General features: G+C 38.8%; 5 protein-coding genes across 6 annotated transcripts in view; 3 read left to right on the top strand and 2 right to left on the bottom strand.

Moving 5' to 3' along the window:
* The window catches only part of LOC120717426 (transmembrane protein FAM155A), a 98,866-nt gene extending 57,810 nt beyond the window's left edge, over positions 1-41,056 (top strand). Inside the window, exons 2-3 of the mRNA XM_040005410.1 lie at positions 32,674-32,845; positions 35,112-41,056. Coding sequence (XP_039861344.1) covers positions 32,674-32,845; positions 35,112-35,413 — 474 coding nt within the window. The 3' untranslated portion in view covers positions 35,414-41,056. The remainder of the gene's footprint in view (positions 1-32,673; positions 32,846-35,111) is intronic.
* A 21,507-nt stretch (positions 41,057-62,563) lies between these two features.
* Positions 62,564-94,889, bottom strand: LOC120717610 (cholecystokinin receptor). The gene is made up of 5 exons (XM_040005750.1): positions 93,690-94,889; positions 82,032-82,283; positions 78,585-78,846; positions 73,795-73,922; positions 62,564-71,478 (listed from the first exon to the last, which is right to left on the bottom strand). Exons 1-5 carry the CDS (start codon positions 93,850-93,852, stop codon positions 70,940-70,942), a joined length of 1,344 nt encoding a protein of 447 aa, XP_039861684.1. The 5' UTR covers positions 93,853-94,889; the 3' UTR covers positions 62,564-70,939.
* An 8,234-nt stretch (positions 94,890-103,123) lies between these two features.
* On the top strand, positions 103,124-107,416 carry pdzk1 (PDZ domain containing 1). Its single transcript, XM_040005695.1, has 7 exons — positions 103,124-103,336; positions 103,433-103,649; positions 104,770-105,102; positions 105,187-105,383; positions 105,464-105,688; positions 105,771-106,097; positions 106,807-107,416. Exons 1-7 carry the CDS (start codon positions 103,130-103,132, stop codon positions 106,858-106,860), a joined length of 1,560 nt encoding a protein of 519 aa, XP_039861629.1. The 5' UTR covers positions 103,124-103,129; the 3' UTR covers positions 106,861-107,416.
* Positions 107,417-108,240: 824 nt separating this feature from the next.
* On the bottom strand, positions 108,241-115,887 carry si:ch73-390b10.2 (Golgi pH regulator). Of its 2 annotated transcripts, none has more exons than XM_040005696.1 (14): positions 115,633-115,887; positions 114,294-114,353; positions 114,073-114,176; positions 113,883-113,989; positions 113,698-113,799; positions 113,379-113,499; positions 112,114-112,194; positions 111,912-112,021; positions 111,636-111,724; positions 110,508-110,600; positions 110,259-110,354; positions 109,980-110,069; positions 109,823-109,888; positions 108,241-109,429 (listed from the first exon to the last, which is right to left on the bottom strand). In XM_040005696.1, the coding sequence occupies exons 1-14, from the start codon at positions 115,672-115,674 to the stop codon at positions 109,223-109,225; spliced, it is 1,368 nt and encodes a 455-aa protein (XP_039861630.1). In that variant the 5' UTR covers positions 115,675-115,887; the 3' UTR covers positions 108,241-109,222. The 2 variants fall into 2 exon arrangements, with proteins under 2 accessions (XP_039861630.1, XP_039861631.1); XM_040005697.1 differs by lacking the exon at positions 115,633-115,887 and adding an exon at positions 114,463-114,481.
* A 904-nt stretch (positions 115,888-116,791) lies between these two features.
* zgc:113337 (uncharacterized protein LOC503741 homolog) lies at positions 116,792-129,806 on the top strand. The gene is made up of 7 exons (XM_040005705.1): positions 116,792-116,993; positions 117,564-117,635; positions 117,733-118,056; positions 119,250-119,579; positions 123,463-123,747; positions 125,587-125,688; positions 128,198-129,806. The coding sequence occupies exons 2-7, from the start codon at positions 117,572-117,574 to the stop codon at positions 128,203-128,205; spliced, it is 1,113 nt and encodes a 370-aa protein (XP_039861639.1). The 5' UTR covers positions 116,792-116,993; positions 117,564-117,571; the 3' UTR covers positions 128,206-129,806.
* The last annotated feature ends 1,635 nt before the right edge of the window (positions 129,807-131,441 follow it).

The raw sequence follows: 131,441 nt of genomic DNA, 5'->3' as shown, positions 1-131,441 counted from the left end.
GCAGACCTCGCTGCATGTCTTTAACTGTCAATGTGACAGGAAGTACAGAACGAAATATACCCAGCAGTTCATTTTGCAGTGGTAAACATCATTATCTGGTGACCAACATTAAAATATTGTTACGATTTCAGTTCACAAGTAGATCCAAATTAAGGCAAGCTTTATTACAAAAGCAACAACATAACAATAATCCACAACTGCCAAAACTAACAAAAGATGGGAACCAGGGCTGCGAGGGAAACCAGAGGCAGAAGAGCAGACAGTCTGACAAAGTCACAAAGGGAGGCAGGACTATAAATATACTGAGAACTTATTGGGGAAGATAAACAGATGAGGAACAAGATGCAGGTGAAAGCAATTTACAGGTGAAAAAAAATCAGGGAATCAAGGGAGAACAGACAGGAAGCTAAACTGACACAGGAGACAGCAGAAAATTAACCTTCAAAGTAAAATGGGAAAAACCAGCAAGAAGTCAGGGACAGGGGAACACAGAGAGGAACAGTGGGGAAAGTAATAATAATATGGATGAAAAAAACAAACAAAAAGGTCATTGCTAAAATACAGAAAACATAGGAAACAAAGACTTTGGTAATAATGCAAAGGATCAAACTCAAAACAGATAACTAAGATTTCAAGAACTCAACAGGGACAAATTCATCACGAATAAGGACGTGATCCTGAGCTATCCTTTGACAGCTTTGTTGAAGGGCATCTTAAAATGATTTACCCATGACCCATGACCTTTGCTTTTCTGGACAAATATTCTAATTAAGATCTAAGGCTTATCCTATTTATGTATGTATTTATGAAAAGAATACAATTGCTAAGTAGTTATAAATGTCTGATTTCTTAACAAAAAGTGTATCTAAAGCAGATCAAATTCACAGTTAAACACATCAAGTGCAGCAATTTTTCTTTAGAAGTTAATGAAAATCATTCTTAGAAATGCCGACAGTAAAAATACAGCAGATTATTAAGTCTGAAACATCATCTGGACCCCAGAGAACACAGGAAGCTGATGCTATTTGTAATCTTCTTCTGTGACGTATTGCTTCTGGTCACCCTCTTTAGCTCTGACATCTGACCTTTCCCCATGAGGCTGCACTCCAATCACAGAAAAACAGGAAGAACATTGCCTCTGACAGCAGGCGTTACGAGTGGCCTCATGGGAAATGTAGTGCTGGCAATCTAAAGTGGGGTATGAGTCACCATCTGTCTCCCTCACTCAGTTATTACACAAGCGCTGCACATGCGTGTTTCGATTTGAGTGTGTGTGTGTGTGTTTATCAGCATAAACTCTTTTTGTTCAGCACTTCTTTAATACAGTTTGTCCTGCAGTTTGAATCTGTTACAACTTGATGACGACAAAATTGATAGTTGACCTTGCGAGCTTCTCTGAGAGTCCTGGATGTTCCTCCATCTTTGTGCATGTACAGGTGACTTCTGAGAGTCCAGGAATTGCTTCTAGTAGCTCTTGACATATACAGAGAGAAAACACACTACTGCAACACACCCTCCAACACAAACACACTACCTCAAGGCAGAGACTGTCCTACTGCGTCTCTACAGTGGCAGCACGTTTAGGTATTCCAGGCAGTGCTTACAGGGTATATTGACATTCCTGTCTCATTGCTTGCTCCATTGTGCATTCTGTGAGAGCTAACCCTCAATCCCTCTCTCTCTTCGTCTCTCTCAGCCTCTGTATGTCTCTCTGTCTCTCTCTCACTCTTCAGGGCATCAGACTTATTATCCCCACTCATACTCCGCTTTGGTACACAGCAAGGCAATGCATAAAACAAGCCCAAGCACACAGGGAAGCACACAAAGTGATTACTGAGCAGAGACAATATTTGAAAGATTCATTGTTTCAATACCCTTATTTTTGTGAATATTATTATAACTGATTTGTCAGTATGTCAGCTGATCATGATGCCAATCTCTCTTTCGACAACAGTAGTGCCAATGTTTGGTATCACTTTTTAAACTAAGTATACAGCAGGGATGTGAAACTCATTTTACACTTTGGGCCACATGTAGCTCGCTGTGATCTTAAGGGGGTCGGACCAGTGAAGCGCCTTTTTTTTTTGGTGGTGTAAAGAAGTTCAACTATACATGTACTACCTGAGATATTTAGTATAAGGAAAATACATGCAATTTCAATGATGCATCTTAGTTTTTCTATATGATGGTAAATGGTCTGTATTTGTATAGCGCTTTACTTGGTCCTAAGGACCCCAAAGCGCTTTACACTATACACAATCATCCACCCATTCACACACACATTCACACACTGGCGATGGCAAGCTACATTGTAGCCACAGCCACCCTGGGGCGCACTGACAGAGGCGAGGCTGCCGGACACTGGCGCCACCGGGCCCTCTGACCACCACCAGTAGGCAACGGGTGAAGTGTCTTGCCCAACGACACAACGACCGAGACTGTCGGAGCCGGGGCTCGAACCGGCAACCTTCCGATTACAAGACGAACGCCCAACTCTTGAGCCACGATCGCCGATAAAGAAATGCTCCTTTGGGTTTTTTTTATTTTTACTATTTTTCCATTATAGGTAATTTAATTGTTTATTTACTTTTTAATTACTTTGGTCAGTATGAATGGCCATGGAGGAAATCTTTAACATTAGGAAAAGGAATTGTGAAAATACAGTTAAAAGTCTAAAATTTGTGTCCTCCACAGACTTATCAAAACTGTCTAATAAGCCTTGGACCCCAATTTTTGACACCCCTGGTTTACATCCTTATTACCTCCCCAGCTGGGTTCTGTGTGCATCATGCTAATTTGCCCATGACGCAGTACTTTTAAGTTGGTTAAGAGCAGGTATATTAATTTACAAGTGTCACTGTCTTAGCATGTGGCAGGGTAATAACTAGTCGTTAACCCCAAAATTTGCCGGCACTGTTGCAAATGTCATGTGTAGTCATGTGAAAAAAGAAAGTTTGACAAGACAAGAAATATGTGTGAAAAACTGAGTGCACCCTTACTGTTTCCACAGGAATTGAGAGAACAAGAAGCATTCAGGTGCAACAATTCACCCCAAGGTCAAACTGTGCAATGCTCAAAAAAATAAAAAATCTCAAGGCCTAGCATGTTAGAAAGATAAATGTTAAAAGTTCATGACAGTAAAATTAGAAAAATACTGAAAAAGTATGGCTTGTTTGTTAGGGGTGCAAAGAGAAAGCCTTTTATTCTCCAAAAAATATGGCAGGATGGATTAGGTTTGCTTCATCAGAGCAAACCACAAGACGTCTGGAACGACATCCTTAGGACAGATGAGACGAAAGTAGATATATTTGACCATAATACACAGTACCATGTGTGGAGAAAACCAAACACAGCATATCAGCACACACACCTCATACCAGCTGTCAGGCACAGTAGTGGAAGGGTGATGATTTGGGCTTGTTTTATAGCCACAGGACCTCGTTTGTATACCAAAGTATTCTCGCGTCAGTGCGAGGCCATCTGTCTGACAGCTAAAGTTTTGCCAAAATTGGGCCATGTAACAGGGTAATGATCCCAAACACAGCAGCAAATATACAATGGAGAGGAAAATAATCAAGGTGTTGCAAAGATTCAGTCAAAGTCCAGCACTCAATCAAAAATGGCATGCTTAACAGAGCTGTGCATGAATGAATGCCTGCAAAACTCAAAGTTGTAAAGAAAAGTGGGCCAGAATTCCTCCAACAATGTTATATAGAAAATTATCACTCAAGTTAGTGCCACTAAAGTTGGTTCTACCAGATATTCAATTATGGGTTGTACCTAGTTTTTCACATGACCAAACAGTCTTGTGAAAACTTTCTTTTTTCAATTGATTATATGCATTAGAACTGGAACTTTGATCTGATGATTGTGCTAGTGCAAGGACAACTTTTAAGTTTTAAGTGACTTTTATGGAAACGTGTCAAATTAGATATTTTAGTCACCATTCCTAGAGCCACATTGTTAGCTTGGGTAAACCTGCCAAATACCAAACGTTTCTCTTTTTCTTGCATATCAATTTTTAGGATAGCTAAGCAAAATGTGGCTTAGACACAACCTGCCATAGTGTGGCTGTCATAAACGCTGTTCTGTGTAAGTAATTTTGTTAAGCAGGAAAAAACAAACAAACACCTTCTTTGTGTCTTCACGGTTGTCAGTAATGTTCTGGAAAAAAGGAAAAACCTCTTACTCTTGAGATACATGTCTACAAAGACAATCTGTCCCGGGATTTTGTTTCTTTATTTTTTCACCTTATGAAAATGCCATAAAACAACAAACATCTTACAGTCATGAAGAATCTTTTTATTTAGAGGAATCTGATGCTTTACATGACCAACATACGCAGGATTACTGTGCTACAAAGTGTGGCAATGCAGTCTTCCATTAAGCACAAATGAAGAGAAACACCTTTTTGTATTATTTTGAGAAGAAGAAGCAGGTATTTGAAGAAACTTTACCAGGTTCAAGCTAAATTTGACCTTTTATTTGAGATATTGAGATATCAGCTGAGGAGCTGCTGTGGTAAGCAAATGTTTTACCAACCAAGGTAAACCCAAAGTGAGACTGTAGTGTAGTCATAGTAGCTTTGACCAACAATGACACGAGAGAACTGGGACACAGAAAGTCACAAAATAACAGAAAAAAACACACTTGTACAAATATTGTTCCAGGAACCATGATCTGTATTTGTTTGCTTGTTTTCATCTCAGCTCCGAGACAAACAGCACAGCAGATGAGCAACTGCTGTGCTGTTTGAAAATTCACACAAGTAAACATAAAAAATTAATATTCTTTCATAACACAGTGATAATTTCAAACTGTTTTTTAACTATTTTTTTCCTAGAAGTGAACTCGTAAATATATAAAATAAATATCACACTAAATTGGCGAAGAATTTTATAAGATGGATCAAGAAACTGGGATTCAAAGCATCCAAACAGACCTAGTTTGCTAATACACAAACACACATTTGCACACCTTCAGGAGCTGGAAGCAATGTAGCTTACTCGTATCATGCTGGCCTGTGATGTTGGTTTGTTTATTTGTGCCAAGGGAGCGATAACCTGCTGGCAACATTTCTAAAACAGCTCCAGCTGCAGCTTACACTGAGAAAATGACTGGTCAAATTTCACCTGAGGTGGGTTTTTTTGGCGAAAAGACGTCTTCGCAGCAGCTGGTCTCTTTGTCAGCTAAACACACCCGTGGGTTTATTTACCTCCACCGTGCTGGTTCTTTAGTCTCTTCTCATCCACATCACACCGCTCTCTACTTCTCAAAAGTTGTTATCTTTAGTGTAGTAGTGGTTAAGAGACATATAGCCTTTTCTTTTGAATAGGTGTAACTTAACCTTAAAAATTCTTTTTTGTTTTTGTCTTTGCTAAATTAAAAATCTGGAAGTATAAAAAATCAGCTTCAGTTAACATCCTTTATGAAAACATTGTTGCCTTGTTGTTTATGATCACGCTATTTTCCTTCCCAGCGTGAATGAAGCGAAACAAGCCAAAAATAACAGCCATGAGTTAAAAAAACAGAACCTTCGGATGGTTGTTAGAAGAAATTGGAAAATAAATGATAAAGCACTTTATTAAGAAACACAAAGGAGTAGACTGCTCCAAAGCAAACTGTGTAATCTGTTTTACAAAGAGGTTAACAAAATCCGATCCATGTCTAAAAAAAATTCTAAAACACACAATACACATATTTTTACTGAGAAGAAAGAATAAAAACAACTTTATTGTTTACAGTGTATTTGTGGAAGCACAACCAGTATTTATGCGCCATAATAACTAGGGATGGGTATTGAAAACCGGTTCTTGTTGAGAACCGGTTCCCACTGTTTCAATTCCTTGGAATTGTTTGCCATTTTTGCAAACGATTCCCTTATCGATTCCAGTCGTCCCGAATGACGTCACCGCGTTGCGGAGCGTCATTTACCTGGCAGGAAACACGGCGGCTCAAACGCTAAAAAGTTTGGTTATACTTTACGAGAACGGAAGACAACAGGGCAACTTGCAATACTTGAAAAGTAGATATTTCATTTAAGGGAGGAAACACTACGAATATGCAAAAGCATTTGCTCACAAAACACACGATGACCTTAAATGAATGTCGTGTTTTTAATTCCGCTCCGAACTCGTGAATCTCAACCCAGCAGCAGCGGTAACGTTTGCACGTCCTCTCCCGTTAATGCGGCAGGTAAATAATCAACTAACAGTGCATATTATGTTAGCGCGATCTGCCTTATTACAAAACCTGCCATTACTGTGTGTTTTATTTAGGTGACCATGATGAGAGAGACAGAGTCTGGCTGGCTCAGATGCTGGCAGTTGTCACTGCAGTCTACCGGTAGCATCTCTTTTCAGGCCAGGATAGACGAATGTCACCGAGCAGTGACTAAGTTTATGGTAAAAGGCTTGCACCCATTTGCCACAGCAGATGCCCCCGATTTTCAGGGCAGGGACATTACTGGATATTCTTGTGTAATTGCTACAGAATAATTTATGTTATACTTTGTTATTGCTACAGAAGAATATTTATTTTATTTTGTTATTTTACATTTACAATTTTTTTCCCCGGGGACCCTGTGACACCCCATTGAAGAGCCATAGGCTGTGGATCTCTTAAGATCTCACTGCTGGGTTTGTAAGGCCATGTTACTCCTAAATTTCTATCTTGTTCAAAGAGAAGATATAAAACAAAGTTCTAAGCTAATCGACCTTAGTGTTCTCCTTTTTTAAAAAGAGTCGATAAGAGAATTGATAAAGAATCGAATCGTTAAACAGAATCGAAAATGGAATCAGAATCGTGAAAATCTTATCAATACCCATCCCTAATAATAACTGACAGCACCAAAGAGAAAGTTAGGACATGCTATCAGTGATGTGTGATGGGGTTAAGGAAGTAACAGACTTCCTATAACAACCCTCATTATTGCAGTGCTTTAAACAAGATTTAAGTGTGGAGATTAAACCCGAAATAACCTTTTTGGTAGCAAATTAATGCAGCTTGACTGACACAGGATACCGACATTCTGTGATTTTAATTGTGCCTCCAAAGGTGTAGTAGTTAACTTGGCAAATGACTGCTGTGGCAGTGAGGAAGCAGCCAAAAATAGCTTCAACCACATTTGCTGATTTAGATTAGATATCCCTTTATGTACATTTATGGTGTTGTATATACATGAGTTTTGTCAACAGGGAATTTGCAAAGTGCCCTTTTGTGTACACACTCTACAAAATCAATACAAAATCAATGCTCATAACAGGGCTGAAGGTTGTCTCATCTTTACTTTCTAAATGTTCACTGGTACTGATGAATCAGTATCGGCCCTGTATGTGTGTGTCTGCGTGCGCATACATATAGACAGTGGTTTAAGTGGTTTAACAATCACGAACAGAGTTCCAGCACCTTTAATAAATGAGTAATTAAATCTGACAGAGAGATTAGAGTGTTGAGTGAAATATTTTTTCATGTACGCAGCCTGGTATTACTTCCAGCATATATGCACGCTTGACAGCATGGGTATAGTTGGTCCGTAATGAGAAAATGACATCCCACGGTCTTGCTTACACCTTCAGTGTACATCATTTCTTTGATGCATTTCCCCCCCTTTGAATCCATATTGCAAAACAAAGTCAGGTATAATAATTTTGTTCTTTTTAAATGTGGCATGAAAATACTGTACTAGACAGTTCAGTGCACGGAAAACTTGTTTGTTTGAAGTTACACTATGGCATTGTATTAGACTGGTCATTGTTTGTATCAGACATCAACTTAAATCTTTCTATTTCTGTAACATATTTCTATTTTATATATATTTATATTTGAACCAGTAAGCATAAACATACAGCCCACAGATATTCATATACAGACATGAACATCTACAGGCTAAGGACATGAACAACCACAGGCATACTAAAGCACATTAAGCGATTCAGCATTGACCAATACCTCAGAGACTTGACCTCTTAGCTGCTATATTAATAAGTGATACAGGCTGGGGCGCTCATTTTTACTAAGAATATTAAGGCTGGAAACCTTTTCCTTCAAAGTTTAGAGGCAGAAGCCACTTATGGGCGGTTTGCGGTTACTTGAAATCGCATGCTGATGACATTTAGCTGAGGAGGGAGTCAGGGGACCTTATTTAGATGATGGAGACATTAAGACATGTTTGTAAGCTGGCAGAAAAAAAATGTCATAATATCCACCTGACTAATGTAGTGAAGTAGAGGGGATCCTCAAGAGACATGTTTGTTTTCTCTATTATTATACAGTCAAAACTGGGTGCTGTAAAAAAAGAAGCTCAATTATGGATAAAAAAACAATTCAGTGTTGTTGTTTTTTTGTTTTGTTTTAAGTTACTGTCGGCTTTCGCATCCTACTTAAATCATATACATCTGTTCAGTATGTGTTTTGTCAGACTGGTGGAAATACATTGAGTCTGAAGGGATCTCAGATATCTCAGGCATCTCTCGCACATATGCTGTATAATATGATGGTAAGTCAGAGGATAAGATGCAGCGTGGTTGTGCCATTAAACAAAAGGGGAGCACAGCCTGTTGGTGTTTATTCTCCAGTATGCTGATCAGTAGGCCTGCAGGTCGGACAGTGATAGTGAATCACATACAGATGACACAACCTGCCATACCACTAAGCTAGCACTGGTAAAGACCAGCAGGCATGGAGATGGTTTATTTATATGTTATGTAACTCCCTGTAAACTGTGGAAGATTTAAGGCCATGCGACACCTGAGGCAGCCAATATGCATGCTTTCAAACATGTTCTTCATATTTTTGGTGTCCCAGTGAGCATTAAAAGAATCATGTCACAAGCCCACTCCACTCAAAACTGACCCTTCAGTCACAGATCCATATAATAATGTGTGTTTTATCCATGTGAGAGCTTCGAGCTCAGCGTTCAGTACAAATCCATGAAACTTGATGGTGAACTTTGGATGGGAGTACAACACTCTGCAGCTTCATATTAGACTATCAACCAAGCAAAGCTCAGACAGTTCAGGTTGGCAGTCACACCTCCTCCTCTCCACTGCTCCTGTGTGCTAATCCCCCCCCCGTTGCACGTGGTACACCCATGATTCTGTTCCCAGACATGGTTAGACCTCTGTTGTGAACTTTGTGACTACATCACCATTATCTGCAGGATTACAAATAACGGTGAGTGTTAATGTCAGGAGGAAATCACCGGTGTGGTGCTCAGGGAACGGTCCAGCATAAACAAATGAGGAGCTGATTTTAGAGTTTAGAAGGTAAACAAGATTAGGGTGTCGGGAATAAATATCACAGAAAACCTTTGTGGCAAGCGCACATTTCAACTTAGCTCAAGGCAACTCAGAAATTATTGTACTTTTTAAGGAAACTCAAGATAATTTTATAGAATCTGAATACTTTATCATTACCAGAGGAGATTATGGTGGTGACAGTTGCTCCAAGACACTAAGAACAAAAAGGACTAAAGAAAACATCCTGGGTATCGTATGTGCCTCATATAAACTCAAAAGCTATGCAGTTGGTGACTGAAATTGACGTCAACATCACCACCACCCATTTATACCCAGCATCAGGGATATTGGTCTTTCCAAAGGATACTAAAGAAAAATACTCCACCACAGCCACAGCATGTTCACCCTGCTGCCATCTGGCATGTGATACAGAAGTATCTGCTGCTGCACCACCAGACTTCAGAGCAGTTTATTTCCTCAGGCTGTGAGACTGCTGAACTCATCCTTCACACTTCACCACAAATAATAGCTTTACTTCTCTTTAATGACTAAGTTATTTGTCCATTCATTTGTATTTTCTCCTTCTCCTTTCCTTAAAGTGACTACATGTGAAATATATCGTTACAAGTTCTCAGGTGACAGGTGACCTCCTATCTAAAGTGCACCATATTTAATGCTTTTTTGCCTTTTTGAACCAGTGTGTCCAGTCTGTTTGTGTTCTTGCATGTGCACACGTATGTGCACCCTTTTGTGAATTGCATGTGGGGGAGGAAGAGGAGGTGTCAAGTGAACAGTGGTATTCAGGAAAAGATTGTTCTGTTCTTGTAGATGTGTGTGTGGGAGGACACTGTGGAGTGGGCGGGTCACTGGGACTGTGATTACTCAGGGAAATAAGGAATTACTTAGTCTGTTTTCAATTTAAATGCAAATTTTGGAAACGTGAGCATCTAAACATGTGCAGAGATACTAAGAACAGAGGGAAGTGGATTGTGCGCACAGCAACATTAAGAGCCCCAGTGTATTACCTATTATTGGCTATCGCTAGTAATATCTTAAGGGCAAGATGTGGTGGGATCATTACATCTGCAAGAGAATGACCTCAATAAGGTCAGCATTGTTTTAGTGGTAATAGCAATATGTGCCGCATTTTTAAACACTGCTGGCTATTGTTCATTCATAATGTCATGGCAACTCTATCATTGCGTACAACTTCTAAACCCAGTGTGGGGCACAGAATAGGTGTATGTATGGTATTTATAAACATATCTCACTCTTTCATAAACTCCCAGTGGTAACTCTCACAGACTCATTTACATGATGAAATAAAATAGCACTGGGGATTGTGACAATGAAGAACCTTCCCCCATATTTTGAGTTTCATAAAACACGTCGTGACTAAGCAATCCATATCTCTATACTCAAATGCTCCTCAGCCCCACAGAATTTGTCATACTTATGCCTACTTTTGTTTGTAGAACTGAATGAAGTTGCAGCTTATGGGAGTGAGCGAGAAAAGGAAACACAGGGAAACAAGAAGGAGATGACACACGGTCAGAGTAACAAACCCAGAAAAGTCATCAGTGCACACACACTCCGACATCTAATTGCAATTTGCTGAATGTACATTACAGCGTATTTGGCTTGCTTCTGCGCCATTCGGCCCAGCATTGTGAGTTTGTGAGGTTTTCCTGATTTCTTTGAAAAATGTCATTTAGTTTAGTCCTTGGCTTTCATGTTTAGTTAATATTACTCTTAGCCTTTGTTTACTTATCTCTGTGTCATTTTCTGAGTCTGTCTTCCGTGTTCATGCATGCTCTCTCATGTCTGCCTTTCCTCCTGTGTCAAGTTCATGTACCAGTCCACGTCTCACAGTGTTTCCTGTTTTATTTTGATAGTCTCGTGTCCATGTTCTGTGCGTTAAGTTTTGCTTCCCCTGTGCCGTTGCGTTCATTTCCTCCCCGGGTGTTGCCACTCCCCTCGTCTCCTCTCTGTGTATTTAGTGTGTGAGTTTTCTATCATTCGTTGTCGAGTCGTCTGTTGTATTCATGTCAAGTTCCCTAGCTCCCATGTTTCCTGGTCTCAACGTTCTGAAAATCTTTCGATGTTCTATGTTCCTTGAGTTCAGCATTTAGTTTTTCCCAGTGTATCTCTAGTTATGTTTTGCCTTGGCGTTTTCCTACTTGTCTTAGTTATTTTCTCCAGCCATTTGTTTAAACCCTGTCCCTGACTTGCGTGTCTGCATTTGGGTCTGTTAAAAAATAAGGTCTGCCGCCACAGCACCTTTGACAGTATCAGGCCCAGCTAATTTTTAATCGATTGCCTGGAGTCAGAACATTAGCCTTACAGGTAGCATAGCATCGTGCCTACCACAGTTCCTACAAGGATTATTAAAGGTCTTAATAACTAATCAAACCCTTACAGTCTAAGTAACTGATCAGATTTCATGTAATTCTTAAAGGCAGCAACTGTGGCAGAGGATGTTAACTTGTTTGCCTCAAACCCACAACTCAAAATTGTGACAAACTATAAGCTATTTACTATTTATTAACACATCCTCACTTCCAGAATGACTTTTTAGATTTTTGTCATTACCACAAAATATAGCCGTTTTTTAAAGCTTCTCTGTGCAGTGTGTTGCACGAATATGGGTATGCATTATTTCTCACCTCTTCATGTGCAGGGTCAGTGTTGTGAACCAAAGGTCAGTATTTACCTAAACTCTGCCTGCCACTTTTTGGTGTCTAAATGTAACCAGTGAGTTCAAGCCAAAAGTAAAAACGCAGTCAATGAAAACAAAGTGCTAAATACAAAGTTGCCCATTGAGACAGTCGCTATAGTGACAAACTCAGTCCGAACTAACAATGTGGACTTTTAGCTCTCTAAAAGAGACTCATTAATTCCTGGTGGCCAATATATCTGTGGCCATTGCTTCCTGTCGCAGATGCCATGTGACACCTTGTGCATAATTTTGAGCAGTGGTATTTGTCAGAAACACAGTTTTTGACACCCTGTGATGAAAATTGGTGACATTGTCCTTTCATACTGCTCCCAGATATCATTTAGGAGAAGAAGAAAAAGGGTGTTAGGAGACAGGTGGGATGGCAGACATTCACTTTTACTTTACTTTTTGACATTTTCTTTTTTTGAGGTACTCCTATGACTCTATTGGATTACCCTACTTAAAAATGAAACAAAAAAGGAGTATCCCTTTAATTACCATGTTCCTCCTGTTTTACAACTTGGGAGTGAGGACACCCGTGGTCATCTCCAGAAGAGATAAATGCCACAGAAAAGTAAGGAAAGATTTTGGTCTTTTCACCATATTTCAGGAACTATAATAGAATATCACAAGACTCATCCTCCAAGGCAAAGTGAAGTCTGAACTGAGTTTGGTCAAATGACTGGAACTATAATCCTACTACAGCCTGGCACTAACCCATTTTCGTAGAAGATTTATGTGAGAGGGCCCTGAGCGCTGAGCGGGCCCTGAACTGCAATGAGATATAGTCTATCAATTATTGAAGTGTGATATGGGTTATCTATTATTGCTGTGTTGTACTTTCGTCATAACAGACAGTTGGTGAAAATGTTCTTCATTAAGCAGGACCACTATGAGTGGGTGACAGTGATTAGCACTGAAGAGAGGACACATATACTTGATGAGGCTGAAGTGTAGTATTAGCATTTGTTAGATGGATAATATGTTTGGGAGTGGAGCCGAGTTCACGAGAAGTTCCTGTGTTCACTCTTTCTCACAATGGACTCAACGGAGAGGAAAATCTCTGGATTACAAAGAGCCTGTGCAGGTGCACATAAGCATACAGCACTACAAACATGCTCCACCCAACCTATTGATGGACAATCTGTTATTCTTATGCACCTGCGTTGCACACTCTAGGTAGTGTTCGTGGGTATTGCAGGTACTGCAGTGTTGCCATAATAGGAAACTGCTGCTGCCCCTGAGGTGATCTCCTCCCTTCTGCTCTCCTCTCATCCTCTCATATATCAACTTTCGTAAGCAGTGGTGAACTGGGCCCCGAGGCGAGCTCTCGTCTAGCCAATGAAGCTATTAGATGGTCCATTTTGTCATCACAGCCCAATGGAATTAGAGCCATGTTCAAATTCAGACAGATATTGGTTGTGAATAAGGATGGCTCGAAAAGAAAACAGCTTAGTATGTCTTCTTCTGCCACTCGATTGTCTCTGTTTTGCTCCCGTAAGCACCAAATGTAAGTGTGAGATACATGTTTGGTTTAGTAGATGCAATACCAAAGAAGAGGCCGCTATACGATGACTGGCAAGATATTTGAGTGGGCCCTTGAGTTGTAATAAGCCAGAAGAGAACGGGACCCGACTATGTTCACAGACAGCCTGTTGTTATGGGATATATAGTATAGATTAATGGACCTGTCACTGAGCATATGTTCCACATTTACAACTGCCTTGAGCCACCAGAACATATTCAGTGTGCTTTGGCAGTGATCCTACAAGTCTGGTAGCTCTGCTGGAGGATTCAAACTCCATTGTTTGAAAGATGTTCTCTCATTTGGGTTTTTAATGCAGTAGTGAGCATCCGTATCAAATCAGGATAAAAACAGCATAAAACCGATCTTTAAAAAAAGGAAAAGTTATACTGATGAAAAAAAAAATCCACACTCACCTCTCTGACATAGTTGGAGCTCAAAAAAGCTGCTAAACAGTTTATGAAGATTAAACTACAACTGGACAATCAACATTCGTGGGTTTAAGCAAAAATATCTGTTTAATTTTTTGTAATTTTGTGGAATAAATAAAGTGTGTTTTATCTTATTTCAGCTGCTCACAGAAATACGCATTTGGGCGCTTCCAGGACCTTGAATGCTTAACTCTTTCATGATGATATTCTCTAAGCTATCATTAGAATTCAGTGTAAACTCAGTGCTTTCCCCTGCAGTAGACCTAAAAGCAATGTGGGGGCTGCTCTGTTCTGCTCTCCTCTGCTTTGCACAAACTCTCATTCTCTCCTTGATACAGGGCTGGAGCTCATTCTGGCAGCAGCAATCAGATTAATAAGTAAACAAGCTAGTAATTGGCCTCAATGAAATATTCAAATGATACGGCTGTTTGCTAAAAGGATACTCATTTTGGAATTTCAAGCATTAACCACCCTTGATGATATGACATGTCATTACAAGAATACAGTCTCTGTCTGTTTTTAATTCATGCCCTGAATCCCTGCTACACACGGTGTAACACCCCTCTACATTCCCTCAGTTATGCTACAGTTTAGAATCATCTTGGGAGATTTTAACTGATGCATCGCTTAAAATTTATTATGATAATGTATGCTGAGGTGTTCTGAGGTATGCACCGTCATCGCCGCTCTTTCACCGAAACATACATGTGCACATTTGCCAATGCATGCATTAAATTTCAGCGTTAATCCTATCATCTGGCGTGTATGTGTGCATGAGTACCCATGTATGCTTGTGTGCCTCTGTGATCCTGCTTTCTGTCTAAGCACAGCATTGCAGAGCACAAGCTGCATACTAACCCAATCATTAAGACATAAATGAGAACATCAGAATCTATCTGCAGTCTCGCACACAGTAGTCCTGAGAGAGAGGCAGAGAGAAGGAGGGAGGTGGGGGGAGGGCTGACCAATTTATCTTCACTCTCTCCTTCCTCCTCTTCTAATGTTTGCATCTCCCCATTTCTCTCTTGCTCTCCCACTTCCTTTCTTTCGCTGACAGATAGAAGCACAGGGGTGGAATGTGGCCTGGTTGAATATATCAGACTGACTTTCTCCCCGTACTTTTTAGTCTAATTGGGAGAAGCAAAGCAGCTACGTCTAAGGCTTGGCCCAGACGATGCGACCCCATCGGATTCTGCCTTTCCTTTTCTAATTTTGGCCTGCTTTTCAAATGCTGTCCAAATCCTGGCCCAATTTCCTGTCCATATGTGTGATAAAACAATGCCATCTGAAAGAACATAAAACGATGGAGAGCAGTGATGGAGAGGAAGATGGGTACGAATGTTATAGACAGAGAGCTGCCTACTGTATGTGCGAGCCAATACATGTGTGGAGGCTGCGGATGAGGATAATGTGTGAAAGAGAATAAAAAGTCAGTGATGTTTTAGCAGATGGCACACTACAGATGAGAATGGTTTGCAAAAGGAATAAGGGTGTTGCAGATCAAGTTCATGAATAACTAAAGTACAAACAGCCACTGTTGAACCTTTGCTCCGTTAAGACCCTCCACCACTAGACGCAAATCCCAAGACGGCAAAAAAAGGTGCAAAACTCTGCTCCACACATGTATGCTTGTGTAACTGTGTGTTCATTCATAAACCTGCACAAATACAGTAGGGTTTGTTAACAGGGGATTAGTTGTGCACATGTATGTTACTCTGAAACTACAAGCCAACAGAGTCGGGTATGCACTGTATTAAAAACACAAGTACACACAGTGACCCACTTTCCCTGCCTCCACTTTGTTTAGGTTTCATTTTATGAATTACAGTTGGCTGTTTCAATACTGTGTTCATGCATGTAACTATCAATGAATGTGGATACACAAGTAATTAACTTTGTTAGTGTCCAGAGGTTGAGTATCAGGGTTTTGCCTAGATTTTGAAATGGCGGTATAAAAAAAACAAACAAAAAAGGCCTCTTGTTACAAGGACATGGGCTTCATATGCTAATTACCATATGCAGTTAGATCCATAACTATTTGGAGAGTGACAAATCCATGTATTGATATGTCACTGCTAATTCATTGTGGTTTGCAAGAGCATGCTGTTTTGCACTGAGAATAAAATATCCAGTTGAATGACGATTGACACTGAAAGGCATTTTGGTGTTGCTGAGTTGGCCAGGGCATTCCAGACTGTTGATTTGGTCAACCCTAAAGTTTTTGATATCTCTTTGGTAGGTTTGTTTGAGTTGCCTCTTGTATCTTTCATTTGCATCAACATCTCTGCAACTCATATTGAGAGTAGGGGAAAAAAACAAAATGACAAGCAAACTCATGGAATCAACTCCAGATTTTATATCTGTTTGATTTTCATGAAATAATGAGACAACAGGTCTCACTTCACCTGCGATCTCACCAAGGAACTACTTGTCAGCCTATTGTCCAATTACTTTTGTCCCACTGAAAATGGGGTGCTATGTATAAATGGCTGTAACTTCTTAAAGGTTGATGCAATAATTTTTGTTAAATCCCTTGAATTAAAGATGGAAGTAAGTCTTCACCCCAACCACATCTGGAGTGTTTAATAAAAATGGGTCCATTTTTAAACCTATGGGCCTAACTCCTGTAATGTTTTGCCTACATTTACATTTGCCATAACTCATCCACCCACGTGTCCTTTTTATATGAAGCAGATGCAGATGCATAGTTACAATCAGGCCACATGTATCTGAGCTATAAGAGGTCAACGTAGCCAAGGTTTGGTCCGAATGTGTTTGTACTATCAAGTATATAATCAGATATTTGGATCAGTATCAGATGTTATGATTAAATTAATCCTGCGAGGCTAGTGAAAGTCACCAGCACTTACATCATATTTCACTTTAGCTTTGAGCCCTGCCAAAAGCACAAAAGTTTAAAGAATTAGTCCGCCTCACTGGTTTGTCCATACGGTTTGTCATGCTGCTAAAGATGCTAGTTTTCCTTGGACTTTCCATCACTGCCATATTTTAGATGTGAACCTGTGTGTGCATGATAACACTTACATCACATTTTCCATTGCCTGATTTTGTTCTCACTGCATGTGAACAGTGAAAAGCGGTAAGATGCCCACAGAACTGAGCTGATATTTAAATAAGATGTATAAAATGAAATGCAGCAGTGAGTTTTAAAAATCAGTAAAATTTCACTAAATCAACTTTTTTTTTTGTCTTTTTAGACTTTTTGTAAATAAATAAATGTCAGGCTTATCAAATCTAATCATGCAATGATTTGCTAATGAGTTCATTTTAACACTGTGAAATTACATAATTTGGATAAGTGGTTCTATCAAATCAGTATTTAGTTTAATTGCATTTTAATTTCATTCAACGTTCAATATGATAGCATTTTATTTAATTCACCCTTTAATTTGCTGGCTTTTTTAATAAAAACCTTGTTTAATCTATCATTCTTTTCACCTCTGAGTGTAAAAAGATGTACCTGAATTTGTAAATGTTTACTTCCTCTACTCTGTGTTTGCATGTAAATATTCAAGTACATCTTAAAATTATGTAACAAATCAACAAGAAACATATATATATATATATATCGTTTTTATCTTATAGTGGGGGTGTAAGATTGTTTTTTTTTTATTTTTGCTTGATTAAAGCTTGATCATATCTAATGCCAAAAGTGGCATTTGCAGACTGAGGTCCTATACAAAGCTGCAAAGCTTTATACTAACAGAACTGAAAAGATGCTAAAAGGGTTGGATTTTATCCTGGACAATTACCTAAACTCTTTGTTTTGTGTCAGCAGCCTTGAATTTGTGTTGTCCTCGGGTCAAAAATGACCCCTAGGTGTATGGCAAACAAGTGTATGGGAATCCCGAGGACAACACAAGGATTAGCAAACTTAAGGGGCAAACCTGCTGTCAGTGTGGCTGGCCTCAGCACATGGTGTGTTTATGTCTGTGTGATGTACTTTAACAGCAAGTCTTGGTTTCACAGCAGGTTATGACTGGACCAGCCCAGACAAGACGTCCAATAATAACAGCTTCTCGAGTGTGTTAGCTGGTCAGCTGCTAATTAAACAGTGAATGGTTCTGATTATCTGCTGTGTACCAAGAGACGCTGTACATGTGTGTGCTTGTGTATGTGTCTGTGTATGCATATAAGCCCTTCACTTCAAAATTGTCTTCATCAATCTAATCATTCTGACTAATTAAAGATGTTTGCACTATGAACTGCTTTCACCTACTCATGTATATTTATACTTAAGCACCTTATCTGCCTTAATTCCAGAACTATTGCCAATTCAGGGTAAACCAGTTAACATAGCATGGATGTCTCTGGACAGAACCCGGACGACCCACAGAAAACCCACAGTGGCACATGGAGTTGCGGTGAAGACAGTTTATTTACAGTGAGGGGGAGGTATTTACAAGGACAAAATATATACAGTGTATGAATGGGGACGCGGAGCCAGGACGTGCAGGTGACGAAAACACACACAGGTAGTGCACTCGATTTGGTACTGTTGAATGCCAAAACCTCCAGACGGAAAACAAACCAGTCGAGGCAAAATCCTAAGGAGGAAACAAAACTCCTTACAGTCACCAAAATAATCCAAGGGCTCCAGCAGGCAGGGGCAGAATTTCAGACGCTCCAAAAAAACGCCAATACTCCGACACTAGTCTTCTGTCAGGTAGCTCCTAAAGAACGCTTCTGAGGAAAACATCTGATGAGTAACAGGTGTGCCAGGTTCAGTGACTCACTGCCCCGCCTACCTATACAAAAGGGGAGGCACCAAAAAACACATACAGACAAAAACACCACATAACCAGAATCCAACTCCTAACATGGAGAACCTGCAAACCCCATATAAAAAAGGTTGCAGCTGACCTGGAGATCCAAGCTGAGGTCCCAGTGCTAACTACTCCCTATCTGTGCCACTTTTCACTTAGTACCTCCTTATGAGAATGTGAACAAACTACATTACACAAGTGCTTTGCTGTGCAAATAACTATAAAATGTCATTGCTGATTATTGAGTTTGCAAAGTAAAAAGCAAACCTGTCAAGCCTTTATCTGTATAACTTCATTTTTTATGTTGCTTTACACATCTCAAGCTTGTGCAGTGGCCAAAAGTCAACTTGTTTTTCAAACTGACTGTGATAAGAGTTGGGTCTGCCTCTATGACTGAGCAGATCTCAGCTGTTTTCAGTTAAAGACACCACAGTTTCCATGCCTGAAGGCGGCAGTCTTAACTTCCATGAATACTGCTCTACAGTAACATCCTGAGGTAAGGGAGACAATTCTGTGGAAAATATGTGAACTGTGGTGGGTGCCACTATGCCTTTTTATGCTGGCTAAGAATGCATTACAAGTGCAGGATTTTTGTATTTTTTATTTTTTAGTCACACAAATGTAATCGCGTCCCATGTGGACCACTCAACAGATTTGGTTCCCTTTAATTTGAAAGTGAAAATGAAAATCAAGTGGAAGGAATGTCATGTTGACACACAGGAGCTGATTCAATCAAGGACGCGCCAGAGAAAGAGGGCATAATGGGACTGCGACTGGAAAATCTAAATAAAAATGCAGTCCAACCCAAAATGGTCCAGAGGTGCACGGGATAGTGATGGACTCTTAATGGACAGATGTAAAATATTATTACTACTACAGTATACTTAATCACCACATCATTACCTGTGCAGCCAAAAGAAAAACAGCAGCACCGTGAAGCAGTACTCCAACGTAATTACTGTAAAATGTTATTTTTTACTGTGTATCCATTGTCTATGCTATAAGTTATCTAGCAATGAGGTGAAAAGCATCTCTTAACTGCTGCTGTGCTCTTCGTAATGTCCTCTCTGAAATCATCATCACTAAAGATTTAAAACAAATTCAGTTCCTTTAACTTCAGTCATTATGCAGTAAGGTGACAAGGGAAGAAATTGATTGGTCCTTGTGTGAATTAGGGCTGGGCCATATCATACCGTTCACGGTAATACCGGTATAATGTTGGGCAACGATAAGAAAATGAAATATCGCAATAGAATATGGGTAAAACCCACATGCGCAGTGCCTTTGTTTTCATATGCGCATGATGGCGACGGAGAATGAGAAGGGCGAAAGCGGATCGTTGAATGAAACGGATGAACCAGAATTGGTTTGTAAAAATGCTGCAACTTCAGTGGTGGAACTGGTTTAGCTTTCGTCTGTCCGATACACAACAAAGCACTATTTTTGGTAGAGCATGCTAGCAGACCATCGTTATTACTGTTTTCTTTGGAAAATACGGCACACTTAAAATTAATCCTTTGATTTTTCTGAAAATCGACAGTGTTCCTTATAATCCCGTGTGCCTTATGTATGAATTCTGGTTGTGTTTACTGACTTCAAAACAATTTTATGTACACGGCGCTCGAAAATCTGTCAAATGCTTTAGTACAACTTTGCTAAGCTACGAAGCCGCACCGCTTGATGGATTGTCGGAGCATTATGGGTATCGTAGGCAGGAGCCTCGCGGAGTGATACTTACTGTGCTTCAACATAACATTACCGTATTGTGTGTGTATAACCTCTTTCTAAGTTTTGTGGATATTATACATGGTTATGCTGAGGATATGTCCGCCCATTTCTACTGGAAATGCCTTTTGGTTAAACTACCAGCAAGGAATTTACATTTGCACTGTTAAATTTTTATAACTTTAATGCACATAAAAAACAGCTTCTTGTTTAAGTGAAAATAAATGGAAGGTTGTCTTTTTGCGCTAGTAATGTTGTGGAGTTGTATTTTGTCTCGCATCAATTATATCGTCAGTTATATCGTTATCGCAAATTTTCAAATATATATCGTGATAAATATTTTTGGCCATATCGCCCTGCTCTACATGCAAGGACTACCAGGAAAGTGCTTTCACAGAGTGTTATGATTGCAGACTGAGGTTGGGCTTTCCTTTTTAATATAAAATGTCACCAATTCATATTTTTACCCTATTAAAGTTGAAAGTATGAAAATTGTCGATAGCAATTAAGTGAATTCTGCTCGTTTAAGTGACGATATGGTTTGGGTTTTTTTTTTGCACTTATAAAGTTGTGGAGTTGTAAAGTGTTTTGTCTAGTGTCAATTATATCGTCAGTTATATCGTTCTCACAAATTTTCACATTTTTGGTCATACCGCCCTGCGTGAATGATGCGCCGCAGGTGGATCTTTCCTCTTCAGGCTTCAGGACCATTATTACACCTTGGTCTAAAAAGCCTGCAACCATAATGCGAGCGGCTAATTTGTGATTTAAAAAAGTGAGATAAAACATATAATTTGGTCATTTCCAAAATTGGGTTTGAACAACTAAGAGTTGTTTTTACTGGCTCTCAGTGGCTCAGTAGCACTAGAAATGGCCACAAGCTTTTTTTTCTGCATTCACAGATGTGCTGAGCAGGCGGCGTCTTTCTTTCTCTAAAGCTCTGTAGGTCTGATGGGAACTGCCTGCTATAAAGGGCATATTTAACAGAAGGAGCAGGATATCTTCATTTTTAGATATGGTGGGGGTTTTATCCCCTCCAACTCTCTGCTTAGAGTTGTTGTGTCATGTGGCCTCTTCATTTACATTTCTGCAGAGTAATAGCCAGCGTTTCTGATAACTTGTGCGGATGTCTCAACATTTTCCTTTACCTTATTCTTCTTCAGTCAACCCCTACCTTTATAGTTGCATTTAATTAAAAGCTGTATTTTTTTCTCCTTGGTTGCTTTGAAGAAAGCCTTGATTCCCCCTCCCCCAACCAAATGCACAGATAAGATTCAGTACCACTTCTGAAGATTACTCTCTCCTATCTTTATGACTTTATCTCTTAAGTCTGTGACAGATGAACATGGATGAAATAGATTCGTTTTTATGCAAATGCGACTTGCAATACCTCTCATTTAGTTGCTAAAGCTGTGGCTTTGTGTTCAGGTATGCACAGGAAAACACGGAAAACACAAGTGTGCTGTTATATGTGTCAAGTAGGATACTTGCATATACACTGTGTGTGTGTGTCTGATTTTTGTTCATTTAAATCAACAGAGCTTTAGCTGTAAGAGTAGAAGCTTAACCTTGGCTTCATTTTTAGCCAACCCTCTCCAAAAGCCTGACATGGTCTGGTAGGGTCAGTAGCACCTGTAGGTGGGCAGCGCTCTCATAGCAAGCTGCTGACAACTGTAGTTATTATATGACACCGCCATTTCTCAATGTCTTTCTCTAAAACTGTTCTCTCATTCATACTTTTTCAACCCTTCTACCTGACTGTGTGTGTCTGATAAGAGCAAGGCAGAGAAATAGCACGGCAAAGCTGGTTATACAGCGTGTGTCTGAAGGTGAGTGTGCATATATCGGCTATGTCTCTGTTGGCAGCCTCGCACCAGCCACCCCTTCCAGGCCATTTTTCATCCGGCTGCTGCAGTACACACTGCAGAGGGAAGCAAGAGGGGTAGAGTTGAATAGGATATGGTAAGAGGTTGCATGGATATCAGCAGGAGATACTGCGGTGTTGCAACAGAAAAAAAAGTTTTTGCTGTGACACCTTGCTGTTCTGATATTGTTTACTGGGATTATTTAAGAACTCTGCATGGGTGCTGATACAGTAATGGGACACCACAGGGACAGAGAGACTTCATAACTGAGTTACAGGTACATACACAAGCATGTAAGCATGGTCTGCTAGAGCCAACAGCAGGCTGCATAACTGCAGTGGGTGTTGATTCATCACTTTCACTCGCAGTAGGCCCATCTTGCTGATAATTATCTTTGTCAAGTTAATTATCAGTGTAAGTGTCAGCATGACAGTGCCGATGAATTACATCCAGATAACCTTGATTAATCAACAAAATGAGTTTTTGGGCAAATGCTTTTTGCATATGGATGTCCTCCCTGTGGAAAATGTCTTCTCAAATTTCCATCCATCTTTATCTCGTCACATCCACAATTTCTCATAGCCTACTCCCCTCCACCACTGTCTCAACTTATTTTATTTTCATAGATTGTTGCTCTTACCATCTGTTTCTAAGACTGCTGCTGTCTGCTCATAGTAGGTACAATTTATGAAAGCTTTTGTCCTGTCTGAAATACCTGAGCAGTTACTGGATGAATTCCAGTGAAACTATGTACAGTACACAGGAACACCGCCTATATATGTCTCACGAGTGGTGATCCACTGACATTCCTTTTTTTGTCCAATAGGTGTTTTCCCTGTGCCTGATTCAATTCTCTAAGGGTGCTCTGGTTTCTTCTCACAGTCCAAAGACATACATGTTACATTAATTTGTTAACTGATGATTTTAAAATGGCACAGGTAAACTTGAGTCTTTGTGTTAGCTCTGTGACTGACAGGTGATTTCTGATGGGTGAACTGCCTTCCATCTATTGATGACTGGGTTGAATGAGTACCCTGCTAGCACACTACCACCATCCATCCATTTATTCACCTTTTTCCAGTGCAGGGTGCTGATATAATATGTACTCATATTCACACGTACATTAATGTGTTTGGAGCATGGGATCAAGCCAAAGCACTGGCAGATAACCTATGTAGGCACAGGGAGAACATTCAGACTCCACACAGGAAGACCCCAGCCAACCGGCAGATTTAAATCCAGGACCCTTTTGCTATGAGGCACCAGTTCTAACCACTACAGCACCATGCTGCTTATTCTCAGTTTACTAATCTTGACTTCTAAGTCAAAGCAACTTTATGCTCAGGCAGACATTAGCAAAATTGTCATTTTCTTTCTCGTGTTGTGAGAAAATCTCTAGAAATGTCTGCTTATTTGGTCCAAATGATCATTTGGACTCAGTGACAAACTAATTTGGTTCAATAGGCCTCTCAAGAACTCAAGAATTCACTTAATTGCTATCGACAATTTTCATACTTTCAACTTTAATAGGGTAAAAATATGAATTGGTGACATTTTATATTAAAAAGGAAAGCCCAACCTCAGTCTGCAATCATAACACTCTGTGAAAGCACTTTCCTGGTAGTCCTTACATGTAGAGCAGGGCGATATGGCCAAAAATATTTATCACGATATATATTTGAAAATTTGCGATAACGATATAACTGACGATATAATTGATGCGAGACAAAATACAACTCCACAACATTACTAGCGCAAAAAGACAACCTTCCATTTATTTTCACTTAAACAAGAAGCTGGTTTTTATGTACATTAAAGCTTTATAAAAATTTAACAGTGCAAATGCAAATTCCTTGCTGGCAGTTTAACCAAAAGGCATTTCCAGTAGAAATGGGCTGACATATCCTGAGCATAACCATGTATAATATCCACTGAAGTTAAAAAGAGGTGCTTTGCAACATTAAATTGCAGTGTGCAGTAGGTATTTTTCAGACCATAAGGTGCACGGGATTATAACGCACATTAAGCGAAACAAAGCAGTCAGATAAATCAAACTTTATTAAACTCATTCTTCTTGCTTCCTCCACTTCTGTACCATTGATTCATTAATGTTGAATTCTCTGGCAGCTGCTCTATTCCCATGTTGTTGCAGTATATTAATGACTAACTTTGTATTGTGGATGGATTATCTCAGTTGTTCTCCTGACTGAAGTTTGGTCCGTTTACAGCATCCTGCCATGCGATTGCATTTGTCTCTAACCATGAGGAACCTTCACGTTAACTTTTATAAGTGGAAAAGTGTTAGTGTTCGTCCTCCAGCTTCACTGTTTATGTTATGCTAACATAGCTGTGTCGCTAGCGATCCCGTAGCACATCATTATATACCAGCTAGCCCAACTTCAGTAACCCTACAAACGTCACTGCTGTTTAGTTTCCTGTCTTCATTTATGTTGGAAGTGATAGCAGAGCTGTACGTTTGATTTTTTTCAGAAATCTCTCAGTCAGAACATGCAATATCATGCTTAGGTAACTAGCGAGCTAACTTCCTGCTAACTTCTAACTCCGTTAAATGTAATACATTTTGTTTTCATGGATGCCTGGAAGTTAAACTTCATAGTTACACCTGGTAAAGCAGCAATGCTGATCGTTTTATTAAAGATGAAAGAATTTAGACAGTTTTTAACTCTCAGTGATGCTGCAGTGTTCGTTTGACCTGAGCAGGGGCGTTTAGGACACAGATTACTCCCAGATTTAAGAGCATCTTAGTCCGACAAATACGACAATAACGACGGCCGCTTGCATGTTCTGCAAAAAAATGTGCTTTGTCATGTATCTGACGGACAAACACCAAACCAGTTCCACATCACTGAAGTTGCACCATTTTTACAAACCAATTCTGGTTCATCTGTTTCACTCAACAATCGGCCATGTGCGTATGAAAACAAAGGCACTGCGCATGCGCGTTTTACTCATTCTATCACGATATTTCATTTTCCTATCGTTGCCTAACATTATACCGGTATTACCGTGACCGGTATAATATGGCCCAGCCCTACTTGCATGCCACAACTAATGTCTTTTATATCTTTTTACATCAACTTTGCTCACCCAATTAACTTCCTTCAAAATCTTCACTACTTACATTATACTGCATTCACTGCTGTCCTTTCTTTGCAACCCAATAGAGTTGGCAGCATAAACAGAGAAAGGGGCAATTCTGGTTCTGTTTTAGGTACCTGTATGTAATGAATTAAATCTATGTAACTGTTTTGTTTGTTGTGTTGATTGTAGGTGGGTCAGAGATCAAGATCAGCATTTGGTAAATAAAAGCAAAGGAATAGTACAAAATGTAGCACACAAAGAAAATAATAGAGAAAGAGTGGCAATAAATTCAGTCTTAATGACGTTTGGATGCAGAGTAGTCAGAAATGTGTACGTGCAAACAATGCAAAAAACCCCTAAAATGTTAACTCAAACCTGTGAGCGGAAAGGTTCCAGATTAAAAGAAGAAAGAAAAAATAGCTTGATAGTGAACCTAGTTAAATAGGCTGAGACATAAATTACTCTGATTGCTTTTCTTTTCACTTCCCATTGGGTCACAGCAAGCACAGCTACAGCAGACAGAGAGGGAGACTAGCAGACCTAATGCAGTTATCACCTTAACACACTTCCAACGAAAGACTCTTTGCTCAAAAAATTATCACAATTTCTAGCACTGTTCTTATTTACGATGTGTGTGCTGGAAGCTTGGTGATAAATTTATCAAGTTGTCCAGACGCGGCGACACCCCGATAAACTACCTGAACGGGATCAACTGGGACGCTCGGAAGGTGCAGAGCAGCACCTGACACACTCTTGAAGTCAGTGACACCTCCTGCATGGAATAAATTCTGTCATTATTAATTCAGACACTGCCATGACCGTACCTTTCATTCATTCATTTTTCATACAACCCTGTAGTGCTGCTGTTTTATGATTCAGCGCTCATAATGTGTGTTGTAGTTTTCCCTTTTCACTGAGCATTACGCTTGCATTGAAATATGGCTTATCAAATTTCCTTAGCATAACAGCCTGGTGAACTTTGTACCGTCTGTAGTTTCCTTTTCCTTTTTTTTTTTTTTTTTTACCTCAGCTGCCCTCTCTTTCTCTTTGTTTGAGTGTCTTTATTCTTCCTTTTAAAAAACAAACCTCCCTTAATGTAATACTGTACACCCTTGCTGTGTGGTAATTACGCTAGCACTGCAGTCTTCTAAACGAGCAGCCCATATTTAGAAGATATGAGGTGGTGAATTTTGTGTGTGGATGTGAAAATGTGCTTGTACCATAGTGGGCCCGCCGAAAACAACAAGCAGGTCGTTAAGAAACCAGCCCTTAAGTGTCCGCACAGCCATTCAAATGTAGCATGAATGTAATTGAATAGGCTACTCTCTTTGAGTTGTGTGAGTGCTTTCTACTTGGTTTTAATCAACTGATTGTGATGGGGCTTCAGTCTGCTGCCTGCCTTGTTTGTGCTTTTGTGTCACATTCTTGTTGGCTCCTCTAACGCCTTTGCTAACCGTGTCTGTTTATTTAATGTCTTGTCGTTCAGATCATTAGTTACGTTATATTTTCTCTACATAGCTGCAACTGACATAGTTTCTATGCTTGCCAGGTAGAGACGCCGCAGGCTAGTCACTATGCATGCATGAATTAAATCAGTGCACATACAAGGAAACGCACATACTGTAGCATAATAGGAATGCAGTCATATTAGACTGATCATAGATGTGCTTTCTTTCTTTGCAGAGACCATTGGTTTGCTTTACACTGTGTTACATGTTGTTTAACAGATTATATTTGGCATAACCTTTGCTGTTTTACCCTTCAGCTCCATGTTATCATGGGAGTCCCATGAGGCATTGCTGCTGCTTCTGCTGCTGCTGCAGGAACTAAGGGAATAGCTTACACGCTAGCTCCTACTAAAGAATATCCTCTATTTGACCCTTTATGGCTCTGACTGCCTCAGTGTCACTTCTTGAATGGACTGCTCATTTCATACAACAATGTGGAAAGCATACTAAAGTAGAAAATGTGCTTGAATTTACAGGATATGGGATTTTTTTGTGTGGTCTGTATGCGGTATATCGTTTTATTCCATTTAAACTTGAGCTCTAGTTTTTCTAACATATCCAAAGGTAATATGGTGTATTTGTGTTTTCTTTCTGCACTCTTTGTACCGAAAACTGGAGACAAAATCTGGATGACAATCAATTAAAGCCAGTGCAAAAGAAAGAGAAAAACATTGTTTCTATAACAATGAGCCTTCACTTGATCTTCATCATGGCTTTGTGCTATTTACTGTACTCCTGTGCTCCCAGTTTGATCGAACATGAAAATAATCCAATTATAAGCTATTATACTGTCCCCAACTGTTCTATTATTGAAGATGAGGATCATTTAAAGTAAATGAAGCAGAAGAGAGGATAAAATGAGAGAGCATAAATGGAATGAACCAGTGAAAAGCTGGTAGTTGAGTGACAAAGCTGCTCATGAGACCCCAAATATGTTTGTGTGCGTATCTGCTGCATTGCACTGCTGTTTAAAGAGGAATGTGTTGCAGCAATTTGGTTTGTTGCTACAAGCTCCCCGAGTCTCCCTGTCAGCAGTTCAGCTGCAACCACAAGTCCAGATAAAACATTAAAGACAAGGCACTGACAAGGCAGGGCCATCCGGGGCCACTTAAAACCAATACCACGGGGCAGGCTATAAGGCCTTCCATCAATTACAACCTTATTAGACTAATCGTAATGAAATAATTCAATTCAGGAGACAGCTGACTCTCAACTCTGCAGATCACCAACAGGCAAGTAAAACAGTGGAGGGGAGGGATCGGCATGGTTCTTTCTCTTTAAAAATAGTTGAGTCGTATTTGCAGAGATGAAGGGCAAAATCACTGAATCTACTATAGTTTCTTTTTCAAATTCTAGAAGCCAATCTTCAGCCTTCTTTGACTAGAAGCAGAATTCACCAAGCGTTGGATTGTTCACCCACTAATAGGGAACATGAGCTGGGTTTAGTGAGACAGGTTAGTTTTACCCTGCTGATGCTGTGTTGTTGCAATAGTAAGGAAAGAAGCACAGCTAACTTTTGCTGTGACGCCTCAGTTCTCATACTATCGTTTGTAACTCCAGTCCCTTTAATGTTTATTTTTTTAATTACAAAGAAATATTTAGAGTCATATTTTGTCTTATTTTGTTTCATTTTATGATACTTTCTGCCTCTAGGAGGTGGAGTGCTGTTGCCATTAGGCCAGCAGCATTATAATTCACTAGCTGGATTTAGTTTGTTTTGAAAAAGTAGAGCGTGATTACTTACCATTGTTATTAAAAATTGTGGACACTGAGTGTATTTCTTTTCCCTTGCTTCTTCTTCTATTTCTTCATCTACTTGATTTTGACTTTATTCTTTTAAAATATCCTTGGAACCACAAGTAAGCCTGCAGTCTCAGAGCGAAGTGCTGTATTGGGGTGATACGATGCTATGAGGTCTTTAAGATCAGATTATCTTGATTATTCGAGCCCTTGTATGCGAGGAGAAGAACTTTAAATTTGATTTTAGATTTAACAGGAAACCAATAAGGAGAAGTTCATATGGGAAATATGTCCTCTCATTTTAGTCCCTGTCAGTCCTCTTTCTGCAGCATTGAGGATCAACTGAAGGCTTTTCAGAGAACCTTTAGAACAACCTGATATTAATGAATTGCAATAGTCCAGCTATGTTTTTTGTAAATGTATACCATGACATGTGTGTTGTGAGACTGTATGTGACACTTGCTCAAAGGGAGATGACGCAGTGAAAACCATTAAAACTTCTTGAATAAGAGATGTAAAGCATGTGCAAAGTGATGGAAAAAAAATTTGAGAGCCAGCTGGCTGACCTCTAACTAACAGCCTGTGATTGAAGAGAAGGCTGTATTTTATTCGCTCCCCAAGGGGACTGAGAGAACACAGAAGTTATATAAAGGACAGAAAGAGTCCATCCTACCACCGTCTGTATTAAGACACTGCTCTCCTTATCGCTTTCACTTGCTATGTCTTCCTTCCACTCTGCGATTTGACATGATAAATTACCAGTCACAGCTCCACTGCAGACTCATAGTTGAGGGAGTAGAGCTCTCACATGCAGCAACAGCAGTAGGCTGCTCTAACTGGGACTGAGTGCAAACGGACATAACTGTGTGGCAAAGGGCCAAAGCCTGCTGTAGTCCTTACACCACATTTGTCACATCTCCTGCGTTTCTGGCAGCTGTTCTGCTGACTGATGTGTTTAGAGGTCTCCATGTATGTGTTGGTATCACCTAGATCTAACCTATACTGCTGTCCTTTGTCTTACAAATAAGCTATACTATACTTTATACTATACTTACTATACTTTTCTTGTGAAGGCACTTCAGATGGTGTCGCTCCTTCGCTGGTGCTATACATTCTTTAGTTTTTGATTTCGCTTCATGTTTGGGATGCAGTGCAAATAACCAGACAGACCTTGACTTTAACATTGTTTTTTCATTGATTCTACTGAGTAGGGAAAATGTATCATGAATACCAAAAGAGACACTGCTTATCATTCATTGCCTCTTACATTGTTAATGTAATGTGATACATCGCTGAATGAGAGGCAACCTGGCATCCAGTTTATCTTTATTTCTCCACACTGGCAGCTACAGGATGAACAACTGAAGGTTCTTCTAAGGTTGTTCTTTCAATTTAGGCTGTCTCAACTGTTTGTGTCTTCTAATGCCATCCACGACTGGCTTGATGATGTTGACATCAGGTCTCTCCGGGGGCTGTACCATCTGTCACTGGACTCTTTGGTCTTCTTTTCTCTGAAGATAGACCTTCATGACTTTAGTGTGTAAGCAAATCTAAACTGTACAAAAGAATATGCACATTAATTTAAATGCACATAAATTTGCATAAAATGTGTTATTATATTAGAAATATTAGCTTAATGTGTGCAAGATAGGACTCAAGGTCACGTGCCCATATTTTTGCTGCTCTACCAGGTGACAGAGAAGGACAGTGTGTGTGTGTGTGTGTGTGTGTGTGTGTGTGTGTGTGTGTGTGTGTGTGTGTGTTTAATAGTGTGTGTGGTATCAATGAAAAGCCTCATGCTGTAAATATAAGTATTAGTGCAGAGAAGTTTACTGCATAGTGTCTATGAATGTGAACATATTCACCAATACTTACATATGCATTGCAAATGGTGGAACCATCCGGGCTTTTTTAATCATGTTATTTCTGATTCAACATCATTATATTGCAGATTGTATGTTTTAACTTAAAAGAATATTTGAGCAGCAAACAAAATAATCTCTTCTCACAACAAATGCGACATTCAGACTGACGCTAATCCCCCCACCCCAAGTATGAAATATTTGCTAGCTTTATTTAAACAAGGGCAATGTTGGCGCATGTTTTGCCTTTTGTTGTTTTTTATTTATTTATCTTGAATTTATATTAATATTCAAACCAAATTTGTAAAATATTATTCAGGTTTAGCAGTTACCTCAGGCAGCCCCTTAATTGAAGCCAACAGCATGGCCTGTCAGGGCACGAACACTGGACACTCTGAGGATGTCCTTTGCTGTCTGGACACAGGATGTTAGCAGCAGATCCTTTTGGTCCTGTGCACATCAGGCTCTGGCTCTTTGTGAATCTTTCTTCGAATCATTCTGAGTGTGTCATGGTGCACTGTCCTGCTGAGGGAGGATGCTGCTGTCAGGGAGTGCCATTCCCACTGGGGCTGGGCATGCTTGATCTACAATACTGTTATTCAGCTGGGAAACCAGGTCTTTCTGTAAAAAAAAAATACAATGTAGTGGAACAAAACGGTAAATGTTTTTCAGCCAGCAGTATTGTTCCTGATTGGACTGAAAAGGACATTTTAATTGACTAGTGTTCATCTGTATATCTAATTAACAGTATATTAGCTAATATCACTTTTGTAAAGCAGATATTAGTCATATTAGGTATATTTTCTTGTTATTCACAACACACTCTTTACTGTTAATCTGGATATATCATAAACACACATGTATACCTACACCTATACATACTGGCACACACACACACATACATACTGGCAACATGTAAATATTCTGTCTGCATGGGCAAGTGATATGATCTGTGCTTTGGTGCACTGCTTTTAGGTGTGATGATTAGTGCACAGCAGGTGCTAGCTTGCCTCATAGTCCCTGGAGTGGTGCTGCAGGAAATACCATCTAATTGCTGCAGGTGATAATACCACACAATGAGGCGACCGACCTATAAAATGAAAAAAAAGATAAAATAATGTGCTAGGTAAATCATTCTTCCCCACTTGTGCACTTGTTTAGCAGAGAAAATGGGCGAGAACATTTTTACCAATGCCAATGCAAAAGCATTATGTAGTATAAGGCTTTGACCAGATTCCATGTATTTGAGCTAACCTGAGAAGATGACTACTTTACACTGTGGCTCGAAAACAGGAGTGTTTGCGAACTGATTTCTATCGACCGTGCTTACAAATAATACGAGTTTTTAGCTGCAGAACGACTGATCAGAGTCAGTTAAATCAACCCTGATTCTACTCTCTCTGGGTTAAGTGCGTGCATGGCGAATGAAAAACGTTATTATCAAAGGAGCTCCATCATTACAGTTCGCCATAGCAACAGGTAAATGCAAAGCAGACCCACCATTTTCATCCAGCGTTAGGTGTAACAAAGCAAATCTATCTTTAAAAAAATGTTATATTATTACATTCTTTTTCAGTGCGGTTCACATTTAGCACACTTGAATTTCTTGAACTGTAAAAAAAGGCTTTTATATAGTCAGTGCTATAAACAGACACATGGTGTTCCCAACCCAAATATTGTACAGGTAGTGATAATAGCCATGCTATTTTGTGTTAAAGCTTGATGGTGATGGTCCTACAGTAATTTGTTGGCACAATATTTGAATTTAAGCATGCATGTTATCTTTTTTGTTTTTAATGGAGCGCAAATATTTTAAAAGGTATTCATTCGTATGCTGTCCTGTGTTGCTCTACTTAAAGACCGCTCGCATAAGAGCAGTTAAAGGTGCAGTTTCAGTGCAGAGTAATACTCAATTTCAACATAACTGGACAAATCTCAGTATTGACTGACAAAGTGATGACTGCCCAGCAACAACTAAATTCAGCACAAACAGTGGATATCAGGATCGCCAGGATATCTGCTCATTCCTGTGTGGATCAGTAGATGTGGAGGTCATGATGATTCACATCAATGCAAGCGTGTGAGCATGTGTGTGTGTGTGTGTGTGTGTCATCCAGCAAAAGCCTTACTAACTCATCAATATCCTCTCACCTCTCTGTCTTCCACCTAGATGGTTTATAAGCCTTGGCTGTGTTCTCAGTACTTCCAGACCACCCAGATGCACTGCAGCAATCGAATCCCCTGTGGTCAGTACTGCCTGGAGGTGCAACAGCGGTGCCCCTTTGTCCTGCCCGACAATGATGATCTCATTCACGGAGGCAGCCCCAGTTTTATATGCACAGGTACAAAATAATCATTGTGCATTTGATATATTGTCGTGTTTGTAATTTTATCCTGTGTGCTTAAGCTTTAAGGTGCTCAGTGAAATTTCGGGCTAAGATATTGCTATTCTGGGATTCAAAGCCACACATCAATTTCCTTTAACCTCCCACCTACTTCATTTACCGCAGGCCACGCTCTCAGCTTGATTACAATGAGTAAGCACATGTGCTTAGCGTTTCACTCAGTAATCCTTCAGGCACACAACCACAGAAGAACAGGCAGAAAACACGTATGAATTTACACTTACAGGATGTTCTGACTAATCATCAGACTGATAGGGAGATACACCATAACAACAAATAGCTGCCAATTACTCATAGCTCCACGAGGCAGCTGCACGTTACAGCACTGAGACAATAGGTCCATATGCTCCGTCTGTCCTGCACAATACAAGGCGCTTTAAATGCTTCTCAGTGAAAGTTTAAGGTGCTTTCATTTGTGAGACGTGAATGTACCGAAGCCATCCGAAGGGATAAAAGTGATTTGCATTTCCATGTCTTTGGGATTTTAAAGCAAAGCACGCTGATGTTTCAAAATGTCGTCCACTGGAAAAAATGCCAGATTCTGTTTAATGGTCCTGATCGGTGTTTGCAGCAGCAGGGTTTAAAAAAACAGCAGATGAATGAGAGTGCTTAGCTGACCAATCACCGACAGTCTCTTATCCTTCAGAAACTGCTACCTCCTGAGTAGGCACAGGAACTGTCTCACCAGAAACTGAGAGCCTGTTTATTCTGTTAGAAAGACTGAGTTCCTGAGAAGATTCTAGTGGGGGGAAACACGTTTATCACTGGTGTGTGTCAATACCGAATGCACTTTTTATTAATGCACTGCTCTAAATCATAATATAATAGCTAACCATGTCAAAATAGCACTTTTCCCCCACATACTGCTGTTCAACAAAAGTGCATTTTGTAAGAATTTTAAATCGGAACCTTTTATTTCACTAACTTGTGTATATTATGCTAATGCAAATACAAACTGAAGATCTACATATATATTTAAGGTCAAGCTATCTAAGAGCTAACAGGGATCTTGCAGCCTTGATGACTGAAACGTAACCAGAAGCCCTCGAGTTGCTTCAGTTTAACTAGAAAACCCAATCAAAAATTAACCAAGCAGAACCTAATTTTTAGTCAAATCACCTCTGGTTCCCATGACAGCAGCATAATGTTGAGGTATTAACAGGAACAAATACTGAAGATAATCAACCAGTAGTCTCTGATTCTTCTCTGTGACGAGCGACAGATGCCCCAAGATGCCAAAAGTTCAGAGGATTAAAGCATGATGCACTTTTCTTTGAACAACTCTATGTGGGTTGAGTCCCCACTGGCATCATGTGTTGATGCTGCCCTCTGGTGGTCATGTTGAGCATGAGGTTACTTTACAACAGAGACAAATAAGATGTGATGAATCAGTTGCCAGTTTGTGCCAGTTTTTACTAAGACATATATGATTATAAAGAACAATCAATATGGCCGTTTTTTTCACAGTAAATTCAAACCAGTATTCTTTTCTTTTCAATGTCAATGTGTCTTATAAAAAGCCCAACATCAGTAACATTAAACAGTAAAGTAACATGTAAAGTTTTCTCTCGCTCCATTTTTTCTCGTCCCCTTCTAAAACAATTTATTTGGAGAAAATTTTTTAAATATACTTTACATATCTGTTAAAAAGAAAATAGTATGCTCCTCAAACAGCTGGTAACTGTATTTATTTATTTATTCATCTATTTATTTTTGCTGTGGCTTAATAAATTAGAAGTTACTAATACACATTCAGTAAATATTTTTGGATGCTGGTTAATAACTACATTTTTTGCACTAATGAGTATTTATGGATCCAGAAGAGTTTATGGACTTTTTTTCTTACCAGAGGCAGCAAATTAAATATGTGCTCTGTACAGCGGGAGTGACTGATTATAGGAGAGGGTTATAGCTTCTGGAGCTCTTTCAGTTTTATCTGCTGTGTCTTTGCATTGTATATGCATATGTGTGTCAACTGTAATCCAAAAATGGGGGCTTTGTCAGAGACAGGCAGTAACTACATTGTTCCTCTTCTTGCAGGTAGGTTGCAGACAGGAAGCAGCAAACATTTTTTTCTTTCTTTTGCTTTAAAAAAAAAGAAGAAGCAAAAACAAGTATGAATTTATTAAAAATGCTACACAGAAAAGTGCATTTCTCACTCTTTTTTTCTTTACATCCCTCCAACCCCAAAAACAACCTCCAGGGCTGCTGGAAGACTATCCATCAGGTGTGGACCCAGATGCAGAGTGCTGTGACGTACGGTGGTACTTGAAAGCAGACAACCGTTCCCGGGGGACCCTGAAAAGAACTCACCCACCATGCCAGCACCGTACCTCCCTCAGCTCCTCAGCAGCCTGCAGACTGTGTAACAGCCGGCTCAAACTCTGCCTGCTGGTCCTTGTCCTCCTACACACTGTTGCCAGCCTCACAGCATCCCACAATGCAACAGGACTGGGCCTCCCCACCATCACGCCTCTGGAGGAGAGCCCTGCCAACGAGGAGTGATAGAGCTGCCAGGAGAAGGTGAGGTTGTTGGGGTGGGGGATTCCCTCACCATGGCAACCGATGTGGAAAAATACAGCCACAGCTGTGCGAGCGGCTGGAGCTGTACGCCTGTGGACATCCTGCAACGCTTTCTGGCAAATGGAAAATGTGGGACGCTTTGATATTAAAAGACACAGGAATCAATCAAGACAAATGAATAACTAAACAAACAGACATACCGCGGGGTTCAAACAGTCCCTTCTGTAGGGAAAGGGGACAATGCCACAGCCTTTGTTGAGAGGGAAGGTCAGCTTCCTCGTGGCTGAGTTTCTCTCACTACGCTTTTTTACACTGTGTTCCAATTATTGGTTTGTGTTGCACTGGCTAACTATGGAATAACACAATCATATTCACTTTTTAATGTTCATCCTTTGTCTTTGTTTCTGAGTCTCTCATAGAGGAAGGAAATGTGTCTGCCTCGAAATAAGACAGACATCGTGTAAAGAAAAAGAGGAATATCTTGCAAGTTTGTCTGTGTGTGCGTTTTCTAGATTTACTTGTGTGCGTGTGAGCATGTGTGTGTAAGAGAAGGAGTGTGTGTTGCGGACACAAAAGTCTACCTAACAGGCTGGTACAGCAGATGATTTTTATGGAGGCCCCCTCAGATGTCACTAAGCTCTGCCATGGTGTTTTGATGGCCACAATCTCATTAAACACCACTGACTTTTTTGAATGTGGTTCTGATGTCCATAATAAATACAGTGTTTAACGCAGGTTTACAGTTTCCCCTTAATTTGTTTTGTGAGATAACATTGACCCATTAATGTTGCTTTTAAATCCAAAATAGCAAAACCTGGCATTAGAAACCAGGACAGCCCGTTCTGTTTTTCCAATGCTTTAAGTCTCAGATGAGCTCTTTTTAATACAGCGTGGGTCTTTTTACTAGCTTTGACCATAATTCCTTATTTTTGACTATTCAGTCTAATAGGTTTGATCAAATATAAAATGTAAAATTTAGGCCATATGCATATGCACGGTTCTTTGCATTTAGGTAACTGTCATGAAGACTTCAGGTGCCAAAGAAATGGATTAGAAAATGTGCTTATCTGCTCTCCATTGTCTTTGTTACCTCAGCGAATGTTGTAGCATCATTACTACTAAGTGTCATCTTGACGAATAGAACCGACTGTCAAAACTACAAAAATGAAATCCAATTTGTGGTGAGCCAGATGAAAGCTTTAGGTTCCTATTGTGACAGGGCTGAGCCATGTCAATGACAAAATTTACAAATGATTAGAATTTTAAAAGGTTAAAAGTTTTTTAGGGGTTACTTCCAGGATTTTGGATCACTGGATTTAAAATCATCATGTTTTTAATGCAGGGAAAATATTAAGTAAACGTGAGCTGTTTTCACACTTTCACTGCAGCGATGAACTTCTCTGGACATCCGGTTACGGGGCTGCATGCAGAATGCAGATGTTCTCATTAAATAGTTTTTAACCTGCCGTAACACTGTCTGGAGTTAATGTGTGAAAGTGACAACAGTGATTCAAGTAAAGCAGGGTGGCGAGTGAAAAGTTCATTTTTGTCAGCTTTTTATAATGGATGTAAACCTGATGAATTATTATACCTGGAAAAATGATCACCTTTGTTAGTGTACACAAAAGTGTAAGATTCAGAGATCGGGCAATTTTATCTCACCAAATGAAATTAAGCCTATGCTTGTCTTAATCAAGGATATTATTTCTTATTCTAAACATACTCCTCTTGTCAGCAACATGGCTGAGCAAAGCTGACTGATGCTGGGATAAAAAAAACATTAGATCAGTATATTTAGCACTGTTAAACCAGACATAAAAAGACTTGCTCTTTTTTAAGGTACCATCCAGTCAAATAGTGTCTGCAGCATACAAACAGCATTTAGTCTGAAGGCCGCTCCTTTCCCCTTAAGCCTTGGATCGGCTTCTTCACCTTGACGTGGGTTCATAATAAAAATGTAACAGAAATATGACTAATAAATCACTCTATGTTATGAATACTACTTGAAAACAAAAACTCAATTTGCTGTTTGCGTCTGAACCAAAACCTAACCTCAGGCTTTTTATTCAAAGGAAACACAGTGACTGGATGTTACCTTTAATGACCTTTCGTAATTTGTAAACTATAATTCCCATGCAATTATAAAAAGGATAAAATGTCAACATCTCATTAGGCACGGTAGCTCACTACCTGCAGCTACTCGGGTTTCTTACACTGTATTCCTGCTCCCCGGCCCCTTGTGCTGAGCTGGTCCCATACGACACACAGACTGACATTCCCCATCTGATAACCACAGCGCAGTTCTGACGTTTCTGTTGAATCCAAATGTGTATTACATGAACTGCATGTGGAGGCGCTGCAAGGTTATGAAAGCCTCTTTTGTTGATTGTCTTCAGCCCCACTCCCTGAATGCACCACATCTTATCCCAAATCAGCTCCTGTGGCATGCCCACTGTCTTGTACTTTTTCTCCTGACATGTCAAACTCCTGTCTCATTAAGTAAAGGGCTTATTAAGATATACAGATCAAACGCCATCAAAACAGACATCAAGCACATTCAAAAAGGTTGCATCCAAATTGTTAGTAGACAAAAGGTAAAAACCTGGCTCATTTATTATTACTGTTATTGTTATTATTATGAACTCATGCGGTTTCAGTACAAAGGTATTCCGCCGGCTGTTACTGGAAAGCAGAAACAGAAACAAACACAGAGAGAGGAGCATGCCATTGTTTGTGTTTGCACCAATCACATTATCTGTGATCATCTAGGTCCGCTAACACTTTGATTTATAAATGTTGACCTGTGTGTGAAAAGAGAGGAATGGTTTGACCTTAAGGGCTGACTTCTTCTTTTGTTTCTGGTTTTATTTTTTGTCTCTTTGATGAACAAGGCTGTGAGATCAGGTACCTGGTAAAGATGAGCAGATAAACAGCTTGTGCTGGATGAATTTTTCCCCCCCCCCACTCTCGAATATGTTTATTACTTATATGAGATGTCCAGTCTGATATCTGATGTCAACACTTTTATTATTAACCTTATATGAGGATTTAAAATTCATCATTATTCACACAATTTCTATATAATAAGTATATTGGCTTATTTTGGCACTTACTGTTTAGACCCTGCCCCAGTCTCATTACCATTGCTGCTTGCTTGAAATGCATACATACCTGTTTCATGGTCATGCGGCACGGCACACCCATGCCCATCATAAATGACTGCTTCCGGTTTCAGAACAATGCTGCTATACCATTGGCCACCACTAGATGGCAATAGATTTATTCGTTTCCACTGACACTTCTGCTAAAGACCTACCACAAAAGGTCTGACAGATACACGGAAACCAGGAAGGCAGAGCTCCATGTGTGCTGCTGTGTGCTCTTCTTTTGTTCTTATACATAGATGTAGGTTAATGTCTCTGAGTCTCTTTGGAGAGCTCATTTGTGTTTAAATGACCTCGTGGCAGTGGGACAGATGTGGCAAACCACAGCTGTCTTTCACCACACAGGGTCTTGCAACATTACCTATCTGATATTAGCTGCAGTCCTGAAGCATGCATTTTAGTGTGAAATCAGTACAGTGATTGCACAGTAGATTGTGTAATAACTGTGTCATTGCCCCAAAACAGACTCTGTATTATTTGCATTTTTCCTTTCTCGTCTTAAGGAAATATTTCCCCCAAATTTCCATAACATGAAATGCAGTACAGGATGTGCAGACAGCGGTTAATGGTGCCCAAGCATAAATAAATAAAATTTAAAATACAGCATGACATAGTGCTTTTCATAATGACACATAATGGACATAAGAAGGAATACAGGGTCTGCAAGAAATGCTAGCAATACATAGATTGCCCCGCAAGTGTCATGCAAGCCTTGTCACAAGCACACGTAAGAGATGAGTCCACCTTGAAGTGTAATATGTTCAGCAGATTGTGATTTCATCCTGCCGTTAATGGCCGGCGGTCATGCTGCGATCCAGCAGCCACCAAAAGCCAACCGGCGGACACGCCTATTCGATAAACCTGCTTTCAGAAGTCACGCAGAGAACATGTTTGCTTTACACGCAGCAGAGCATCCTGACTGTGGTTGCATGGGTGCGAATGCTGTGCATATGTGTTATCCATCACACGCCTTCACACATGTTTGCACCAGGTATGGACATTTCTGTGTGCAAGATTACTTCCAAAAACAAACAAAAAAAGAATTAGATTTGACTGATGTAAATCTCTGATTTGACTTTTGTTGGAAATGCAGGCTTGCACGCAACAGTTACTCTGTGATAATTTAATTTTTTTGTATGTATTGGTTCGTCAAATTTTTTTACTGCATTATAATGAGAAGAAATTGTGTAGGGTCTTATAGATTCAGACTAGATCCCAGACAATGGTCTGTAGCGATCATAGGTTATGGTCTGTCACGTTCCATTACACACTGACGTACAAAATCGAATTTTGTGTTTTACCCCTGCACATATAGAGTATTTATGCCTCTTGCCCTTACCACCCTGTGCACCCACCACTAAATAATATGTACACAAATATTGCCCTCTTTCACTCTTTCTCAGCCTCTCTCTGTTTTCACAATAGTTCTGTTCTCTATCCTGTGGATCTATGCAGAAGCCCATTCCTTTTTTTGGTTGTAAATATGTTCCCTAGTATGCTGAACAATGTATGTCTCTCCTTGTGTACTTTGAGTTGATGTCATGCTGTTACTTTCTTCTTCTTCTTCTCCTTCTTCTACTTCTGATCCTTTTTTATTTAAGCGTCTCAGATCATTGATGTTAAAAGAGAGTGTGGTGAGGTTTAACCAATAGACTTGTCCTCAGCTTTGCAACCTTATTGTGAAAGGTTGTGGCTTTGTGTGTGCATAAGTGAATGATTTATGATTATAGAGATGAAAAAGGTTCAAAGGCATATAGAAATATCATTGCGATTATGATTATTATTATTACTATTATACTACCAGTATATTGTAATATTATAGATGCTTTAGTTCAAGTAACTTCTTTAATTTTTCTACAAACAACTTTGATGAAATGATTTATAAAACAGTCTCACAAGTCATGATCTTTTCGAAAAGTATGAAAACTACTGCTACAATGATTAAAATTGTGTTCTGATGAAAATAAATACAGACATATAATCTGTTCCTCTGTGGTGCTTTTGCATGATGTGACTTGCTTCCAATCAATGTACAAAAGTAGTGGTGAACACGACGCACTAACCATACAAAACTGATATTCAGGGTTTTAATAAAGACATAAAGACATGTTTGAAAAAGCAAGGACAGTAGGAGAAGCAAAAAACACGAGTTAACATCTAAAATTATTTCTGAACAGGCAGTTTCTACAACCTTTAAGCTGACGACACTGGCTGCAATAACAGAACTTCGCTGGAAAGTAACAGTGCTGACAGCAGCTACCTTGGCAGCACTCTGCTGATGTGTGCAGCAAAGGATATGTACACTGCTTAACAGATTAATTAGACCACCCATTGTAAGTTAATGCTACAGCTTCCCTCAGTGAATAGCATCAGTAATTTTCAAAATTGTTTTTATGTTTCTGTAATGGTTAATCCACCAAAATGCATAAGATCTTTCATTAAAGTTATATTTTAAAGGCTAAAATATAACTATTTTTGTTACCCATGAATTTTCACATTTACAGTTTCACATAAAAGCAGAAAAATTACAAAAATATAGCAAATTATATATTGGGACATAAAGTGTGACTATAGTGTGTTATTTTACTAATAAACAACAATCAAATGTTTTGTTTTAAATAACTTTTTGACAGATTTAATATTTTAAAAAAATATTTCTGTTTTCATTTTATGAGAAGTGGTCTAAGAAATGTATTAAGCTTTTTGTTTTGAGTCTCATAAAAGAAAAAACACAACTAAATCATAAATGAAATAAAATCAAATCCTGTATTGTACGAAAACAGAAAAAAAATCATTAGAAAAATGTTGATTCTCTACCATAATTGTTTAGCACATAAGGCCAAAGTAAAACTCATATAAAATCTAAAATAATGAAAATAAGTTAAATGTTTTGCACAATTTTGTTTTATTAGTCATAATTTTTTATAACCATAATTTTTGGTTATTTTTAGCAGTAGCTACACATTCCTGTGCCACAGTATTGCTTAAACATGCAGTTCCATTTACAACCTTGAGATGGCAGTGAAAGTACATTAAATGTAGCGACCGTGGCTCAGGGGGTTGGGAATCGCATCTGTAACCGGAAGGTCGCCGGTTCGATCCCAGGGCTCTCTGTCCTGGTCGTTGTGTCCCTGGGCAAGACACTTTACCCTACTTGCCTACTGGTCTTGGCCAGAGGGGCCGATGGAGCGATATGGCAGCCTCGCCTCTGTCAGTCTGCCCCAGGGCAGCTGTGGCTACAACTGTAGCTTTCCTCCACCAGTGTGTGAGAGTGAATGAATAGTGGTATTGTAAAGTGCTTTGGGTGCCTTGAAAAGTGCTATATAAATCCAATCCATTATTATTATTATTATTATATGGTCATATATTAAACCCAAGAATAGAAAAATAGAAAAAGAAATAGAAGGATAACCACAGGGATCATGAATGAATGCTTTATGGAGATTTAGTCACATCAGAGATGAACTGTACATATTATCACTTCAGCAGAGAGGTGGGTTTGTGTATTTATCTGATTAGAAATACAGCACATCATTTAAATTCTGTGCATCGAAGGTGAGAGTTATGGCAGAGGAGTGGATCCATTTTCCTATTACACATTATGAAACTGCTGACCAAGAACCAGTGAGGCCAGTAAGATCAATTGCATACACACTCACCATTAATAATTAATGTCGCAGCACATGCATTTATTCAGCTGCTTACTGAGCATCAGATACTACAGCTCCCCTGAATTTGAATGATAATGTGCTATATTCTGTAAGGGAACTCAAAGGTGTTTGGATTAATATTTCTTTTGGTCCATGAACTATGTCACATTATGTGAACTGAATTATTGAGGGTCACTGAGAGCCATTGAGATATATTGACAGACAGTCTCAGAACTCGGTGCTATTGTAATGGAGGATTATAAAGCTAAAGAACAATAACAAATGGCATATTCTTGTTTACCTTCCGCTCTGTGCCACAGGCCCTTCCATTTTGGATTAAAGCCCTCATTTCTATTTCAGCTTGTTGGGGGGGATGAAGTGTTCAGCGGACTAATCCTCAACTAACCCGCCAATAGTCTGCATCCAATATTCCACCTGTCATTCAAACCACAGCCTCTGTGTGTCTGTGTGGTATTAAGAGGCCACGTGGTTTTAAAATAGAGGTTGGTTGCTGGATTTAGTGATAAATGTAAAGTTGAATGGATATCTGATTTTTAAATCCTCAGAGAACATTTCTAGTTTTAGTGTGTGAGACCTTGAAAGAATTGTGATACCTGTGTGTTGTGATATATTCACCAACAGAGGTCAGCACAATGCTGCTGTTAGAGGAAATGTAAAGTTCTCCAAAAACGTATGACCAATCAGAATGGCTCATCCAGTCTATCAACCCTCTGAAAACTCCACATGGCCGTGTTTCAGGAATTAGCACTCCAAAGAAGTAGCAGCAAATATTTTTCACCTCTAATTAGTGATTAGTAAGATTTCACGTCCTCTATTCCTGCCAAAGGTACCATAGCCACAGGAGGGCACTGTCACGAAACATAACTACGTACAGTATGGGTCATAATCACTTTTGTGCACAAATGAGAATTAACCAGAGCCGACCAGCTCTAGTTTTGATTTAACATCACTGTATGTATCCTTTATGTAGGTGTGAGAGCCCTCTGATAAATGCAGACCTTGCGTGTGCGTGTTTCACAATATTAAAGCTTATAAAGCGCTTATGCAATCGTCGCTCGTAACAGTTTTAAGCCAAGTCTTGGCGCATCCTGCTGTGTTTTTTTTTTTTTTTAACTTATTTTTAGAACACAGTTTGTGTACTGTCTGAATTCAGGTATTAAAAAAGAGGGGATGGGAAGCAACATTAGGAATACGAGGATTTAAGAGAGATGATCTGCCTGAGAGGAAATTGTAGCAGCTCATTCATATCCGTGCTGACATATGGAAAAGTGAAGCTCTTTATGTTGCTCCACTGATCTGCAACAATTCACTGTTTTGAGGGTTGAGTAAATAGTTAAACTAACTATTAAGTGAACCCTAATTAATTAGCAAAGCAGGCCGGCCCTGTGTTATAAATACTGCTTATCTGTGAGTAGCATTTTGTTAAGTGTCAGTCACAGTATATAAAAAAATCTCCTCTGTTTCTCTTGAGGTGCTTCCAACCTCAAGGCCTGTTTGGCTTTTAGTTCCCCTGGTCAGGGACCCCTGGACAACAACTGGTCACCAGTGAAAATGTGTATTCTGTGACCAGTTGGGGAATGGCTGCAAGTTCCATGGATGATATTGGTTGCAACAACCTATAGCGTGTTGCAGTGAAACACCTCCTTGCAGTTGCTATGGTCACAACTTGATCGCCACAGTCACCAGTAGTTAGCATGGAATACACTGACATGTCTGCAAATATCTGCTAAAACTAGCACAGTGGTAGTTACACTGTGAAAAGTAGCCTGCAACCGCTTGCTAACTGTGCATGCAGGGTGTATATTTTTCCCCCAGGCCTGTGTGACTGAGGCATTACTCAGGAAGTCTTGATGTGTGCTCAATCATACAGGTAAGGAAATCCCAAAAAGTTTATTCTGTTCACCACAAAACTAACAGCTAAGAGTATTAGCATTATAGAGTTAGTCTAATGGATTGCCAGCATCTTTTCTGCTGTTAAAACAGGCCACATGAGCACAGACAGGAGAGCACAGGAAAGACATTCAGCAAATAGCGTGGGGTGGAACCCAGCCCTGCATTAGCCTTATGGAGGTTAACTATTCAACCCAGTGAGCTGCTGGCACCCTGACTTATTGCAATCTTGAGAAACCAGTCCACTGATTCTCACAGGGCTCCACAATAATGTGAAAGGACAGTTACAGTATGGACATTTTGAAGCATAGCCATCATGGGCTCTGTTTTACAGTTTTCTATGGCCCCTGACTTTCAAGAAGTAATATACTGAAGAAGATATAGACATGTCTGTGTGACGCCACAGCAACATCGCACAGTATTATGCAATCTTAACCCAACATCTTTAATCCCCAGTGGAACGGCTGTGCAGAAATTACAAGCAGTGATTTGGGGTAGTCTCAGGACAAATAAGAAGAGGGGGGGAAACATATTTGTACAATTGGAATTAAAGTCAAATGCACAGTCCAGAGCTTTCAAAATCAGTGGACTTGTGCTTCTTTTTTTTTTTTTGCTCTGAATTCATTAAAAAAAATTTTTTTAAAAGACAGATTTCCCAGTTTTTATATAACTGAGCAGTGACATATGTTAAAACTCAATCTTTTCAGTTTTTCTTGTCTGGACTGTGGACATGTTTATTTCTGATATAAGGGTAAGGCAGTTTAAGGGAATTAACCTATTTCAGAGCCTGTCTAAAATTTGAAGAACGGCGTGTTTGTGTTCATTTTTCAGCCTTGTTAGCTTCTTGCAAAATAAGATGTAAATTGAATAAAACACAGTTATGTCATCACATAGTTTTGTATTTTGGCAAAGCCACACAAAATAAAGCAGGTAAGAAAGGAAGCAGCTTTGCAAGACTCAACACAGCTGTATGAAGTCAAATGAAGAAGCTAAAACTACCATTATGTAAAACTGTATAAAAAATATAGACATAGTCCATATGTCACCTTCTTAGAGGTTTGAAACAGACTGTGAGGATGTTTATATGGTAGCCCCACCTAAAAGGTAACCCTGTAATGGGATCATAATTTACAAAATAAAGACAACTTGTATTCAGTGATGTGTGAAACTAACAATTATGACCATAAACTCACCCAAAAAGTCTTTAGTGAAGCCAAAGATCAAGTGGGCAGAAGGGTCAGATTGTACAGACTTGGATAAAATTAAATGTCTTTTTGTAGCAGTAGTTGCCCCTGGTGACTGTTTAATAACAGTGTGGGTTTAAGGTATCTGAACATGTCATACACACCTGCACACACACATATGCACACACACACACACACACACGCACACACACACACACAGAGCACAGTCTGAAAACCATTTCTCATCCCCATCATCATCACCATGGTAGCACTTCAAAGAGCTTGTCTAAAGCTCTAATGTGCAATAAGAGGTTCTTAGAGATGCACCTTGAAGATGGGTCAAACAAACACTTCCTTTCCATTTATGATTCTTTCTCATTTTTGCCACGTCTTGTTCATCAAAATCGGATAAGAGACTGTGGACCATACCAACGTCATACTGAAAGGATATCTTTATATGTCAAAGCTACTGTGATATGAAGGAGATGCAAAAGAAAGGAGCCAACAAACAAAGTGCAACACTGGACTAGTAATACTGTATGCATTTCAGCTAAACACAGATACATCCAGAAGTTGAGACCTTCAGTGCATCACACAATTACCACTGTGAATCCTTTCTGCTTTACTCAGTGATGTTGATGTCCTTACAAAAGTTTGTTTGAAAGTCCTCAAATTCTTCTCCCCCAATAAGACTGTGCCTCTGTTGAGAGCTAAAAGTCTTCAAAGCCTGGATACAAAAGCTCTACCCAGAGATGACGCACGCTGTGAGACACACTTCCCAATTCAGACTCTAAGAGTGGACACTGGGGTTATGTGGAACAAGCTGTACCCATCTGGCCACCAAGGTGCTTTAGTGAATGAGATACTTTGACAGTGAAGTCTAGCTGCAGTTAATTTTGTGATTAGTGCCACGGCTAAGCAGCAAGATGAGTGACTGGGCACACTACATCACACTCACTTAAAAGGTCACAGGCCACACAGATGGGATGGACAGAAGATTTACAAGTTAATGGGTAATGGGGTAAAAAGTATTTTCATCTGTTTAGCTATCGGCTTTGGGATGGCTACTTTTAGAACCGGCTAATCCTCAAAACAACACACACGCATATACACACAAATATGTATATGCAATGCACATGACTCACATTGCCAGTGTAGTTCTTAGTTGTCTTAATAGAAAACGATCATGCACTGTCTCACTCACGCACGTGTGTGTGGATACAATTACACATGTACACAAGTACACAGGCCACATAGAGCATCAGTGATTAGACCCAAATGGAGCTGAACCCTGACTGATAGCATCTGCTTCTAAAGCCATCTGTGCAGACATCAGCCACTGAGTGATGATGGACGTATAGTGTCTAAACTAAAAAGAGAGCGCGCTCAGATTCAGATTTCCGTCTCATTATTTCTGCAGTGCAGAAAAAAATAAATGCATGTTTGCTTTGCTTTTCTTTAGATGAAGAATAAATTTGATTTATAAATCATGTAAGACACCAAGATATAAGATGCCAAAATAGAAGTATATCATATATATCACTATAGTGAGAGCCCTGAATAAGATGGTGGATGTTTTTGCCTGGAAACTGTTATATGAGTGAAGTTTGAAGTCAGGCATCTTACTGTGTTACTGTTTGGGCTCGATTCATGAGAGCATTTTTTTCACTGTTAATTAAACATCCAGAGAAAAGCTTTAAGAGCAGAAGCTAATAGTTTTCTTTGGTTTCTTTCTGTCTTTCTTTTAAAAAATTAAAATTTGTCAAAATGCTGAAGATCTACACATCTTGCACTGCATCTAATAAAGAAGCCTCTGCTCCGAGACACATAACAGCTGTTCTCAACTAGTTTCCTTCTACAATAGCAACATTGTGACTCACACCTTATTTAGAGCTTCTGTGACAAAATCTCTTGCGTAAAGCAACGTAGATAGTGACATGTTTTCCCTTCAGAGCCTCAAACTCAGATAATGACTGAAAAAAGGAATGAAAATATGATTTCGTAAAATGTGTTACGTATGTTATTTCCTAACAGTGGAGGGCGTAATCACATGCCTGATTTTCATTATACAAGCCACAGCTTTCATACACCATAGACTACACTCTGTCTGCCCAGCAACACACCGGAGATATGGCTGCCTCCAAATTAATCTGCACCTGTGGCCTCAGAGGGACTGGTTTTAACAAGGAATCACATACTCTAAATAATACCAGACCAAGACCTTTGTAATAGGAAATTAAATAGTCAGTAATGGATCCTATGCTTCCTCATCCATGATCGTTTGTGATTATCTTTCATCTATCACAACCCTAACACTGACACGTTTGTATTTTACAGACCTGTAGACTTTACACAGCTGCTAAACAGGGTGTTAATCTAATTGTAGTGGTGGCATGACTGATCTTGATTGACTCATTGGTAGGGTATGAACCTTCCCCTTAACCTTAATCTTGAACAGTGTACAGAAAATAGACAGGAAGACGGGGAATATAGCACAATGTGGACGGCAAAATGTTCCCTGAAATACACACTTAAATCTCCACATATTTCCAAAGAGCTGCACAACACTTAGAAAAGCTGTTATCCAATAACATATTACATGTTTAAGCAATATGGCAGGTCTACAGTCTGATGTCTTTTTTATTGTTTGTTACCATTGTTGGCTGTAATGCATTCCAAAATAAGTCATTACTGTTATCACATTAGGTTTTTCAGTAATGGAACACATTACTGTATTAAAATCAGTAATCACATTACAGCTGCAATTATGTTGTTACATTGTTACAAAGGTTCATCAGTTATTTGCATGCCAGACAGACAAAAAAAAAATCAAATGTGTCTTTTTCATTCTCTGCACTTGCACTACAATCATCTGGACTTTGCATTTATTTTTATATTTATATTCTTATTTGTTATTTTTTATCGTTAAAATATCTATTTTTCTAGAATAAGAAAATTATGAAAATGATGGTGAAGTGCAATTATGCCAAGAGCAGGAACAACTGCATTAAAAATACCACCACAGTCTCTTTGTAAACATCTGCACAGACTGCACGCTCACATAAACCCAGCCAAGAGCCCAGAATGATTGCATGCCAACCCCCAACACAGCAGCCAGAGCCTGATCTTCCACAGGTAACAAAAAGCAGTGATGAGCAGTCAGGATTGTATGGCATTGTAGCTTCCATTTCCTCATGTGCACGTTTGTAACTTTTATACAAATTACTTTCTGCAGTGATTAATTAAGTAATGTACTGTAATTACTTTTTTGACTAATGACCTGAACACTGTTTATAACACGATATTGCCATGTGTCTCCAGCCTGCATTACTTCTATATGCTTCAGGTTAAAAAAAAGTAATAATAATTATTATTATTAGTTCTAAGGTTATAATGTTTATAATGTTAATAAGAATTTGAATTAATACAATTTTAATAATAATAATATTATCATCAATAACAATAATGAGGGGGAGGAGAAGCAAACTATCAGTTGAGCATGTAATCAACCCATTAATTTAAACAAACAGATAAACCACCCAAACATTCGTCATGAAGAATCCTGAAAAGAACATGAAAGAAATGTTGATTATTCTTGTAACTATATGGACAAGAGTTAGACTACATGGAATATGATGGATGCTAAATGACCAAAATGATTTGATCCCATAAGGAACCACAGCCTAGTGTGCTGACTGGAGATGGCTACCTGGATTTCCAGCCACATTAAATATTGTACTAGTTACACTCTAGCCGTTGCTGTCATAGCAATATATTTTAAAGAGCGAGCGTGCTCAGATTCAGACTTCGTGACATTATTTCTGCAGTGCAGAAAAAAATAAATGCATGTTTGCTTTGTTTTTCTTTAGATGAGGATGATATAAATTTGGTATATAAATCATGTAAGACACCAAGTTATAAGATGTCAAAAAAGAAGTATATCATATACATCACTAAAGTGAGAGCCCTGAATAAAATGGTGGATGTTTTTGCCTGGAAACTGTTGTATGAGTGAAGTTTGAAGTCATGCATCTTACTGTGTTACTGTTTGGGCTTGATTTAAGCCCACTGTTCCACCTGCTTTTAGATATTAGTCCTGGATTAAGAAAGATGCTGAAGATGCCAGTCCATTGTTATAGCGCTATCATAGCGATACATATTTTTAATTGTGCTGCCATAAATAGCAGCTGATGATCTTAAAGTAGCGTTCATGTCAGCATCCAAATTTTAAATACGACCTGTATCTGAAACATTATAATAAAGGTATCCAAAAACAATTACTCATATTAGACTTCACAAAAGTCTGCTCAAGGTTAGGTTACAAAATGACTTGAATGAATGATCCTGAAATCTGCTTCCAACCATCTTTCATCCCTCCTATGACATAAACAAAGCACAATGTTTAGGAACAAATGGATGCGAGAGGAATTTTTTTTGTATGACAAATAAAAATGACATTTAGAGACTAAATGAAATATGCTGTCTCATTTTTTTCTTGTGATAAATTTGAAAGGTTCAGGATCTAACAATGTAGGTTAAGTGCTATAAAGTCTGGGTGTGCAAACTGAGTTATATTGCTTGACTTGTGTCCTGAAAGTCAAGTGGAATGGTTTGAAACATTAGTGTTTTCTTAATGCAAACAAAATCTAATATGGAGAAAGCAGAAGATCTTTGAATTTTAGAGCACAAATAAAGTTTGGTTCAATCAGCTTGATTGTGTTTTTTGTTGCCCGTACATCACCTTGGCAGGCAGCGATGGCTGATATTTTTTCTGATCTGTTTTCATGTTATAGGAATCATCTAAGTGCCACCACATTGAAAATCACAGTAATATTATTTGATTTGACCACAAATGGTCTCATCGAGATTAGTTTACCAATATATTTGTTCTAATTTCCAAATTGTGTTCTATCAGTGTATCAGCGTTTGGTCCTGTCTTGGATGATTAGCCATGGCTCTAAAATATTCCCCGCAGTGTGTCCATGTATAACTCAGGCAAACAAGGCAAGACTTGTTTTTTTCTTTTTACTTTCTGTACAAGAAAGCAGCTCTGTCCACAGGTGTGGTATAAAATATTGTAAATGTTAAGTCCCAGTGGAGTCAGCAAGACAAGAATCTGTGTGTATGAAGACAGATTCTTGAAATACAGTTCAAAGCACAGCACTGAAGGTTGCATCCTGTTTTCCCTGAATGAATTATCAGTTCTGTGGGGATTGGATAAACATCTCTGTGATCTTCTCATAGGAAAACTGAAATCTGATTTTATGAAATACTCATAGGATGTTTAGTAAATGAAAGTAGCAACTATAGTTGCTACTTTTGTGTTCTATCAGTGTAGAACACAAAAGTTCGCAGACAAACATTCCTTTGAACATAGCTTAATGTTCAGATCATTACTACAACGCTACATTTATATTTACCAAATTGTTCAAAAGTAGAAGAGTATAATTTGCTTTCTGGCTAAAGTGATGATGGTATTTATTTAAGGAACAGCCCAAAAAGCCTGTGTTTCCTTAGGAACAATGTAATCCAAATAAAAGTGATCCCACTAGAGGTGTTCGGTGATAATTAAGGGTCAGCAACAGGAACAGATCTTCAAGGGAGGAATAATGAGTGAGAAAGTCATTTATACAGGATGACACGTGTTTAAACCGTGCAACTAAGGCAGCATTTCATCTGATTTTGTATTAAATGTCTGTGCAAGGGAAAAGGCATATTGTTTTAATAATGTATCCTAAAAAGTATGGCAGTATCTTGTGTTGGAGTCTTTCTGTAGCTCTTACACTGCATTTAGCATCCTTATGGAGCAACACCATCACCTAAAATAGGAACCATTAGGTGAAGAGACCATCACGAGTCTACCATTGCTATAGTACGAGATTGCCCTCATCAGTCTCACCAGGCTCCTGATTGATGTCGTTGATAACTGCGGGGGGATTTGATGTGATGGTCCAATGTTGTGACAATCACTTGCAAATAGAAGGATCTGAAATTTTACCTCCATACAGTAAAGACTGAGAGCAGAAATAGCATGCCTTTCAGACCATCAAAGAGGAGAAACTATGCAGGTTTCTTGCTCAAGGAATCTTTGTTACAGGCAGAGGAGTCTCAAAATAGGAGAAGAGATTTATTTATAAACCCTGGCACATAAAACCACAAATCAGCTAACATTAGACAATTCTGAGAGCAATTTTTTGTAACTCTCAGACATACTTAAGATTGAATGACAAAAAAAAGGAACAATATGACTGATGCTTATGTTCAAACTGGGGACTGCATATCAATTCCTGTGAGGTTGTGACATAGGACATTATTAAAATTAATTGTAAAAAAAAAAAAAATAGCAGGTGCAGATGGCAATTTTGTCAATGTAGCAGTGAAACAAGACCTTTGCGAGCTACTTAATCTTTTGAAGCATAAATCGTCATCCACTCCACCCTAGATTTTGGAGACAAACAAAAAGTACTTTATTGGACAGAATCAACATAGATTTTAATGCCTGTCGGTTAGATTTTTTTTCCATGAATGCCAAGATTTGAGAAAACTTTTTTAAAGAACTAAAATAACAAATTAAGATAGCATAGAGTTGGGGTTATAGTTAGGGTCATAACTGATTATAGCTTAGACCTCAGAGGGGTAAAAGCGAGACTATGCTCACTTCATATTCAAAATCTCAAGTCTGTCTGTCCTTTCAAATATGAAAGGCAGAGAACAATAACAGGTTTTTTAAGTCAGATTATCGATCCACAATCAAGAAGTAATATAGGAGGGTAACAAGCATTCTGCTGACCTCAATGTGAGGAACCAGCAGTATCTGTCTCCACAGCAACCTTCTTAAACTATCTTTAGCTCCAATCCAGTAGCAAACATGATTTTCAGCATCACCTCCACGGACACATGTCTAGTCTTGCTCAAGCAGTCCAAGATAGTAGAACCATGATCATGCCCAGAATATGTATGACATCTGCATTTCACTGTTACCCAGTCCTGTTCATTGAATAGAAGGGGGAAGCGCCTGCGTGAGGCAAAAACTAACAGAAATAATGATATTCTGTCAATGGCTGAATGTAGCTGTTGTCGCATTCATACAGCACAATACTGTTTTGATTTATTATACATGTGTACAAAACTGTTTGTGTGCATGTTATCTGGTGAAACAGATGTGAAGCTCAGTGCAGGACCCACAGCAGTTTCAGATGAAGCCTCACGACATCCCCTTCAGTGTTTTAACATAGTAAAGATCCATTTATGCATTGACTCGGGCAGACTCAGTTTTCTTAACTGCTGGAAGGATCAGCGAGAGCCAAAGTGGGATATGTGCTTATTGTTCGTGTTTATAGAACTACACTGCCATATATATTACATTTTGGTGAACCATCAATTTAAAGGGTATGCTATACAAATCTTTTTCAATATTAATAACATGTTGTCTCTCTCTCCTACTCTTCTCTTTTTCATTGTCTCCTTCTCTATTATTCCTTTTTTTTGTAAAACCCCTGTTTCCTGTTTTTCTGTTTCAGACTGATTTTTCTTTTAGTTTGGTGACTTTCCACTTCAGTGTATGTGGGCGTTAGCACTCACACTTGTATATGCACTGTATGATGTGTGTGAGCGTAATGTGGAGGGCATGGTGGGTAAAGCCTGCTGGACATGTTCCTGTTTTTTACTTGCTATATTGAGTCACCAGTTAAGCCTTGCCAGACCAGTGTGTCAACAGGGGATTCCAGACAGTTAAGCTGCTGTGGGTAGATGCCTACCTGCCTAGGCTGAGCTTTGTTGGTGACACGCACCTTTCCATCCAGAATTGAAAACTCAATCTCTTATCCCGTCCTTATCAAAGTCTGCAGTATTACAATCTGTATTTTCCATCAAAAAGGCTGATGAGAGCCCCCAAGGCCAAGCTGTTGTTATGTGTTGGGAAGCAAACAGAAGGCATAGACCATAATGTGCTAAATCTCCATGGCAGGTGTCTGGATTACCTGGGGTGGCACCAACATTTATGCACATTTATATTCTTCTCAAACTCATACGAAGTAGATTTTGTGGATATTTTAGATTTAAAATTATTCAAAAGTTCTGCAAGTGCTTCAATTTATTAAAGCCTCGTTGGTTTTAATATCAATAGTTTCTAAAATAACTTACAAGCATTTTTATTTCCTGACTTTTCCGGTTGCCTATCTCACCCCTAGGTATATATATGCCAGCACTCCTGTTTGTACCATATTTCAAGGTCATCTCCTGGCACCATATGTGTTATTTCTCCCACTAGAGCAGGTGATGAATAACCTGCTATGTGCATTAGCAATGTTTAGACAGTATTGCAAACTTTTACATTTGCAAACATTTTCGTTACCGCACCATTGTCCAACTAGTGCAAGCATCTGTCTAACGATCACAGCAATAAATGGTGTGCCTACAACAAACAAAACAAAACAAACAAACAATAAACCTTGCACATATTTATCAAAATAATGTGCTGAATTTCAAACCAGCATCAGACTGGGAACGAAAGGGCATGGTTGTTGATGACAGGCAGGCTGGTCCGAATGTTTCAGAAACCGCTGTTCTACCGGGAATTTCCCTCACAGCCATCTCTAGTGTTTACAGAGAATGGCACAAAAATGTAAAAAATATCCAGTGAATGAAAGTTCTCCCAGTGAAAATGCTTTGTGAACAATAGACAATAAGTTCAGTGCGCTCAAATACCAGTCAACGGATCTAACAGCTTTGGGATATGTTGGAACAGGAGATATGTTTCTGGAGCAACGGCGTGATGTCAATATAGACCAAAATCTCAGAACAATGTTTCCAACACCAAGAATCCACACCAGTGTCTTTAGGTCTATGGAAGATCTCCACTGCTTTACAGTCCACACTATTCAATCTTGAGCAGCATGTAAGGATGCTCTTTGAAGATTTCAGTTTTGTTTTTAGTACCATCAACCCAGACAGACTGGACACCAAATATAGCGTCTTAGGACTTCACAACCTGTTTGTTACGGGACTTTGTGACTACCTGCGCCTTGATTGTTAGATTAGGCCTTTCTTTCACCCTTGCTGTGTACAAAGGCCTCTTTAATGTGCTCTCTACACCCACGACTCTGCCCCTTCCATACTACCAAGACTCTCGTTAAGTCATTAAGTACGTGTACGATGGAACTGTGATTGGACTTGTTTCAGGAGAAGATGAGACAGCCTATAGGAGTTAAGTCTATGACTTACAGCATGGTACACTTGAAATCATTTTTCCCTGAACTCCACCAAAACAAACAAACAAAAACAAATGCATAATAGAGTTCCAAAAACACAAGAAACTCAATACACACCAATGGAAACTTCACGTTTCAGGGTGTACATGTTACGGAAAATCTCTCCCTGTCTACAAACATTGCAGTGCCACAGCAGAGACTTCTCTTCGTGAGGGTTCTCCGAAAAAATATAACATGCAGGAGAAGCTGCTGGTGTTATTTTTGTTTTTACCCATGCTCTAGTGTCTAGTGCTGTCATACTACATCTCTACGTGGTATGCCAGCAGCTCAGCTGGCAGACAGGAAAGCCCCTCAGAGGATCATAAACTCTACACAGAGAATCATCGGCTGCACACTCTTTCTAGCTCTTGCTGAGCAGCCGACATCATGAAAGACCCCTCCCACCTTGGACATTACCTGTTTAATTTACTGCCATCTGGCAGATGATTCAAGTCCATCACAAAGAACCAGATTTAACAGCCTCTATCACACGAGAGCTGAACTCTGCCAAACACTTACCTCAAATGAGAAAGCACCACAACAATAGTCACCCAAGCACAGGCTCTAATGTCCAATATACCCAAGTGCAATAACTAAGCTGCTCTATTGAATTGTATTTATTGTATTATATTGTATTGTTGTAAATTAATTATGTCTATTATATGTGAAGGCACCTCTGGGATTGCTACAAATTGTGTTGTACTCTGTGCAATGACAATAGAAAGGATTGTAATCTAATCTTTACATCCAACAACTATTTCCTCCACAGACAGACAAAATTCTTCTTCCATTTCAGTCTTTAAAAAAATCATTTTTAAGCAATCTTCTGATCAGTAGTAAAGCTTTCCCACTTATTATTTCTTGAAGAGAGCCAGATTTATCTACATCAGGCTTAAAATTGAATGTGAGATATTACAGACTTTTGAACTGTTTTATTTAAAATAGTTCAATAAGTTAGAGGGTTTTTTGTTTTGTTTTTTTTACCTTTTCATTCGAGGGACTGTTTAAACAGCATGAAGTAGGTTAAGAAAAACAAGTGGAAATCAAACGGATCAAATGGAAAACGATAAAACTGAATGGTACAAAGGAAAGCACAAAGATGACAAACCTCCTTTGATTCATGCTGACATCATCCTTGCTGCTTTTACTCAGCATTGATTCTACCCCTAATGAGAGACACTGAGAGGAAGCCAGGAATCAGTAGTGATATATTTGATTACCTGTGTTGTAAACCTGTAGTGTAACTGAGAAAACAGCCTCCAGTCAGCCATACCTCTAAGCACAAGAGAAATAGGAACAGAAGAGATGAAGAAGTTAATTGAAGGTTCATGAGCTCTTTCATGCCTAATACAGAAAGGGCATTAGTATTTAATAAAATAAGAAAATTGCCCGAGGAGTCTTTAAGCCTATAACTTTAGTGGCACGTATTTGCTTTACTAGTGACTGAATTCACTTATTAGTCTATGGCTTGTTCATGGGAAATAAAGGTGGTTTTGGACTGAGATACACTACTGGACTTGAAACTACAAAAGGTTTTATGTTGAGACAGAGTTCGGATACAAGCAAGTCTAAATGTTTTATCAAATGTTCTCTGAGTGTGCCAGTTTGAAAAATAAACCTGAGGATGTTTTGCTCCATCCCAATGTTAACTATGATTTCCGTTTTGTAAAGAAGAAAAATATCACTCTTTGATTGGTGTCTTGGAATTCAGCTCTGTCAGTGCAATTTATTCTATGTTCCACAGGCAGACAGAGAAGATATCTGGCACAGCACTGGACTATTCTTTACCCTTCCTTTGCTTTTCTTCCTGCCTTTAAAACCACATTAGTGATTATTACTGGGGAATGAATCAAAACTGATATCAGTAATTACCCTTAACAGTTCTGATCAGTTTAATTCCATCCTTAAATGTATAATTTCACTGTGTAATTATTTTTGATATGTGTATGTTGGCACGCGTGCATGTGTTTCTAGACAGTAATTAATTAAATGTCTCTTGAGCTGTCTGGTATTCCCTTCATATAATTTAATAATCTAGATGAAGAGTCCATTTTTCACTTGTCATTTTTCATTATTAAACTTTAGAGTTTTACTTCATGAGTGTCCAAGAGGCCTCTAATGGAGAATGGGCTCAGCTATTCCAATTAAGGAGATGAGACTGTGCAGCCTCCTTATAAATAAAGGCATGCAATACCAGGTTACAACAGGCTTTGTTGCATCTGGATATATACTTATATGGAACAGCGTTCTGTGGAGAGATAAGACAAGGTATCACACCAAAATCTTATCCCAGCTATGAAGCATGGAGGAGGAAAACTGTGGCAGATTGCCCACCATAAAAGCCATGTATTTGCATATCAAGCATAAATGTACTCTTACTAAAAAAGGTCAGAAACAGAAAGCGTGTGGAAACGTTGCCAAAAAATATTTCTTGGTGTATAATGCTACTATAAATAAATGATAATGACATTAAGAAATGCATTCAGCCTACACACTGAGGCATAAAAACATGCAAAGTAAATTCTGAGAAGAACTTGCAACACTGAATATCCTGGTAACCTTGTGATGATGTGACATCCGGCATCCCCATCCATTGACTTATTGACATCGAAGTGACCTAAGATTATTGTCCCAATTATCACAACATCACGTCTGAAATAGTGGCAGCTGTGACTCTAAGGCACTTTACTCTTCATTCTCTGAAGATATCCTGTTAACACAATGAAACAACCTAAAGGTCACATGTCTGTCTTATTGGCATATTTGCTTAAAGCCTTGCTATTCCTGAACCTTCGTCCAACCAACCCCCTCTTTAATTAGACAACTGAAAGGCTAAAAATAGGCAATAATGACTCATGGAATATGTTTCACAGTGAGACTAACACTGTTTCATTTTCCATTTGACCAGAAAATATGGCATATAAATGATTCCATAAATATGTGCTTTGGTCTAGTTGTAAGCAACTGTAATAAGATCTACAATGTGGCCCCGAGTCACAGCAAGCAACCAATCTTCTGCTAGTGATTTGTATGTTCAGTACTATATGTTCCCAGCAGTGGCAATTTCTCTCCCGCATCAGTAAAAAATAGTACTTCTGTGTGGTGCTATTACCTTCTTAATAGCTCTGCTAGAATGAGTGTATTGAGAGACAAATTGTTGGAGTATCTGGCATTATATTCAGACTGAAGGCTTGCTACTGAAATTTGGAACACGTCTAGGCCATTGCAGCAAATATATAACAATATTAAACTCAAAACCTACAAGTCCAGTGTGGCTGAGGTGTCAAATTCTATAATATGACAAGGGAGTTCAAGCAAATGAATGTGTCCAAACTTTCTAAGCCAGTTAATTGTTTTTTGTTTGTTTTTTGGTGTGTGGGTGTGTGAGAATTGTTTAACTATAGCACCACTAAACAACTTTCTTTTGCTAACATGGAGAAGTAAATACAGGTGAATTTGGTTCTATTATCTAATCTCCCGGGTCTCCGTTTCATTCAGATCCAATAAGTTCTGGTAATCATCTTATCTTGGTAAGCTTTTTTTTTTTTCTTCTTCTTCTTCTTCTTTTTTGGGGAGTTTCCAAAAAAGTGATTTAGGAGATTGACAACTAAAAGCTTAATTTAAGGAAGTGAAAAAGTCATTGTGTCACTGGTTTTGTACTATGCTGTTGAGTCATTTTGCTGTTCATTTTGGAAAAGAAGTTGTCAAATTCTTTCATTTCACAAATTAAAGTAGCTGGAACACATCTATAGTCTAGATGCAACATGCAAAGGCTCCTTAATGGATTTTAAAGTAGAGGTTAGGAAAATAAGCCCCTTCTCTCCTACGGCTCGCTTTTAGCTATGTGGTAATACTATCTACACTGAGTTCCATCATGTCGATTGAATTGCTGTACTCTACATTAAACCTCACTCTTGTCTCTATCTCCGTGGCTCTCAGTGCTCTGTCAATTTTTCCATCCTCCCTTTAATGTTGCAGAGATGGGAGTCCCTAGCCAACAGCATCAATCTTTCTTCCTTCTAACAGGGGTCCTCTCTCTTAAATCCTGAAGATTCCAGAGACAGTGATGTAATTTACATGCAATTTTAAGATTGTAATATCCATTACATTTTTTTCCCCTTATTTTTTTAAGGGACAACTGAGTTTTCTTTAATTCACCAGCAGCATATCAAGTAAATCAGATGGAGATAATATGGAGAAACAAACCTGCTAGAACTAAGGCAACGAAGATTGTAGACAATTTTCAGTAAAACATCCACAGAAACACTGCACAACAGTCTTTCTGTTTATACTGTCTGTTCAGTAGGGTCATCTAATCTTAATGCACTCAAAGTAGTCAGATAAAAGTCTCAAAAACACTTTTTTTTGCCTAAAATTATGGATGCAATTTCCACATACATAAGCACACTAGGGTCTAAGTAGAGGTCTGTTCAGTTGTCCATGTTTCTGTTGGCTTCATATGATGCTAGTCATCTCATCTCCAAAAAATATCCTGAAAAACATTTAGAGAGATCCTGTGTGAAGGAGTCCTTTTCTACCTGCATCTACCATTTGCCTTTCAATAAATATAAGGATCATTGCCCAGACTTTGGGAAAGCAAAACTTCTCTTTCTAGACACAATCTATTACAGCTGATCATCAAGTGGAATCCAAGTGAGCGAGAACAGATAGAATCATGGTGTCATTGCTTGTCTGTGGAGGATAGCCAAAAATATAGAACAAAACAAACTAACTTCAAAATTTTTTATATTAATATAGATTATTTTATTGTTATTTTATCTATCTATCTATCTATCTATCTATCTATCTATCTATCTATCTATCTATCTATCTATCTATCTATCTATCTATCTATCTGTCTGTCTGTCTGTCTGTCTAAAGCATAGTGTGTGTGCAATTGTTGGTTAGGGTTATTCAGTAATTTGGGAAAAAAGTAATATTGTGCAGTGTACAATCCCTTTGATATGACTGGCAGACATAATACACATTCGCTATTATTTGTCCAAGCTGCCAAATCATTTTCCATGTCTGGCAGGATGCTTGCATCCCACCACAGTGACATAAACAAAGGATGTCATTTCCACTTTTTATCACAGAGTTTGTTGCTATGTTACTGAAATAAACTAATGAAATGTTACATTGAAAGAAAGTCTACTGAAAGAAAGACTCCCGCAAATGCTATGTGTTTCTCTTTCTTTTATGTTTTTCTCTGGGGTGAGGTGTCAGGGTCTTGTTTTTGTTTTGTTTTTGGTGGGGGGGTTGTACATCTGTAAACTGCAGGCTGCACTGCAAGTGATGCAAGTCACATTTCTTTATATTTATTCCCTGCCTGTATCCATCAGTCTATGATTTTTAGATTTCTGTCAGTTTGTCAAACCACATGGTAGTTTTTCTGTTTGTACCTCAAACAGTAACAATATATAAACTGCAGTGTATACACTAACCTTTTCAATTTGGATAGACAAAAACACATTCAGTGGGGTCAGCATGAGCAGTGTGTGAGAAACATTACTTCATCTGCTCCTTCATAAGAAGCTTTTGTTGTATTTTTTCATAGATAAATAGATACAAATCTAGTTTTTGAGTGGTTAACAAACTGAGACATGCAAAATTTGTAGATAAAGTCTTATTTTTTTTTAATTTCTTCTTATTATTTGCAATATAAATTTGATGATTAACTGTTTGAAAAGTAAGTCTGGTAGTAGACCATAAATAACTAATAAGTGGCCCGAGATGGATTTTTGTACTGTCAGCCAACAAAGCAAATACTCTGCCCAGAACAGTTAGTCCCAACAAGTGGTCAAAACACTTTTCAAAGGATCCCAACTGATTTTTTCTGCTAAAATGTCACACCACAGCAAGATAAGCAAACCTGCCACATTTTCATTCTCTGCTTATAAATGTATTTCCTTTTTGAAATATCATGTTTTATAACTTTCTGAATTGGTTCAGCGGGCAGTTTTGTTCTGCACTTACATGACCGCTAACGAAAATGCCCAAATCATTAGGATTCATTGTAATTATAAAACACGAGCGTCTGTGCACAGTTTAGTTGAAATTCATCTAGTATTTGAGCAGATGGGTAGGTGCAGTCGGTCAGTCTTCTTTTTGGTTCGTGAAGACATTCCACCTTTCATCCAAGAGGTTTCTTCAGTTTGATCTCTTCAAAGGGAAAACCCCAATAGGAATCAAATACCTGGTTCTCTTCATCAGTCCCTCTGTCTTTTTTTTCTTCACCCCCCACCCCCCACCCCCCACCCCCCCCCCCCATCCCCAATTGCTCAAGACTAATATTTATACGTACTCAGAAGTGATAGACCCAAAGGTACAAGTGGGAATGACAGAAGCTCCACTCTGGTGTGGATGAATAAATAAATAAATAAAATTAAAAGCTTTTCCAGCTTGTTAGCCAGAACCATTACTGTGCTACATGAGTGGTATTTAAATGAATGAGGAGGACTGTATTTTCTCATCTGTCTGTCTATGATTATGTAATCATAAAGTCACCTAATGATGTCATTGGTGGTCAGTGGAGGTCTTTAACCACATTTTGGTGATTTTCTTTACATGGAGCTGTGCATGCTAGTGTTTTTGTTGAAACATTGCAAGGTTTTATCCACTGAAATCACCAATATTAAAAGAAAATATCATTTGTAGTACCTAATGCATATTTTGAGTCTTTACACTCTCACTTCTTAAAATCTTTTTTTAAATATCATGTAATCTGGACTTAAATCAAACGAAGCAATGTTCTGTAGCACTACGAAACACTCTAAACATCATCCTGTAGCATTATGAGTCCTCTGGGAAGAGGGAGGGAGTTTCTATATAGTTGATTAGAATTTTTGATTTGAGCAAATAAGCACTAATGTATCATTATGACATTTGGACCAGTGTGGAGAGAACAAACAGGCAGTCCAGTTGTTTGCATGATTAGATTATTCTGTGTCCAAAGCATTAAAAACCGTATCCATTTGATCATACCTTATTTGGCTGCACGTCTTTGAATTCAGTTCTCAACTACACAGAAAGCCGCTAAACACAGCGCCCGCATTATGGATCTGTCCGTGTTTTATTTACAGTCGTAACAGACGGCACTACTGGGAGATCGTTTATGCACGAAACACAAAGCTGTGTTATCGCTTTGTTTTGACGTCTTATTTTGGCACTGTGTTGTGTTACAACAGGTCAGACATAATTTATACAATATGTGATGCTGTGATGAAACAATTCAATACTGATAAATGTCCTCATTCTCAAGCAGTCTGCAGGCACAATGACCTTAGAGTGATATTTTTGATATGATTTTTTGGTAATATTGTGAGATATTGATGGGTAGAACTGAGCTAAACCAGTGTTATACAGATGTAGAAAAAAAGGTTTTTCTTCAATATGTTGTTGTGTATGTGTGCACATATATGTTTGTATCTAAAAGCACCTGACTGTATATGTATACCATAGGCACAAAAAGTGAATAAAGACAAAACATCACCCAAATGTACAAATGTGCCAGAACACATGGGATTATGCCAGTCTAATGGCTCCAAGTACTCAAGACATATACAGGCCCAGTAGTCACACTACTTGTGGTTAAATTGGGAGGTGTTGTTTCAGCTTTAAAGCTGCCCTAAGGAATGAGGCTGACCTTTTAGAGTAAGCATCTGATGACTCCCTATGGACAAGCCCATACTCGTTTAGATGGAGTCTTTACATTTTATTTAGTTAGTTATTCATGCAAGCCACCTTGGGGGAGTCAGGCAGTCTGTGACAAATGTGACCTTTTATACCTGAACTGCATTAAGGTGATGACTGGAGGAAGAAGAAGGCTGTCTGTTGTTGAAACCATGTCCCTGTAATGTAGTTGCTTAAAGCCACTAAATGATCTTCCATCATTTTGAAAATAGGATTAGTTCATTATCCAAGGACACATCATTATTTATGTATTTATTTGTCTTTTACATAAATAAGCCAACTACTGCTCAGGAACCCTTAAATCCCAATTAAAAAAAGACATGTCTTTCCGTTTTTGTGTCTTTTTCTTATCCCACTAGAATAATATTTGTACAAAAACTCTCACACAGTCTGCAGCACATGAGAAAAGACTGGATGGCTGAAATCTCTCCAAATGATTTGTGGCCTAAATGCTTATTCATTTCTAAATTAGCCAGAGGTGCTTATTCTTGTCAGGGCACCAATATCCCTAACAAGCACTTGCTTCATAAATAGTCATCCAGGGCACTAAACTTTAGGATGACACTATTTTGGAGTGAGTACCTCTTCATGTACTCAGTTATTTAAAATGCTGCCAAGAGGCTGCAGATCATCACTGAGAGTGCTGTCTATTAAAGGTGCTAAATGAGGACGTCTCTGCTTGGCTTTCATGTACAGAGTCTATTTTTATACAGATGTGATAGAAGGTTTTTGTAACACCATTTTTTTTTTTTAAATAGGAGTGGATTTCAACCATTCTGTACCCAAGGCACCTCCAAAAGTCATGCAAGAATTTTAAGGCATACCTCCACGCCATCTGACACATCATCAGTTGTTCTTTTCAACCGTATATTGTCACAGAAAGGCAGCATCTGGATGAAGCACTAATGACACATAAGAAAACAACCTTTATTATCATTTTCTCTTAATCAGATGAGTACGTTTAAATGTCATTCTTGAATGCAGTTGCAGTAATAATGTATGGTTGACATCAAATACCCAGCCACACCAGTGTGCCTCACCACACCATTGGGAACCACTGTTTTTTAGTGCATGAAGATATATTTATATCCCATGTGCTGGCTGTGTTGTGAGAGAGGCTATACAGGTAGGTAAAACAGCCACCATTGAGCTTTCCATTAAGACCACTCTGATCAGAACTACCAAGGAGGCAAATAACTGAGGTGGGCAAACGCCTGTGCACTTTACCTTCTCAAATTTCAGTGCGACTTCAGACCTAAAAGTTAAAAGCAACCAAACCTGCACAGTGAGGCCTAGAATGACTCAGATGAAGCCTTCCTCTTATGCTCCTTTAAAATGTCTGCTAATGTGTAGAAACTGTCACTTGCAATTGTCATATAACACCAAATTCATTCAAGAATGAACAAGAAGATATTATTTGACATATAACCTTTATTTGGATTAGTAGACATTGCACATAAAAATCTAAAGCAATTTACAACCATTAACATGACCAAATTGTACATGCACATTTAACACTGTGTGTACATTAGAAATAGAGACAAACCAGGAGAGACAAAACCCCTTTCAAACATGCACTCCTTTTTACCTGCAAGGATCTAAGTGTGAATGAGAATCCCAGCTACTTTTTCCATTAAGTTAGGGCAACAATATCAGAGCTAGGGACAGAGCAAAGTACAATACATTATGTTTGAATTGGAGGAATGATGGCATGCCCTCACCTTAGCAGATTAATGAAGGCAGTAATATTACATGTCTGAAAAGGGCTGTATTTTGGATCTGCCAGACATGAGGATCATGAGTTTACTGAGCCGCTGCAGCAGCCTGAAAACATATTCAACATATTTAAAATATACTAATGCCTATCAGATGATCCTCATGCCGAGAGAGCACATCTGTTGTGTCTGACAAGTCAAAAACAATGAACCGCAGCTGCAATGACAATCAGAGAATCTGCACTGTCATAAGGGAGGTACCGAGGGAACCTCCTCCATCTAGAGCAAAAACACGAACGAAAAAATTACACATTTGCAAACTGCAGTGTCACAGCAGCACATATTTGTTAAGACAGCATCACAAACAGTAGCCAAGAAACCCAAATTAAATATTCGTCATAACTGTTTCCACAAAGTTGTCACTGATGCAACAAAGAGTCACAAAAAGTTATCTTTCATCACTATTTACCACAAACAGAAGAGGATTTCTAGCCAACACCTACATTTCTCCGTATAAACAACATTCACCATTATCCATATTATTTTCCAACACTGCCAGATGCTTTCATCTTCAGCTCTCATCTTGCCTCAAACAATAGTGACTCACATGTACACACAGCAAATGTATGAATTACTCATTCGCATACACACACACGCACGCACGCGCGCACACACACAGCTACTGTATTCTCCAAAAGCTCTTAAGGCAATGGTGGCCTGGCAACTGTGACTATTCAAGTAAATCTAAATGCATCTTCGTATGCATCTCTAACCCTTCATCTCTGTTCACCCCATAGACGCCTACGGCCTGAACGAGTTGCTCAGAAGCATGGGACACGACTATTTATCACCAAGAGACACGGTCAGCAGTTTCCCTTACAAAAACATCACAAAACGAAGAACAGTTCATTGTTATATGTAAACACTTGACAACTGAGAATAGTGTACAAGCTAACTCTGCTAACTGCGCTTGTATTTGCGTGACGCTAAAAGGGTTTTTTTATGCCTTCACATGTTGCCGCTGACATTCACGTCAAAATAGCTGCACTAATTCAAAATCTGCCCCCAAGACAGTAAACATCAACACTAATGAAACTATTCCCAGAATACTTAACTTTCAGACAGCACAACCTTTAATCATATTGTACAGCTTGATTTCTGTGCTCCACATAAATCATACTGATAGCAAAAATCACTAATACATATTTAATACACTGTAACAGTGAAGACTATATTAAAACATAACTCCTTTTGCAGCTTGCTGTGCACGTGCATGATGACTGTCTGTTCATGTTGATGTTTTCCACAACAAAGATGCTTGTGACAGCTTTAAAAAGGGCAGCAGTGTGTTTTTCCGTTTTTTTTTTTTTTTGTTTCAACTTTTTTCCTTTTTTCCTTTAAAGATATTAAACTGTTTGTTATGTCATAAATGAGCTCCTTGCTTTATAAGATAATGCAATTAAAATGGCAAATCTGGTTTTGCAGTCTGGCAAAGATGATAATGTTTCCTGGCGCTCCAGACCTTCTGAGGCACCAAACGGCCCCAAATTTACAGTATAAATCCTGTAATTCAACTGATTATGATTTACAATCAAATATAACTAGTCAGGGAATGTCCTTCATGATTAGGGCGACAACATTAGTTTGCTGTTTTTATTTGTTATTTTTCTCGGGCAAAATTGAATGTATAAATAATCTTTACACACAAACACACAAATGAAGTAAATTTCAAACCCTCATTATAATTTCAAAGAAATCCTTTGAAGAATGATTTTCTCTGGCTTGTTGTTAAAACATTTATTTGAATGAATGATTAAAATCTCATTTAACACTAGTAGTTCAATTGTACCTCTATTTCCTCACAATGACTTTAACCTTGCTAAACTTTGTAAAGACAATGCACAAGACACTTAAGAAAGGGTTAGGGGACAGATGCTTGTCTGGTTTCATGATGAAAATATAGTTCATTTATAGTTACTTCAGACAAAACATGCTTAGATACATGTATGCAAAATATCAGTATTTCGCTATCCTTAAATCTCACAGCTCTGCTGTCATTCTACACCTCATCCTGCCAAGATACAGTTTCTTGTCCAAGTCTCCACCTGCTTCATCTTTGCTACCACCACCAGCGCCAAGACTGAAGGAGTTCTACCTCCTCCCATCATCCATCATCAGACGCAGCTTTGCTATGTAACTTCACCTGAGTCTAATTGCCAAATAATTTATAACTGAAACTTTGTATTTCAATAATTCCAATTTTCAATTCATCCAAATAGTCATTTATCACTGACTATGGCTGCTGCTGCTGGTCATTTATATGTATTGAGCTATTTAAAATAGAAACAAAAACTATGTTAAAATGCCTTATTGTGTCATTATTATTATTATTTTTTTTAAATAATTAGTTATCTTAATGCTGAATGTGATATTAATCATAGCAAAGCCAAGATTTACATATCAGTTGGGAATCTGGACAGACATTTATTTAACATTCAGATAACAGAGATTGAATTTTTACTTTTATTTTCTTATCAGCATTTTACGGCTGGAGAGCAGATTTGCCATGAATGCCCCTGCCTCCGCTGCCCACTCAGGCAAATTTACTTCTCAGGCAGCTTTGCTTGCACTAAACAATTACAGCACTGTTCAAACTGTCAACCACGTGCACCAGAGAGTCCCTGTGCAACACCTGTGGACAGTATTCTTATCATTCTTCAGCAGCATTTCCCCTGAGCACAACTGCACCATGCGTCAGCTACACTAGTGTCAATATCCCAACATTTATTGTAACAAATGGCTACACCTTTATATAAGGGAACCACTCTAAAATGCAAGCAGCAGCTAGAGTTCATTGGAGAATTACCCAATGTCATGTACTGCAGAGACATGTAGTGAGTAAGGCTGAAGAAAAAGCTATTGTCATGCATGGAGCAGGGTATGTGCCATCGTCATGCATGTTAATAAGAAGCTGAAGCAAGAGGAGGCGAGGATGGTAGAGAAGTCAATCAATGCAACCACTTACAGGTTTGTATAGCCTTTAAGGAGAAGAGGGGGATGTGTAGCTGGCATGATAATTAAAGAATGTGTCACATTATAAAGGCCAACCCATTGACTGAACATGATTGATTACTCAATCTAATACAAGTCTGTGGTAGTGCATAAAACAAGAACAATATTTCTACTGTATGAACAGTGCTGAGGCTGGATGAACAGGCCATAAAAAACACATTGTTCACACTTACTCTTCTTCACACTGACATTTAGATTGTGTGTAAGTGAAATTTACTAATGAGCGGTCCAAGCACAAACTATTTGTTATCACAGTTATTTTTAGAATGAGATTCATTTTCATGGCCAGTTTTAATTGCTGTGAAGGGAGAAAGCAGTATTTATTGGCATCTGTCCGTAACTGGTTGCGAGCAAATTCATAATTGAGCTGGAGTGTGTGTTTGTAGCTGATGGATGAGATGCGGTGGGCTGGGGAGTGAGGCATAACAACCTCTTTGACACTGCAGGGAAATAAGTCTGTTATAATTCTCCAGAACAAAAGTGCTCCTCTAATGTGGGAAACACCACCAGCAGATGCATAAATATCTCCCGTCTGCTGCTCAGTGCAGCGGCAGATCTGTGTTCACAAGGGAGGAATGTCTGCTTTACAAAGATTTAACAATGAGTTTGTCAGATCAGACTGAAAAACATAATTCATTTTCCGTGACATCACTTTCGTGTGCATACTTTAGATCAGAGATATACATACAAAAGCTAAATGTCCCTGTGGAAATCAGTAGAGCTCAAACACTGTCAGAGGGGTAGATGAATGTCTGCCTCTTGAGTTTCAATGATGATGGGGCCTGAGCGTGCAGTGACACATGGAGGATCTCTGTAATGTTCTGTTTGTCAATTTGTCCATGTGAGATCAGAGTTGTCTCAGTAAGATTTACTAGGCTAGTCTGGGTGTGTCAACAATATTGTCATTTGCTATATTTTACATTATACATGCTGAGATTTCAGCTGATAAAATTATGTGCCCTAAAGTAGCTCTCCCACTGTACCCACTGTAGGACATACATAAAAGGAAGTGTGCTGTTGCTCTCTCTCGCTCTCCCTGTATCTCGCTCTCGCTCTCCCTGTATCTCGCTCTCGCTCTCTCTCTCTAGATAGATAGATAGATAGATAGATAGATAGATAGATAGATAGATAGATAGATAGATAGATTATGAGGGTTCTGGGAAGTACCTGTACATTGCACTTAACAGACTGGTTTACAAATGCAGTTCAGCAATAGGAGCAATATCTGGTGCTATAGCTACTATGTCATTTTAAGCATTAGTTGCAATGATATTGATAAACCATATTTACATCAAGCAGCAAACTCTAGGGCTAAAAAATTAAGCCATTGCAGAAGTTCCAAAAATTCCAGTCCCTTCAATAGCCACTGACCATCTCTAAAAGTGAATCAGTCATTATGTTCTTTTGCTATTTTTTATTATATCTATGGTAATATTCAGTAATTTAAGATGAACACAGGAGGGTTAAGTTTTTATAATATGATATGTGGAATTTATTACCTTAGAAAGATAAAATGCCTTTTAAAATGCTTTCCATAAAGAGCAGAATAGAGGCCAAGAACATAAAAGAAACATCTTTTTTGTGCTTGGGCTTACATATTTTTTTTCGTTTGATTATTTTTTTTTATGTCATGACATGAATATCACATAACAACCCACACATTTATCATTTGCCATGTAGCAATTTATAACATCTGGTAAATATTTGCAGCTTAAGAGTATTCCAGAACTTTTAAACTACACTTCTAACTTCAATAGTTAGAGGAAAAATAATATTTGGTAAATATAATATTTAGTTTTCAGTGGTGATAGTCTTTGTTGTCTTCATCCCACCTGATGCTAATGCCATCATTATCAAACAGCAGCGCATCCATTGAGTCACCCGCATGTGGGCGACTTTAACCACTGGTGTCTTAAAACAGTACTCCCCAACTTCTACCAGCATGTGACATTTGCAACATTTGCTGCTAGAAGTAGTCAAAGTCAGGAATGAAGACGATCACAGCCCGAAGAGGCTCAATCACAGCTACAGGACTGCTTTGATCACACAACCTGGGATTTATTCAACCAAGCTGGAGGAATGCTTTTTTTATATCACAAACTGTGGATGACAAGCAACGTCCAAACACTTTTCAAAAACCACAACACTTTCTTCAGAACATGTGACAAAGCCTGTTACAGCAGAGCAAGAGCCAATCTAAAAGAGCGGAATAAAGATGATGAAAAGGGCCTTCAAGAGCAGGACTGAGGACCACCTGATACATAACGGCTCCTGGAGGGTTTGGCAAGGGTTACAGCATAAAATCACTGTGAATGTGAATCATTGTGAATCACTGTGGAGGAGCTAAATGGTTTCTTCATCCAGTTTGAGGCCACAACAGACTCACTGCAGGAACAGGATGTGGGATATTTGCTAAGGTCAGACATGTGCTAAGGAGAGTACTCCAAGCATCTGCTAACCAGCTCACTGGGGTATTAGAAAAAGTCAAGTCAGGCACTATAATTCCTTTTCCCAAAAAGCCAGTCTCTGTGGACTTGAATGATTATAGATCCATTGCACTTACTGTATGGCTGTGATTATGAAATGCTTCAAGAAGCTTGCCAAGCATCACATGAAAAGCCGCCCCTCTCCCACACCTGATCCACATGCTTACAAAGCTAAGAGATCCTCAGAAGAGGCAATTGCCATAGCAATCCACACAGCAATAAACCACCCAGAACACCGAGGGAGCTATGTGACTATAGCTCTGCATTTGATATCATAATTAGAGACATTCTAGTCAACAAACTATAAAACTCTCTTCATGTGGAAAGGGCACAAACATTCAAGTTTCTGGAGGTCTTCATATCTGAGGACTGTAAAATGTAAGGACAGGAGATAAAACACAGACAGGATGCTGATGGTGGCCTACTGGGCAACAAATGAGAGGCTGGTAACATACTGCATGTCGGTGTGGTATGCAGGCTGCAGATATGAAAGTACTCCAGAGAAAATCACTGGGTGCCCCCTCTCCAGTCTGGAGGACATTGCCCATTCATGCTACCTGAGCAGAGCTGCCAACATCATCAAGGACTTCACTCACGCAGGCTTTTAGCTCAGTTTCTTCTCTCATGCAATAAAAATCAAATGAGAAAAAACAATAAAAGTGCGCCACCCATCTGGCTCCTGTGCACCCGCACTTCATTTATTAATGTACATACAGATTTGTATATTTTATACAGGTTTTTAGATCTTTATTTATCCTAGATTTTATTGTACGTTTTAGTTATAATCCTGTATTTTAGTGAGCGTCCGTTTTTTTTTACGTTGCACCACAGAGTAACATCTCAGTTTCCTTGTACATATTTACAATGACAATAAAGGCCATTCAATTTAGAAGCAGGCACTTTGTCCACAAGGCAAATGTATTATCAGCATTAACACAGACAACCAGCAACTGACTGCAAAACATCAAACACAGTTTTAAAGTTACATAGCAAATCATGGTTTTGTTGTTATAGCTACATAATTACTATTTAGTTATAAAGACTGTCTCACATACCATGTAGCCAACCACTAACATCCACGCAGCAAATATCTAAGCAAACAATTTGCCTCTGTCTACAACAGATAACTGTATACTCTGGTGTTGTGCTTTTTCATAAAAGCCATGGAGGTATTTACACTTAAGACTGGGTTTCTTAAGATAATCGATATATAATTTTATTCACAGTCATAAATGAAGCTTCTATACTGCTACATCACATGGCATATTTTTTCACTTCACATGAATGTCCCTATGAGCACGTGTTAAAAACAAAAAGCTGGGGGGATGTTGGGTCTCATGTTGCCTCTGTAGCTGTCTTTTTTGAATTGTTGTGAATCCATTTCCCTCAACAGGTTCCCATAGTGCTGACAGTAGTGTAACTAAACTTGGACATGGACGCACCTGTTGCCATAGCGTCCTCCTCATTGTCCCGAAGCCCACGATGACGACGCCGATGGCAAGGCGCAATGCAACATGAGAACGTGGCGAGCAGAGCTTTGCGGAAGCGTGTGTTCATGAAGCAGTAAATAATCGGGTTGACGCAGGCGGAGGTGTAGCACAACAAATGGATAAAAGCGATGGGGGCCCCTGAGAGCGTCTGTGTGGCAGAGCTTTCATCAAAAGCCCGCCAGGTGTTGACACAGTACAGTGGCATCCAACAGACAAAGAACAGGACAACAATCACCACCAACATGCGAATGACTCGTTTTTTGGCCTCTAGCTTGGCTTCTGATGTGTTGCTGCGTGGCCTCTCTGCCTTGATCGCCCTGCCTGATGCAGCCATTGCAGACATCTCCATCGTGTGCGGCCGCTGGACTGCAGTCACATAGCAACCGTCTCCATCATCGCTGCCAGCAGACACAGTAGAGGTCAGGCCATTTACGTCTGAAATGACAAACAGGGTGAAAGAGAGAGTATTTTGGTGTTAATTAAATGCAATAAAAACAAATTCTCAGCCAAGTTCTTTAAAACCTCATCCTCTAATGTTTGAGCGGTGCTCCTGCTTTGTGATACTTTATGCCTTTTCTGCCCTTTGGGGATGGGTCTGGATTATATCAGAGGCAAATTAAAATTCAAAACACAAAGACATAAAGGACAGACACTACTTGAAGGTTTAAGTGAACTGATGGCAAACCACTGGAACAAAACAAAAATACAGAACATAATTAAAACAATAAAAATACTGGATATAGGTATTATTCCAAATGATTGCACACTCAGTAGCAATGAAAATATAGACATAAAACTGTGTATTACTTTAAGAATCCATCTGTCTGTACTTCATGTCGGGGCCTTCTTCTGGCATGCTTTAAATCATTTAACGACACCTCTGCACCTTATAATGTTTTATTCTATGCAACTAAATTGCCACGTCGTTGGAAGGAAATTACATCAACATAATGAAAAAAGCAATAAAATCACAAACATCCTATAATGGAGTGCTGTATCCACTTGTGATGCCTTCGGCATTATTAAACTTTCAGACATTTACAGCACTTGATTAATGTTAGGGAAAAATGTTGTTTCCGTTTAGAGAAGAACGAGTTTGCAAATACCTGAAATAAAAAGTGCTTGTTTACATTTTTTAATTAAATCATTTAATAACCTCAACCAAACAGTTTTTTTCTGAATACAAACCCATGGCTTTGTGTGTCCAAATGATTCCAATCACCGACTGCATTAAAACTAAAATTTGAAAATCAATTTAATTGTGAAGGAATACATTTTCTACAAGTCAGCGTTGTTAAACATAAATGGTCTTGATATCAGAGTGATTCTGCCATCGCATTAAGAATAGTTTATTCTGGGAAATCATCTTTTATCTCCTGTGTAAGGTTATTTTGGAGTCATTTAAAGAGCAACTTCTTGCCTTCATAGATGGAATATTAGCAAGTAATTCTTACTAGCCTATGGGGGTATTACAATTCAATAAAGCAATTTGAAAACCTTGCTTTTCCTCTATAAAGAAATAATAAAAGAGGATTCAGAATTAAAAGCCTCAAGGTACCCCATACAAACAAGATCTGGTATTGTAAAGCACCTGCTGGATTATTAAACACATTTCATAGAGGCAGTTTTGCAGTCTGTGAGGTAAGATGCAATTTTTCAATCTCTTCTCCTTCCCTGTTTGTTTTTAATCCATATTGTTTTCCTCCAAAAACTCTTTTTATATTTGTACAATCTCTTTCTCTCTGAGAGCAAACAGATGGTAATGTCCATGCCTGCAGCTGCCAGCCAATCCATCCTCTAATGGAGCATCAGCAAGGACAGTCAGTGCTGCTATCACCCCAGACACGAGTTCGTATTCCGATAAAAGGTTATGTTTCACTTAGCCTGCGCACACTACAGCAATTGTAGCACTAATGAAATTCTTGTAAAAAAACTCATAATTCACACAAACCCTGTAGAAAAAAAATGTAAGGTTCGAACTTGTTTGGTATGAGCTGATAAGAATTGTGGCATTCAGTAACAGAGAGTTTCATTCAACAGTGAAATCAAAACAAGAGTAAAGTCAATTAGAGAGCACTGACTGATCTGACTCATTTATATCATATAAAAAACTCAATTGAATTACTCATAAAATGTCAATGTATTAAAAAAAACATCTACTTTGTGTTTGTTTTTGGAGTCCATTGTCTATTCGACTATTTTGTGCTTTTAACTGTTTAGTGAAAATACTAAGTATACTCTCTGTATACTGGGGCTACACACACAGATGAACTGAAATACAAGACCAACAAAAGTTCTATATAAACATTTAATATGAAGACGTTTTTTACTTCCTTTAACAAATCATTTCAATGAATATTTTTGCGATTCAGTTTAAAAGTGTAAAAAGTATGAATACAAATAAAATTGTTGTTATGGCACATTGATTCACCTGTCCATGTATTGAATTACTGCTCTTTTTCTCCAAAACATAAGTGTTAATATGCGTGTCCTTTTTATATTTATGTATTTACATTTATATACATTTGCCTCATTTTATATGATAGCTATGCCGTATGTCGTGTGCATGCTGTTATGACAACTGAGATTAATAAACCTTCTCTGTTTCTGATTCCGATTTAAATGTTGCTGTAGTTTTCTCTGTTTTTTATTGTTGTTTTCTTGGAACCACATGGCTTTAATTCAAACTTACTATTTTCTTTATGTTTTCTTTTATGTTTTCTATAAGTACTGTAGTGTAAATGGCCTCACCTGAAGAATCTTTTTTATGGCCCATTTCAAACTGGATGCCTCGATAAAGTTCTCTCGAGATCAAACCGTAGGCCACGATCATCATCACGCCTGGAATGGCGAACAGTACAAGCAACAGCAGAATGTACCTAAAAGAGAGACGAGAAGTTTAAAAATCCAACCACAGTGGACAAAAAAAAACAATAACACGTGAACTCCGTGTACTGAGTTGCAGTCTGTATATATCTTATGAGTAACGCATTCATCACGTGCTTTGTATGTTTGCCTGTTGGTTTGTTGGGTCACAGCAAAGCATTGCATTTGAGCATTTTAACATCCAACAAGCTTGTTGCCTGGACCAGAAATAAAAACACAACTTGGATAAAAATGGAAACAAGTAAAGACAGTAGTTCTGGAACAAAATTTATAGCAGTTGTACATATACAGCATTATTACATGAGCGGTGTCTGCTAATGGGTCGCGCCACACTCAGGTTGAAGGCGGCTCTCAATTACACACCTGCAAATGTTACAGTGAGTGAATTTAACAAAACAGGGATGTTTTCCTGTTGGCAAATCTGAACACTGATGGAAAAAAAATCCTTCTTTCCAAGGATTTTTTTAAGTGGTCTCTTGAGGATTAGTTCTCCAGGCTTTCTGAAGGTCTTTCAGAGTTTGTCTTTGGTACTTAATGAATCTCTTTCTTTCTTCTGTTCTTTCTTTTTGTTAAGCCAGCAAATACCTACCTATGAAAAGGAATGTAACTCAAAGAATGAACGAATGTTGTGGCTACACATAACAGACCATGAGCAAAAAAGCCCCCATTTTAAATTATATCTTTAGGCCTTTGTTACAAGCAGCCGTGTTGCAAAAGCATATAATTTGTTCCCATTTATTTGGTTGAATGTATGAAAAATGCCAACGTTAGCACAGTTTGACAGGCATAAATTAGAAGTTTGGCACCAACAAGGTGATTGCCAAAGATATTAGTTGAAAACTTGCACAGTTTTGGAATGTCCTTCACGAAGCCTGGAGACTGAAGACTACTTATAGAAATGAAAAGAAAGTAAAATGTTTGTTTCTAAGCTCATTAGAATTGTGCAAACTCTGTTTTTTCCTTATGTGCTGTATTCCCATGTATGTTTGGTCATATTTCAATCAATCACTGCAGCTATTTCTCATTTCCCCAGCAAAATATAAAGAAATCAGGCTTGAGACACACAGTATTGTGTGTCTAAATAAAATAATAATAATAATAATAAAAGTCTTGCAGGGAGACTGATGAGATAATGTCTCAAGTGGAGATTAGACCAATGACCTTTCCATTTTTAACAATTCCCAAGGTACTCATCTAATCAGCCATTTCATGAAGAAACACATACCGCCGAGGGACGACTGCACATTGATATTCCAGAGGTTTATACAAATACGTTCACCATTGTAGACACACACAGTGAGACAGGATTATAGTTTTCATTGAGACACACAGAAAAGGCATAGATATGCTTTAAAATGTATAATCTTTTTATGTGGACTGGATGTTTTGAGGCCATTCGCTACAAAAATTGAAAATCAAATGAAATGGGATCTAGCGCTCAGTGAAAGATTCACAAGGTGAAAACAATACCAACTCTGCTGCTGCAGCTGCTTCGCTCTATGGGTCAAATGTTATGATAATACATCAGAGACAGTGGGAGCAGAATTTATACCCAGAAGAGAAAATGAAATACAAACATGACAAATCAGACACAAATACAAAAACAAAAATAATGAGCACACAAAGATAATCACATGGTCGCCTGAAATTACATCCAAAGCCTGTTTTATCATAATTCATAACAAAAACACACTGAAGCGCGCTCTGTTGTCTTCACCTGTCCTAATGTTTCCACATAAACATTGAACAGACATAGTTAAAACAGGCTCCAGGTCCAAACATGGAAGTGAATGAGATATTTCAACACAGAGTGGCTTACTGAAAGGACACAGAGACACACACACCACTCATAAACACACACAGTTCATCTAAAGTTTATTACATTAAAAATCACTTTGTGATTGCAAGTGTTGTGAAAGTAAAGAAGGAAGGATGGCCCGACAGCGGGCTTGATGATGAAGTAAAAATATAGCTGGAAATGTGTGTTTATAATACGAGTAAAATGTTCAAACATATTTCCTATGAAGAAATAGGAACTTTTAATCTTCAGTCTTATAGTTGCCAAAAATATTGTTGCATGGAGTTAATTTAATGCCTGACTAAATTAAGGCTATGTAGCATGACTGAAATTTCATGGCATATTAGACCATCCTGAGTTAAAACAACTTCCACTGTGTGACTGCGTACCATATCCACTCATGGTGTCTATGTTCGTTAATCCAGGAGACATCCTTCTCTAAATTTCAGAGCATTAATGACTTTTCAGATATGTTTTGTTGTTGTTTTTCTTATATTTTTATCAAATATGCATACAATAAATATATTACCTCACCACAATGTTAAAGAAATGAAAAGTATAACAAATAAAATGGTCTACATAAGAGACACTGATTTTGATCTCTTTGTAGTCTCTTCTTATTTTTCTCCCGCACTAGCTCATTAGGTAAGAATTAGAATTTGTAATAAATACAACTTAAAACAAATATCATAGTAGTAAAAGAAGACATCAACTTCTACAATTACCCTAGCCATAGCAAATAAAATCTTGTAATAATCAGTAAATCAGAACTTTTCATAAAACACTGCAATGATGGGTCTTGGTGCTGCAGGTGTACTTGGTGTGGTATGTAATTCACTTATTATAAGGTGTTGCTTCACATAATTGATTTGGCAGAGTTTTATGTCCCTCCTGTCACAATCCCAAAGGGGATTTGTATCTCCAGCTGGAATCAAACTTGGCAAGAGAATGTGTGGATACTATGGATACTTGATACATAGCTCATATACACACATATATACACATGGATACAAAGGCTTTATTGTTATGAGGAAAAATAAATAAGTCGCCAGCAGAAAAAAAATGTTGCAAACTGACAAAACAGAACATTTGCCAGTTTGCTGTTCTGGAGCATTCAGACGTGTGCTAACACAATGCCACAATGGACTTCCCAGCAAACCACCACCCCTAAGGTTAGACTGTAGAACAGGGGCCCCAACTCCAGGCCTCGAGGGCCGGTGTCCTGCAGGTTTTGGATCTCACCCTGGGTCTATACACCTGAATCAAATGATTAATTCATTACCAGACCTCTGGAGAACTGCAAGACATGTTGAGGAGGTAATTTAGCCATTTGAATCAGCTGTGTTGGATCAAGGACACATCTAAATACTGCAGGACACCGGCCCTCGAGGCCTGGAGTTGGGGACCCGTGCTGTAGAACAATCAAGAATATGGTGGCATGGACTTCTGGAGCAATGCCCTTTGGACAGACAGGACTAACGTGAAGATTTTTGCTACATTTGGCAAAAACCAAATGCAACATATCAGCACAAACATCTCAGTGTCATGCTGCACAGCCATGGGAACTGGGTATCTTGCGGTCATTGAATTGACCATGAACTGCTCTGTATACTAAAGTATTCTAGAATCAAATGTGAGGCCATCTGTCTGACAGCTAAAGCTTGGTTGAAATTGGGTCATGCAACATGACCATGATCCCAAGCTCACCAGCAAATCTATAACAGCCTGTCTGGGGGGGGGAGCTTTTTACGTCACATTACAGAGTTATCCGAAAGTAATATAACAAAGTGCAGAAATGAAGTTTTTGATATTAAAACTCGTTTTTCAAGGTGTGTACTAAGTTTTTCACAGAACTGAAGGTTTGTGTGAAAAACTTTCTTTACTGAGTTTACCAAGTTGATAAGGGTTGAGGGTAAGGGGTAAGCTGCATCCACAGTGGAAGCGATTCATTCGTCATGTTTCACTTTGAAGCTTAAAGGTGGTTGCTTGCAGACATCCCAGGTTCCTGTTGCCTAGGTAACCCCTCTAATGTATTTACGATCAGGTCATATGTCAATCAGATCTTATTCTCTCATTTGCTTACCTGGAAGTTCAGAGCACTTTATCTCAGATCTCATTCACTTTGCACTGGCATTGCATGTTACAGATTACAGGCCATTAAAGGAAATTTCTGCCAATTTTTTTTTTCATAATTTTAGAATAAGAAAAAAAAATTATTCCGAGAACTGTTTATTTTGTGTAATGTAATTATCTAATAATCTTTTTTTTAATTCATTGTAACTTCATTTAGTTTGAAAATGTTTAGTTGTAGCTTAGTTTTTAATAGTGCCAGTGCAAGTTTTAGTCTTTTTAATTATATTTTAGCTATTTTGTATTGCATAGTGTACATACCTCTGTGTTAAGATTTGCAAAAATTAGTACAGGTATTTTAATAAATACAGACTCACAGTGTTGTAACACATCAATCAATGCCTAACCAGGCAAGTTGCAACGCAAACTATAATAACCCTGGTCATCGGCGTAACTTTGTGCTGAACATGGGGGGGGGGGGGGGGGGGGTTCATGATCTCTGTCTAAATAAATAAATAAATCTGGGTAAATTCCCAGATGAGTAAACATGCAACTATTTTGCTGGTGATACCTGAAATGAGTAAAGAAAATCAACAGCCTATTTATGCAATTCATAATTTTATTGAGGGGGTTATATTGGTTGGGTCTGATTATTGGGGGGGGGGGGGGGGTCATAAGCCCCTAATGCCCCTGGAAATTACACCCTTGACCCTGGTGATGGGTGAAGAGTATTATTTTGAACATAGCACTCATGATTTATGTTACCAAAGTGAACCAAGACACGCACCAGGTCTGCTCCGCAGTTGCGACAGGCCACTTGTGGCGACACCGGTGTGCTGTAGTGTTGTCACGGCGCGGAAACGACTCCAGGTGACTGATGATCGGATAGGGGATCATAATGATCAAGGCCAGCACCCACGTGGCAGCAATCACCCGATAGGCGTGCGAACGGGTCTGCCATACCCGTGACTTCAGGGGGTTACAGATGGCGCTATAGCGCTCAATTGCTATGGCAACCAGGCTAAAAGTGGAGATGCTCACGGATATGCCTGTTGGAAAACAAAACAAAAAAGTAAGCAGGTAAAATACTGTGTTCTTGCTATCTTGTATCTAATGACATCTTTTATTGTACTGTATAAACCTTTATTACTGCTCAGTGCCAAAAAAGAGTTTGGACCCATAATAAAAAAATAACACAAAGCAAGTAGGCTATTATCTGCAATCATAACAAAAAGCTGCAGTCGGTGGAGACGTGTTTGCAAATGAATATAGTGTGAGGTGGAGACAGTTATCTGAATCATGTGGTGGAGGAAATCATGCTGGCCTGAGCCACAGATTTGATCTGCCATCCCTGTAGTGACAGGGCAAGACGGGAAATTACTCTTCACCTCTCTTATCCAGGTCTTCAGCAAGAATACACAATACAGACTGAGTGTGTGTGTGAGTGTGTGTGTCAGAGAGAGGGAGCAAGAGACCCTTAGGTGCACTATGGTTATATACGAAGGAAGCTTTAGAGCATCCCCCAAGGAAGCAGGAGACAATCCACCAATAGTCTCCCCTTAGGGTCCTTTTCTTCAGTGCACCTTAATGATGGCTGCCTTCATTCATAAGCCCCGTGCTTTACATGAGCCTTCTTTTCTCTTCAGTTCTCAAATAATTCTGGGCACAAAAGCCCTCCTGTTCTTGTTTGTTTTATTTTTTTTTGACATATTTTAATATCGATAATTGCATTGGAATTTCTTATGTTGTTAACATAAAAATGTTATGTCCTCTCTTTTTCCAGGTATCTGCGTTACAGTACATTAATTAACTACTTAAATGAAATAAGCAACCATATTACACACTGAATTAAAGACTAAAGCTTACCTCCATCTCATTCCCCCTTCAAATTATTTTAAGAGGCCATTCTGTAGAAAATATATACTTAAACATTATGCTTAACTCTTTCCACTCCGTGGACAAATATGTTTCTGCTATTTGTGCAAACGCAATTTTTCAATGGTTGCCAAGGGCGGCACATTCACTCATTAAATTGTGCTTCATTTACTCTATGTAGCAACCAATTTGGTGGAGACACAGTTGAGAATTCAGGTTCAGTAGCCCCAGTCTAATGTTGATATTTCATCATCACATTTTATCTTTAAAGATGTAAAATTGCGCGTTTGTGCTCCAGGTTTGGTTTTTTTTAGTCTGGGTTTATGAAGACTTGTTTTTTGTATTTTTAAAGAAGCTCTCAAGTGTCTCTTGTCTGTAGAAAGCTCTAGCCTCACAGTTGTTGAGCTGTTTATGAAGTGAGGGATGGTGCAAAGGTGGGAATGTCAAAAAAAGGCTTCAGACTGAGCGGGTTAGGGGCACATCATCCTTGTTACAAGCAAGTGAGAATATGTGCCACTTGTATAAGCTGAAGGTCAAGAGGTGAGAGATCCTAACCCTCTGTCTGCTATTGCTCCCCATTGTTTTCACAGATTTTATTAAGGTTAAGTGAAGTACAGGATTAGAAAGCAACAGGAACACTATAGTCGGTGCATCTGAATGGTGTCTTCATTTAGTATGAAACCACCAGCTGCCACTGATGATTGTTTCATTTTCTAATAATCCAAGTTAATTGTTTTCCAGGTAAAATTGACTTAGCTTTGCAGTCAACTTCGAAATGTAATTGCTTAGATTTAAAATAGCAAATGATGCCAAATCAGCTTGCATCAGACAAAAAGATTTTTGCTTTTGAAAAATGATACATAATCAATGATTACATGATACATGATTATAGATTTTCTTTTGTTTAAGCCATTATTTTTGCCTTTGCGTTAAACTTTTTAAATACAGTTAATTTGTTTGTTTTTGTTTTTCTATTTCTGGTTGCAAAGTATTCCAAATCTGTGGGCCCTTAACTGTAAATGATGACTGACCCAATATCCTTTATAGATAACTCGATCACCATTAACAACTCCCCTCAGAGCCCAGCTAATTTACCAAAAGCCAGAAAAGTAATTCCGTAGTGAACTGAAAAATGTATCTCTTTATAATCTGCAGACAAATGTCTGATGAGGAAAGAATTAAGAAAAGTGTCCAGGCAAGCATGAATGTTGCCTATAGTAAATGCCATAATTGGAGAAAATGATGTTCTTTTATTCATCCTCATCCTTTAGTCACCAGATAGCCGCCCCTCCCTGAGCCTGGTTCTGCTCCAGTATTCTTCCTGTTAAAAGGGAGTTTTTCCTTCCCACTGTCGTCATTGTTGGGGGTTTTCCTTTTCATTTTTCATTATCATAAGGTCTTTACCTTACATTATTAAATGCCTTGAGGTGACTGTATTGTGATTTGGTGCCATAAACATAGATTTGAATTGAACTAAAATGTAATATTTACACACTGCTTGCTAACAAATGACAGCATCTTTAGCTTTGTAATTATCTGTAACCTACTGTCGCTGATTTAGATTTCATACATTATTAATACATATATTGTGTATTCATTTATATAATTCATATATCATTAATACTGATTTTAAATGTTATATGTTCTTGTAAATATGAGATGGAAAGTGACTCCCATTAGTCTGGAGTGAACTCTAAATTTGCAGATATTTGCAGAAATTTGGAGCAAAGTTACTGAAAGTTGCTTCACATTCTTTAGTTTCATGGCATTAAAATGGCTTTTGATGATTTGCTATCCTCACCACAAGCTTGAACTTTAACACTGTTCACAGAAAAGCCCATACAGGCTCCCTGAAGAAATTCCCATTGGTAGAGATACTTTTAACCTCCATCAGACGGTGTCTGACCTCTCATCTTATTGCAAACCACCGATGTGCGACTGTGCTGCTTAAAATTCAACTGAATCAGATTTATACAGCATTTCATAGCAGTTCTTCTGTATCAGCTAAAAAGATTATCACCAACATTGTACCAAGGACATTTGCACATACATTATCGTTCTGTAAAACACAGCTATATTTACAATGTATGTCTATATATGTCTTTACTATAGGGAAACCTAAAATTTATGATACAGATAGATTAAAATGAAATAAATTGTATCTCTCCAATAAGCTTAGCTAAGAAAATTTAAGAAACTAAAATGTTCCTAAAATGTAAAAAGGTAGCTTCCAAATATCTGAAATCTGAGGCTTACTCTGGATTTATTTCACATCTTTTACAGTATAGAAAAAACTGTGAAAAGAGAAGCAAATAAGTGTTTTGGGACCCCGCCCTTCACTACACCCCTTTTCTCTCACCCATGAGGTAGGTGACTATCTTGCACATGGCAGCTCCAAAGATAAAGTCCTTAAGGATGCTGGGGATGAGGTTGAAGGGCATGCAGAAGATGGCCATCATCAGGTCACTGACGGCAAGAGACAGCAAGAAGGTGTTGGTCACGGTGCGCATGCGCTTGTTGACCGTTAGAACAACAATGATCAGCAGGTTTCCGAATACACTCAGGAAGAAGATCAGCGAATAGAGCAGGATCCGAAGTGTGTGGTCTTCATCTGGTAACAAAAAGAAGAAGAACACAGGGAATATTAGCGTGCTAAAGTGTTAGTCTGTTTTCATTCAGTGGTGTACTCTTCACTTTTTAGCTTCATAAAGCTGTCTAATTCTCGCTGTGTTTATTAAGTTGTAAAAGTCAATGAGTGAGCAGGGTCTTATCTGCTAGGATTTGTCTCTTAAAGGTGGAACGTCTGATTGTGCAGCCAACAGCAGTACAATTGGGAGTTGTTACTGTTAAAATATTATTATTATATTGTAATGCTTTGCACAGTTTTTATTACCTTTAAACTGCACTGGTTTGTTTGTAAAATGTTAGATGCTATTAAGCGACAATATGCCATGGCCACAATGAAGGACATTACAGTGTCGGTGACTCTGTGTCCAAACTGTTATGGTGTGAAAAGTGTCCTGACAGTTCAATTTATCCCCAGCTGAAAATTTGCAGAGTGGCACTGCTCTGTTTCCTGTCTATAAACACTGTGTTGGCCAAAAATTGTTGTGGTCCAAGAGCATCAGCAACAACAGAGGGGACCTTGTTTTTACATCCAGTAGTGGTCTCTTAAAAATCGTAAAATATTGATCATATCATTGATCACAAAATATAAGAGACACTATTCGTCAGCATCTCTTGTATTTTGTTTTGAGATTTACTTTGTGTCTGTTTATTGCCTTGGGTATGTTCTTCTGTTTTCTGTTCCCCTCTTGTTCACATTTTCCCAATTTGCCCTCAGCGTATAGTTCCTGTTCTACCTTTGTCAGTGTGCCTGATTGGCCTCATTTGTGAGCTTCCTGTTGTTCCTAGAGTTTGTGAATTTTGCTCATTTTGTTTTGTGGACTGTGGACTCTGACCTAATCAAAGGTTAGCTTTTGTTTAGCTTGTCTTCCCTGGTTTCTTTTGGCCCACTTTTGGCATAACCGTAAAAATTATTGCAATGAAACAAAAGGTTACATGGATTTAAACTTAAGTTTTAATCAATAGAAGACAATTGTGTATCTACAGAGTGATGGTGATGATAATACAGAAGAGGATTAGGGCCACTGGGAAAAACAAAACAAAACAAAAGTGGGCACGTCTTTTTTTTTTCTTCTTTTTCTGAATTCTGAGAAAAAGTCAGAATGGTGCAACTGCATAAAAATTATAGAAAGTTATGCTAGAAAAAAGGACTAGAGGTGGATGCACCTTCTTATTAGTTTAAATATTTCAACTTTGCTGTAAAAATTCACTTCATGCTGCCTCATGAAAAATCCTGTGAGCTGGATCCTCCCATAAGGTAGTGGACTCTCTCCTGATACCACTGGCAAGATAAATGACCCTTTTTAAGTCGAGAGGAGCTGACTGTGTTAACCTTGGCTTTTAGAGAGACAGAGAGAAAAAGGGAAGAGCTTAGGGAAGAGAAAGTGAAATCATAAGCTCTGAAGATGTTACTGTAATTTGATTACAGCTGCCGGTTGTCCTGACGGCTGTATGGGGCAAATATCTGTGGAGTCAGAGGTGTAACACAACTTTTATATTGGAACCTCTTTTTTTTTTAATCCACGATTTTGATGATGATATTGTGGCAGGGTGTGGTTAGCGGTGCCACTGCAGAAGAGGAGTGGCGCAGTGGGTTCAGGGCGTGGTGGTAGGGGAGGCTGGCTTGGCACAGCCGGTGAACATCTTCTAATCACACCTTTGCTATTTCAGTTGCGGCTGAGGCCGGAGAGGAGAGCAGCTGCTTATGGAGTATTGGAGCCAAGGCAGCGGACACTGAAAAGTGCTATCAAAGTGTGCGTGTAAAAAGTAACAAAATAAAAGCCATACAATGAGCCACAGAGTCCTGTCGGGTCCTGTTTACAGATATCTTGATGGGACACTGAAATGCAAAATGCTTGTTCGGGTAATCACTCCTCCCGAATCCTAACAAGGAACTTAAACCATGTTTTAAATCTCGATTGTGTTTATTTGAATGGGACTTGATTTGTATTCCCAAAAGAGGGATTTAGATCCCACAAAATGACAGGTCCCTACAAAATAAATAATCCAAATACAAAAAACATACAAAGAGTCATAACAGATAACACACGCTAGGTTTTTCCAGGTCTCTCACCTACTATAGGCAGGTTTAAACATTCCCAAAGTGGATTTTTAAAATACGTTCACTGATTCATTACTTCCTGTAACAGCTGCATCCCAAATAGCCAACAAATCTCTTCCCCTCTTTATCTGGAGAACATCTGGATAGCACTAAAACCCATGTTATAAAACCCATGATACGAGGCAAGTTCATACACCTTAAAATAATGTCATCCTTTTAAATGATAAACCCTGACAGGCAGATAGTTACATTTTTTTTTTCAAGTTAGCAGGTAAAAGTCAGTATGAAATAATACTTTACAGGATTACAACGACACTAAAACTATCGAGCGCATCCTTTCAAATGATTTTTGTAAATTGAATAGCAGTCTTCAGGCTGCAGGAGCTCAGCGACAACCTCTGAAAAATATTCAATTTATGTGTGATACAGTTAATATCATTTGCTTTTCATTCCTTCAGTGCCATTTCAACCAAGTTCCTCTAACAAATTTAGAAGTTTTTTTTATTTTCCTATCCCAAAGTTACAGTCTCAATCTTGCATAAAAATACTGTTAAATGTAAAAGATTACCTAAAGCCTCTCTGTGCCCTCAGCCATTGGCAGCTTCACTGGATCGTATCCTGTAAAGTCCATGTTAACGGCATTCTCTCTTATCTTCACCTCGCCTCCCTTCTTAGACACAACACTCTTTTAAACAGGTTAGCTACTGTGTCTGTATCCTGGGGATTGGAGGTACCCATGTGTGCTGAATCTTGAGGACACAAATCACATCGCACACATAAGCCCGGACTTCACTGACACAGTTGTGGAGGCATGTGCAGTCAAACACACTCAAGCCTTTAATCCCCTGAAAATATACCACCGCAGTTCCTCAAAGGCACCGGTAAATTAGATTAACTAAAGTCTGCAAATACATATCAAGAGTGTCTGTGTCCTTGAAATCACCAAATTTATTGATATCCCTTTCTGTCTTCTTCTTTTTTTGTGTTTTAATTTGTTTTTAATTATTCTTTTTTTCACTCATTGCAGTGCCCTTTTTTAGTGAGGCTATGGTCATTGTGTTTTTGTCTTTAATTTAAATCTACTTGACTTTTAAATGTTTCAGTTTCAGAAGTATTTTGCTGCTTTAATACTCCATTGATTCTTTCCCCCTCTGCTCTCAGTTAAAGTAGAAAGCTTTTACTGTTAAAAAAAATGTAAAAAATTAAAAATCAGCATCCAGACTCACGACAATGTGGCTCCCACCTAATTTGCCAAAGTGCATGAGAAAAAAAAGGTAGCCTAGTGCTTGTGTTTTGAGCACTGAGTGTTTTATTTAAGAATCAGGAGATAATGCCAGCATTGATTAACATTTCCGTTGCTTTAAGGACATTCCTTAAGGATCACATCAGTGACTTCCAATATAAAAAGTAGGATTAACAACGCAACATAAAAAAACACCCAGAACCACATTTATTTGAAGTAATCCCAAACCTAACTCTTATTGACTTTTAGTAATCCACCTGGGATGTAAACATGTGTATTGTGCACAGCTGGCTGGGATAATCCGAGCTCCACTTATCTGCCTGCTTAACAGAAGGCGACGTAATGTTCAGGTTGTGCTGCAAAATCTGAACATGGATACACAAGAGCGGACATGAAGTTAAAGAGGTACATTATTGGAATTGCTTCGGTGCTCCTAATGCATATGAGCATATTTATAGTTCATGGATAAAAATAGAATCATGTCTTACCAAATTGATTTGGTGCTCTTGAAACCACCCATTCACTCAAATGTTCTTGTATCACTTAGCTTGGTCAGCAAAAAGACAGTATGCCAGTGAGTCATATGGTCTCTCTCTCTCTGTCTCTCCCTTTCACACACACACACACACGCACACACACACGCACGCACGCACGCGCGCGCGCGCACACACACACACACACACACACACACACACACACACACATCTAATGACATGTGCCTCCACCATCTGTCTCACAAACTCCTCCTATGCAAATAAAAAGCATTAAGCTCTAATATGGTTGGTGTGCTAATAACAGACATGCAAACTGCAGCCACTGAAATTGTTACATTTGCATTGAGGGCGCAAAAGCAGAATGGAAATACGGAGATGCATGATTGGCAAGAAAGAGGAAGCAACACTCTTCTTCATTACTGTCTATCTCTCTTTCACCCTCTCTTGCTTAATGAAATATGTTACACTGGCTTCTGCCTAATCAAAGCCAATTAGCTTTCCTGTGTGCTCGCTGATAACTCCCTGAGCACATTTACCAGTTCCTTCAGGACAGTCTTCACAATAGCTGCTACTTGGCTCATCAGTGTAGAATGGAGGCATTCTTAATATTTTACCTTTCTCTCACACGGGCCAAAACATGTCTGCAAAGGGAGCACTCTAATACTGTAGTCTTCTGTTTCACAGCGTCGCTGGGCTGATTAGTGCCGCAAAATGAAAATGCGGTGCTCAATGAGTCTGTTTAAATGCTAAAATTAATATTATTGTTACTTGAACTTCTGATAATAACTTATTTTTAAGGTTGTGAACATATTGCAAAACAGACTCATATATAGCCCAAAGGGTTGACTCTGTTCATCTGGTCGTAGCGTTTTCAGTGGGAGAAACGTTTCGTCACTCATCCAAGTGACTTCTTCAGTCTCAGCTGACTGCAGGTTTCCTCAATTTTATAAACAGTGCATTTGCACAACGACTGAAACTAGCACCACTGAAGGAACGATGGGCTGGGAGGTCAGTTCCTGATCTCACATCAACTGATGATGATCAATTCTGTGACCATCATCATTAATGATCAAGGAACTGACCTCCCAGCCCATCGTTCCTTCAGTGGTGCTAGTTTCAGTCATTATGTAAATGTGCTGTATATAAGATTGGGGAACCCTGCAGTCAGCTGAGACTGAAGAAGTCACTTGGATGAGTGATGAAATGTTTCTCTCACTGAAAACGCTACGTCCAGATGAACAGAGTCAAACTTTTGGAATTGACTTACCTGGATGATTGACCATGGATCAAGACAGACTCATATCTACACATCCAGACTGACTGAGTAATGCTTTCATTCCAACCAAATTTTCTTTTTACTGTCTTTAAAATCTGTATTTGCTCTCCACTAACTCCTAAATCTCATATCAGCTACAGCTCGATAATTCAAGGTGTGTTTTTAGACTATTATTACCAGCTACCTGGTGGTATGTTATGTTATGCTGAACCAAAGCTACTTATTTGCCATTTATTTATGAGTCATTTGGTAATGATTACTATGTAAGGGAAAGTAAATGACAAAAAAATATAAGCATTGTTGAGCTTTTGTAAAACAAAAGAAAAAAATCACATAATGAACTCCTCAAGTTAGTAAACCTTCCCTGTAGAGGTGCTATAGGTATATTATACTTGGCCAGATGTGATTTATGACTGTAATAAAAAAAAGGGGGGGGGGGGGGGGGGGGACGATGTTTCAGAATTTGATGACTAGTGCTTACTTCAACAACAGGCTGTACGGTCTGTGCATTTTTCATACAGTGAAATCTTCGTTTGTGAAAATGGGCCCACATCTTGATTTAACACATCTACTCTATATGGTTATTGATGTTGGTAAAATATCTTAAATAAGGGTAAGAAACAAAATAGTAGTTGATAAGATAAGATGAAACTGTTTTTGCACAGACTTTTGAAAAACAATTTTTTAACCTACTGTAGTTGAGAGGGTGCAGGGTAACCCCCAAAGCACATTTTATTCATTCTTTTCCTTCTGGTTACTTTTGCCTTCTTTCTCATCGCTGTTTCTTTCAGAAAACAGATCCAAAATGAAACTGACATCTTAATGTAATTTTATACTAGAATTAGTAATTACTACAAATTAGTAATTTCTAAAGAATTGGTGCTTAAGAAAGATTAAAGCACTAAAGCTTTAATGTTGAAATTTACATCTACAGTTATGTGTCCACTGTCTTTTCGGATACACGGTGCTTCCTCATTCATTACTTTATTGCACTTATCACTTATTTGTCAATCAAATTTTGACTTTAGACAAGAATTTAAAAGTGCATTGTTTAAATGATGATTTACCCAGAACTGTTTGGCCCTGTGTGAAAAAGTAATTGCCTTCTAAACTTGATAACTTGTGCCACTCTTGGGAGAAAGTGCGATAACTGGCACTGAGTCTTTCACAACAATGTGGAGGAATTTTTGCTCATTTTATTTCCCCCGAATTGTTTTAATTCAGTCACACGAGATTTTCTGGTAGAGAGTAAAATCCCTGGTTACATCAATCATGGCAAGCTTTCCTGAAGCAGCAAAGGAGCTCCAGAATATCACACTACCACCACCATTTTTGACAATTGTTATCATGTTCATTTTATGAAATGCTTTATTAGTTTTCCGCCAGATATAGCGGGATGTAAACCTTCCAAAAAATCTACCTTCATCAATCCACAAAATATTTTTCCAAAAGTCTCGTGGGTCATCAAGATGGTTTATGGCAAATCTGAGACGAACCTTTGTGTTCCTTTTGGTCAGCAGTGGAACTCTCCCATTTTTGCCCAGTCTCTTTCTTATTGTTGAATCATGAACTTTGACCTTAACTGGACCAAATGAGGCCTGTGGTTCTTTAAAAGATGTTCTGGGTTCTTTTGTGATCTCCTGGATGAGTCATCAATATAGTTTTGGAGTAGTTTGTTAGAAAACTCCTGGGAAGGTTCACTACTGTTCCATGTTTTCTCCATTTGTGGATAATGTCTCTCACTGTGTTTGACTGGAGTTTCAAAGCCTTAGAAATGGCCCTGTAATCCTTTCCACACAGATAGATGTCAACAGTTTTTTTTCTTAGCTGTTCTTGAGTTTCTTGTGATCATGGAATAATATGCTGCTTTTTATTGGTCGCTTTTTTTTTATAGTTTAGATGCACTAGCTGCTCCATAACATTAAGTTAGCAATCATGGGCCAGATAGGGGAAAAAATCAAATCAGACACATACGGACAGACACAAACATAACACAGAGGCCAGAGCTGCCAGTGAGGCAGAGAAATATCATGTAATGGTTAATGTTGCAGGAAATTACTCTATAGATAGGAAGTTATTACTGAAACCAACACTGACCATTTGGCAAGGCTTTGTTTGTACCCAGCTAAACCAAAAGTCTTTTCAGTTTAAAGAGCCAAATGACAGAAGGGAAGCCTGTAGCACATCCACGTCTGGCCACTGACGCTGACACACAGTCTGCTCTCTGTTTACAGACTGCAGGAAAAATCACTTTGTTTTAACTGCTGGGGGTTTTCTGCTTGCAATTATCCGAAAGAGGCCAGATATGCTGCTTTAGATCATGTGTCATTTATTTCTTGTTTGGCTCCATTGCCAGCACATATTGTTTCACTATGTCATAGAGAGATACGTCTCTGAATTTGGGCAGATCACACAGAGTGCACGCAAGATGTGGGCCGTATTGGACACCAGTGATTGTTACACTTTTTTTTAATGCAGAACAAATGTGCAAATAATGTGCGACAGCATATCTAACATGTCATTAATAACAACTTACCAGCCATTAAAGTGCTGTTTAAACACTGCAGAGCAGATGAACAAATCACCTGTAACAATTCAACTGAATAGTAAAGTAAGCCTGTTATTTAATACGTTCAATTATGAACAAAAGAATAAGAGTTTGTATTTCGTTAATGTTATATATATTATAATATTAAAGGTTTCATATGTTTCTTGTAACCAGTAGCTACACAGGATATTATAGATAATTTACTAACCCTGCATTTCACCAGTCTCTTAAACATATGCAACACCCATCGTTTTAAATCCCAGTATACCCTCGTGTCGCTGCGCCTGTGAGAGGAAAGCTGGCTCGTCTCCTGTTAGACCTAGGTATTGGTAAATGTCACAGCTAGTGGCTAATCCAGCAGGGTAAATGCCACCTAAGCCTTGTCACTAAGTCAACACCCCCCAACCCCACCCCCCCAACCGAACAGTTGATCGCGGCAACGAGCAAACCCATTTACTGCTGACTGACAGACTACAGCATGCAATCCACAGAGTCTCCCATCACAGCGGTCAGCATGCAGAACATTAGGTTTGCTGCTTGTCCCACAGCGCAGGCATGTATTAAACACCTCAGCTCTCACAGGCAGAGTGAGAAGCGAGGGTGTGAGCGACAGTAGATGGAGCGCTGAGAGAAGTGGTGGGAGAAAAAGAAGAAATGAAAGGAAAAATGGTTACATTTTTGTACATTTTACTTTGGGGTTTTTTTGTTTACTAGACACCTTTTGTTTTGCATAAACTGCTTTCTGAAAACAGATTTGAAATGGTGGTTTGCTCCTGGCACTGACAACAGACCCCTCTTTCATTATTTTTCATCATCCCCTCCAGAAATTGCCTCCTGCTGCTCGAGTGACAAATTATGCGCCAGATTTCCAGTATCCTAGATAAAGTATAAGGATTTTTATTGATTCTATTAATGAAAACCAAGCAACGTGTGACAAGCTTCCTGTGAAGCCACAGTAACTGAAGTCTACAGCGATGATGTAAATCCATGTGCCGTGAAGCCCTTAGAGAATACGTAGGTGTCTTTTTTTTTTTTTTTTTTTTTACCTTTTTTTTTCTCGCTTTTTGTTTTGTTATTTTTCTTTTTCAAACCTGAAACAACACCTGGACTGTGTTGAGTGTGAAACCATTTTGAAAGGTGTCTGCAGTCGAGCAACATGTTTCCACCTGGAGCTTGCAAAGGTTTGGCCTTACTTTGACACGCACTCGCTCCCACTTTGTGCCTCGCTCAGGGGTGAATGCCAGTATCCATGGTGAAATGCTCACAAAGCAGCGGATGTACATAGACATTTTGCAGAGCAACCCTTTTTTTGTTACCAGGTTATTCCAACAATTTTGTGTCATATTTCTGTCTTCAGAAAACGTGCATTAAATTCTCCCATTTAATACTTAAAGCACTTTCCCTTTCTATTTTCCATTTTTATGGCAACTTTCATTCACAACCTACTGTAAATCATGCAGTATCATAGCTTGGCTTTTAGTGTACCCTCTCCTCTTACACACATATCAAATGATTTATACAAAAAAACACTCTTTGGCAAACAGGCGGAGCCTGGACTGGAGATATCTCACTGATCAAAATAAATGTCATCCATTCAGGAAGGATAAATTTACTAAATCCCTGCAGACTACATGTGGTCCACAGCACACTCCTTGAGGTCACCAATCTGCATAAAACATACGTAACTCTTTCAAAGTCTGACAGTGGTGCAACTCAATCTGCCTGATAAACACAGAAGGGCAGAAAGAGGAGATGAGAAGAATGATTGACAGAGGTGGAGAAGCAATCAATTTGGGAGTGATGGAGTGAGAAATGACGGTGACAGCAGCTGCACTGGGTCCGACACTTTAATTTGATCTATTTATATGATCATCTGAGATCAGTATGAAGTGCAGTTAGGAGATACAGTGAGAATATTAACCAGAGAGAAAGAACGGCCTGATTTGAAGGAGTGATTGACATGTTGTGGGGGAAAGAAAATATCTTAGTTTGCTGCATATAATATATGAAACACATCTGCTGCCAGGCTCGGGAGACACAAGCCACCTTACATTGATCTGTACTTGTTAGATATGCCCTCAGTGGGCTTGTAATTTGAAGTGTTCTAATTCAGCCTCAGTTTGAAATTACTTACCACTGGGAGGTGTAAAAGATCGCGTGTAATGATGGGAATGATTGAGGGAGAGGCAAATCAGTCATCATCGCCTACAATGCACTACAGTTTAAAGTCTTATAAAAGGGGTACAGGTATCTGTCATTTATATAAAAGTATACTGACACTATGCTGCTCACAAACACACACACAAACACACACACACACACAAGCGTAGGCACATGTGGCAAAACCACCTCATCCAAACACAGAAACACTGACAAATTCTGAGGAGTGAAGATTGATAATGTCTGTGAAGGTTCTCAGTCATCCAGGTCATTGTAGTCTAAGGAGCTTGGAAAGAAAAGCGTCTGGACTTCTTTGAGTTGCTTGAAGACGTTTCACCTCTCATCCGAGAAGCTTCTTCAGTTCTAAGGTCAAATGGTGGAGAGTCCCAGATTTAAACCCAGTGGGAGTTTCCCCCCAAAGAGGGACAAAGGACCCCCTGATGATCCTCTACCTAATCACATGAGCCAAGGTGTGAAAGCGGGTGTGGGTCCCAATCAGCCAGGGTTTCGGGTGAGCTCATTGTGAAACCTGGCCCCACCCTATCATGTGATTTCCCGAGGTCAGATGGCCCAGGATGTGAGTGATTAACAAATTATCACAGACAGAAGCAGAGCAAATCAGGATGAAAGTCTCAGCCACCCTCTCCAGTTCCAAAGTCCCTCCATCTAACCTCACATTACAAGAAAAGAAGGCCGTCGCTTCCCTGAGCAAAGACCACAACATCACTATATTACCAGCTGATAAGGGAAGGTGCACTGTCCTAAACACAATGGATTACCACACAAAGATCACTACTCTCCTCAGTGACAACAATACCTACGAAGCCTTAAAGCGAGACCCCACAATGTAATGTAGCAGCTGGAAACAGGACAGGAAATTGCAAGTGTGATGATGCACTCAAATGTCCTTTTTTTCCCTCCAAAATTTATAGATTTACATGGGGGGTGGGGGAAGTCTATGCATAACAGGTGCTCTGTTCTCATCACAATTTGGATAAAGTGCATTAAAATGCTTTAGGACTGGGATGACCGTGAGGAACAGCCCTGATGTGACTTTTTTTTTATGAATAAATCCCCTGTGTGGCCAGGGTTAGATGTGCCTGTCTGTCTGTGTGCATCCTCTTTGATCTGTAATTCACTGCTGCTCTGTACACTTTTTTGCTTAAAATAAATAGAACCTAAAAAACCAGCCTTACTGTAAAAAAAAAAAAGTATTAATGCACCTCCATATACTTCCAATAAACTGCTAAGTCCTAAAGACTGAAATGGTATCAGACAGAAAGTGAGTTTGTCACCTCCAGGTAAAATGTTAAGCACAGAATGCTTTTACCTTAAGTTGTTAAAAGCACAGATTCTTATTGTATCTGTTGTAGTTTTAAGGACTTGAAAAACAAAAACAATCCGTTTTAGTTTCTCTGAAATCAGAGCTCATCAGTCCCATCACATCCCAATGAAATCAATACTACAAATTAAACTTAAGTTGGACATTGCATACAGTCTGCGGACGTATGCAATGCTTCAGTGCAGATAATAGCGCGTTAAAATTAAATAAAGAGACATTATGGTGGCACATTTCATTAAAAGATGAGCTATGTGTGTGCGCGCTCACCTCTCTGCCTCGCACGCTGAGGTATGAGGAGTGTGGACGCGTTGCCGCAGGCGAGGTTTGTTGCCTCCAAGCTCCCGTTACCCGCTCCGTTCTTCAGCGCGTCGACCTGCGCTACGACGCACTCGGGGTTGATGGATGTCTCATTTCTCACGTAGTCAGCCATGATTCTGATTTAATGTTCGCAGCGTAAGTTGATGCCGTATAATATTAGGAAAAAATTCAAAGGAATTCGAGCCTTTTAAAGTGTCAGATAACACTACTCTGCATCCACTGTCCATCACACTGACTGAATGAGGTATAAGTTGTCTTTTTCCCAATTTGCAAAAGAAAATAAAAACGTAAAAACAAAAAAACTAGATTAATGTCCTTTCTTTTATTTATTTTTTACTCCTTCTCGGTTACTGTAGATGTGTCTCAGTGAGCGTCGCGCGTTAATCGAGGGCTGGTGCGCACCAGGAGAGGTGAGCGCGGTGCGCTGCTGCGCTTTTGCCAAATGAACTGCCAGAGTCGCGGACTGCTGTCATAAAGGGCGTGTGGTTTGTATGCGTATGTGTGTGAGCAGTGGGAATAAGAAAAGCCTGGTTCGTTTTTTACGTATGTAACTCATACACGAACATATTTATAATAGCTTCACAGCTTCTCAAGAGGCAGCATTGTTTGTCTCGATTAAAAGAAAAAAAAAAAGTCGGGGTGAGCCATAAAATGAAAACCATTCATCATTTTTTGCAGCACCACGAGCCTGAAGCAATGCTGAAACATTGTGTTAGGGGAAAAGCACTCAGTTCTCTTTCAATATCTAAATAGTGACAGTCCTAAAACGCTTAAGACCTCTTGAACTTTGCAAAATAGTCAAGGATCTAATATAGAAGCAGCAGGGGAGATTCAAATGAATGAGACCTGGGTGATTACAGAGAAGAAAAGAAAGAAACACATGATTCATTGTGTTCAGGTTTTTGATTATTATTACTTTACAGCCGTCACTTCCACTTATATTTGGCTATTTGTTCCATAGTGTGAAGGTGCTTGCTGGTAATTCAATTAAGAGCGAGGACGTTTTCACCTTATTTAAGTGTTGCCGGACTGTAGGCTGTTTTGTGGTTTTTACATGCACGCCACCGCCCCCATGTGGCAGGTCTGAGCGGATTTTCGGTCCTCTTGTTGCAAATCTCTCTTGACTAACAAAGGTTTGAGCTGCAGAATATATCAGTGCAGTTTCTAAACGCTTGTGTGATAGACTTCCTCCGTATAATATCTGATGCATGATTATCAAAATCATCATCATTACATCTTTAACCTCTTCACTTGAACTGACTAATCTTACGTTATTAAAAATGCCTAATAGGTTTTCTGCATACTTATTTTGCACTTTTTGCCATGCCGCCTGCCCTCTGGCTGTGTGTGTTGTAATATTTTCATCTGCACTCATTTGATTACTCACTTAATTGCTCCTCATCAGCATTTATGGTTGATGTAGAACTCTCTCTGTGTGTGACTTGATTTATTTGCTACCAGCAGTTTCTTTTAACCATTTCAGCTTCAAGCCTTCCCCCAGCAGAAGCAGTTTTATTCATCTGACTTGAACATTTGAGAAACACTCGAGATCTATTCTGTTAACAGTCATCTGTGGAAAGAAGTGACAAAACACCCACACTGGTTATTCTGGCAGAACTGATAGTACAGTTGAAATCTCAGCAAAGGCTTTTGTTTGGTCCTGATCCTGGTTATTCTGTTGAATTTGTTGTGCCACTATTTTTTTTTTACCATTTTCCCACCATCTCTGTCACTGTCGGTTTCTTGTTTCAGTATTGGGTGATCGTGTTCTGGTTCCTGCTTGTGTTATTCCACCCATATTTGTTTCATTGTCTGTTGATGCTTCCTGTGCTCTCTTAAGAACTCCTTTTTGTTATGAATGTGCATTTCTTTTGGAAGTTTTTTGCCACCAAGAATCGCCATCACTTAGATTCTTTCTCTGGCTGAGTTTAATCCTCTGAAAGTAAAACTGAATGGCACCTGTGAGTGGTTATTTTTCCATGTGTTGAGATGTTATGTAACAAATAACCACTTTTATGAAAGAATGAACATGTGGGAGGAAACTAGATTACCTGGGGAGAACTCATGCAGACACAGGAAGAACATACAGTCTCCACACAGAAAGGCATTGGCCTAGAACCCACAATCTTCTTGCTGTGAGGCAACAGTGCTGACCACCATAACACTCTGCCGCCCTTAGAGGATTCTGGAAAAACTAAATGCCTTAAATGTCTTGGCCTTTACCTCTTTTATTGCCTGTACACTCATCCTACCCACACTGGAAGCTGCCTAACGCTTCAGGAGAATGGTTTTGGCAGACCGACCTAATGTCACACCTAAAACTGAACTTTGGGCTCATGAATTCACTGTCACATGGCGGTCTTGCCCTCTTTTTTCTTTTTTTTTTTATGAGGTACTTGTAGCTCCCATGGCTTGAAAATGCTTGTGCCCATTACTACTGTATACCTAGCTGTACTTCTGCAGTAACATCGTGTATCGAGTGCTCTTCATCATTTCTGAAAAGAACAAACTGGAGAGTGGGAGAGTGCGTGGTTTTCATTCTTATTTTTACCATCTTTTGATTCTACTTTGGTCTCTTTTTGGCTCTCTTCTTTTATTCTTTTGTATGCAGATTCATATCTTTGCTATAAAAAAAAAAAAAAAATCTAAAGCGCATGTGTCTGTGCCCTCAGGCAGTGTGTCAATATGATTTGATGTCTTTAAATAACAATATTGTTAAATGACAGAATGTTTTTGGTGCTAGAAAATCCTTGATAGTCTGGATTAAAGCTCTGATTAAGGGAACTCTTTCTTGTCATTTTATTGGGGTCTCATACATCATAGATGCTATTTTTAAGTCAAGTTCTTCGGTTTCATCATTATATTTTCCTGAACTAAGGATGAAATATGGATATACAGTAGTATCTGCCTTGAATCTGGACACATTACATGTCTACTTTTTCCCTAAAAGGTAACAGACACTGTGTCTTCAGTGCCACTTGCACATTTGTTAAGTTAAAATGTCACTGTTCTCTGAAGGGTGTTATTACTGGGAAGCCACTGTTTGCGCCCTGAACACTCAAATGATTTCCAGAAAAAATGGAGGGGGATATTATTACAAGCAGCTCATTTCCAATCTTTCTTCTGGTCTAATTAGCTGGCTCGGGCAGGTCATGTGCACAGCCACTTAGCCCAGATAAACAAGCCATGTGAGGATGCCAATCAGAATGAAGACAGAGAATAGTGCTCCCTGTTGGGCATCGTAATCGCATACTGGCATGACATGTTGATTACCGACGCGTCCCTGCTGATTAGGACAGGTTGGAGACAACCACTTCTTGGGTGGCACTTTGAGGCTGATATCTATGACTTTTGTTTAAATAATAAATGCATATTTTGTATATTCTTCTATAGCTATATTTTAAATATATGCCATTATGTTCCATATTCAATAATAACAGCTTCATTGGAAAATCCAATCATCACAAAAAGACAAAGTTTGTGTGTTTTTTGTTTTTTTTTCTGGCAAATTCAAGGTGATGACAACAAGAGCTAATGGATTATGAACGCATCAGCACTAAGCCAAGCTGAAACGGATTTCAGTCTCTTTCCACTCATCTCCCCTCAGGTTGTGGCTCCTAAACCCTTGAGATCGATTGTTCAAATATGGCTCCAAACTGGTAGTGTGTGTGCATGTGTGTGTGTGTGTGTGTGCGTAGTGTGTGTGTGTGAGAGAGAGAGAGAGAGTTATAATCGGTGCCAACCCATCAGCAGTAATAAGTGCCTGGTCAGGAGGTACGTACACCCCTACTGGGCATCTGAGTGTTCAGGTGCACAGGCAGAAAGATTGAAGTCTCCAGCACAAATTCTGCCATTTCCTGTTGTCGGTCGCACCAGGTTGTCACAAACAGACCTCGTCATACTTTTTACATCAGTATAGTATTTAGTAAAGTGCTGGCTCTCAAAATTGGTTCCAGGAACCCCCAGGGACAATGACCTCGTGTAACCGAGGCTTCTTCAAAATAACTTGCTTAAATCACAAATATTGTAGACATACAAACGAGAAGCATTAGATCAGTAATGCAAACCTCACTAATATGACACTAATATGATCCTTCACTTGCTTCTCACGGGTGCAGTGAGACATTGATCCCGAGTGATGTTAGGACCAAACCAGCTAAAACAATGTTAGTGCCATGAGGGGAATCCTTGGAATAGTTTATTCCCAGTAAAATGAGCTTTCAACAATAGATGAAAACAAAACAGCAGCAGTGTCTACTTTGTTACCGTTTACTGTACAAGAGGTGGAAGGTATTGAATACACATAATTCAGTTTATTGTTAAAGGTAAGTGCTCTACCATTGCACCAACAATTATATCCATACAGTAAAAGCGTGGAGTGATGTGATTCACATTTCTGTGGACTGTGAAGGATGGTAATGGATATCCATACATCTTTCCACCAGCAGGTCTGCACATCAGTCAATATACATTACTGTTGTTGGTGGTAATGCGCCATTAAAGGTAGCAGTCTGCCAAAAATAAAGGAGGAAAATTATATTGGGGGAAGGGAGACTGATGCCAGTACAAAGCATTGACGAAAAGGGTTTTCAACCAGATGTGCTTGTTAGATGTCGAATACACAGGTTATGTTATAGTAAAGATGTAAGCTGGAAATGAGACCTTGTATTTTCTTTTTTTAAGGGATACACACCTTTATGGATATTACCTGGCAAGATATTTGGATCTCATACATTTGTGGAAGTTTTAATATTACTCAGGATTTCTTTCTGCATTTATGCAAATTAAATAAATATATCTAGAGATTTTTTTAGAAGATGAACTTGCCAGAGGCAGTTTGGTTCTGTGCATACAAATTAATGTAATTTTGGGACTCTAAAGTAATTATTTCCTTTCAGCATGACATACACAAGGTAACTCTCAGTGTGTATGCACATAGTAATAAAATAGAAACAAAATTATATATAGTTAATAAGTCAAATAAAATAAAATATATTGTTAAGTATCACTAAAAATCTGAACATGTCAGGACATCATTTGCATAAAGCGCGGCGATAAAAGTTCCTTTGTTATATTGCGCAGTCTCATCATTGGCAGTCCACAGCACTCATATTTATTTTGACCGTCTACTCAGTGCTGAAAAAATTTCTGTTCAAAGGCACGGAGAGGAATTCAAATCTACTTTGTGGCCTCCCCAGAGGCCTTGAGAAAGAGAGGACACTACCAGAACCAAATTCTGAGTAGCATACAATAAAACATTTAAAAAGATATTGGCAACAAAATCTTGCTGCAGACACCAGTTCGGTAATGAATAAAACTTTTCTTTTGCAGATTTTGCCTTGGTTGTCACCTTTGTGCCATCGTATAACTGCTTTTTACATCCAGAGTTACGACCAGGTTAACAACAAACATTAAAACTTAACTGCGACCAACCCTATCTTGAATTTTTTTACACCACAAAGATCTTTACTAAAAAAATAAATGACCCCCTTTAATCCACCTGTTAGAAGACTAGCCAAGTCAACATTTTATCCTTACCATTTTAAGTATTGACGTGGGAAAGCGGTACAGAGGGGAATTTTTAACCAGTGGTGACACTAAGGTGGAATTTGTGAAGCTGTTTCTTGGAAAACAAGACCAATTAACCTCTGGGTCTTAGACTCTTAAGTAACCAATGAATGCCAGTGGGAGCAAACTTCCTGGACACATTTCTTTATACAAGTATCTAAGTTAGACCAACTGTACCGTTGACAGAATGGATAGCTAGTCCGGTGTTGGTCTGTCTCTTCATTATGGTACTGTGCAACAGTCTTGGCCCACAATTTCTTAATATTTTGCTTCCAGTGAGCCGGATGTATTAAAAAGATTTTAAAGTGTCTTGATCAACAGTTGTCCAAGTTTTTCTTTGGACGAAGGCTGCTTTCCATTTCTTTCGTTGAATCTATGAAAAAGAAAGCTGCTTGATAGGCATAAGAATACTATTTTTGCACCAACAAGGTAATTCCCATAGACCTATTACCTAAAAACTTGGTATATTTCAGCATGGTGTGCAGTGTGTCCTTAAAAAAATTGAGGAAACTGGACACTGGGCTAAAAAACTATCTGCAGCAAATAACAATATTTGAAAGTCATGTGGCTATGAAACAGAAAACCATCAAAGCAAAAACCTAACAAAGGACTTGAGACATGACTCTGGACCTTCAGTTGATCCACATACTGTTCAGTGAAGCCTCACCATAAATTATCTCAGTGGCTGTCAAGAAGGAATTATTGAGGAAAAAGCTGAGGTACGCCAAATTACATAGCAAATGAACTAAAAACAGGTGGAATAAGGTTTAATGGAGTGATGATTCCAAATTTTAAATTCTTGATTTTTCAATCACCATCAGTATTTACAGAAGAGGTCAGGAGAAAGGAACAAAGGCGAGTGACTGCAGCCATCTGTAAAACACACTGGAGGCCCATAGTGTTGGGGATGTTGTCAAAATTGATGGAATTACAAACACAGAAAAATACGCTCAGATTTTGATTTCACCATGCAATACCATTTGCATAACAAAAGCCACATTTTTCAGTATGACAATGACCCCAAACACACTAACATTGCAGTATAAGCATACCTAGATAGAAAAACCCTGTCTGTTTAGCATCATATACTGTATTTTCTTTTTTATTTCATTAAATTACTAGATATAGTCTACATTTTCCTAGAAAAAAAGGAAGTGTTGCTCAAGACATTTGTGTAGTACTGCACGCCTCAAGAGACACCATATCATCACAATAAAACCATTAGAATTAGATTTGAACATTATGACCTTGAGGGTGGAGTTTATGACACATTTGTTGAATGAGACTGGATTGAATGTGCCATAATGCAAACATTGCAGCTTTGAGGTGTGTAAATGTAAGAGAAACACCCACATGGGTTATCAGGGACGTGTATTGATAAGAACTTAGCGATTCCGATTTCATTGTCCATATTTATAGATTCGGTTCCTTATCAGGTCTTTTATTGATTCTCATTGGCTTCTTATTGGCTCCACTTTGAGAGTCACTGCCATCCCTAAGCACCATATCAAAGACATTACATTTATGCAAATTAATTGCATACAAGTGTTTGTGCCTGTTGTAGGCATTTCCCCTATTTGTTGTGATCAGTTCTGGGAGCATTACTCATAAAAAGTAATGTATTGCACAAATTACACAGAACACAATAATTAAAAGTAATGCAGTACGCTACTTAATTACTCACAGGGGAAAGTAATTTGTTACACTATTAAGTAACTTTCATGTTACTCATTAAAATGACCTGAAACTCCTTGTTTCATAAATACTATTTAACAAAATAATCCTGTAGGATGCATTTCCACACACTAACCTATCCTAATGAGGACACACGTGTGATCTTTCTCTTTCTCTTTTATTTAGGTATGAACACAAAGCTGACAGCATAAAGCAAAGATGAAAATCAGCACAAAAAGACTTTAAAGCGATCATCATAGTGATTCTATGTTAGAAACATGAACAGCAAGGGAAGCTGCAGCCTGATTGCTCATCACTGGCTTTGTTACCTGTTGAACTTCAAGGTCAGGCTGCTGCAATGGGGCCGGTATTTACTCAACTCAGCTTTAACATCACTCTGGATTCTTGGCTAACTTAGCGTTAGCATACTGTTTGTGCAGGTGCTTGCAAAGAGCAGAAGTTGTGTTCTGTCCTGGATGCAGTTTGCACTTAAACACTGGGCTCTCCTCCTTTTGTCCAAACTATAAACAAAATGTTAATATCCACATTGTAGAAACTGTAAAAATAAATTTCCTCCTCTAGGACACAAACTGAAATTAGCTTATTAGCACAAGTGCAAATGAAACAGATAAGTGGGCTCGATAGGCGGGCAAACTCAAAACTCAAAGTAACTGAACAACTGGGAACAGGTTCTCCAAAAGATCCAGCTCTTGGTCCTCATCTCTAGTGATTATATTTACATTACATGAAATGGCTTTTTAAGTACTATTTCATGCAAATTTATTGACCTTTTTGCTATAACACAATTTAGGTAATTCTTTGTCAAGTTTTAATAAGAACCCATCATTTTTTTTCTTTCAAGTAAAAATTAAATTATGCAATTAAATTAAGCATTTTTGTAGTCATTTCACAATACTGTGTTAGTGATTATAACTCAAATTTCACAATGCTGTAATAACTGTGTGTGCTGCAATGATTGTACATTGTTTTTTTGCCACCTGCATTTTGTACCTTTGACCACTAAACAGCTGACTGCCCACCTTGTAACGCCTCTGCAGATATTTGTGAGCCTAGAAACTGTTAAATAACTCAGCCTTTAGGCTAACCTTTGGCCTGTCAAAGTCCCTGAAGGGGGAAGGAAAAGGGGCGGGAAGGAGGAGGTAGACAGGTTAAAGATACATAGATAACAGCTAAACAGTAACAGGTGAGCTCTCCTTTGAGATTCAGACGCCAGGAGAGACAGGCTGGTGAGTATATTATAAACACTCAACTAAGCTGTATGTAATTTTTCAGAGATCCTGTAGTTAGTTAAATTTTTTCAATGTCACATTCAAAACTAGATCTATGCTATCTTATAAATTCATTTTAAGAATAATGGAAAATGTTGTCTTGTCTTGAGGATGAGTGTTTCTTGAGGGTGAGCTGTGTTGCTTGTGTTATAGTAAACTGACACAAGATATTATTGAGATTATAGACATAAATTTGTAATCTCAGGGCTCTTATTAATTAGATACCGGATCTATAAACAATGTGATCTTTAAGATGACACTTTAAGATTGCATTCAGTGCAAACATAAATTCTATACACTTAAATCTAGAACAGGTAAAAACTAAATGTAAAGGTATAAGGAATACAAACAAAAAAATTATTCTAACCTGCCTGCTTAAATAAAGTCGTTGTTTTTTTTTTTGCCATTATTTGTTTATTAAGCAACATTAAATGGCTGAATAAATAAGCCAGTACATGTGCACACACAGACCTTCCTGTATGGGAATAACAATCCAGCAAGAATTGCAGCAGAAGTTCTTATTGTTCATTCAAAGTCCAAGCTGCTTTTTTATGGAGAGTCATCACCACTGTCAGCTATGTTTGCTATTAACCATTAACTTCTGTTGCAAACCCAGCATGAAAGGTTAACTGTAAGATTATTGATCTGAAGCAACCCTCCTACTGGTCCTTAAGGTCCAGTAGTAGTTTCTACTCTACTTATATATTAAAAGAGGCAGTAACAACAGGAAGGGTGGCGGGAGGTGTTAAAAAAAAGATATGCCTGTAAGTCAAGCATTAGTAGTGACAGGTGTATTTAATGTCATGACTTTACCACTGTGATTGTCATGTGTGTGCTTTTCACCTTTTTTGTTAGGACATGGCTGGGTACAAGCCACGGGTGTTTACCCTATCCAAGAAACCAAAACAGACATTTGGCTTCTATCTGAGGGTGGAGAATGGCGAGGAGGGTCACCTGATCCGCTGCTTGGAAATGGGAGGTCCAGCTGAGCTGGCTGGCATCAAAGACGGAGACCGCATCCTCCGGGTCAATGGAACATTTGTCGATGAATGTTCGCATTCTGAAGTGAGCAGGATGTAGAAATACTGCAGTGCATTAATCAAATCAATAGCAACTCTTAGACCAGTTCTGCTGTGACAAGCATCTTTTTTTCCTGGACAGGTGGTGGACCTGGTGAAAAACAGTGGAACATCTGTCACATTTCACATTCTCGATGAATCCTCCTACAAGCAAGCAAAAGCCCAGGGAGTAAACCTTTCCAACCCTGGAAGCAAGCCAGTTGCCAATGGAGTGGAAAAACATCCAAAAACAAAACCCAAACTCTGCTACTTGGTTAAGTCCAGCTCAAGCTTTGGGTTTTCTATTCGCTCAGTTGAAGGTAAGGAGAGGATGCAGGGACTCCCAATTCTGAGTAAGTGTTAGAATAAAAAAGCATGGTGTGCAGTGTGTCCTTAAAAAAATTGAGGAAACTGGACACTGGGCTAAAAAAAAACTATCTGCAGCAGATAACAATATTTGAAAGTCATGAAACAGAAAACCATCAAAGCAAAGACCTAACAAAGGACTTGAGACATGACTCTGGACCTTCAGTTGATCCACATACTGTTCAGTGAAGCTTCACCCTAAATTATCTCAGTGGCTGTCAAGAAGGAATTATTGAGGAAAAAGCTGAGGTACGCCAAATTACATAGGAAATGAACTAAAAACAGGTGGAATAAGGTTTAACGGAGTGATGACTCCAAATGTTAAATTCTTGATTTTTCAATCACCATCAGTATTTACAGAAGGGGTCAGGAGAAAAGGCCATAGGAGGACAATTTATAGTAATAAAAGCCATTTGACGCTGGACAGTGGAAGTTTAGATTTGCTAAACTCAAATGGCTTAACTTTGGAAGTACCCATTTATATGACACTTACAGTGGTTCATAAGTTCCAGCTAAAAGCGTATTTATTTGCTAATAGAGCATTTCCTAATGCCTCATATGTATAGTAGTCAATAAGGCTTGAAAATAGTGGCTAAAACCAGAACTAATCACGATAGTGTTGAAGGGAGCTTAGGTATCATTACAGACTTCTGTCCAGCTATCTATTTTATTCCACTTATCCAGTTCAGGCTGTGCATGACCCTATCCTTGCTGTCCTCAGGCTGTTATATTCCAGTCACAGAAATAGTTAGACAACCATGCTCATTCATTATAGACTTTTATGTGATTTGCTTTGGGAGTCACCTTCCAGCATGAAGATTTAAAGACCTTTGCAAAGATTTCACTTTTCAGACCCGGACTTTATATCTAACTTGTTGCAGTGTTTTCTGTGCACTTATCTTTGAAAGGTATTTCAGTAGTAATAGATACAAAAAAATACTATCACAAATTAAAATTAGAATTTTGGTTAAACTTCAAAAGGGGATGACTTTTTTCTTTTTAGTCTGTAGAGAACTATCAAGAAAACTGTTCAATTATGTTTAAAAAAATTCCTTTTTTTATCATCATGTCTAGGTGAGCGTGGACTTTTCATGACAGAAGTGACCCCAGGAGGCACAGCTGAAAGGGCAGGGGTCAGACTCAATGACCGTCTGGTGGAGATCAACGGGGAAAACGTAGAAAACATCACACACGAAGGAGCAGTGGACAAAATTAAACGGGCAGGCAGCCATATCATGTTCCTACTGGTCGACGAGGAAACAGACAAGTTCTATCAGAAGACTCATGCAAAGATTGGCTCGTGGTTAGCCACAACAAAGTACCTCCCTCAAGAACCACGCATCATCAACATAACCAAAGGATCTGATGGATACGGCTTCACCCTTAGAGAGGAGCCCAATCAAGCAGGCATGATTATAATGACTATGTTTTGTAGATTATACTGTCCAAAGAAGGCTGCATTTTAATAATGTGCTCCATGACTCCATGCAGGACACTTCATCAGGGACATAGAGAGAGGCAGTTCAGCAGAAAAAGCGCGCCTGAAGGAAATGGACAGGCTGGTGGCTGTGGATGGCAGAGATGTGGAGAGCTGCCGCCATGAGGAGGTGGTAGACAGGATCAAGCAGAGTGGCAACAAATGTTGCCTCCTAGTAGTGGACAAAGACACAGACCAAGTGTATAAGCTGGTGAGCCAGGGCGCCAACATCTTGTCTGTTAAGTAATCCCTGTAGGTGGTCTAAATTATATCATGTTGTATCATTCACAGGGGAAAGTTCCTCCTCTGCTTTTCTTGGAGGACATGAATGATTCCAACTCACCACCCAGTTACACAGAAGCTGTTAACTTACCCATTCCTACAAGATCAAGCACGCCTGCTGCAGAGAGGAAAGAGGAACTCAGGCCTAAACTGTGTAAACTGGAGAAGACCTCAGATGGCTTTGGCTTTCATCTAAATAGCATCCAGGGAGTGTGCGGCCATTACCTTCAAAATGTAAGGCTTAAAATAATGTCCACAATTTGACCACTGATACTTTAAGCACAACTGATAAGTGATAAGACACACTGTGTTCCAGGTGGTGAAGGGTGGAGTAGCTGACAAGGTAGGCATGGAGGATGATGACATTGTGGTTGAGGTGAACGGGGTGAATGTAGAGCAGAGCCATCATGATGACGTGGTGAAGATTATCCAAGGCAGTGGGAATTATCTGGAAATGTTGGTGGCTAAAAAGAGCGTCTATGAAAAGCTCAAAGCTCAAGGAGTGCCTATCACACGCCAGCTCCTCGGGGAAACATCTTACGCTCAAGTCCACAGCGCAAAAACTCCAGAAGCCAGCAAGAAGGAGAGACTGGAGGAAGAGGAAGCAAGACCTACAACCCCGATTGAACCAGAAAGACAGAGGGTGAGAAGTAGTTTCTAATTGTTTCGAAAACATTCATAGTCCCCAGAAAATAAATACTGACTCTGAGTAGCCCCTGGGTTTCCTTTTAGTGCCACGGCGAGGTTTACAAGGTTTGGTGTAAATAATTCGATGACTGGATGAGAGGAAACTTGTTCAGACATCCATCTTTTCCTCAGAATTCAATTCAGTTTTATTTATATAGCACTAAACAACAGTTGCCTCGAGGCACTGTAAGGTAAAGACTCTACAATAATGCAGAGAAAAGCCCAACAATCAAACAAACCCCTATGAGCAAGCATTTGGCAAAGATGTGAAGAAAAAAGAACTTCCTTTTAACAGGAAGAAACATCTAGCAGAACCAGGATCGGGGAATGGCAGCCATCTGCTGTAAGGCAGACAAGACAAAGAATGAACTGTAACATTTATCTGACACTGATGATGACCAAATGCCTTTAAAAAATGTCATTCCCATCATCGTCAGCTGTACTCTGTGGCTGCTGTTTGCATGCTAACACACCAAACTAGGATCAGGAGCATAGTAAACATTAAATCTGCTCGTACTATAACCGCAGAATTTTGGCCTTGGTTATAGTATTTTCATTTGCTTGATTAAATACCTCTCATACCCTTTCTCAATCATCCCTGAACTAAAAACATACAGGAAAAAAGCTCATTGTCCTTAATAACGTCTGTGTTTTCTCTTATTTAGAACTCATCCGTGTCATCATCTTCGTCTACAGAAAGCATTGATGAGAGATTGTGAGGAGCGACCTGAAGGACCCCTCTCCTGATTTGGCCTAATTTGATGTTGATCTGTTTCTTTTTCTTCTGTTTATTTTAACCAGTCAGCTTGGCTTCTCACAAAGACTTAATATCAAAAGATTTTTTTAAGTTGACAGAAACAATAGAACATGAAGTGAAGACTTCAAACTTACTGTCAAAATCTGAATCATCGCAGAGTAGCTGCTTCAACTGTATGACATGGCTGAGAAAAACATCTTTGTGAATATCGAGAAATTTCAGGAACGTTTGCCCAACGATCCTTTGAACTGCCTTTTGATGAGTGTGTTTGCGGAGATGAGTAATATCCTTCCTACTATGACTAGCACAGCACCGAGAATGAACACAATATTAATACTGCCAGTAAACACTGCGACCTTTAATGTATTCTTGTTTTCTCCTGCTTTTAATAAATGTTCGAAATATTTAAAATTTAATTTGCTGTCTGATTTATAAATAAATGAAAAGTTTTTGAAACACGAATAAACAAAGGTGTGATCTGAAAAAAGATCAACTTCATGAATATCTTTTTGTTGGCAGCTAAAAACGGCATATTTGTCAAAACTTACAGCCACTTCAGGATGTGGATCACAAGCAGCATTTTGATCTTTTCATTGGAAGAAAAAAAGAAAGATCCAAGGACGGAGGCAGCTTGTGTCATCCGAGAAAATTTTGGCCTCGCATGGTTATTAAATGTGGATGTATACCGATAAAAGAAAATGATTTGTGCACACTCTGTTTAGAGGAGTGAGAGACCACAAAGTCTGACCCCAGTGGAGCAAGAGGTTCTGGTAGATGAGCATAAAAGCAGCAAAAACAAGTGAGGGATCTAAAATTATATGTCATGAAAAAAATCCTTCAAATGTGCTTTCATACTAAAACATGAGGAAAAAAGAAACCCAAAAGGTAAAGATATTTAAATGTCAAATATATATGTGTCCATTGTCCGATTAATGAGCTTTTCAAATATTCTGATCAAGCAAGCTGCACACCAAGGAGCTGAAACAAAAAAAGGAAAATACAATAAATTCAAATGGGTAAATGCTAACCTACTTTCAAAGCAAATGTGAAAAGGGGGAAATTAATAAAATATATATATTCAACCGAGAGAAGATCAGCTGGGTCTGACTTGAACCCAGCTGGAAAAGTCAGCCTGTCCACCAAAATATTTATCAGCTGATTTTCAAGAGTATAGCAGGTGGCCTTCTCCTTCTTTGAAAAACTGGCACGTTCTATCAGTGTTTTTTATTTTTAAAAAGGTAAAGTTAACTCACTGGATATTCTTGTTATTGCATATTCAAAAATATTTTCTTCATAATTATTTAAAAGCAAGGACAAGAAATCACACCTTGGTTTGCAAATATGTGGTAGTAATACATTATATTTATTATTCCCTCCCAACTAAAGTGGTATCTCCCTAACAGCAACGACTCAGACTACACTCGAGGATCGTGACAATCACGCATCATTCTCCCCACTTTAAATGCTCCTGGTATCATCAGTGTACCATGCAGCCAGGGTTGTGCAGTGATCTGCAGTTTGAAATTTAATCTTTATGTCATTTATAATTAACAGAAAGCATGGTGGTGCAACGGTAAGCACTTTTCCCTTACAGCGAGGTCAAATCCACCAGGTCGCCGAGGCCTTTCTGAGTGGAGTGTGCATGATTTCCCTGGTTGCGTGGGTTTCTCCAGGTACTGACAGCTAACTGATAGTTCTAAATGGCTGTTTGCCACTATGCGTTAGCCCTGTGATAGACTGGCCGCCTGTCCAGCATGTACTCTGCCTCTCACCTAAGACAGCTGGCATAGCCTGCAGCGACCCTGAATATGGTATATGCATAATCGATGGATGGTAATTTACAATAAAGTAAAAGGAGTAGGTGTGGTCTTAGTATGCTGCTGTGGCAAATAATCCAAGATGGTGAAAAATGTGGCCTTAAACCAAACCATTTACAATTTCATCCAGCTGAAATGTTGACTGACATATGGTGAACAGGCCCCAGGTCAGCTCCAATCATGACAATGAAGAAAGAAAAGAATGTAGTAAACAAATGAAACAGTGTTTGTATTTTCAAATAGAAAATCAAAAAAACCTAATAATAATGTTCTGTAAATACTTTAATTTCAAGAGAGTCCAAGTTCAAAGTTGTTCTCTGCGCCCTCAAAAGGTCCCCAAAACTTATTCCTCAAAATCCACCATTCCTGATTCAGGAAAAGGCAGTCCAGGTAAATATGTCCAACATATACATATAAAATAATGTAATTTTGGATATCTCTAAATTCCAAATTTAAAAGTTAGCCCATGCATCACGAGTCCAAAGAGAGGTGATGTACTTCAGGAGATCAGAGTGCCATGTGTTTTTCTGGTGCCTGCTTGTGGGCCAGATAAAGGAAGAGGATGCTGGACAAAGCGCTGACCAGGAAGATGACATCAAACCAGCGGTGATAGAAGTTGAACTGCAGCTCTCCCAGAACCTCTGTCACAATGGAGCGATACTCCAATGGCATGCTCATACGCATCAGCAGCACAGATGACACGAAATACATCCCCTATTGGATTGAGATGCACAGAAACGTCTGATTGCCAAATTACAGTTACAGACAATTTGATTCAGTATAACTTGTTATGCAATGTTTACAATCTTACAACTCAGTCTCTTGTTTACAACCACAGGTTATTGCTGGTATTTAAATCAACACCGGCAAGTGGAGGCTAGTGCAACATGGAAACAATTGTGTTTGATGTTTATAGACATATTTTTCTATATATTTTTGATTTAATTTTTACATTTTATTGAGGAACTGTGTGGATTTTTTTCTTTTTTGCACAGAGAGAATTGCGCCTCAGTTTCATTGCTACGATGACAACAAAGATTCAGATTCACGGTCATTTGTAGGCTGCAGGTTTTCTTAAAAACATAGGCGTAAGGCAGACACACTCACCATGATCTGAGCGAGGACAAGCACAATGACATTGGAAGACTTGCTGCTTGATATTGCGTAGAAAAACTAAAAATAAGCAGCAGAAAATGTTTCATTAAACTGATCATGAGGATCAAGATGAACTGCCTAAAAAGACCTTATGAAGTGACAGCTTTACCTTGGTGAGGGTGATGAGTAAGCCACGTATCGACGTGACGATGATTATTCCCACCAAGATGAAAGAAATGTGTTGGGACCAAAACTTGACCTGAAAAGTGAGAAAGACAAAAAATCAATAAGAAAAACAGTGGCGTGAGAACATAACATGAAATTTCAGTAAAAAAGATTTCATTTTTAAACATTAAGGTAAGACAAGTATTGTTTATGTTTGGGTCGAGTCTTATGAACTAATCGAAACACAGCTTTGTGTTTGTGAGTGCATGGGTGTGTGTCTCACATCAAACTGAATGCCCAGGTAGTTCACCGTAATTTCAATGCCCCTCGTCACTGGATCCGTCTTTCCCACTCTATCAAACACTATGTTTATAGTGGCCTATGATTACAAGAAGAATAACATTTTATTACATCTAGTGCAATAAAGATACACAGTGACACTTACTATGTAACCAAAACTATGTATGTCATTATGAATGGAAAAAAAACAAAACAAAAACAAAGCCAGAGTACATTATGTGAATATTCTCACCATGAAGATTTTCCACACACAGTAGATGGAAAAGAAGTAGCCAAGGAAGTTAAAGTATTTTCCCTGGAATGTCTTTGAGTACTCAATTCGCTCCTGCAGATAAAGAAAGGTGGTGTTAAAAAATTTGCAAATCATTTACCCTACATACAAGAAAAGGGCGTAGTGTGTATAAATAAATGTGTCTATAAAGGCAGGATGTGCTGTTATGGTGTCAGAGTCCTCTTGGATTTAATCAAAACATTCAATTAAACAATGGTTTCTATGGAAAACACAGGCATGCATGTCGCTTTGTGCTTCAGACTAAACCTTACCTGCTTAAATCACAAAAATAACAACCACACTTGCCACGTTATTAACATTTTAGAATCAGCATTTTAGAAGGAGTAGTGGTGTAATCCTCTATATGGTGGACAGGCAATGTAAATGGTTCACATCATGCTAGGGACTCATGCTAGTGCATATGTTATAAGGACCCTGATATGTTACAGATCAATAACTAAGCTTAACAGAGTAATGATGATGAAAGCTGAACAGCTATTAAGTCATAACATGACCTGAATTCTTTACTTGACACTTACTGAAGAATAAGCAAGAGTGAAAAGGGACCTGAATACTGGACCTGGTTTCAGCAAGAGTCCAGCTAATATTTCAGACAGATATTTGCTGATGTAAAAAATAAGATATTCCAATACATTGGCAGACTCACTGACTCCATTTGTTATGGGTAGTTATTAATTTACTTGCTCAAGTTTTGCCCAACTCTGCCCAGATCAGTTCCCAATATGCATGTTCCCACCAGAGTGGTTGGAGAGTGCCCTCTGGTGGGCAAACTATGCAGCATCAACAGTTGTAGCAAGATTGAAGGGTGTTTCTCCTCTCTTGTATAGTCAGTCAATCAGCTGTTGCAAGTGCCAATACAGATACACCAGCAAATAGCTAGTATCAGATCATACTAGTGGCCCACTGATAAATCGGTTGGGTTCTAATCAAAAGAACAGAAATCACAACTGAGATGGGATGTTCAACTTGTTATAGATGAGGAATTTTAAAAATATATAAAATAAATTAGAGAAGGTCTCCAAAGTCCACAGCAAAGTGTGCGTGTGATCACACATGCACACTTGTTACCTTAGTGGCTTGGAGGTCTACAGTCTCAAGAAAAAGCTGCCGACTCAACTCCTCAAGAGCGTCAACCTCCTGCTGGACCAGAGAGAGGTCTGGAGAAAGAAGTCAAGGATGACTACAAATATTTAAGCCTACTTAAAATGGAGATATTCAGTAACAGCTGAAAAATCACAGAAATTAGGCTTCAAATAAGACACAAATCCCGTCATGTTGCACCGCGTAAAACTGCTGTGGCAACCCCGTGTGTCAAGTTTTATTCATTATAGGCATAAAGGATACTTTCACTGCCCGTTTGTGTCGAGGTGACACTCTTGATCATGCCCCAGAATCCTGTCTGTTTGTTCTGGTCTTCCCCACGCTGGTACATCTGCCTCCGGGTCATAGCAATTCTTTAAAAATAGTTTAAAAAAAAAAAAAATCTATGAAGTGCGACACAAATATGTTTTTGTAGTTTAAGAAAAAACAAAAAGTCTTTTCTTACCGTTTCTTTTTGCTGACAATCATGTCCATAGTCTGAAGCAGCCGTCTCTCCAGAGCAAGGATGTCACTGTCTGTTACATTTCTATGAACGCAACAAAAGCACAAAGCATAAAGGCAGTGTCATCCTTTGTTTGAGTTCTGCCATGAAAAAAAGATAAAAGTGAGTATGATAATCAGTGAGACTCAGATTAATATAATGCATGATTACAGTCATGGTAAAAAGAATGTACAGCCTCTTTCAATTATCAGGATATTATAATAATAAAGCCATCTGGCTAGCAGGCTCTAAAATTATTTAAGAACAAACCATGATGTGACATGTTACACTGTGTCACTATTTCACAAAACTAAGACAAAAACATAGAAGCAGTGTGAAAAACTAAGTATACACCATGATGCAACAGCTTGTGAAACCATTTTAACAGCAATAACCTCAGTTAACCGTTTCCCAGTTTATCAGTCCCACACATTTGTGAGACTGATAGACGGGGAGTGGGTCTCCTATGCCGAGTACGAGTATGAGGCGTTTGTGCTAATATGCTCTGTTTAGTTTCTGCTACACATGACACTGTTCAATATGACCAAACATCTCCACTCCAAAGATGTCTTGTGGTTTCTTCACATACAAACCAAACTCATGCTGCCACGTTCCTTTTAGAGCAAAGTGGCTTTCTGAAAACCCTCCAAACCAACCACAAGTCTTCAGTAGAATTTGAGATATAGCTCTTGGTGTTTTTAGTTTCTCTGAGCATCGCACAGTCTGACCTTGAGGTGACTTTGTTGGGATGTTTACTTCTGGAACGATTGGCAGCTGTCTTAAATGTCTTCCGTTTATGAGTAATGTTTCTTGCTGTAAATGACAGTTATATAACCCTTCCCAGATTGACAGGCAGTGACAGTTGTTTCTGTAAGATCACTGCAGATATCTTTCCTCCTTGGCACTGTTTTAATACACACCTGAATGCTCCAGACCGGCAAACTGATCTGCTAATGATCGCTTAATCAAATGCATTTGATTATCAGCACCTGGCTGTTACTTTCCCTCTTAATTCCTATGGAAGCAGTAAGGGTGGGCTTAGTTTTTCAAACGCTGCTTCTGGATTCATCCATCTTTGTTAAATAAATCATGACGCTGTGTAATGCATCATATGCTGTTGTTTAACAGGAGTTGTATTTACCTCATTTTAAGCCCTGCTAAAAATATACTTTCTGTTTCACATAGCATAGCTGAAAGTGATGTCAGAATACACTCACAGTGGAGCTTACCTGAGGAAGTAGGACATGTAGGTGTAGGGACAGTTGACGGCACCAAACCCAGACAGCAGAGCCATGAGAGTGACTCCGATCACACCAACACGACTGATTAGCTGCTCAATGGATAAAATCCCTAACACAACCCCCCCCCACAAAGCATCAGACTGAAGCATCACAACTCTTCGCTTGCCCTTCAACACTCTTTCCAAAGTACAATATTAGAGATGGGACCTCTGTATTTTAAAAAAAAATTATAATGTTTGAAATACTCTATGCAGTGTGAGAACATAAAAGTGACTGGTGGAAAATAAAGTGAGCTATGTGCACTCACCATGTTTCGGGCTCAAGATGGGGAATGGATCTCCCAACTTCCAGAAGAAATACATGAAGGTAAACCACACCATACAGGCGAAAAGAAGCCGCTGTCTCTGCACTGCTCCGAGAGATGTCAAACAGTTTAGAAAACTTTAAGTGATAAAATCAGATTTTTTTAGAGGGCAAAAGTGGCGAACTTACATAGGCGGATGTTGCTGACAACAAAATAACCAATGTAGAAAGGCACCACAAAGATTAGAACCAGCAGAATCACGTAGAGATTCAGCTTCCAGTGGAAATACCTGGAACTGTTGCAAACACATAAAGGCTCAAGTCTTTCATTGACTGTAAGCAACAAAACACACTAAAATCTCACAGAAAATACACCAACCTGCTGCTTAAGGCACCCAGAATCTCAAAGATAATGAGCTCAAACATCGTGCATGAAAAAGCAAAGGTGACAGAGAAAACCACCTGGACAACATAGTGCCGCACCTGCACACAAACAAAAACACATTTAATTAATTACAACGCAACCTAAACGCTTACATTTTTCTTATTAGATTTATTATTATCCATCCTGGTGATAATTTGTAAGTAAAGACACTGTACCTCATAGTCTTTGAACAGCTGCCGCATAAAGAACAACCAGCCGAAACCAAAGAACAGAACCTGTGTGGAATAAAGTGGGAGGTATGTGCATACCATCAAATTTCAGCTTATCAGAGCTAGAGATAGTTTGATGGATTTGTTCGAATAAATATGCACTTAAGTTAAATACGAAAGCATGTCTTCAGCTTCTGGTATAGGTGCCCGTTCACTAGCTAATTCTCACATTATCACAGCTTACTGGCTATGAAAATGTCCAGTAAGCTGTGGGATCACTGGGATCAATGGCGGTTCCAGTTCTCTTTCCCAATTTGCAGCCCTGCACCAAAAATGCTTATCACCTATTTGCAATCAGGTGTTGTGCCAAAAAGTGATCGTCTGCCAAAAACTGTTTTTATATGCCAAGTCATCCTGAGCCTCAACATTCCTGTCACAAGCCAAAATCAGGTTTTGGCAGTGACTTTTATAAATCCTTTATTTATCAAGTAAGAAAAAAAAACACTTAAAAAAAGAGTAATCTGACCAAGAGGACAGCAGAAATTACAACATATATAACAATAGTTCTGTAAACATATTTCAAGTGTCCAAAAGGGACCAGCTTGGTTATAATGTAGATACAATAACACAGAGTTATGAAGATACTTGAAAAACTGGTAATTTTTAAAGTTTCTATATAAACCCTTTACAAATCCTGTTCACTAAAGTCAATTTACAAATATAAGTAAAGACATTACACTTAAAAAACACATGGAAACATTGGAAATCAGTTTTTGGCACAACATCGGTCATGGATTTCCACCCACCTTACAAAACAAGCATTCATTCTGCAACAAGCAAATCCAACATTCACAAGTGTGAAGCTGACGAAACTCAGCTAAACCTACTTGTAGAGTGTGAAACTACATAATCCACAAGTTCTCCTGCACAGCAAACCTACTGTATGTCTATCCTCGCAATTCACTAGGAAACAGCCTGAATGTTCTCTTGTTAAAATCACCATGTAGAGCAAATAAACATTAAAGTACTCAAGGGATGTAAACATTCTCAAATTGTACTCTCAAAGCTTACATTTTAGTAAAGGCACGCATGCTTAGGTAAGACAACAACTTGTTGTTGTTGTTATTCTTCTGTTAAATGAAGTTATTTACAACCACAACTCGATATTTAGCAAGGTCTGTAACATCTGTAAACTAGCACCAAGCTAACAGTCTTCAAAATGCGTTTTCGGTGTGATATTGGGAGGATACACTTGAGAGTCAAAGCTTAGACCTGTCACTGCATGTCCGGGTGTACGAAGTTAAACACGAGTTACTACCAGTCGACTCTTCCAGCTCAGCATTACCTGTGAGGTGAACATAATGACTGAGTCCACTAGAAACGACATGATGACAGTTTAGTGCGTCGAAAACTAACTGAGCATGTGTAACTGGGTCGAGCACAGCTTCCGTTCACGCTGACATGATAGAAACTCTCCGATCTGAATGCAAATTATTCGTTATGTCGTTAAGAAGCGCATATTTGGAGCAACTATTATTAAACTGTCATCTTAAAGCAACTGCCCGCGAAGGGACGTCACCTAGATGACTCCTGCAAATACACTTCCGTCTCATAGTTATGACGTCAAAAACAAAAATAAATTTCGCCATAAAATATGGTTTTCATTTTGTAGCAAACCGTGAACGTGGCTATATTATTTACATTTATCAGAAATGTAATTTATTTGACAATTGTTGTTTTTTCCATATGTAAAAACGTAGACGTAAAAAAAAAATAAGCGCAACAAAAACGCACTTCTTACTTTTCTTTACTTCAATAAAGTTAATAAAAAATGTATTCAACCATAGCGTTAAATTGTTTTAATTGTTTTTAAATAAATTGCGAATTATTTATAAATATCATTTATTTAATCATTCATTCACTTTTTAATACATGGGGACAAATTTAGAGAGGCAAGATTGGGATGGTTTTGGGTTGGATGTGTGCAGTGGAGGGACAGTGGAAATACTGGGAAAAGTATGCTAACTGTAGATGGAGTTGACAGGCAGGAGACGAAGAAGAAGATCTCAGCAAGTCAATAGAAGTTGTGAAGGAGGACACGCAGAGGGATGCGACACAGGAGGATCTTCGGGATAAGGTGAGATGGAGGACACTGGAGGCCCCTAAAGGAAGCAGTTTATTGAATAAGATTCATGCATTTAGTATTTATATATGTATTACATTCACTCGTCTCAGCCTTGGAGTAGTTTGAAAAATAGTTATGTTTTCTGACGTCACCCTATGAGGTTTTACCCAAAGTTCCAATGAAAGCGTTAAATGAATATGTTTTTACTCAAACTTCTAATTTATTATAATGTGTACTTGACATCAAAATGAAACACTTGTCAGCTGCGTCCTGCAGTCCATGGTTGATTGCAGGCTTTGTGAAACCAGAAATGCACACAAAGTCCCTCCAGAGGGCGTTGTGAGCGCAAAACATGAGCTATGTGGTTCAGCCTGTTGTGGGCGCCTCACCGCAGTCCGTTGTTGGCCGGCTGGTGTTCACGGCGGAGTTTGATGTGCGCACAGTGGAAAAGAGTTGGATGAGTAAAAACGGTCTCTATCTTTTTCTAGAGTGAAGTTTCCCGAGACTGACAAATCATAAGGATGAGCGAGATGTTGCAGAGGTAGAAGATTTTAAACTGCTTGGCTTTTTGGTATACAAAGGTGAGTGATTTAGTCTCATGGGTCTATAATTTGTATATGATAGGGCTTTTGATTTATTAATCTTTTAAAGGGATTTTGTTTCATTCACTTGATTAACAACAGGTGATCTGATTTCAGCAAAGTAGTACAACACTTATAATCACTAATTTCTTTGACGTGCAATTATCTACAGTTGTATTTAATTTGGAGTTTGAGCCGTTAGGCTTAAATCCAACCCTGAATCGGTTTAATCATCTCTACTGTGATAACTTTGCGACTTACTCAGGGTATCATCTGAAAGTCTTTGCGCACTTAATTTTTAGATGTATAGAAATATTTTGAACTGCACTAAATGCTAAATGCTTTATGGAGTAAAATCTCTGTAAAAAAATGTACATTGTTGAATACAGCAGTTTAACTGGCTTTCTGAGTAAGATAAAGTGAGTTTGCCTTTTCAGCCTTCATTCTGCATCACTGGATCATCTTTTTTTTTTTTTTTAATTATAGGAGAGGGTATATTCACACAGGAGCAGACTATAATCATTTCTTAAATCTCAGTAACTCTCGTTTTTCTCTCTGTTGAATGAGCAGTGAAGAAGATGATGATCCAGGCCTCCTGTCTGCAGCTGTGTTCACTCTTGCTTATGGCAGGACGCCTACAAGGTGAGTAGGTGCCAAACCACGCTTATAGCATAAGGAAAAAGCCAAAGTGAGGATGTTCTGTACATCAGCTTATGATTTTCTCTGGTGGTTGTTCCAGCTAGAGTAACAGCAACCCAGCATCTGGAAGCACCGGTGGAGAAGCCTTTCACTCTGACCTGCAGTCTTTCAAAGGAGCGAGGTGAATCCCTGAGACAGGTGCGTTGGCTAGATGTCCAGAACAAGACCCTGCTGACCTACCAGCCTGGCAACAGGGAGAGTGTGAGCGGACAGCAGCATGTGGAACTCGCCCCGTCGTCAGCGAAGGACACCTCGTCTATCATCATTCGCAGGGTGGGCTTCCGTGATGAAGGCTGCTACACTTGCATATTTGACCTGCACCCTACTGGTTCAAAGCAGGGATCGACGTGTCTCACAGTGACTTGTGAGTAAGCCCATTAATGATAACAGATTAACATTAATGATCTTGGTGCAACAGCAGTATGTTATAGTTTAGGTAAATCCTGTGCGCTTGTACACATTTCTGAAGCTGTACCAATCTGTTACAGGACAGAATGAGTAGCTTGCCTGTATGGATTAAGGTACTGATCCTTTACAGCAGTGTTTCTGGCTCAGTTCAGAGACCTCTGGTGGACTTCAGGGCATTCTTCTCAGATTCCTGTAAATCAACATACTGTCTTATGCTCCATAAAATGGCTAAAAATGAAGATTTACAAATAAAAGTTTATATGATGCTGTTATTGCACTGAATGTAAAGTGGGTATCAGTCTGCACAGCCATAACTGAACGAAAAATGTATGAATTGTAATGCAAGCTGACCTACAGGCTTTGCATGGGTGAAAGTTCAAAATGTAATTTTTTTTCAAACAAAAGCACACTAAACATGCAGGTCTCTTGTATTTAAACCACAGTGAAAATCTTCTATGGCATAGTAAGAACGGCTGCGAACTAGTTGGGAAGACCTGCTCTGGAAGCCAGTTTGAGTAATGATCCCCTTGACACAAGGAAGGAGACAGATGTCATTCACAGGGTCAAACTGAAGAGCTCAATTGTTCTGAAGCGGAAGTAAAATGGCCTGTCAACTGGTTGATACACCATTAGTATCATCAGTGTCGTCTGTTTTTGAATGTGAAAATGTGAGATGTGCTACAATAGCTGCTGGTATATTTGAGAAATAACAAAGATTGAAATTGAGACGCCACATGAGAATCATAAAAGCCAGTCAGCTGAATGGAGTTTCCATCATTTCTGTCCTCAGTGGTGCACCATTTCTTAACTGATTTTGGATGCCTGCCCTTTGCACCCGACCGTTAACACTGAAAATATGTGAATACTGATGTCCCTAACCACTGCTCACCTCTGAACAAGAGTTGATGAGTATGTTGAAACTCAGCCAGTCATGTTAATAAAGAGCCGTGGAGCAGTGGGAGGAGGGCTCTAACCAAAAACAGCTGGTGTGGATTCCAGTGACTGGTTTCTGCTTGGGCGTCTCATATTTCTGAATATTAACATTGTCCTGTTTGCACCCTTTATCTGCCTTTTTCTTTTCTTAATCTTATCTTCTCATCCATCATTCTTTCACTGACTAGTGTTTTTTTTCTCTTTTTAAATCTCCAGCTCAAGTCACCGTTGATGGTAACAAAACAGCAGTTAGCGGCAAAAAGGTTTCCCTTTTATGCTCCTATGGTTTGCCAGAAAAAGTTCAACAGATAATGTGGAGGCACATTTCTGCTCAAGGAGAATCCATGGATGTAGCCTCCTTTGCAAAACGGAGCGACCCCATGATCGAGCCACCCTACCAGGGGAGAGTCTGGCTCACTTCTTCCCTGTCTGACAGTCAGCTTACCATCCAGCCTGTTGCCATCCAGGACGAAGGCTGTTACACTTGCATCTATGAAACACGTTCTGATGGGCTGAAGACCTCCACAGTTTGTCTCTCCACCTACGGTAAACACCTGTTTTCACAGTGGGCTATTACTGGTGATGCTGTTGTGGTTCAGTATTGTAAAAGGATAATCCACACAAGAACTCAGTATTTGTACAAACCCTGAGACATCTTATGTACAATAAACTTACCATAAATCAGAAATGAAGCACAGTTTAAAAGTTTCTTAAAATAAAATTTTGAAAATAAAATAAAATTGCTAATTGCTATAGTCATTAATTATGTAATCTGCTCACACCAAGTGCCTAGTTAGCACAAATCAGAGGGAGTAAAAGAACAGTCTCTGTACTGTTGAAAACATAATTTTTTTAACAATATGCAAAAAATAAGCAAGTCTGTGTAATATTTGTAAAGTTATCTTACAAAATTAGTTAAATGCTAATTTTGTAGCTAGCTCACCAGATAAACTGTAAACAGAAACATCTAGCCTGTTTCTGCACAAAGGTAATAAACACTGCTGGTGAAATTGCATTATTGTTTTGTCATGCAAAAAAGAAATCTTTCACATGATTCTGTGCAAAACTAATTGATGAGAACTCGTAGCACCATCTTTACGAGCAATAATATGAATTTATCCGATTCTCACATCATTGTCCAGCCTTACCAAGCGTTAGTTTTTAGACAGATAGTCTCACATTTGATTGAAGATTACTTTGGCATACAGAGGAGTTTGTGGTCAACTTAATGACTACAAGGTGCTCAGCCCAAATCATCACCCCTGCACCACCGTGCTCGGCAGTTACATTAGGCGTTTGTGCTGTTTTGCTGTGTTTGGTTCTCTCCAGGCACGGCACTGTACATTACAGCTCCGCTAAAGTATCATTTAACCAAGCGTCAATCTATCCAGAAGTGTTGTGGCTTGTTTGGATGTAACTCTGCAAACCTAATTTTGTTATAATAAACATTTATAAGTGTCTTTGGGGCTAAACTAATCAGCATTTCTGGAAGCTGTGTTCACAGTTTGAGGCACTTCTTTCTTCTTTGACCTTCTTTGAGGTCATAGTAGTAACAATGAACAGTTGTCCTTAGCAGTAAAATCTTATAACTACACTTAAATTGAATAACTGTTGCTGTTAACACTGGGCTTCTATGTCACTGTCTGCCATTGTCGATGGACAATGGCAGACAGTGCAATGTAAGATATTTGTCTTGAAGTAGTATAGTGTAGTTTATCCCATATCTGGTAAATTGTTTGGGTACTGTTATAAAAGTATTCCCATGACATTTTACTGTTCACATTAATTGTGTTAGTATAAAAAGCGAAATTCTTGTTTGGCCAAAGTCAAACTGAGGCTTTAACATAGCAATAATAAATTGCTTTGTGGCAATCGTGCAGTTTTACTGCTGGTGTTTTGTCCTGACAAGTCCACTTGTCAGCAGATCCCTCCCCTGCGAACTCAGCAAGGAAACAGACTGTACCAAACCGACTGTGATTGGTAAGATACTCACTTGATTTAGTTAATTCAGACTATTACAGTCTCATATTTGCTTTGTAAAATGCTTAAACCTACCCTTTGGCCCTAGAATTTAACTGGAAGTGATTGAGCTGTTCTGAGATTAAATTAAGCCCTGGACAAGTGGAAGATTTGGCTTGTTGGTGGCACTAGTTGAAATGTCAGGCGACCAATAAAGTCATTAGGAGTCTTAATCGAGGCACGCTGAACCAAATTACGCCCAGAATTTCACGCCAAATTTCCAAAGCAGTACATCAAATTGACATAGTTTGCTCTGGGCCAGCAGACCTAATCAAGGTTCCCTACCTCCCACAGAGCTATGATTTTATTTGTTGTTAGTGCGGCTGATACTTCAACAGTCTTCAGTTTTTTGAGGCCGTGTTTTTGTAAAATAGTGTCACTTTCGCATGGAACGAAGAAAATAGTTGGAGCTAAAAGCCGAGAGAAAAATAAAGGAGGCAGGCTTTAGTGCAACTAGGAGACGATTTAACTTGGACATTTTTGGCAGGATAGACAGGTACCCCCTGGGATCCAGATAGGAATGTGCATCTTTTCTCCCAGATTTTGCCCTCTGAACAATTTTATGATATCACAAGAGTAGACTGTTGTTAACACACAAACTCAGAACAGAACAGGAGTGTGTCCGTGCAAAGAATGGACCATTCGGAAGAACGATGGAGGCAGGGAACGAGGTCCTGATGCATGACTCTGTCAGTGTTTGCGGCAGACAGTGATTCCCTCTGTGCTTTGTTTCTCTCTCTCTCTTTATGCTCATTTGCTTTTCCACTTTTCTCCCATTCCCTTGCTCTCACAGTTATCTCAAGAAACACACGCGCTTTTGTCTGAAACTGAACTGTACAGGACAGTAGGCGTTATGGGTGCTGAAGCATGATTAGCATTAATGTTTTATTCTTAATGCTTATTGTTGCCAACAGGCTTCTAACTTCATTCCACTTTGGGTGTGACATAATGCGCCCTTCTTTTCTCCCACTTTCAGAAATACTGTTCAACAGCAATTATAGCCCATGCAGTCACATTTACATTATCTTTGCTATTACAAGTATTCTTAATTACATTAATAAAAAACATGGTACTAGGCCAGACTCCCTTTGCCTTTAGATCTGACTTCATGGTAATTCTTCATGGTATATATTTAACAAGGTGCTGTAATCATTTCTCTAAGATTAAGGTCCATATTGACATGGCGGTATCACACAGTTGCTGCAGATTCGTCATTTGAACATCCATGATGTGAATCTCCTGTTCCACCAAATCTCAGTGCTGCTTTTTTGGATTGAAATCTGGTGACTGTGGAGGCCTTTTTAGTACAGTGAACTCGCTGCCGTGTTAAAAAAAATGATTTGAGCTTTGTGCGTTATCCTGCTGAAAGCAGACCACAGACAACATTCAAAGTCAATCTGTTTATCTATACTCACTTTTTCTGGGTTAGTTAAACTAGAGTGTGAAAAACATGGGATGGAGAAATGTGTAACGTGATTTAAAAGCTCTAAAGAAGATTTTTCATACTACAAATGAAGCGGTCACTGAGTTCACATCTTCATGGCTGCATTAAATTTGTGCATGAAATTATACATTTTCAGCTTTTTTATGTCACAGTTTGTGGTGAAAGAAATGCTAAAATTCTTTATTTAAGTTGTAACACCAGGCTTGACACAGTATACATTAGGTAATATATAAATGTCTTAACTTACTACAAATCTCAAAAGTAATCGCCACCATGAGGGAAAAAGCAATTACAATACTTTGATTGTTTTTACGTATATATTTGTGCCATTGTAATAGGTAACTACATAGTAATGAACGGGGACAAAAATGTACTTCGTCGTAATACATTTGCTGTTTATGACACACGAGCATTACATTTTAAATAAAAGCCACAGTCATTCCAAGCTATGCAACACGAAGGCATTATTATGGTTTGGATTGTTGTCAGATTGATCTCAGATTTGAACCACCCTCTAAGGCTGTTGATGGGTGAAGTTTATCACGTAGAATTTGCAGAAATTGCTGAAACTCTGAATGCCAGATATCTGTGGCTAAATGTTTTCTTGCCAACAGAAATGTTCTGAGTTCCAGTGTATCACATTCCTTTCTCAGCCCAGAGAACAGAGAATTGAAAACAGCCAGATATTTACTTATGGATCTAAGGAGTGCAGGAATTCGCATATCTTAGCTGAACGAACCGAAAGGCTTTAAGGGTTTTATTAGATACGATTTTAGAAATTTAAATTAGCACACTTAGATGATGGAAACTAAAACAATGGACCAATTTATAGATTAAAGTAATCTGACACATGATTGATTTACCACAGCATGCTTTTCATATTTCACTGACTGCTTTTATTTTTATTGAAGCAACAGAAAGGTTTATTGCAATAAACTTGGATTTGTGTAAATTTATTATTCGCAGTGCTGCCAAAACCTCAGGTGAGCTACAAAACCACTTCTCCGGGGGTGATCGAGGCAAACTGCACCTCTGTTTCAAGGCCGCCGGCAGAGATTGTGTGGAATGTGGAGAGAGACAACCGCACCATGCACCCACCTGTGACAAAGCAGCTACCGCAAGATGATGGGACCACTCTAGTGATCAGTACGCTGACTGTCCAGTCTGGGTTGCTTAAAGACGTGTCGGTCAAATGCTTGGTGCACCACAAAGGGCTTGAGTCACCAATTGCTGTATCAATGAACACTAAGAGTAAGTTAGTATTACTAATCTTTCTTTGAAGATCTCAGCGGCCCTGAGCTACGTTATGTTACAAACTTAAAATGTCTTTCCGCAGGCAATACTACAACCCAGGATGAAAAAGATAGTAGATATAGTTTTTAAATGTTCTCTAAAAGACACCCATAAACTGCATTGCACTAGTTCCCATACTTGCAGACCCATCCTCATCTTATGTAGGTCTGTGTAGCCTTTTCAATTTATTGCATAAAGGCAATCTTCACTTCATAACATAGTGAAATGAACATTTCAATACCACTCTTAACTTCATGAAAATGAAACTACAGTCAGCTGGATACCATACTTTAGCTCAAAATCCAAGAATTCGATACTGCATTAAAAGATGAAACCTCAAGGGTCAAATCAAAATTGCTTTTTTTAAGCTTCCTCATGGATCTTCTGAGCAGTGTTTCAATTTTCAACCCATGGACCCTGTGTGTTAATATTATGCTCTGCTGAGCACAGAGGCAGTGTCCTTGGCTGATGCGGTGGAACTTGTTAGTAGATAGTCATACAGACCACTGCCCTTTCTCGCTTGACCACGATTGATAACACAGCTGGCCTGCTTCCTGATCCACTAGCCAGGACCGCCTCCTTCTCATGGCTTCCAGTAACCACAGGAGTCTCTGCACGATGCCTTGCAACTCATTAAAGCAGAGCCATGAATATGAGGTGCCCATAAAAATTAAAAATGCATTCAAATATAGCTCATTGTGGAGTGCTGTTAGCCCTCCAGGACTGTGTTTGGATTGTTCACCCTGTTCTGACCATGTGCAAATTTGCAGTGACTACTGAATCTCTTCTGCTGTGTTGGGGGATTTAAATTTAGGGAAAAGCATAAAATAAGGAGGTAAAGTATGAGATAGATTTTTCTCCAGAGAAGCCTGAATTATGATACTATAAATATTTAAATATACATAACATTAAACAGTAACTTACTTCCTATCCAGGATTCACTAAATGTTCAGAATTATCATAATGGCCTTACTGTCTCTCTATTTTAAAAGTCTCAATCAAAGGAAATTGAAATTTGGAAGTGAAAGCTCAGATCTAATGAGCAGAGGTACTGTAGAGCAATGGCTGTATAAGCCCCCAAACCCCCCAAAAACTCCACAATGCATGCCATCTGTTTCAAGTGCTGGATTAAGGTATGATTTTTTGCCTTTTTTTTAAAGACAATATTGCACAAGCAACCTATAAAATGATAATTTGCTCTACCTACATGTCTGTTTTCATGCAGACTGAAGACAGAGCATCTTAAATAGAAAGTTACAGATGCTCATAGATGATTTGTTGATGCCAGCCATGCAACTCTCCCTTATTCAAGTGTTTATGCTAAGCTAACAGGCTGTCAAGGGAGCCTCTTAGTTTACTCAGCACCTAATGTTAACTGATAAGGATGAGAGTGGGAGTGATCACCTGTTTAAGTGAATCAGCAAAGTTGCTGAGTGAATTAGTGTTTTCCCATTCTTCACCAGTATGGTTAAAAAATCTCTGTTGTGTTTTTTAATGGTCCAGAGTCTTTGGCATATGTAAACTGTGTGCTATTGTCAGGTATTTCATTTTCTGATGACCTGTGGTTTATCTTGGTTTAATGGGTCAAGAGTGGAATCAGACAGTAACTAAATTAAATCTGAGATTTAATCAGGGCAGGTCTATAGCTGCAGAGAGGCACTTTTCAGTTTAGCACAGCCCTTCGGTACAAACAGTCACAGAAATACTAACAGCAAAATTAAATTGAAGAATTATATGTTTATCTATTTATAGAGATATTAAAACAGCTGATCAGATTTCTGTATTTTTCCCTTCCAGTTGGGACGGCGCTCACCATCCTGATCTCAGTCACTACAGTAGCAGCTCTGTTAGTTCTGTCTCTCTGCTTCTGCCTTTGGAAGTGTTTTTTGCGTAAAGAAGGTGAGTATGCCCACTGTATAACTCCAAAAATGTCTCACTGTCATTATTTGAGGGTTGTATCAGGAATACATATGAAAAATCTCGTGTTGATATCCACACTCCTGTCTTTTTAGCCACCTGTCCACAGGTTTTATGTAACTAGTGGTGTGAGCTGGTCACCTCAAGTTAACTAGATTGCTTTATGTTCATAAATGCTACAAAACATGCAGTATCATTAAGAAATGAAAGCTTCAAAATACTTTTTGTTAAAACATTTGCCCTGATTTCTGATTCTGGGAGGAGACATAAATGCCTTTGTCAGAACTGGGCTCGGTGTCTGCCAAATCAAACATGCAGAGCTACACATGGTTCCCGCCCTTTGTAAACATGTGACTCAAACAGTGAAAAAACTAAATTAATATTGGAAGTAAAACAGTATTTTTTTAATTTCAATGTTAAAGAACTGCTTGTGCACTAATATACTGTGCTCTTGATACTGACAGTCTCTTGGCTTGAATTGTTATAAAGTTATTACACTTTCTCCACTCACTCCATCGTAATTCTCTTAAAGCCAAGAGATCATTTGAAGGTCAAGCAAATCTAATATTTGGGGCTCCTTCTCTTATTGTGGGTTTAGGCAAACTGCCTGGGTGCTTCAAAAACAATGAAGAAGCAGTTGCCAGGTGTGGTGTTCTTCAACAATAGTGTTATAATATTGAAATAATGGTCAGAAAGTCATTTCCCACAGGTCAGATATTGTGAAATGACTCCCAGTATCCACTCACGTACATATTGTGGCATACACTGTCAAGTATATTTACTGATTTAGTTCCAAATTTGTGCCCAGAGTTGTGTAATTACCTTAATTGTGAGATTCCAATAAGATTTGTCAGTGTGTTATAATCTGCAAATATGTATTGAGTTTCTGTGTGTATAATTATATTAGTAAATGTTTTGAAAATTAAAAAAAAATCATCTCTTTCAGTCTGAATACAGATTTGGAGATATGTGTACACATTTGCAAAATTACTACGCACACAGCTCCACATTACTGCACACATTCACAAGTCAAAGTGACTTTTTACAATATTCTTTTGCACATTTTGCAAATCTTATTATGCACCCATAGATTGTAATGCGTTGTAAACATGTGCATTTTAATTATAATAACATCCCCATCGATAGGCTCTCAGTTATCACCAACTTACATTAATATTTAGAAGCCTGGAGGAGCAGGAATTTATATTATATGTTGTTGTAAACTGGTTTTATTCATATCTATAAAATTACCTGATCTGTCTTGTCAGTTAGTTTTTAATCTGTAAACTCTGAAACTAGCTTTTGCTTCTAAACAGTATCTCACTTGTCTTTAGTCAACTTGTGACATAAATGCTACATTTACAATATTGAATATATGAATGGAAAAATGGGTGCTGAAGCTGTTGCACTCAGTATTTGAGATTCCAGTTGTATTTGATATTATCATTAGCCGCATGGCCTAGGGGTAACTGCAGATTCACTTTGTGATGGTGGAGAGGAAAAACTCCCCTGTAGCTGGAAGTGCCTTCTGGCAGGACCAGGCTCAGAGAGAAGAAGGTATCTGCCTCAGTCGATCAGTGGAGAGGCAAAAAGAGAGAAAGGAGCAGCACAAAGCACAAAACCAACAAAAGAGTATGAGAGTGTAGACAAAAATGAATGACATGCACTATAAAGACTGAGAGTGAAAGACTTTTTTAATTTCAAGACTAGAAACTTCTAAAAGTCTCTGGTTCTCTCAGTTTTTTGTATTATTTCACTTTTTATAAGTTTCTATATTGATTCAATCTATCCATCTGGAAATGGGTTTCATAACGTCCTCCAAGTTTAGTTAATATTTACAGTTAGGACTGAACATCGATGGTAAGATATTCCTGCTTCATTGTCCTGTACCTGCACTCCATCTGTACTTTACTGACAAATTTAAGAGCTGTTTTCCGTCTGTGCAAGAAGGAAGTCAGAGTATAGCAGTTCTGACTGAATAAGGAAATCAGCCAAAGCCAAAGAAGTCAAAGAAAACTTTACAGACAAGACTTTTACAAAGAAAGATCTGATGGAACCAGTTACATTTATACACTGAACAAAATGAAGAGTTGGACAGAGACTAGGTTCTGCAGTTTTCCCACTTACCTCATCTTATTATGACAGGAATGATTTATGGTAACGAATTTTCCTGGAACTTGATTTTAAAAACTCTGATTGCAATAAAACTATATTATTTAATTTAATAATTTGTAATCCAGATATTATTACATATACTGTAAAAAATCAGTGTGATAGTCATTTTATGTTTTTTAAAACCTGCATGATCAACCACGTTTTGTCTTTTGACTTTGTGCCTCTGTGTTTTTTAGCATGTAGTACCTTTCCACAGTTAAACTGTTTCAGACTTTTTTCTGAAATGTAAATGTTAAATATTAGAAAACCTTTATTTTTATACTTTATAATGCATTTTTAGATATTCTTTACTCTCTCCTCGTACTTTTGTTTTCAGCTGATTGATCGTAAACAAATGAGACCAGAGGCTGACAAGAAGATATGCTGGGAGCCAGCCTTGCAGAATTATTTCCCTGCATTATCGTCGTCTTCATCATCATCATCATCATCTCGGTACAAAGGGAAGATATTCTGACACACCTCTGTAGGATGTTCAGTACAATCCTATTTATGAGCACCAAATGGACAACACTTAACTCTGCTCTGCTGCCTCTGATATAATCTGCCAGACTGTCCTCACATGGTGTCAGTGAGAAACTCTTAAGCAGATCTCGCTGTCGTTCTCTGTGTGACTCTGTAATTGAATGAATCGATGCCCATGCATTCCTGAACCAACAGCAGCGTCTCTGTGCGGCAAATTAAAGTACTTGTTTGATAGCACATCGCCTGTCCTCAAAACACTTTCCTCTTTTAGACTCTGAGTCTTTTACCTGGTCTTTAAAGAAAGAGTGCACTGCTATTTTATATTTTTCATATTCAGCATTAGCAGAAACCAAATGTGTATTTGTATGTATCCATGCTGAAATTAAAGGCAGTAAACGCTTTATGTTTTGAAAAAACGTATATATATAATTTTATTTTAAAACAGTGAAATTATATTAAATATTCCAAGATTTCGCTGCTCAGCCACGCCTGCACTGCAGAGATGTACTAACATTTTGGGTGATTTTTGGACAGTAGGAAAGAAAATGCCATCCCTATCCTTTAAATAACCAGCTAACTGTCACTATGAGCTGATACTTATTCTTCCTCTGGTACCTCAGCTGAAGACCCTGTCGCTTCAGTGTATTGTGATAGTTGGGTGGGGCCATCGGTAGTATTAGATGAACTAAAAGGGCTGCATACTGATTCCTTGTTTATGTAATATCTATTACAAACTTTTCTACACGTTTCAAAGTCTGTTTGTGTTTGATGTGTGTGTGCATGTGTGTGTGTGTCCATGTGTGTTCGTTAGAGGTTGAATTCCACGGTCAGATGGCTTGAATCAATTGCCTGAGGGAGCAACAGTAAAACCTTTTTTGGTGCCCCAGAAAGGAATGCGTGTCTTGTTCGATGCCTCCATCCTACAGTCATGGTTAGTGGTTTGAAAAATTGCTTGAGAACTTCACGTTAAACACCCAAAGAGAGACTGCACTCCTCTAAATATTTTTGCTCTGGATCAAAGTGGTACCTGCGTGCTTATATGATCAGCAATGAATTACAATGGCGCTTCTGGGTATTACTGTGTTTGTATGTGCAAAGCGGTGCTTTTAAAATGTTATTTCTCTGTTGAAATAATATTTCATTTCAAAGCATATGACTTGCATCTGTCAGTTATTTTCTTTGTAAACAGACGAGCAGCATGAAAGTTATTAGAGTTTAAGATCAGCACTTCATTCAAAAGCTACAAAAGCATTTAAGTAGTACTTACCTGTATGTGGAGTTTGAGCATACACAGTGATCAGAAACACATCATAATTCTGAAAGTGGGTTCAGATTTTTTTAATAGGAATGCAAGGTAGCGTCCAACAGGAAAAAAAAATCAAAGGATGCACAAATGACTATTTACATATGTAAAGTTAATGTAATAAATGCAACAAACAGAATAATAAAAGTGTTTAAAAATGCATTCAGACTCTCACTGTCATCCTTTCAGCCTTTTATCTCAACTTTGTGCATTTCCGACTATTTTTAGAAAAGCATCACATTCCTTTCAGCTGTGGCAAACCTGGTGGCCAGATGCTTTTTTTTTTTAATCCCAAGCCAAGTTGTGGTGGATATTGCCGAGCAAATAATCACACACATATTGTGCACACTTTTACTCAGAGAGTCTGCTAGCCATGTCAACTGAAAGATAACATTTACTATTTATGCTTTCTATTAGATATACGTTTGTGTATTTAACCCAGCACCTGTATAAAGACAGCATAAATTCAGATCCGACTGCATCTGGATTTATGTGAGAAGTGTAACTAAAACAGTGCTTTAATTAAGCAGATATCAAAATAGAACCAAGCTAAAAGATTATGTTATTTCTTTTGCTATAATGAATAAAAATGCTTAACACCAGAGTGAAATCATTCAAATGTAATAGTTTTGCACTCCTAATTGATCCCTGCTCCCGTATAATCCCCTTGGAGACATCTGTATTTTTAGCAAAACCACATGTCTTAGCAATTCTTAGCATTTTTTTTACCCTGTCAAAAGGTTTGTTGCACAGCTGCAGACTTCTGCCAGACAATGATTAAAATCGCACAGTTTCTAAACCTGTAGTTGTCTATTTGCATTTGGTGGGAGAGAATGTGTTTGAATCTGCATGTGAATGTTTATAAGGTGTTTCTCAGGTCATTCGTTTATGTGAAATCTAAGCAGTCTAGGTGCATGTTAGGATTAAGTGAGTTTGTATGTGTAAAGTATGTGGTACGCGCGTTGTGCTGTAGTGAAGTGGTACGGTGGGGTGATGGAGTGGGTTAGGATTATAAATCTGTACATACTGCTGAAAAAAAATTAAACAAATACTTACTGTATCCTCCCCCCCTCTCGGGAAGGCCGTGATATTCCTCTCAAGAATACTTTTTTTTTTTTTTTATAAATTGAAAATCCCCGTCTCACTTGTCATTTTTCCAGATCAGTTTCCAAGTTTAAACATAATGTAAAAGCTTCTTGTGTTTCTTCACTTCACTAATATTCATTATGTATTAGAAAATGTTATGCTCGGACGTCACAGATGTTACTCTCGATCATCACTTTGGAGGAAGATGACACACACTCTGCGTTTCTGCACACATTGTGGGAGGTTTTTTTAAAAGCTGCTTTGTGACCTCAGAGGCACCTTCTAATCTGGCCTGCTGCAAGCGCTGCCTTCGCACAGCCTCCGTGTGCGCTGTCATTTTGCAGGGGCTTCATGAATCAGGGCTTTGTCTAACCGAGGGAAAATACAATTACCAATGTGTGTGTGTGTGAGAGAGAGAGAGAGATACACGGAGAGAGAGAAAGAGCATGCACAGAACGCCTGTGTGGGCTGTGACAGCCAGACACCGATGGTGAGAAGAGAAAAATTCCATTCACAGACAGAAAGTAGTTTCCTGACTCATCTCACATATTGATTAAGAGTCGCATAGAACATGTAGGCTATATTTCAACTTCTCTGGGTCCTCCCCCAAGTTATTCCACTGAGAATAATGGAAGAAAAATGGGGCACATTTTTCAATAGAGATTTTTTAGTGAACGGTGGATTAGAACATCAGGATTTACAACAGAAG

This window comes from Simochromis diagramma, unplaced genomic scaffold, assembly GCF_900408965.1.
Source record: "Simochromis diagramma unplaced genomic scaffold, fSimDia1.1 OVJJ01000501.1, whole genome shotgun sequence".
NCBI lineage: Eukaryota > Metazoa > Chordata > Actinopteri > Cichliformes > Cichlidae > Simochromis > Simochromis diagramma.
The sequence above is the reverse complement of the archived record's forward strand: the minus strand, read 5'-3'. Positions and strand labels throughout refer to the sequence as shown.

What these genes read in the sequence shown, in the direction of transcription:
- LOC120717610 (XM_040005750.1), bottom strand. Translation starts at nt 93,852, where the DNA reads ATGGCTGACTACGTGAGAAATGAGACATCCATCAACCCCGAGTGCGTC. An exon ending in TCAGCGTGCGAGGCAGAGAG is followed by an intron (nt 82,284 to 93,689) that starts GTGAGCGCGCAC and finishes TTTTGTTACCAG; the next exon opens with ATGAAGACCACACACTTCGG. An exon ending in GATAGTCACCTACCTCATGG is followed by an intron (nt 78,847 to 82,031) that starts GTGAGAGAAAAG and finishes GTTTTCCAACAG; the next exon opens with GCATATCCGTGAGCATCTCC.
- pdzk1 (XM_040005695.1), top strand. Translation starts at nt 103,130, where the DNA reads ATGGCTGGGTACAAGCCACGGGTGTTTACCCTATCCAAGAAACCAAAA. An exon ending in GCGGCCATTACCTTCAAAAT is followed by an intron (nt 105,689 to 105,770) that starts GTAAGGCTTAAA and finishes ACTGTGTTCCAG; the next exon opens with GTGGTGAAGGGTGGAGTAGC. An exon ending in TTGAACCAGAAAGACAGAGG is followed by an intron (nt 106,098 to 106,806) that starts GTGAGAAGTAGT and finishes TCTCTTATTTAG; the next exon opens with AACTCATCCGTGTCATCATC.
- si:ch73-390b10.2 (XM_040005696.1), bottom strand. Translation starts at nt 115,674, where the DNA reads ATGTCGTTTCTAGTGGACTCAGTCATTATGTTCACCTCACAG. An exon ending in AGCTGTTCAAAGACTATGAG is followed by an intron (nt 114,177 to 114,293) that starts GTACAGTGTCTT and finishes GTTTGTGTGCAG; the next exon opens with GTGCGGCACTATGTTGTCCA. An exon ending in ACCTGGGCATTCAGTTTGAT is followed by an intron (nt 110,070 to 110,258) that starts GTGAGACACACA and finishes CTCACTTTTCAG; the next exon opens with GTCAAGTTTTGGTCCCAACA.
- zgc:113337 (XM_040005705.1), top strand. Translation starts at nt 117,572, where the DNA reads ATGATGATCCAGGCCTCCTGTCTGCAGCTGTGTTCACTCTTGCTTATG. An exon ending in GACGTGTCTCACAGTGACTT is followed by an intron (nt 118,057 to 119,249) that starts GTGAGTAAGCCC and finishes TTAAATCTCCAG; the next exon opens with CTCAAGTCACCGTTGATGGT. An exon ending in TGTATCAATGAACACTAAGA is followed by an intron (nt 123,748 to 125,586) that starts GTAAGTTAGTAT and finishes TTTCCCTTCCAG; the next exon opens with TTGGGACGGCGCTCACCATC.